Source organism: Podarcis filfolensis (assembly GCF_964270895.1).
Source record: "Podarcis filfolensis genome assembly, chromosome: 11".
Classification (NCBI taxonomy): domain Eukaryota; kingdom Metazoa; phylum Chordata; class Lepidosauria; order Squamata; family Lacertidae; genus Podarcis; species Podarcis filfolensis.
The window spans coordinates 22,727,231-22,849,293 of record NC_139613.1 but is presented as its reverse complement, the minus strand read 5'-3'; the positions used below and the strand labels follow the sequence as shown (position 1 = coordinate 22,849,293).

The 122,063-nt window shown below is 41.5% G+C and overlaps 1 protein-coding gene across 5 annotated transcripts; it reads right to left on the bottom strand.

The window, feature by feature from the left end:
• Positions 1-1,708: 1,708 nt before the first annotated feature.
• MAP3K1 (mitogen-activated protein kinase kinase kinase 1) lies at positions 1,709-63,056 on the bottom strand. 5 transcript variants are annotated; one of them, XM_083576002.1, is made up of 21 exons: positions 62,743-63,005; positions 62,263-62,629; positions 29,173-29,323; positions 27,932-28,138; positions 26,576-26,776; positions 26,017-26,133; positions 24,974-25,122; positions 20,586-20,707; positions 19,433-19,514; positions 19,142-19,319; positions 18,369-18,653; positions 16,834-16,955; positions 15,265-15,356; positions 13,344-13,533; positions 11,914-13,186; positions 10,185-10,337; positions 9,436-9,598; positions 8,969-9,100; positions 7,153-7,295; positions 5,563-5,694; positions 1,709-4,376 (listed from the first exon to the last, which is right to left on the bottom strand). In XM_083576002.1, the coding sequence occupies exons 3-21, from the start codon at positions 29,314-29,316 to the stop codon at positions 4,227-4,229; spliced, it is 4,035 nt and encodes a 1,344-aa protein (XP_083432128.1). In that variant the 5' UTR covers positions 29,317-29,323; positions 62,263-62,629; positions 62,743-63,005; the 3' UTR covers positions 1,709-4,226. The 5 variants fall into 5 exon arrangements, with proteins under 5 accessions (XP_083432128.1, XP_083432126.1, XP_083432127.1 ...); XM_083576000.1 differs by having other exon boundaries at positions 62,263-63,056; XM_083576001.1 differs by having other exon boundaries at positions 26,576-26,770; positions 62,263-63,020.
• Positions 63,057-122,063: the final 59,007 nt, after the last annotated feature.

Below are 122,063 nucleotides of genomic sequence, written 5' to 3'. Positions count from 1 at the left end.
TTGGGGACACAGTTTTACAGTGGTTCTGGCCCTAACTCCAGGTTTGGTTTCAGTTTTATTCTTCAGCCTCCTGCCAGTTGTCCCTGGTGTGAGTGCACATGCTGGAAAGTACTCTCTTGTCATCCACAAGAAGCCTTTCGGAGCAGTCATTAGATTTGGGGGAAGCTGTCAGTATTCTGGTAATACCCAGCTCTTGTTCTGTAACATCTGAATGAGGAGAGCCTGTGCAGCCCTGATGATGGGCTGGATTTGGACCAAAAAACCTGAGTCCAAATTATGGCAAGGGAGAAGTGCTGTGAGTGAGCAGTCCCAAAGTCTGCATTATTCCTGCTTTGGACAGGTTCATACTCCTCCTAAAGGTCTGTAGGCTGATAAGACAGCTGTGTGTTTCTGGACCAGGATGGCTTGGCCACTCTTCTCCATGTACTGGTAACTGCTAGAATGGATTACTGCAATGCCCTCTGTGAGGCTGACCCAGCAGCTGTAGCTAGTGCAAACTGCAGTTGTTTCAACAGCTCCCTGGGGCAGAATACCACCATATTATGCTGCTGTTGAAAGAATTAACCCTGGCTGCCAATTAGGTACCAGTTCTAAGTGTTCGTACTGGTTTACAAAGCCCTATACAGATTGGGACCAGGACACCTAAAAGAATCTCATACCTTATATACCCATCTAATCACTGCACTCTGCAGGATAGGACCTGCAGACACCATCTCACTAGGAGGTCCTTTCCATACCTTGTACAAATCAGGTTTTTATTGTAGCAGCACCTACCGTTTGAAATCCTCTATTTGCTTATCAGGTGAACAGTTGTTGACGCTTGTTGGGCCATCTTTTTTCAACAAGCCTTTTCAATGGATTGTTTAATCTTGTTTTTTAAGTACTCATTACAAGAAAAACTTTGTTCCAATACACACAATGATGTATTATGTATAAATGATGTTATATTTCATAGGATGGGAGTGCCCATCAGGTTTTGCCACATCACCCTCCATGAATTCAAAAGAACACTCTGCAGTCCTCAGTGCACTATTCATGATCCTATGTGCTGGGTATTCCCTAGGTAGGTATATCTAAGGAACTCACTACTGTGTGTTGAGTGGCAAAAAGAGATAGCATGCCACTCAGTCTAGTGGAGGATCTAGCTCTCAACTGGTTTATGCTCTCTTCTGAAGTCTGCCTAGTGAGTCTTTTAAAAGCATTTTAAATAGATTGTTAAGCAGCTGTAAGCAATGTTCCAGTAGTTCTATTGTATAACAATTCACCAGATCCCAATTCTGTGTCCCAGAATGTTTAATCTGGCAGCATAACAGTGACTGTGGGTACAAATAGCTGTTGTGGAACCCTAATTCAATGAACAAGAGATATTATAAAAATTATGCTTAGTAAATTGTGCCCTTAAGGTTTACACAGACAATGAGTATAATGAAGGAGAATCAGAACTGAGCAAGATAGCTCCCTTGAGCTTGCCTATTGTGAAGTGTTCATGCTGCCAAGAAATAGAGTAGAAAGGGATTAAAAGACTTATTTACAGGCATTTTTCAAACTATATAAACAGCTGCGAAAAGCTGGCTCTAAAACCTTGTGTTTGATTGCTGACTATATGGTAAGGAAAATACATGTGAATATGAATGCCAATGTATTTGTTAAACGCAGTTCATTACCAGGAGGGCAGTTCATTAAACCAGTTCATTACCAGGAGGGCAACTTTTGTCCAAAATCTTTTATTTACTATAAAGACAAAACCACCAAAATAGGTACAAATTATACTATAAAATTGGTTCAAAGGGGTAAAAACTTTAATTAAAATATCTTGATATATTTAAAATAACAAAGGATATAATGAAGCCAAATTTTCTTAACCTAGAGATCTTTAAAATTTACTTGCACAGTAAGGTGCTAATAGAAGTTAGCCCTTAAGCCCTGGAAGTCTTAGGAAATCAGTCACATAGCAAATATAATTTCAATGTGAAAGTGAACTTTGGTAGAAGAAAATCTATAGGACACCTGAGGTAGTAGAAACTGGAATAAACAGCAGTAGACGTTATTTACAACTTAGGTACCAAATAACATTAAGAACACAAAAATAATTACACAATACAATTTTCAGTCCAGCTTTGATCCAAATAAAATAAGATTACATCACATCTGCATTAAAAAACCCCACAATTACCAGCAAGCTGAGGGAAATGCAAACAAACTCAGACAATGCTTTTAGACACCTAGAGGCAGTCTGAATTTGATATGTGGTAGACATGGTGATCTAGAAAGGTAATACTGATTAGCTGAGGTTCATCAGTTTATACAATTGACAATTTTGTCAGAAACTGCATTAATCTGACAACTGATCTTCCAGTACATGAATTGGCAAGAGCGCATCCTTTAAAGCTTGCACAGAAGAGACTTGGAAACAATCTGATCAGAGTAAATTCTAAACTGTCAAGAAACAGAAGTCAAATACAAATACAGAGCTACCAAACTTCACATTTCGATTTTTTTTTAACTCTTCAAAGCCTGTCAATCTTCAAAAAGCAAAGGAAGGTAATGTTTTAAGAAAAATGCACACCCACATTTAATGACATTGCTTTTATTTAACGCTAGCATGATCACTGCTGTAAACCTCACTTGTTTTGTTTCCAATCAGCGAGTCGTACATTGTCAATAATGTACAGTACTATAGCTTATTTAGTTTGTCCTGAGTCTTTGAGCATAACCAATTTCTGGTCAATAATTCAACTGGCTTCTGAAGAGTTAAAACTTGAACAGTTATTAAAACAAACTGATTATAAACACAACCAGTATTTTATTTCAAAAAGACTGACCAAAAGCAAAAGAATAGCTGCCATTTTCCTTCAGTAATCCATTCATCAAAATCTAAAAGCCTGCCCTTAAAAACCATCATGAAACAATTAAAAATCTTTGCTAAAAAGTAGTTTTGCACTCTGGTTGAAGAATTTTCTCACATTATACTTGTGGGTTATATTTTTCAAGTCCAAGCACATTTTTTTTCCTGAAAAACTCTTAATTTTTTTTTAAAAAAAGAGCTTAAGTGATTTTCTTTTCCTTTTTAAAATATTGCCAAATTACATATTTATCAATTGCAACTGTAAACAGATGATGCATGGTAGAAGGAAAACAGCAGGCAAATCCAACAAGGGTGGACATGAACACAGCGGTAAATTGAGAGTAAGACTGGATTTTAATATTTGGCTCCCATCAAAGGTTGACTTAGAATGGAAGCCGGGTAGTGGCAGGCTTGACATAAAACTTTTCTACACAGCTTTACCATGAGAATTATTACATGAAAGAAAGGCTCCAATACAGTTCATTTGACCCTTGGTTACAAATTCTGTTATCGAAAGTAATGGTGCATTTCCCCCTGCCAACACTTCCCACTTAAAATACTGACTCAGTGGCAGTATTTTATTCCAGATTTCAAACCAATCTGTATCACAGTCTTTTATAACAGGTTATCCAGCAATATTTAGCTTGAACCAAGTTCTAGCTACTATGGGCGTGTTTTTAAAAAACCACTTATTCCCTGAAGGATAAAATGAAAGCACAGAACTGTAACTTCCAAGGGGAAGTTACAAGGCTAGCAGTAAATGCACAGTGAACCCAAATTGCCATGGTCAGTGACTTTTAGGAAGGCAAAATGTGGATTCAAAACTATCAACTGTTTTTTTTTCCTCCACTTAAAGAACATGGAAAATATAATGCACAGACACTGTACCTTCTTAACGATGAGTAACGAAAACAACCTAAATTGGGTTGTAGAGCCCATAACTGCTGATGTTTGCATGGTGTGAAATGGAAATGGGATTGCAGTTTTTAAATGGCTCCTGAGCTCCTCAGCTGCTAGTATTGCTGAAAAAGTGCTCCAAAATAATAAAAAAATGAAAAACCACTTCTTCCACTAAATAATCATGCAGATTTAAAAGAGGAATTGCTTTTTTGTTCACGAAGAGCCAGATCTTTGAGAAAGGCACAGTTTACATATTTCTGCAGTCTGTGAAATGTTGCATACTGAGCTTAGGTAAAGATCTCGATTTGTCAGTCACATACTTAAGTACAGGTCCTCTACTGACCTCAAGTCCTCAAAAATGTATAGTTAAGGCCAGCAGAACAGTTAATACATACTGCCATGCAAAACTGCACAGGAAGACCAGCACTGTTCTATATTCAGTAGCATCATGTTCAGTGTATCCCCACTTTTACATAACAAACTACCACGTAGTGCGGAAGACAGGGTGTTTCAGCAACTCCCTTGCTGGGGGTCTGTCCTGAGGTTGAAGCTCCAAACACCGAAGCGCCACATCCCTTAAGCCTGGAGAGAGATGCGGTGGGATTGATGGAGCTGTGGTTGCACTGGCAATCTACAATCAGAAGAGCAAACACAGGTTATGTTCAGGATTCCTTCTCGTAGGATACCCCTGGATGCAGACTAGAGCAAAACCTCTGCAAGACTCTGAACTGAACTGGAGGACATCTTGCTTACATTGCATGCAGGCTGGTTAGCACTGCTTAACATGTATTTGTCTTTATCTTTTGCACATTTTGTATTTCCCACCCATAGAACTTTAGGGTTGGAGTTATTCCCCCAAATGTGTGTGTGTGGTGTGTGTGTGTGTGTGTGTGTGTGTGTGTGTGTGTGTGTTTGTAACTGCTTACTATCTTATCTCATACAGACACAATATCAAAACATAATGGCGGCAGAAGAAGCAAAAAATAAAATAAAAAAGTGTGCAGCTTAGCCCAGAATTTGTTACAATATCTGATCTGCAGGATTCCTAGAAAAAAAGAGTTGTCTTGTTCAATCAGGGCATTTGCCTTTTCAAATTGGTATAGTTGTACAGTAACACTAAACCAACTGATGTAAACAACTAGCATAAAGAAGATCGCCTCTGTAGTTCACCTAGCTTACATTTAAGAGTTCTGCCAATATTCACTGCCCCTGAAGACTTTACTCAAATGTCTAAATTTTCTTCTTTAATTTCTATAACACTGTTTCCAGTCTATCCAGCTTCTTCATCCATGTACATCCTTCATCCAATGAATGGTCTTTCCAAAGACTGAAGTTGCTATTGAACAGGGTATGGTACTATTCAGATATGGATGACAGCAATAGGATCACTGGGTAGATCATGCACAACAGAGTTTTTAGTAAGTTCTTGCTGAAGTCCCAATCACTGTCTATTTCTGATCCCTTATTTGCAACTCTAAGTACGGTAATAAAACCCAGTCCTAAACCTATGAAAAACAGATCCTCAAAAATGTGCCCTCAATACATTCCTTTGGCAGGACCATGCTAATGAATATACTGTACTTATATGATATTCTTAATTAGGGCAAATTTCATAAGATGCACATATTAGAGAACTGTGGCTACTTTTCAGACTAGGATATTTTCAAAATAGAATACATTGTCCTTTTAAAAGAACTTAAACAAGCATTTTTTGGCAGCTCTAAATTTGTTTCAATGTTGTCTGTATGGTATAAGTTCCCAGTGGAATTGCTCCCACCTACAGGCTTTATAGATAATTCTCTTACTTATTGCCTTACCTTAAATATCAAAGCAAGATGATTGGAATGTTTCTCTGCGTTCCAGGGGGGTTTAGCACAAGCCATTTCTATAATGGCACAACCAATGCTCCACACATCACAGCTCCTACCATACTGCTGGCCTCTTAACACCTGAAGAAGACAGACAAGTTTAATTTCTATAAATCTTCTAGCAGCCGTATAGAAAGTATTTTAAGAACCTTCCATGGTTAATAAAATGATAGTTTCAGCAGACACCTCTGTGTGGGATTATGGCAGGACTGACAACTTAATTATTTGATTTCTATACTGCTCTTCATCCGAGGAGCAAAGGGAGGTTTACAATATAAAAACAAAATACATACAAAAACAACAGCAGCAAAAAAACACAATCGCACACACACAGTTTAAAAGGCCATAATTTTTTTAATTAGTCAAAGGCAGGCGTAGGCAAACTCGGCCCTCCAGATGTTTTGGGACTACAACTCCCATCATCCCTAGCTAACAGGACCAGTGGTCAGGGATGATGGGAACTGTAGTCCCAAAGCATCTGGAGGGCCGAGTTTGCCTATGCCTGGTCAAAGGTCTGGGAGAAGAGGAATGTTTTTGCCTGGTGCCTGAAGATATCTAACAAAGGCACCAGGCCCTGAGAAGAGCATTCTACAAGCATGGAGCCACCACAGAAAAGGCTCCTTCTCATGTTGCCAACCCTCGATCACAGGGTCTGGGTCAGTTGATATGGGAAGAGGTGGTCTTTGAGATATTGCAGTCCTGAGCCGTTTAAGGCTTTATAGGTCAAAACCAGCACTTTGATTTGGGCTTGGGAACTAATTGGCAGCCAGTGCAGCTGGGTCATGATTGGTGCTATATGCTTAAATCGTCTTCCCTGGTGAGCAACCTGGCCACTGAATTCTGCACCAGCAAAGTTTCTGAACCATTTTCAGAAGCAGCCCCATGTACTGCAGTAATCTAACCTACCCTGCACAACATCCAGGTAGAAATATAACTAGATACAGTGACAAAGAGCAATAACTAAGAGCAGTAACTAGATACAGACCCAGGGAGCAATTTTCCAGGTTTCAGACCATTGGCTCAAATTTGCTACATTCTTGTTCAAGGGGGAGGGAAAAGGGGATGTGGGCTGGAGTGTTTCTGGGGTTGCTGCTGGCAGCAAACTCTTTTCTTAGTTTAAACTCACTACTTCAGAGATCCTGTCCTACTCAAGAGGTTCAAAATAAGGTGGTGGCAGACACAGAGATAGCATGGCATGGTTTGGTGCAGGCAACCTTGATCAAGTTGGCTTGATTCGAATAACCATAGTTGTTGTTATAGTCACATGTTTGCCAATCCAAGTAGTGGAACAAGGGACTGTATAATCTTTCAAAAGGCAAGTAGGGCAAAACTACACTGCCTTCTCTTGTCTGCATTGCACAGGATGCCTCTTTAGGTATTGCAGCTGAGCAAGCACGTAGACCAGTGATGGGGAGTACTGAACATGCCAGCCAGAGCTGTGAGTTCAACATTTGGGAGGGCCACAGGTTCCCCTCTTCTGTCTTAAGATAATAATCAAGCAGTTAATCTTTTTCCAAAGTTGCCCCACTGAATTCTTACCTCGGGTGCCATAAATGCGATGGTCCCTAACAACTGTCCTTGAAACTCTCCAGCGCCAGTTCCTTTAGATGCCAACCTAGCTGCAGCTCCAAAATCCGCAATTCTTAACCTATGGCCTGTGCTGTCAATTAACAAGTTGGCACCTGTGAACGTAATAAGAAATTAATTTAGTTGCTGCTGTGGGTGGGTCTCTGTGAGGGAGACAAGACAGGTTTGGGTGCACACACATGGTAGAAACAAAAATTACTATCAATCACAATACCAAAGATTTGGGTATTTTCCTTCAGTGTACACAAATAGCCTCCATTCAAAATTAGATAATGCCATATAACCAAAAACTGCAGCCTTTCTCCAAAAGTGACTTTCTGCCACCAAATATTGAAACAACACCTGAAAGATTTCTGTCCCTGTAAACCAAACTCTGTTTTTTTTCTAATGGAAGAGAAACAGGAGCAATATTTATCAACAGGTCTTGCAATACTGCTGTAGCAAGTTACATTTGGGTGTGGGTTTGGGTGTTCACCAAAATATATTTTTATCCTGCTTGCAAACAGTTTAGACATGAGAACAAAAACCACTGAGTAGACTATATCACCACCACCACCACCATTTCTTGTATTGATGTTTAATGTTTTCGGAACACAAAGAATATAAAGGCAAATCTTATGCTTGAAGAACCTTAAGGAGGACAGGAACCCCCAAATACAATTTTTTAAAAATAAAAGCCTTCATGTACCCATTCCCCCAACTAGACACGTTAGCATTACATGTGTTCAATCATAAATCTATTCTATCTCGTTGTTGCATTAATCTCTGAATTTTTAACAGAAAAGTTTGCACAGAAATTTATATATCTTACAATACTGTATCTTTAAAAGTGCTTTTTAATAATTTAGTTATGGCTTTTGAGAGTTGAGAACTGCATCACAAAATCTGGAGAAGTGCAAAATCCAAAGGTAACAGAAGTCTTGGCACTCTTGAAGGAAACTGATTTTCTAGATCAGTTTTCCATTTCTATTGGGGTTTACACCCACTTTGGCACAGAAACTGCTTTGGTTACCCTGCATGATGACTTATGTCAGGAGAGAGACAGGATGAATGTGTCCTTGTTAATTCTCCTTAGCCTCTCAGTGGCTTTTGGTACTATCAGCCATGGTATCCTTCTGTCTTCAGGTGCTCTTGGAGGAAACTGATTTTCTAGATCAGTTTTCCATTTCAATCTGGGTTTAGGCCCATCTGGGCACAGAAACTGCTTTGGTCACCCTGTATGATGACCTCTGCCAGGACAGGGAAAATGTGTCCTCCTTAATTCTCCTCAACTGCTCAGTGGCTTTTGATGCCATCAATCCAGACCTGCGATCATCATTCTTTATGTGCCTCTCCCACGAGAGGTCAGGAGGGTGGCAACACAAGAACAGGTCTTTTCTGCGGTGGTTCCCTGTTTGTGGAATGCTCTCCCCAGGGAGGCTTGCCTGATGCCTTCATTACATGCCTTTAGGCATCAGGTGAAAATGTTCCTCTCCATTGGCTGAGTAACATCCTATTTCCTTGTTGTTAGTGAGGTATTGGTTTGTTTTGTTTCTGTTCCTGTTTTTGGTCTCTTTATATTTTGTTGGAAGCTGCTCGGAGTGGCTGGGGCAACCCAGTCAGATGGGCAGGGTATAAGAAATAAATTATTACTCTAGATTATTATTATGTATTATGCATTTTTATGCTGTGAACTGCAGGGTGGTATACAAATTTAATAAATAAACAATTTATTTATTAATAAATAAACAATTACAGGTTATAATAACTATAGTAGCACTGTTCTTACCTTTGACATCTCTGTGAATTATCTGATTCTCATGAAGGTAAGCAAGGCCACGAAGCAACTGTTCTGTGTAGTTTGCAATCACAGAATCTTTGAAGGCTCCATATTTACTTAACAAATGAGCAACAGATCCCCCTGGAAGATGAGAGTTAACATTTTAGTCACTAGTACACTGCTCATGAAAACAATCTGGATTTTACTGCCATTGAAATAGTTTCAAAATTGGGTATACCAATGCAGGCAAGTGAAATAGTTTTAAGCTCAACTTTCTGAATTTACTTTTGGGGTCCTAGTTGTTTAGAGTTTCCTTTATCAGAAAGAGTGTCACGTATACGAAACATAGTATTGTATCATTTACATCCCACAATTTGGGTAAAGTTAATTTGAATTTAGAGAGATGGCAAAAGGGACGGACTTACAAATCTAGAGGCAGGTAGAGAGAGATGAATGCAGTTTGGGGGCACACTTACCTGCCATCCATTCTATAAAGAGATTGTAATTGCTCTTCTCACACGTAGCACCCATCATTCGAATTATATTAGGGTGATTTAGATGACCCATCATTCTTATCTCTTCCCGCAGAGCTTCTACCACCTCTTCCTGCTCAGATGATGTATTCCTGACATATGTCACCTGCATCACACAAAGCCAGGTCAAATTTTGCTTCAACAATGGAGAATCGTATTGACATTGTTGTACCTGAAGCTGCACACAATGTTGACCACCTTCAAGAAAGAGGTTCAACATAGGACAGGCTAACTGATTCTACCCACTATATAAAACTTGTTTCTGTTCTCATGCTTTTTTCTTTCCTTTAAGCAACCACAGGCAGCCACTTCACACGTGGAGAAAAATGGATTTTGGAGAAATGTATAAACTATGACACGGGAAGTGCAGTAAGAAAGATAAACACTCTTGCTGAACATGTATGTTTCCCACCTTCCTAAAGATTCTTCCCATGCAAAGGGGAGGGGGGGATTTAGTGTGTGGAGCTGCCTAGAATAAAAGCAATTTTCATTATCACTTCCTCCAACAGTCCTTTCCTATCTTAAGGCATTAAGTTGGGCAGAATTTGTGTAAAAGAAACCAGCGTCAAAATTTTCAGAACTAATATAACTGAGGACAAATCTTTCCAGACCTCTGTACTACCTTGATTTTCTTTTCCGAATATTAAGTTAATGCTGACAAAACTTTCACATCACAACAGAGGAACATTTACCTGTTTCACTGCCATTAACGTCCCAGTTCCAACATCCTGAGCTTGATAACATGAAGAAAAGGCACCAAGGCCAATTTGTTGACCTTTAAGCCATTCTATATCTTCCCTGTAATGGTGCTTTGCTTTGGTATGCCCAGGCAGCGTCTCTGGTGTCTGCAAATTAAACAAATAGCTGTATGTGAACCCATTAACACCCAATGTTATCCAAGAAAAGGATAATAAAAAAGACACACATCCTAATAATTTCAAAACACAACGATTGTATCCAAGTTTATACAGTACCTGTATATAGGGTTTTGTTCAAATTCTAAAAACTAACCAGTCCTAATGTTTCACTTTCGAACTACTCACTTAATAAAATCTTACATTTGGAAATATCACCATGAGATATTTCTTACTGCAATGACAAAAAAAGTAACACACACAAAAAATGGAGGGGGTAGGATAGTCTAAGAAACCTCTAGAGAACCACTGAAGAAACAATACTCTCCCAGTAACAGATAATGAATAAAATTGCAAAGAATGTACTATCAAGTAGATGATCTCTGTACAGTTTAGAATTGCTATTATATGTATGCTTGTTTTTTATTTCTTCAACAATTTTGGTGTTTGGTATGCATCACAGGGGGTTTCCCTTGATAAAACATTTGTACCTTGCTGACTGGTGGAGGGTATTATGGAAGTCTAGAGGACACACCAGTTGGGAAGCAAGACAATTAACTTTATTGCCCCTCACCAAAAAGAACAGAACAGAAAAAGAAATCTTCTCAACTCCAAGTGTCACCTAAATCTAATGACTAAACCATGGAAGTGACAGTATCCACACGGAGATAACCAAATTAGCACAGAGTAAATACTGAATTCCTGTCTTAAAGCAATCTAATTCCACAGAGTAGGAATGCAGACCTCAAGGCCTAGCATGCCTGTATTTCACCTCTGGGCAAGATAATGCCCATCAGACAGATCTCAATCCTACTTCTATTTTGCATTTTGTATATTCAGTTGTGATTCCATGCATGATCAGTTTGAGCTCAAAGAGCACTTTTCCTTTCATTGCTACCCTAATTTCTTCTTTCAGCTCTAAGAGATAATTCAGTTACTACAACCCCGCCCCCCAACATTCATTTAGGCTTGATGGTATCAGTAAACCCTACCCACCACATGCAAACAACATGCTATTCCCTATATCTATTTTCCCCAGTTCTAATATATAAACAAATGAAGTGATGTGCCTTAGAGCTTGGTATGTAGCTTCAATTAAATATTTTTATGGACAGGACACAGAACCCAGTTATAGTCGAAGTCCAAAGTATGCCCATTTTCCCCCCCAGGTAAATTGGTTGAAGGAAAACGTGACATGCATAGCCACCAAAATATGGTTGAGTTTTCCTTGAACCATTGTGGTTTCATTTCAAAAGTGTTGCTCAGCTGATGGCAAAGCTTCTGTCAGTGGAATGGGAAAGGAAGTCATTTTCAGCTGCCTACCCCCCCCCCCGTAGCCCCGTAATCTGGTTGAGAGGCCCCCCCAGCTTCTGGAGCAGGTTCAGTGGGCAATGGCTGAAAATGGCTTCCCTCCCCCATCAGATGAATGACATGGTTTGGAAGCAACCCACTGTGTCTTAAAGGGCAAAACTGTTTTTCCTTTGGTTTTCCAAATCAAACACAAGAAATGCATTGTACAATGGTAAATACATGTAGACTAAGAAAATACAAAAGCCAGTGTACTCACATCCTGCTGAATGATTATGATATCTTCACCATTTTCAACCTGCAATTGAGGAACTACTGGAAGGGCATCCTGAGATGCTGACATTGCCATGGCAATAGCTAAAGCTTCCTCTTCTTCAGCTTCCATCTTTTCCTTGCATTTCTGATTATGGTTCACATCATCTTTGTATGTGTTGTCGTTTTCCGCGCGCTCAGGAGACAGAACCGCCACTTCAGACTTGAACGTGACTGTTCCATCACTCGCTGGCATCGAAGCCTCAAGTAAGTCCTCCATACTGGAATTGAGTTCTGTATTAATATCCAGCTGGCTACGTTTTTCTTCCACAGGGGTGAAAACAGTCTCTTCACTTGGTATGACTGCACTATTATTGCTACTACTATTGCTATCACACTGTGATATATCATTTAAATTAAGTGTCATGCTGTTTTTGGAGGCTTCCCCCTGCTTGTTCATTTCACATGGAGTAGGTCGAGATGGCTTTGGCCGGTGTATATGACTGAATGGCAAAGGCCGGGCCTGTGTAAAGACAGGAGACAGTTTTTCTGATTCTTTATGTTCAGCACAGTTTCTTTGAATCTGGAGAGAAAGCTTCCGTTGCGTTTGAGGAGAAGCAGAGGACATTTTGCAGGGAACAAATCCCTGAGGTCTGAGTTTAGAAACATCAGCGCCTGCGGGTACGGATGGCGTAGTGGGGGACGACAAAGTTGGGAATACGGATTGGGAATGACAGGATGAGAGAGAAGAGTTCAAGCACTGACCGTGGGGTCTGCCTTTCGTTTGAACGGCTGGTTTTGGTTGCTCCATTGTTCCTGAAGAAACAGAAAGTCCCAGAGACATACCAGCCACCATGTCAGAAATGTCCTCTGGACTGGCACTTGGTTTTTTGTCACCCACACCTTTCCCACTTTTCCCTGATAACTGAATCGTGTTATTTGGAGTATTGCTCTCTGTGGACTCTGGAGAGTTATCAGGAACTGGTGGCTGTGCAAATTCGCGCCTGCATTCGCCGGAATGCATCTCTTCCATACCTAACTGGATGGCTTCTGCAATTTCCATTTCATCTGCTATAGCCATCAACCGCCGGCGCATCCTTGTGTAATGTGTTGAGCTCGTCATACTCAACATTTCTAACAGTTTAATAAACACGTGTGGTACTCTTGCAACCATTCTGGCAGCACTTAAAAATACCCTCCGTGACAATTTGCCAACCATTGAGTGGGAGTTGTCAATTGACTGCAGAGCAAAGTTCAACAGTGACAGCAGCTTTTTGTACCTAAAAGTAAACACAAAGCAGAGTTAATGTCTCTGCAGCAGAAAAATAAAGCGTACCAAGCATTTAAAGCAGCAAGTCAACTGTGGTATAGTTAACAAAAAGTGTTTTTTATGTAAAAAAAAAAAATTTCTAAACTCAATATTTTCTAATGTAGTACCTGTCTACGACAGTGTCTGCCTGTAAAATATCCCCACTGACAATGTGGGGATAAAATTCACCAGGAAACTCCAACAGCAGTCTATCTATAAGACAAAGGCGCCCAAGCAGTGCTTGCCAATTGTTTGGTTCAGGCTGTGTTCCAAGGATGCAATTTAAGACAAAATCAATACCACCAATGCCAATGGACCCTACAAAAGAAAAAGAATTAAAAAGAATTAAAGATATATCACCAAAATATATTATTTTATGTGAAGTTATGTGAAGCTCTTCCCCTTTTCAGCCAAGTCACTTTTGGGGGGTGTTACAACCTGTTACAATTTTTCAGACTACTCATGAATTTCACCAGTGCTGATTGCTTTTGCTTGCCACTAAAGTGAATTCATATTAGAAGAACCAGTTCCCCCCTTTTTCTAATGCTGTAAGCAAAGTTCCCAAAATAAATGACATTGGAAAGCCTTGTCCTTCATTCACATTTCCATCCCATCTGTTTGAAGTTCACAGCACAAGCTCACATGTCACATGAATGTTTTAAAGGTTACAAAAATCATTACAAGCATATTCACAGTTCTGTCTATATGCATTCATTGAAGACTGGAAAGTACTATTTTGCATTCACCACCATGTTCAAGTAGCTCTCAAATTCTGCTAATTCAGGTGCCACAGAATCAATATTTTAGTAATGAAATATTGAAGTTTACTTCTATTAAATGAAGTTTAGTAATGATGAACTTGGGTCCATTCCTTTAAATGGGTCTATTCAAAGTATAACTTACATATAACCCTAGGTCCGCAATCCAACACATTTACTGTGATGTCTTTATCCTTGGTCTTCCAGTTTCTCAATTTTAAACCTCTTCTGCTCTGAATTTGCCTGCTTGTCTACTGTATTTCAACCAACATTTTAGCAACATCACACTACTATTTCATTCTTTCCAATGATTAGCCATTCTTTGTATTAGATTCAAAATCATTAAATCATTTTACAGTCTTCTAGTTCCTTATTTTTCTACTGTACTTTTCACCCAAGATCAATTTATTTGTTACACCTCTCTAATATAAGTTAATGCTTATACCCTCTCTTCTAATGAAACAATGTGTGGGAATTCTTCCTTTAGAAACTGAGCTGGCCTAATCTCTCCACCATCCCCCCAAAATTCCCTTGCTTTTCCACTTTGATCTTCAATTTATCTTCACTTACTCTCTCTTTTATTTTAATTTCCCTGTTGTACCTATTTTATTTTTTTATTTTATTTACAACTTTACACCTTCGCTTTTCTCATCTCTTTTGGTTTTGCTCTTAATTTAGAATGCAAACATGTGAAGTGGGGTTTGTTATTGCTTTTAGTGTATGGCCTAGTACACAGTAGGTACTTTATGCAGATCAATGGCCATCAAGATGATTTGAGTGGGATGCTCACAAAACCATGAAGATGCAGCATCAAAATAAAAAGATCTTGTGTTCATTTGATGAACCCTTTGGTGGTGGGGAGAAATAAGCTCCACAATCAAATGGGCTTAATTAATGGTGGTCTGGCGACTGCTAGTACATAAGATTATTTTTAAATTTCCAACTTAATTAAGTATTGGACTCCACCATGCTGGAATTTAGTTTTCTTTACAACAACTGATCATATGTTGTTATTATTAGAATTTTTTTAGATTTTCTCCTCTGCCACTTCAAATTACATCTCAAAGCTCCTTATCTACGGTAGGAAGTCTTTGGTTAATCTTTCAGCCCTTATGAACAACTGTATAAAGTATGTGTGACAGTGTTTGCTCACATTCATCCATAGTTACTATTGCCCCAAGAAGCCCACTGAGTAAAGGAAGAGGCAAGCATTTTCCCCCCCTTATGATACTCTGTAAAGCACTAGGTATACTGATGTTACTATACAAATAAGTATACAATGAAGTTTTACCAGAGTTAAGTATTTCTCTACCAACTGCCAGTTCTCCAGCTTGGCCCTTGCACATCTCAAGGAGTGTTGAAACTGAAAGTTGGCTTGTGCGGCTATAAAAAGTAAAAAACAAAAAACAATGTCTTTATCACATGAATTCTGTATGTATAGCTCTATGTTTTTGTTTTATTTTTACAACAGGCAGAGAACCAATCATGTAAGATCTTTATCAATGATATTTCTGAAAACAGCATGGTCAAAATTAGGAGCAGTTTTCATAATTCATAAATACCCATTTCAACATGCTTCCATTAATATATACTTTTAAGAAAGTAAAACAAGGTTGTTCTTCAACAGGTGACACCAAAGTAAGGATTCCCCACTGTTCTCCCATGGATTGGTTGGATGGCAGTGCCACCCCAAATCTGGGATTAAGGCTATTTATTCATCCTTGGTTTAAGGTGGTATCTGTTTAAACTCAGTCTAAACTGTCCAGCTTTCCCTCAGCTAGCTGTGCGAGTTCTGATGCATACCCTCAATACTGAAGGTCTGGTAATCGATTAAATGGATACTTTAGTGCGGCTGTCTCAAGTTTCTGTTGGCTCTATCACCTTCAACTTCCAAAACTGGTGCTCTAGATGCCAGAGGTTTCCCTTGGTCCATGCTGACAGATTTTTGGTCTAGATCAGTGATGGTCAAACTTGGCCCTCCAGCTGTTTTGGGACTACAGTTCCCATCATCCCTGACCTCTGGTCCTGTTAGCTAGGGATGATGGGAGTTGTAGTCCCAAAACGGTTGGAGGGTCAAGTTTGGCCATCACTGGTCTAGGGCATCAGTTTTGGAATTCATACAATTTCTTGAAGTTTCTGTAGGACTTATTTCTGTAGTACTATGTGATCTAGTTTGTATGCCAAGTCAGTGGAAACTTTTTTGCTTTCTTAACAAACTGCTCTGACTTAGGCAAAACCAACCATTTCAAGGCAGCTAGTGCTCACTGCTGGCTTATTAAGAACTCAGTTATTTGGTGAGCATCTGATGGTCGCTTAGACCCACAGAGGAAAAAAACAATTGAAAGGCAACCTGTTATCCAAGAGAGCCCAGACACACACTCTCTCTGAGTACTTTAGAAGTTGGAAAGATAAGAGAATAGATTTTGCCTGTACATGCGCTGACCCATATGTGGGACAGTACACAGATCTTTTATGATGTGCTGTGCATCCACTGTGCAACATTATGACACATCTGATAATGCACACAAACAACTATGACAAGAAAATTATATCCTAATTTTTTGAAAAATCTGAGCATTTACACTTTTCAGAAAATTGTTATGGAAAAATGAAATCCAATGTATCAATTTAAGAGTAACATTTTCCAGCTATAATAATACCTAGATAATATTCAAATAGTTGCTGGTGAGTATTTTTTACGGTATAACCAATTTCACATTCCAGGCCAAAATAACTTCAAATACAGACCATAAATCAACAAACAGCCAAAAATTTGTTTTTACATGAATTTTCCTTAATCTTTTATGAAGTTTTTTAAAATACAGATTTGTAAAAAGTTTGAATAGACCAAACACTATACCTGTTAGCATCTGCGCATTTCACCAATATAGTTTCCACAACTGGCTTCAGAAGTTGTTGTAATTTTGCCCTCTCTGCCAGACTATGACAGGGTGTATATACCAGCATGGCTCTTAATGTTTTCTAGAAAAAGCAGGGAGGGAGTGTTTTAAAAAGCAAAAAAAAACAACAACACAAAAAACCTTATACAGGCACTTCATATGTTCTAAAAGAATAACAAGAATTAGTCAATGGATACAAAAATGCACTCTAAACTTTGCTGCAACAGACTAATTGCAGGATACAATATTGTAGACAAGAGGCAATTTTTTTAAGAAAGCAAAACAAATTGATGTTTTCCTACAAATTTATTAGCCTTCCAGATGCCAGAGACTCTGCTTTACATGTTTTATTTAGTACAGTATAAAGAACGCAGTCCAGTGTGATAGGCCAGATAGAAACAGATAATAAAGGATGACCACACTATGCGTCTTCCTCATAATAAAAAGTCCTTTTTGATGACATTCCAAAGAAAACTGATAAGCCCTATTTAGCAGAAGTAACCAATCACCTCTGCTGAAAGCCAGACTCTGTTATTCTGGGCTTTCTAGAATTTTTTTTTTTTTTTTGTGATCTGCTTCCTACTGGCTTAACCAAGAACTGACTATTACTAGAAGTAAACTGGACGAAGTAGCTTTTATCTTACACTTGTATATGAAACCTAGAATGGAGGCTTCAGTGATCTGCACTGGGTGTCTTAATTTGAGAAACTGTATTTTTCCAATATGTATTTCTCCATGCATGCTGAAGCATAGATATCCATGCATGGATTTCATTTGAACATTCACACCCTGGCCTTTCAATGGAACCATTTGGCAATGGGTCTCAATAACGGGTTGCTGTTTTTATTTTGATATTATATAGAGTGATTTTTTATGTTGATCTTTTCTGTGAACCGCCCTGAGACCTCCGTGTATAGGGCGGTATATAAATTCTAATAATAATAATAATAATAAGCTGTACTAATGCCACAAGACACTTCAGATATTGGATGGAATCGTTCCATCTGGCAAGCTGAAATACTTGCACGGATGGAACAATTGCCATAGTGCTGTGTTGAATTCTTCCCTAAATAAGCCCCAGTTCATACATTCGCTGGGAGCAGATGTGATGGAGCAGCTTAAGCGCCTTCCTTTCACCATGCACATACGCTCCTGTGAGAATCAAAAAATTCCATGCATATACAGGTTTGTACCAGGAAACTGTTTACATGATTTACCTCCCTTTAAAAAACACAGGAGGAAAGAAAACACAGACAGTTGTTTGTGCTAGTCAAGCTCTAAATTCCAGTGAATGTATGAAATGGGTAGCTATAATTATAGTAAATGGGACCATGGCCATTAGTTTCTTTTGAGCGTACCAAAAAACCAACAATTTGGGAGTCGTTCTGCTGTCATCACAAATTCTACATCTTTGGCAACAGCATAAATAGTGGTTTCCATCTCTAAACTGTAACAATGATCTTGAAATTTCAATATTCGTAAAGAAGCTACTTACTAAAGCAGCAACGTAGACTTTGTAGACGGGATCGGCACACACCATGGAAAGGACACTACAGCAGGACTCCACATCTCCTGAGATACTGGTTTGTGATGACCCAATAGCTGCTCCTAGAGTTCCAGCACTTGTGGTGCTGCCACCACTGCTTCCAGAATTTCCAGTGCTTTCACCGTTAGCCAATAAGAGAGCACCACTAACATCATGGGAGAGACGTCTAAGGGCCATCTCACGAACATTCCAGTTTCGAGAAAACAAGCAGCCAACTAATTCCATTCCAAACACCTAAAAGACAGACAAGTACATGTATGATGATCTCAAGTATTCATACTGAAAAATGCAATCCCATCTGAATTTGGGGTAGCACAGGGAAGAGCGTGTTGTATTCTTCAAGGCTGCTACTATCAGAGCAGCTGCAAAACAAGGGAGATGTAATGAAGTGTCAGTTAACTTCTCCATTCATTACTGTTTATTTTTGTTTGGAAGCATTCATATACCACCATCTCATAAAATATCAGGCTGGTGTACATCAATATGCACACAATAAATATGGTAATCTCTTTTCAAAGTCAGGGAACTAACACCGAAAAAGTCCTCTCCTATCACAGAATGCAAACCTGACACCTGCACATACAAGTGTGCAGGGAATATAACACAACTTAACCAGTAGCAGTGCAATCCTGTTTGTGCTATTTGATATAAAACGGAATCAAGAAACACAAAAACACCCAGCAGCTAGTTTAATTAATGTTTCCTTTAGAAATTTAGTATACCTGTATCCATGGCTCAGCTAAGTCTTTGTAGGCAGAAGGGATTTGCTGGACCCCATAATGAGTAAGGTTAAAATTACTATCTTGACTCCTCCTCGGTGAGACGGCTGTAGGCTGCTGAGTTTGCTGCTGGACAACACGAAGAACAGAAGGAGATTCTACAGGGCTTGGCAACTCATGGCTGTAAGGGGGGAAAACGGTTTCCATGAGTAGATGTTTGCAAGCTTGCAGAGATTTTAATATTTATACTCCTCAATGGAAGACCCAGTACATCCAAGTACAACACATCCTTACCTATAGAAATCATGAGATCTCCACTTAGATCTACAAAGAGGGCATATAAGAGGCTCTCTGTTTCTTCTACACTCCTCTGCCCCTAAAAAAATTAACCGTAACAAAAAGAAATAATACTGACGTTAGTATGATTAAGGACATTTTAGAAAATATAAAGCTATTGAGTTTTTGGAAACATCTACAGAGCTTAGAGGTCTATGGAAAACTAGTCATATGGAAAACTGTATATTCAGTTCTGCAGCAAATGTGGCATTTGCCATTTTTTCTACATGTTTAATGTATTGTGTGAATTATACCAGCTCTATATACCTGTCCACTTAAAAATATATGTATCTATGCCTCCAATCCTGTGGTTGGTTGAGACAAGAAACTAAAGACCTGTTACTTCTGGATTTTAGACATTTTATAGGTTTCTGGGCTAATATCACAATATTCTTTGAAACTGATGGATCAGCTCAGTTAAAACTACACGTTAATAATTTTCTTATTTATAATTTTCTTCTCTTTCATTCATAGTAAGGGAGGTTTTTTTAAGACACAAAAGCTACCAAGATGCATTTCTGAACCTCTATCATCCTTTATATAGGGACGTGGGTGGCGCTGTGGTCTAAGCCACTGAGCCTAGGGCTTGCTGATCAGAAGGTCAGTGGTTTGAATCCCCACGACAGGGTGAGCTCCCGTTGTTCGGTCCCAGCTCCTGCCCACCTAGCAGTTCAAAAGCACGTCAAAGTGCAAATAGATAAATAGGTACCACTCTGGTGGGAAGGTAAACAGCGTTTCCGTGCGCTGCTCTGGTTTGCCAGAAGCGGCTTAGTCATGCTGGCTACATGACCTGGAAGCTGTCTGTGGACAAATGTTGGCTCCCTCGGCCTACAGAGCAAGATGAGCGCCGCAACCCCAGAGTCATCTGCAACTGGACTTAACTGTCAGGGGTACCTTTACCTTTTTATCATCCTTTATACTTAAAATTCCGAGGAATACTACCTCACATTTATATGAGGAAAAGTACTTCACTTAGATTCCTCCTCTAACATCCCAGTTTATGCATACTCTCATTCCTTAATATCAAATGTCCCTTTCGATATTCATTATTTGAAGTAGAAGTACTGACATCTGTGATGCAGGCATATATTTACTATCACAAGCGACTTACATATTGACATGCAGTGGTGGTGAAGTTTATTTCTGCAGCCATCTTCGCAGACCGTCAAGCTCTCTTCATCCAACATGCCTAGCAAACAAATGGGGCACATCTGTTCTTCTTCATCCTTGATACTATTTTTAAAAGAACATGTACCAATATTTAAAGAGTAATCCTTTTAATTTACATTAGTATACCTCTTTCCAGGGCAAAAACCGGTCCCAAAATATATTTATTGAGGTGCATTCTATCATGCTGCAAGTGACTAGTTGACCTTTCAGTGCGACTGTTTGCAATAAGTTCCAGTGCTTGCTCACATATTACCTTTACCACACAGGTAACTGATCAAAATCGCCTCTACATTGTGCATGACGTAATGTTTTATATATCACTCTTTAGTAATGTATGTTACAACAGTAACTGTATGTTACAATAGTAAAATGGAAAAGTCGACAAACTGCAGCCAGCAAAATGGGGTGGACAGAAAGTGTCCCCTTCCTCTCCTACAGCAGTTGCCCCAACATGCAGCCACAATTATCATGAGAGTTTGCTGAATCAAGGGTGCGTGTGGTCAGGGGGATTTGGAGGAAGTGGGTGTCATGGAAAGACTGGTTGGAAGAACCTCAGGTGCCTCAGCATAACTTCCCATCATCTCCCTCTTTCCCCTCAATCTCCTACACCACAACCCACTCCAGCCTGGCCTGGTGACCCTTAGGATAAGATTTTCGCGGAGGGTTGGGGACTGCTGTGGGAAGGGGTGGCAGGAAAGTCACCTTTTGCCTAAAGCCTTCCATGGACGAATCTCTATCTTGAAGCCATACTTTGCAGTTTATCAAAATGAAAACTATTACCTATGGTTATATAGCAAGTCCTAGAACAGATACATCATTCTGTAGGAAACGTTGGTAAAGAGGCTCTGGATATTAATAGCTTTGATCTCAGAAACAGGTTCGCCTTACAGCTCAGGGCTTTTAGTGTTGTGGCACTTGCCCTTTAGAATTTTCAATTATCATCAGGCAGGCTCTTATAGTACTGGCACCTACTTAAAACTTACCTGTTCACCCATGCTTTTTCCCAGGGGGTGATCCAGCTATGCTCATGTACTATATTAATCTACTGATTTCTTTTCATGTATCCTGTATTTTTTATCAATGTGATTTTATTGTGTATTATGTTGGTCAAAGCCATTAAAAAAAATAAAAATGTTGCTGGTATAGAAAGTTTTGCCAATGAACAAACAAATAAACAAAAACTATTAATTCCACACTTAGGCCACTGTAGTGGTGCCAGAATGGCATTCCTGTGGTTTCTTCCCACAGTACTCTGGCAATATCTAGATGGAATAACCACACAAGTGGGGCAAATGACATTGTTTTCCCATCTAGAAGTTAATGGAGTGGCGTGTGAAGAAGTTACCGGAAAGCACTTGCTATGGTTCTATGGTAATATTAAGAACTGGTGCCATGTTAAGACTGAATTAGTGGCTAATTCAAGTGTCTTGTTTTTAAAAACGAAACAAGGGAAACTTACAATTTGGTCAGTGCCAATATTGAAGTCACCCAAGTCAGATATTCCTAGAAAAACTACCTTTAAGTCCGGTTCAACAGCCTCAAACCTTTTAAGAACTCTCTACATAAGCAAAATGATTACCAAGGTTAAAAGTATCACCTTTCTCCCCCTCTGTAATACAGATAATGGAAATATGCCTATTCCATTTCTGACGTACACAGAATTTGTTTTCTCTATAATCCATCTGTTACAAAAAGCTCAAAATCTGGGCACTATGTGGAGGAATAAAATTTCAGCTCATGACTGATAAGTAGAACATGATTTATCAATAAAGAATATTGCTCTCCAAATGACTGGCACAAATGGAGGTTGTATAGTTTTCTGTGGATTTTTATGGGTACATAATCATCTGGGGTAACAAATAACACATATAACTTAAAAACAGTATGTATACTCTATGACGCTACTTTCAAAATAATACTGATAACAAGTTGTCAAAATGTAAGAACAGAATTCTACAGAACATATTTTCTAAAGAACTACCCAACGTATGCACCAGGGGAGGCTAACTTGTAGCCCACCAGAGATTGCTACACTACTACTCCCATCAACTAATGCTCAGAGATGATGGGGGTGGTAACTTAGCAACATCTGGGGGGCCACAGGCTAGCCACTCTTGATATACACCAAGGTGACCCAACAGTTAAGAAAAGATTTGCAGCTGAATAATTTACCAAGCCTAGTTGCATTTCAAGCCCAAGTACTATGGACCTAGTAAGACCAGGAAGACAGGTTAACATTAGTTTAGTTACTACATACACATATGGCCAAAAAGGAATTTGATATATGTATGCCAAAGGTGGGGAACCTCTTTGGCCCAATTGGCCAGATTGTTATATGTCACCATCCCATGGGCCAACTTTGACAGGCAATGCCAGATGATTTGACAGGATGGATTGTCCTAAGCACCTGCCAGAGTCTCTTGCACAGAGCTTTCCAAGCACTCCACAGCCAACCGGTTGTCAGATGGTTGGGAAATGCAGCACAAGGAGTCTTGCCAGCTCTTTGCTGGCAAAGGGGCTTTCTGCAATGACTGGCTGCACAATAAAGAGTTCCACGGGGGAAAGGTGCCATGGTTTGGGGTCAAATTTATGACATTTTAGGCCACATCTGGCCAGGGAGCTGGATGCTTCCTACTCCTCATATATTTAGAAAATTCACTGCATTTCATCATCCGCAGTAAATATTTCTACTATCGCCAGATTTACTAAAATAGGAATGGGGAAACTTTTTCATCCTAGGGACTGCATTCCCTTCTGGAGGCTACATGTCAATGGAAGGCAGGATCAGAGGCAAAAGTGAGCAGACCAATTGATGTAATTGTTCCTTGTGTACAGTAGGCTAACTTTTACACACACTTGTAGACCTTGCTCTGTCCTCCATTTATGCCAGCAGGAAGCATTATTTGAATTCAAGGTAACATTCCACCAAAGTAAAAACACTCAAGGAAGGTGCAAAGCACAGCTGATGTAACCAGGGTAAAGTCCCAGGGGTCAAATGGAGAGCCTCAGATTTCCACACCCCTGCATTAGATGAATCACTCACACACAAAATCACTTTGTGATTTCTACATAAAACAGCTACCCTTTCCAGGGCAAACATCTTATGATTCTTTCAAACCCAACACTTCTGATAGGATCTATGCTTTGGCCCCTTGCTCCTCATCCCCAGCTGAAGCTACTTCCCTGCTTCCAGTTTGCATTAAGATCTTGGGGGCAGGAATTTGCTTTTTTAAAAAACTAATGGTACTCAGTGAAGTGTCATGTACGGTGATGGTGAGTGGGGAGGGGACAGTAGCCACAAAAGCCTAGCACCCAAGTTAAGAGGTGAATATATACTTTTCATATTTGAGCTGGAGATGTTCTAATACAAAAAAAAAAAAAAGCAAAATGAAAATTCCCATTGCTTGAGAAACCTTTTCCAACAAATTGTCCCAAATTGAATGGTTAGGCACAAAAATAAAGGCTTTGCTATGAAGGAGCAAAGAATTCACAGTAACAGAGTGCATGTGTTTTGGCACAGTATTAGATGTGAATCCCTAGCATGAATGGAAAGGCAATTCTACTTGTGCAAGGTGTCCTCCATTTCCAGTGTCCCTTGCACTGTGCCATATCCCTTGCAGTTCTGGAGGTTCTCCCGAGCCTTGGGAGCATCTTCTGAGGACTGTAATAGACTAATGTGGGGGGGGGGGGGAGGAGAGATGCACCATGAACAGAGTTCTGTTTGTGCTTCTTTAGATCCAAAGTTTGATTTCAAAGAACTTCTAAATATTCTCTTTTCTCCTGAGAGTAAATTTCTAGCTTGTAGCTTGATTAAAATCTGGCAAGGTTACTGGGGCCAGGTAAAACCAGATTCATTCCACAAGTTGATAATCCCTTGTCCAATTAATTATTCTGATGCTACACACAATTTTAAAATGAAGTTTCACTTTCCAAAGGTGAAAGATCCTCTTCAAGATCCCACTAGGTTTCAGGAGTCACTGGTGCATTCATAAAGCACCTAATATATACTAGGCTCTTAACAAAAAATAATCTTGCAACCAAAGGGCAACAAACTTCCATTTCAAAATGTGCTTTTTGGCAGACTTGGCTAGCCAACACAAAAAATATTGTTCCCAAACATTCAAACAATAAATACCAGAACTTTTGTAACTTAGATCACGCTATATAAAGAACAAGGAGTCTTTTGCAATGGTTTTGTTGCAACAGACTAACACAGCTACCCTTTTGGAATTGTATAAAATTCATATGACAAATTAAAGCAACACTTTCCCTGTGAAAAGGGGAAGATTTCGAAGAACACTACTTATTTTCTTTAGAAGAATTACTAACCTGTTTTCTGAACTAGATGTAGACGTACTAGATGATGACAATGTATGAGAATTTGACATGCGTGAGACAAACTTCTGGATGGTGTTACGAGATGGGGCTTTGATCCTTGAGCTACGCCTACTGTGATATTTCTGGAACAAACTTTCAACCTAACATTAGAAGAAAACATTAACAGTAGCTATTATGCTGTTAATTCCTGGAAGCTGATGTCCAGTTTGAAATAAAGTTTTAATTGCAATTGAAATCACAGTAATATCAGAACAAACAAAAGTTTTCCTACTCCACCACCAAGAGGGGATGGTTGGATCCATCTTATAAACAATTAAAATCACACCTCATGTTCAAAAATTAAAACCACTTCATTTAAGACATGTGGACATAGATCCTGAATTTTGACCAGATCCTTACTGGATACACCTTCATAACCAGCAAAGTCTTGCAATTTAACATTAGCTAACAGCGCTTCTGCATCTATCTACATTGCTAAGTAGAAGCAGAGAAGGAACAGAAGAAATTGCAGGAAGATATTGATGTCCTATTCTCTTGAAGTGTGTTCCTGATTTTACGTGCTTTATTTTCATGCCTCCACTTTTAGGGTGGAGCACATGTGATTGATGTTTAAGAAACTCTGCGATCGCTATCCACCATGGTTGCAAGATGCATCACAACTGACATCAGCTAAATCAAGAAACCATGTTAAGAATTGTTAAATATCATTACTGATGAAGTTAAGGTAAGAAGGAAAGGGCTGTGGAGAAGGAACATGGTATTCCACTTCCCACTCCTAGTAGGCCACTCTATTAAGCAAGCACTAACCTCCAGCTATTAAAGTAGAGGGCTACTGGTGGAGAATTTTTCAGTAAACAACTTATTTGATGTTGCTGTAGTATCGTTGGCTATTAACAGAGATTTCAGAAACACAGTAACTCTAGCAAAACTTAAACAGCACTACAATGTGATTTCTGAATAGTAAATTTTAGCAGCTTTAATGTATTTGCAGTAACCATTGTATATCCATGATAGAAGAGACAGGATAACACTACCTCAAAGTTCTTCAAGGTTTTTCGCCAGAGCATTGGATCTGAAGATTCAAGTTGAAACACACGCAGCATAACAAATAGGAGATGAATGCAAAATGTTCCACGCCCACAGCTGCAGGTCTGTAAACAAAGATTTTAGTGTGCTTATTATGACTGTTTTCTTTCAAAAGACACAAGTTACTATGTTAAATAAAGAGTTATTAGGATTATACTTCTGTATTTAGAAAATACAAATCTGTTTAGAAAAACAAATCTGTTATAAGCATGGTTTATTTCTGACAGCTATCCTTCCATGGGCTGATGGATGATTTATGGCAGAGCAAACAATGTATGTTGTATTAGCTTCAGGTTGGTTATATCTGAGAACAACTATTTATGCTTAGCTGGTGTTTCTTCTAATGCTTACTCATTACAAGTAGAAATTAACACACACACTAGAAAATAGTACTACAGTGTGCTATTGAAAATAAAATTGTAATTACAACTTCTTCTCAATCTTCTAATATTCTCAAATTAGTGTACTTTATAATTAAATATAAAACTGGGTCTATGCAATTCATACCTGAGGACCAATGAATACCCTATATTTATTGTCTGGGCTGTCTCCTCCTATCAAGAAAGAATTCGGTCCTATCTGCTGTAAGAGGTACAATCTGGCCCTCATGACCTTGTTGACCCGCCGATTTGTTTCCTCAGGACTATATGGTGAGAAGCCATCTGGAGATGGAGCTCTTCGTGGTGGTGTTATTCGTCCACTCTGAAACTTATAACAAATTTATTTCAATTAGCTTCCAATAACGTTGCCAAAGGAATTCAACCTCCACTCTCCCAATATAGAAATGTTTTACATTGCCCACTGTGTCTGTCATATCTGTTAAGTTGTAAAGGAAGAACTTGTGATCTACTAGTTACCCACCATATTTTGATAGTACAGAAATGATACCATCACTTCCAAACAATTGCAGAAAATAAAAATTTCTATGCGAGTATTCTCAGACGTTATTCAAATTATGGCTACTACTTTTTAAACCCACGCCATCCCCTTCATGTTCAGAATGAAGACACCTGTAGAGGCTTACATTAAGTTTCTTTTTAAAAGAATATTAAATGTAGTAGCAGCAATAGACACAAGATAGCAGGTAAAACAGTCAATGACACAGAAATGTAACTAAAGGAGTCAGATCAAAACATCCATTGCTCCAAAATCTGCTAGAACAAAATGGACTTCAATAATGCACTACAGTATCAGGGATGAAGCCTGAGCTTCTTGGGTAGGAAATCCCAGCATCTATGTAGTTGCTGCCAACTGAACCTAAGCTGGTGCCAAGACCTGCAAGCAGGATCTCCCCTGCTTACCAAAATGGATAGACAGGAGAAGATATACTTGAACTATCATGGCAATAGGCTATACCCTGTCACATAAGAGAAGGGGTTGGCAATTTTTTTCAGCAGGGGGCCGGTCCACTGTCCTTCAGACCTTGTGGGGGGCCGGACTATAATTGGGGGGGGGAGAATGAGGGACAGTGAGCAGCATGCAAAAGGGCTCTGGAGAGGGGCTGCTTTAAATGGCCGCTTGAGAGGGGCGCTCAGCCAACCACGGCTCCTGTGTCTTGTGAGCGGCAGGGGGCGGCAGCAGGATGATGAGCGGCGCGCAAAAGGGCTCCGGAGAGGGGCTGGCACCAACAAAGCCCAGCCCCCTTCCTCCTTTAGGCAGGGCGGGGAGAAGCCAGGAGGAGGGAGGGAAGAGGCGCCGCCGCGGTGTGTGTGGGGGGGGGGGGATGGAGCAGCCCGAATGATCAGAATCAGATCCACGCGGCAATTCCTGGACCATCCACAGGCCGGATCCAGAAGGCAATTGGGCCGGATCTGAACCCCGGGCCTTACTTTGCCAACCCATGCAGAAGAGCTTTTAACTTACAGGCACAGGAGATAACCTTTTCCTTCTTACACCTGGTGATTCCGATTTAACCGCCCTAGATGAGGATGAAGAGGAGCTGCTAGGAGAAGGGCTCCTCCTCCCCTTCAGAGTAGGTGAAGTAGCACTTGTTTGTCCCTCAGAAACAGGCTCCGTTGCTGGTTTGTTTGCTTCACAGCCATCACCTTTTATCGGTATTGGTTTTACTACCTTTTCAAGAAAGATATGAAGTGATTTATGGTTACCTAAAGGTCTTCTTAAAAGAAAAGAAAAGATTCACAGTGAAGTTCTGGGTATACAAATATTTACTGGATTCACACCAAAACCTGTCAGTTTATTCTCAGTGCTTATGAGATTCTATTTCAAGTCAAAAGAACGTGTGCTCCAGGCAGATGATGTTCACCTGGCAAAATGAAAACCTGCCAGATCCAATATGGGGTTTTGGTAGTCTTGGTAACCAAGGTCTGAATACCTGGAAAGAAGTATACTGTAACCTTCACTACTGGGTAAACAAACAACTTTTTTTTTTTAAGGACTCCAAAGTGCCTCAAAGCTTGAAAAAGCTTTTCTTTTGCAACTGCATGCAAAGTGATATCAAACAGTTTTGGAAAAAAAGTTTGCCATATAGTTAGGGGTGAGCTGCAGTATGAGAAATATAAGTCCAAACCCTTCTTGGCTGTTTACTAATAAAACAGTTCTTTATATAACTGCCATATTTATCAAACCATATTTTTGTGGAATGTCTGTTAAAAGTGGTGGGTATCTCTCTTCTTCCACTGCACAGCCCACTTTCCTATTCCTTTCTGCACATTATAAAACTTGCAGGTAAGGCTCTTCTCATTGTGTACTGCCTGACCAGGATGTTAGTATACAAAATATTTTTAAAAAATAGTTCTGCCACCTTTGCCAGATCCTTATTTTTTACGCTTGCTGGCTATGAATATGAATATGTATTTTTTCCCCTCCAAGAGAGTAAATTTAAAATGCTAACGATAGAGGGCAGCGTTGTAGTTATTTTGAGCAATATAAATGTAAGTTGGGAGTTGACTTCCACAATATGCAGTAGACTTGTACATTGTTAGGAATTTAAAGCTTCACAATCAGCAATTCACAGAAATTAATCAAGAGGAATTACAAGACAAGAGATACCCAGATGTTAACACTAAGGTTCTGCGGTGCAAGAATCAGCAATCAGGCTTTTTAAAAGCATAAACGCCAGTGCCTTTTTCTGGAGCATTACTTACCACAGGGCCTCTCCTACTCCTCCTTTCAAGCCATTCATGCTTCCAAGCAGGCATACATGTTGCCTTGAGTTTCTCCCTGATCATGCGCTCTTCTGGGCGGTCATCCATTTTCTGCAGCCCCCTGAGGGTTTCTTTATTCTCCATGTCACGACTACAGTAAAGAAAAAGCAGAGGCCATAAATGTGATTGTCAATAAACACAGTGGCATGCTTAACCCTTGAACCACCGTATTTTACTCCCCCTGTAATTGCTAAACGGTTGATTTCAGCAGCAGATGAAAACCTCTTAAACTAATGCAGGCATTCTGCTACCCCGTTATTTGGAATGCATCTACTCCAAATACAAAACATCAAGCATGAAAGAAAAGCTGTTTTAGTAGACCTTAAAAAAAAAAAAGAATTCCCTCAAGCTACTGACCTACCATAGCCTGATAATAAGATAATAAACACATGGTTCTTAAGACATGGGGCTGCAATCACAGGAAGTTTCTGAACAACCTTTGACATGAATTGTGCATGTGATTTTAAGTTATTTTAAACTGTTTTTAACACTCTGCTTTAATTGCTGTAACCTGCCCCGGGACTTTAGGATGGTGGGTGGGTAAGATTAACAGAAGCAACAAGACCATGATTAAAAACGGTGACTCTAATTAAACCCACTCCTAAGCTAATAACAATCTTCCTGCACATCTGAAAATAGAATTCTCTTGCCACTCAAAAAGTATAAACTACTTAAAATGAACTAGTTAATGTACTTAAGTATCAGTTGCTCCTCTGCCAAATATAGAATCAATTTATATTCCATGTTTGTCCATACTACTATTACAAACTACCATAGTCATGATGAAAGTCACTGTTTGTATAGACTACATCAGTTGAAGTTTAAAAACCCCATAATCAACCTCAGCAGCAATCACTGTCAGCATCCATCATCACTGATGCTCTGTAGTCTTGAGATTAATGATTGCCCAAGAAAACAACCTCAAATACACCTACCCATTTATATACAAATTTTAGTTTATACGTGAACACACACACCCTACTAAATGGCAAAAGCACATCATGAGCAACATTCCTGTTACTGTTTCACAACTCTGGAACACAAAACTGCTCGCCATTTTTAACTGTGGGCAACCAGCTGAGGTACAGCAATATATATTAAAATGCTGAAATGTTCTCCAACCACCCAAAAAGTTCAAGAATGATTCTGTATTTGCTTGAACCTTCTGTTACATTCTCCCCCAACTCCATGCGTGCCCTTTAAATATAGTTATTAGATAGATGGATAGATGTATACCCACTATTAATCAGAGGGGAAAGAAGGACAAAGACAAAGATGTTTCTTCTTTTCATTCTCCATCTTCACCATTTACTTTATACTAAGGAGATATAGGTATGGAAGCTAGATTCCCCATATATATATATATGGCTAGATCAGTAACTGGAGGGGGGAAACAGATGTGCATTCAAATATGCACCTGAGTATGGATGCACCTGACTATGACAGCGGCACTGCTTTCAGTGGGATGTGCATCTAGAATGCCTCCAAAATGTGGATGCAAATCCTCATCCACATTCTGGATGTGCATCCAAAGGAACATCTCATTGAAAGCAATGGTGCTGAGACAGCATCAATATCCACACCTGTCCGAGATAAACAAATGTTACATATTGGTTCACAGGTGCTGCAACCAGGGTTCAAAATTAGCAGGAAGCCAGGCACACTTTGCACCTGAAGATTCTCTATTTGCGAGCAGCTCAAAAAGTCTGGGTGCCCTTTTTTTGCACCTGGCTTGACACTCAAGGATTACTGAAATGTATGTACTCTGAAGCCTCAAAGTATATGTTAAGGATAGACAATATGCTAAGGAGTTTAACAATAAAGAGTGTTTTGAAAACTGAAGTATGGTACCAATATTTTTATTGTAAACACCAAATTAAACATGCATTAACAATTTCTGTTTAAAATGTGATATTAACAATGTGTCACTTATGTGAATTGTGCGTTAGTTCATGCTTATGAAAATAATAAAAGTGTTGCCGACACCCCCACCCCAAATAGCGACTAGATATTCTGTTTTGGTGCCCGCAACCCCCAGGTCCCAGGAGCCATTTGGTTCCTAGATTTTCTAACACTGGAGGGGGCCACTAGGTGGCGCATCGGAAGATGGCTAACAATAACATCTCTCCGACCCACACGAGGTAATTTGGAGGCTATGATGGGGGTAATTAGCCTCCTTAACCCCCCAGGATTGTGGGGGGGACGGCCCTTGCCTGCTGTGCCCTATACCACCCCCAAATTTGTGGGGGTGGGGGCACTAGGCACAAAGCCCTCCTGTGGGATTTCGGCACTCCTGGACGCCGTCCCTGATTCGCGCCGCTAGTTGCAAGCATCTTCAAAAGAAACAATTTGGACGAGATAAATTGCACATGCTTCAAGGAAAAAGGGGAGTAAAGACTGCTGACAGAAGAGATCTCTGATAACAAGACAAGAATAAAATATGAGAAGATACATCAAGATACGGTATGACTGAGGGGGGAGGGGGGGAAAAACCTGCCTTCCTTTTTCTTATGTGATTTAACAAGAATCCCCTCCCCTAATGAGTCAGAAACTAAGGACTTAAGCTGTGGATTTAAGGCTGTGTGGAGATAAACTTTCGAACCAAAGCAATGTTTCAAGATGAAGCTGGAAAGCTAAGAGTTTTGGAATGACGCAGTTAAAAATGCCGTCGCCATTTTGGGAGGCATTGTTGGAGCTCTTGGGTCTGGGAGGAGAAAGAGAGAAATAGAGTTGTTTACATATCGTGGATCAACTTCTCGGTGGGACTTAAGAGCGACAAATGCCAAATTTATGATGGAAAGAGCGATGTTATCTACGAAGGAGATATATGGAAACCATCTGGACTTAGTGGAGGAACGGGAAATCCACACAGGATTATTATTTTGCTTATCGGCTTAAGGAGATTAACAGAAGAGATCGTAAAGGAAAAATAGAAATTATATGAACAAGATATGATGTGGAAACACCAAGATAAAACTGGATAGAATTTTGAATTTTGTTTGGACTGATTTGGACTGATTTGGACATTAACACAGTAATAAGAAGATGATCTGAATCCCCCTTTGGATCTTGAAGTATGGGTTCCCCCAACAAAATTTAAAAATTTGGCTTTGTAATTTGGAATTTATGTGATGTGATTTAATTTGATGTGATTGGCCAGTTAATAAAAATTATTAAAAAAAAAAAAGATTTTCTAACACTGGCTGCAACATAACTTCCTCCTCTTTCCTCTGCATCCCCTTTACGCCACTTGATTCTTTTCAGGCTGAAGGCTCAAAAAGAAAATCATATCCACAAAATTTGCTTCTGGAATCTTTAAAAAAAAAAATTTCCCTGTATCTCTCATCCTAATATATAAAGGAATCCATTCCTTCCTTGACCTGGGTACTCAGTGCATCTACACATAATAGACACATTTTACTATTGGGGGAAGAATTGCTGAAATATTAGGATTAGCATCAATATAACTAGAAAGAATATGCTAGATATTCTTCCACTGCAAACTAAAATAAAATTACAGCTGTATTTCTATGAGATCTGATATACTGCACCATGAAAATCCTTTGCAAAAAGGATACTAAGGCAGCCAAAGACTCAACCACATTCTTCCGTGTGTTCTCATGTCCACTGTTGACTTCTCAGCCGATATAAAAAAGTACTTGGACAAGCATTTATTAACAATGTACTCTAGCAGTGAAAGCTTCACAATCTTTACTTGTTCTCTCTCTCTCTCTCTAAAAAAAGGCCAACAGAAACTAGCTTCTTCTCATGTGACAGTAAATCCAATCTGCTCTTGTTTACACAAAATATAATAGTTATTTAAATGGAGGTGGGAATTACCGGCTGAAAAGAGTTCTCTCTCAGATATAAATAATAAAAATTATTTTTACAGCTTGTCTATCTGAAACCAAGAATGACCTTCAATGTTGCAGATTCAAAATGCTCAGATTCAAATTGCACGTTCATCCAAGTATGCAAGCGGTCAATTTCTGAATATCCGAACTTCAGTGCCAAAACAAAGGCAGCAGACAGAAAGCAACATCACTACTGGATACAAGTGAGAACACAGCTTCAAGGTCTTTAAGTTTCATTTGGCAATGTAACATCTTTCATGTTATTCACATTTGTCTACGATCTTGTTGCAAAACGGAGTTATGTTAAATAAATAAAGTGCCAAGCACATAATAATAGTTGTTGTTGTTACTGTTCAGTCGTTTAGTCATGTCCGACTCTTTGTGACCCCATGGACCAGAGCACGCCAGGCACCCCTGTCTTCCACTGCCTTCCAGAGTTTCGTCAAATTCATGTTGGTAGTTTCAAGAACACTGTCCAACCATCTCGTCCTCTGTCATCCCCTTTTCCTTGTGCCCTCAATCTTTCCCAGCGTCAGGGTCTTTTCCAGGGAGTCTTCTCTTCTCATGAGGTGGCCAAAGTATTGGACCCTCAGCTTCATGATCTGTCCTTCCAGTGAGCACTCAGGGCTGATTTTCTTAAGAATGGATAGGTTTGATCTTCTTGCAGTCTATGGGACTCTCAAGAGTCTCTTCCAGCACCACAATTCAAAAGCATCAATTCTCCGGCAATCAGCCTTTTTTTTATGGTCCAGCTCTCACTTCCATACATCACTACTGGGAAAGCCATAGCTTTAACTATACGGATTTTTGTTAGCAAGGTGATGTCTCTGTTTTTTAAGATGCTGTCTAGGTTTGCCATCGCTTTTCTCCCAAGAAGCAGGCGTCTTTTAATTTTGTGCCTGCTGTCACCATCTGCAGTGATCATGGAGCCCAAGAAGGTAAAATCTGTCACTGCCTCCATTTCTTCCCCTTCTATTTGCCTGGAAAATCTGTCACAGCCTCCATTACTTCCCCTTCTATTTACCAGGATGTGATGGGACCAGTGGCCATGATCTTAGTTTTTTTGATGTTGAGCTTCAGACCATATTTTGCACTATCCTCTTTCACCCTCATTAAGAGGTTTTTAAATTCCTCCTCACTTTCTGCCATCAAAGTTGTGTCATCTGCATATCTGAGGTTGTTGATATTTCTTCCAGCAATCTTAATTCCAGAATTAAGAATTAACCACATAATAGATAGGTAAGCAATTGAACCCAGGCAAAGCCCAGACCTGATGGAATTGACTTAAATAGAAAATCCTATCTAGTCTTGTCCCTATTTGCAGGAGACAAAGCTTTTAGCTGGGATGTGGCCCACTCGGCTGGCTCTGCCCCTTCTTGTCTGCCATGCCCAGGTTCCCATATGTGTACTCTGAGGAAGAGAGGAATAAACAAGAAGGAAAGAAAGGAAACGAGCAGTTTGGGCATGAAAATTATGCTGTGGGCCAAAGAACAGGCTGCAGTAAGGGAGTGGCCAAGCCTGAAGGGGCAAGCTGACTGGTTGCCTGGGGGAGCTAAGCAGGAAAGCAGTGAAGGGTGGAATGGGTGGGAGAAAAGATAGGAAAATTATATTGTGGACCAAGGGATGGATATCACTGGGGGACAAACTGGCTGCTCGCTGGCAGAGGCCTGATGGGAGCACTGAAGGTGAAAGGAATGGGCAGAAAAGGAACAGAAAAATGGGAAAGCAAATTGGGTGGCATCTGGGGAAAAAATGTTTTGGAAACAGGAGCAAGTGCAAGCCAAACTTCACCTAATTTGCTCTTCCTTGCAGACACCATACTGTTAGAGCAAGCAATAGCATGTTCAGTGATGCTTTTTCCTAAAGCGTGGTTTTCACTTAGTCCACGCAGTGAAGGGAGGGAGGAGCCTTGCAGCTATCCTGACTGCCATCTCCTGTGTGTGACTAGTGAGAGGAAGGGGGGCAGAAAGGAAGCAATCCTGTTACCACTACCCACTTTTGGCTCTGGCTACTACACTTCGGATCAGATGCAGCTCCTGGCTGACTTAGTCAGTGGGTCCATGGCCTTTCATAGGATTTCTATATTTTCTTTCTATATTTCTATAGGATTTCTATATTTAGATACATACACCTGTTGAGGAAGTTTTTAAACAAAACCTAGACAAGTAAGCAACTTTGTCTTGTAAGCTGTACCATGCAAGTATTTAATGGATCTATAGTGAAAAAAATTAAAAAGCAGCTTCATCCCCATAATATTTTGTGTCAGTTTAAAAGAGCCATGCTGTTTAATTGTGTTTTATTCACTATGCGCTAAGTAAAAATACTCATTCAGATGAACTAGTCAGATAAATAGTTCCAGATTCTTAACAAAGGGGAAGACAGAAAATAGTCACATGAGGAAAACTTTTAGTATTTAATAAATAGACATGGGCTGTGCTCACACAGCTTTAAAATTAAAACGAACAGAAGTACAGTAAGCCCACAAAGTATGTGGGAGTTATGTTCCAGGGATCACGCCTAAAGCAAAAATCACGTATAGCCAAAACATATTGGGTTCAAAGCCAGGTGGAATTGTCAAAGTCTTTTTTCCCAGGTGTCCGCCCTCTTTCTTATTTTTTCGGGGGGGGGGGGGATTGCCACGTGCATAAAGCTGAACGTGCAAAAGTTAAATGAACGTAAGTTGCAGGCTTACTGTACACCAGTCATAGAAAATACCTTTTAATCAAATATTTGGAGCAAAAGGATCCTCAGGGCAGCAAACATTTAAACATATATATTTAAACAATGTACAGCAAATTATATAGCTGTTAACAGAAGAATCCAAGTACCCAGCAGAAAAGCACCTAGCAAAGGAACTGAGGAAATACATTATTTTGGCTCAGAGAAAATAAAAAGTATTTTGAGAGAGCTATGCATTTGCCTCTGTCAGAAATCCACCTAAGGAGAGGGACTGAAAATTCCTGGAAGTTCCAAACCTCAGTGCACTGTTGAGAAGCCCCCATCACAGATTATCTTCTACCAGCTAGTTTCAAATGTGCTTAGCAGTTAACGTGAGAAAGAGTAAATTGTGCATCAAAAGATTAGAATCTATTTAACTTGTAAAGTTCAGTTCCTATTGCCCAATTGCTATTGCCTGTTTTAGTTAATATTTGCAACGTTTCACCCACATTCAAACTACATGTGTGTCTTCAGCATTTTGCTGATAATGTACTCCTAGACTCTGGATGACCTCACTCAGAAGTTCAATGCAGATATTAAACAGCATGAAGGATAAAATTGAACCCTGAGAAACCGCACATTGAAGGCTGCATGGGGCCTAACAGCACTCCCCAAGCACCACTCTCTGGAATTGATAATACAAGTAGGACTGGAACCACTGCAAAGCAGTGGCACCCACTCCTAACTTGGACAGCCACTCCAGAAGGAGATAATGGTTGATAGCACTGAAAGCTGTTGAGAATTAATGAGGAAAATTAACAAGGATACATTTCCCCCGTTTCTCTCAACAGATGTCATCAGGTGACCAGTTGACCAAAGCAGCGTCTGTGCTAAACCTGGTCCTAAACCCCAAATGAAATGGATCTAGAAAATCAGTTTCCTCCAAGAGCACATGGAAATTCTAACTATTTCTTTAATGGGAGATTTGTTTTATGCTGGCATATGTTGTTTATGTTGGTAGACAGACCACATATAATGGATGTGATTCAACTTCTGTGCAGTATTAATCATATGATGTCAATAATAGAAGCATGTGTTTTAAATAAATTCTTCTTTAAAAACCTATTTAGTTTACTGAAAACACTTGCATTTGACTAAGGACAATATGATAATGTCCAATAATAATTTTAAAGTACAGGCAATACAAGTTGCAATATGTAGAGAAGGCATTGCTTCTGCCATCAGCAAGAAAACTAAGGATCCAGGAAGAACATCAAAACCAGAAAGAACCCTTGGCTGCAACAGCAAGCTGCTCTTGAACTGCAGAAGCGAAAGGAACCACACCAATTCCCAGACACACAAACAGGGGTTTTAAAACTGCAGACACTGTCAACAGATGACACATGAGTGTACAGAGAGTTCTATTTGCTACGTAAAGGGGGAGGGTTCTTCATTTAGCTTGGGTATCCAAGCGCACATCCAACTGGGACGACCTGGAGATCTCTGGGTGCCAGGTTGGTGGCTGACATCTCTATCTGGCTGAACAACAACGGGCCCAGGACAGAACCCTGTGGCCATGTGCAGCACTCCACTTGTCATTTTTTTCCAGGATTCTTAGGAACCATCAGTGAGCACTGTTTGGGTTCAGTAAGTCGACCAGCCACAAATCCACCTAACAGTTATCTCATCCAGCCCACATTTTACCAGCTTCTCCACAATAATATAATGGGGGACTTTGTCAAAAGTCTTGGGAAAGGGGCTTGAATGTGTAGTTACTATGCAACTCCAGACATTCTTGGTATAAACTGATTACCTGGTTTTAGGCTCAGGTTTCAGCACAGACTTGGTTGCCAAGATGGAATAACTTTGCCAAGGGAAGGACAGTGGGCACACTACCCTGATCATTTTCCTAGAACACTTGGCAATCTGATGCCATTGATCATAGTATCCTACTAGATAGGGCATCTGGACTGAGTAGACTCCTTGGGTAGCCAATTCCAGAGGTCCATTTGAGAGATTACAGTTTGGATCCATGACATTTACGCTATGGAGTTCCACAGAGTTTAATCTCATATCCTGTGCTCTTTAGCACATACATGAAATCTAACTGAGATTGCATGGAAATCTGCAGTAGAGTGTTATCGGCATGCTGATGACACTCAGCTCTACTCCTTCTCATCATATTCAGGTTAGGCAATTCAAGTACTCAATCAAGCATATGAGATGTACAATGAACACTAGTAAACTGAAGATAAATGCAGAAAAGATCGTGGTATTTTTGGGTGGCAAGTTAATCTCCCCAGGGAGGTGCTGTTGAACCTGTTCTGGACAGGATTCCCCTTCCCCAGGAGAACAAGGTTGCAGTTTAAGGGAGCTAAAGTGTCACCTATTACCTTCTATCAGCTGCGAGGTCCTCCTAAGACAGAGATAGCCTAGTCAGTGTCATTCATGCCCTGAAAACCTTCAGATTAAACAACGAAAATGTGTTATATGTAGGAGGGGTTGTGAAGACTTCTTGAAAACTTAATTTAGCCCACAATGCAGAAAACCGAGCTTGGTTATAAAGAACAGCTCTCACAACTGTGCTTGCTACTGGTCCATTTCCAGGCAGAATTCAAAGGGTTGCTGATCACTTAAAATGCCTTTGGACTTGAATATAAATTCATTCATAATTAGTTTATGAATTGCCTTTCATAAAGTGCCAATCACACAATAAAAACAAAAATAGGTTTTAACACGATACAAAACACTGAAGACCGACACCTAAATAAATAAAGCTGGAAAACACTGTGAAAACAATATATATATATATATATATATATATATATATATATATATATAGTGTAGTTTCTGGAAACCACTAATAGTGGGCACATGTCATATCTCAGCAGAAACAATGTTATGCAAATCAGGGGTAGCCACACTGAAGCCCTGCTCCAATGTGCAATGGACTGGGTTCCATGTTTTAGGAACTTCCAAAAAGAAAAACCTACTGCGTATGTAAGGAGTAAGGCAGTCTCAAGCAACCAAAGTCTGGTAATTCCAGCAAACATTCGTTCCAATGATATTTTGGGCATTTATGCATATATTCTTCCTTGTGTCATCTATTCATTCACAGTCACTGGCCCAATCTATCTTTAATGGAGATGGCCATAAGTAGGAATAATGTGTAAGAGGCAAAAACAGAATAGAGAAGATATGCAGGTCTCTGAAAGCAGTCAGTTGGCAATTTTGATTAATCAGAGCCCTATTATTCATTTGCAATCCAAATGGTAATTAATCCAGTATGCAATCATTGCTTGTTCATATTCAGGGACAAAAGAAAATATTCATCCATTTTATTATTTTAGAATGATTCAGTGCAACCCACTGTATAATCATTTATTGCAAACAAACTTTATGCAAACTGTAAATACAAATAGATATTCTATAATATGTACACTCAAAGAGAATTTAATTTAATAAGACTACTGCACTCACAAACAGCTGGAGTAACAGTAGAAGGAAATTGTGCCTCTTCAGCCTAAGGAGAATTTGACATTTAAAGAATGCAAAAGGCCACAAACACTAGCTTCTTTTGGATACACATTTCTGCAGACTAATAAGGTTTCATTATTTCTTTGCCACTTGCAGCTTGCAACAGAGGAGCCAGATTGTTAACACTATAATGCAGCCTATAAAATATGGTGGACTGAAACCAAATAAAGTTGATGTTTTTATTGACACTTTTTATTGATGTTTTCATTGTCCTCCTTGTAATTTTGCATGCTGGATTTTTAGAGAAATGTGGTCTATAAATATTTTAATAAGTAACATAAATAAATAGGTGGATGAAAAAGGTAACTGTTAGGTGGATTTGTAGCTGGTTGACTGACTGAACCCAAGTGCTCACTAATTGTGCCTCATCATCCTGGAAAAAAGTGACATGTGGGGTTATTGTTCAACGTCTTTATAAACTACTTGGATGAAGGAATGGAGGGGATGTTCATCAAATTTGCAGATGACACCAAACTGGGAACGGTAGCTAACGCTGCAGGATACAGAACTGGGATTCAGGATTACATTAACAGATTGGAGAACTGGGTCCAAACAAACAAACCAAATTTAAAAGGAGCAAATGTAAGGTTACACAATTATGCACAGATTAACCAGCTGCACCAGTGTAACATGTGAGACACCTGGATTACTAGTAGTACATGTGAAAAGGATCTAGGGGTCTTGGTTAACCACAAGCTTAACATGAGTATGATGCAGCGACAAAAAAAGAGAGCTAATGCTATTCTAGGCTGCATCAAGAGAAGTATAGTTTCCCGATCAAGAAAGTAATAGTAGCACTCTCTTCTGCCTTGGTCAGACCATACCTGAAGTACTGTGTCCAGTTCTGGGTGTCACAATTTAAGAAGGATATGGACAAGCTGGAACGTGTGCAGAAGAGGGTGACCAAGATGATCAAGGGTCTGGAAACTAAGCCTTAAGAGCAATGTTTGATGGAACTGGGTATGGTTAGACCTGGGAAGGAGGAGACTGAGAGGAGAGATGATAGGCATCTTGAAATATCTCAAGGGCTGTCACATGGAAGACGAAGCAGGCTTGTTCTCTCCTGCTCTGGAGGGTAGGGCCCAAACCAATGGCTTTAAGTTACAAGAAAGAAGATTCCGACTAAACATCAGGAAGAACATTATGAAAGTAAGAGCTGTTCGACAGTGGAACAGACTCCCTTGGGAGGCTATGGACTCTCCTTCCTTGGATGTTTTTAAGTAGAGGCTAGATGGTCATGGATGCTTCAGCTGAGATTCCTGCATTGCAAGGAGTTGGACTAGATGACCTTTGGGATCCCTTCCAACTCTACACTTCTGTGATTCTAAGTTCTTGGAATATATAGAAGCTTCTATTACCAAAATAATGCTGCCAGACAAAACTATTCACACACAACCAGTTCAATGAGCTACTTTAAAATTTTATATTATAAGTCAAGCCTGCTAGATTTTTAATTTTGCAATGCTGAGTGTGTCAACGTGCAATATAAGGCCAGGAAAAAGCATATGCAGACTACTGAAGCCCTTAAGCCACCTTGCAAAGTTGTTAATCTAAATGCAAGTAATTATAATAGTGATGTTATGTTAGAGATTTTTCACACATGCCTGGAACTCCAAAGTTACACTTCCCATAGCAATAGTTCAGTCAACCTGCATAATTATATTTTCTAATAATGCATGTGTCATGGAGGAATTACAGCTAACATAACATTCAGTAATACAAGTGGGGCCCCATTATGGCAGCTGTGGGAACTTCCTGGTTTGAGCATACATGTAGAAATCACTACTACAAATAGCGCATCAAGCATCCCACATTTCAATTCTTGGGTTTAATCAAAGCTAATACAAGAATCCAGTATTTTAGTGACAGACAATTCCAGTGCACAAGAGCTAAGTCCCGGTTCCCTAGTATTTTCAAACACAGTAACAGCTTTGACATCGGTCTTTGAACAATGGAACAGCTCCCTGTTTATGCTGTCTATCTATGGGAAATAGTTGAATGATATTGTTTGCTCCATCTTAACTCTTAATTTTCCCCTAAGCAGGCAAGTGAATCTACTTTTTATAACAGTTTCAAGTGGCCAATCTTGGTGTAGTTTAAACTTCCCTTCCTTTCATCTTTCTAACCATGTGGTTTCTTCGGCAGCTCACTATCTACATCTAAAATATCAAAGCAAAAAGCACAACACACTTTGAGACAAAGCGCCTACCATTTCAAGTATGTTTGAAGAAGTCCCTTTTGTTCCTCAAAGCTTTTATTCTAAACACTTTCCAATGTAGTAATGAGAATACGTTGCTGAAGTTCAACAACCCTGCAGTGCACTTTTCTGCTAATATTGTGGGTCAGATGTGAAAAGCTCAGGCTGGTTTGGATTCCCAGTCAAACATCACACATATGTGCCAAACATCACCCATACTGGTCAACTTGCATCGAAGGTGACTCTACTCAGTTTGCCCCTCAAACCTCCTCCATGACTAAATGAAGCATCCAATTGGATCCAGAACCTTCCATGACCCACTGACTTGCATGCAGTCTGGTTGCACTTCAAAATGTTTTTAAAAACTAAGAAAGTGCACATGAAGTCCTAAATTAAGAGCAGGGACCTTTGCTTTTTTTCAGAACTCTCCCCCTAAGCATCTGGCTCAGATAACCTACATATCAGGGATACACTGCAACATTTTATTGTAATCCTCCACTCCCTAGCTTAATTTCAGGGCATTTTTGGCACTCCCAATTTGCTTTATGAATGTAGGCCATGTGGGATGAACTCCTATTTCTTTTCAACAGCCTCCAAGAACATTCAGTTAGACAGAGAAGTCAGGATGCATTTCTTTCTTCTTTAACCCAATTTAATCCTCCTATTTAATTTCTTTTTTTCAAAAGAAAGTGAAGCTGTGTACAAAGAACACAGAAGAGTATATCCTCTAAAAGCTGTCCTTAAGATTAGCTATTTGGAAGATGTAGCATTTTACAAAATAGCATTTAATACACCATATATGAAGTCCTAAATATTTACAAGTATTTGTGACAATAACAGTCAGGTCCCCAGTTTTGTACAACACAGTTAAAAGTGTCTTCTTGCAATTTACAGAAAGCATTCAACATACAAAAGTTTGGTCAATTATTTTTAAATTAATGAAGCAGCTTCCCCTAATCTGGATTCAGTGTATTATAATTAATTTTCCAGCACATATGCTAATCCACTGTTCTTCTGAGTTCGGTAAGTCAAATATAGGGATTATCCTATTCTATTCTCACAACCACCCTGTAAATTGGTCAAGACTCTGACAAACACATTCTCTCTCTCTCTCTGAGTTATACAGGGAGCCAGCAAAGCCTTCCCATCCAAGTACAACACTATACCATCACAATGGCTCTCTAGAAACAGTTTTCCCATTTACCGTATTTTTCCCTCTATTACACGCAGATTTTTTCTCCTAAAAAGTAAGGGGAAATGTCTGTGCGTGTTATAGAGCGAATGTGTGGTCCCTGGAGCTGACAAGCGTGAGTGAAGGCAAAAATCAGGCAAATATCAAATCGTCCGGAGAAGGGAGGAAAGAGGAAGCTGCTGCTTTCCTGCATTCTGCCTCAGGGTCTTACTGCCCACCCGCTTCTGTTTCCTTACTGTGTTTGCTCAGACGGAACAAAGAGCAGAGAAAACCCCTCCCCTCCAGGCAAGCAGAGTGGAAAACAGATTCCTCTCCGTGCGTCTGGGACTCGAAGGCAACATGCAGGTTGGGGGGGGGGGAGAGAGAGAGCGGGCTGGCTTGTGGGGGGGGGGACTTTTGCCTTCCTTTCCTCCCTCCAGTAAAACCCCTCTCCTGCATTCTTAGCCAGCTGCTTCTCTGCACACCCCTCTCCTTGCCGCTTCTATGTTTTTCCTTCCCTCCCTACTTAAAACGTGGTTCCAATCACGGATCCACATGGATCCTCAGGATCTTTGCATTGAGTCACCCCAAATTCACCATCAGATCACATAGCAATGATCTGATGCAAAAACAGGGCTGCAATGCTGCAAAAACATGGTTACAAAGCACGGATCCACATGGATCCTCAGGATCTTTGCATTGGGTCACCCCAAATTCACCATCAGATCACATAGCATGTCCATGGCTACAGCCTGCACCAAAAAAATCACGCACCCACTGTTGCCTGGGGCTGCAATGGTGCAAAAACGTGGTTACAAAGCATGGATCCACATGGATCCTCAGGATCTTTGCATTGGGCTACCCCAAACTCACCGTCAAATCACATGTCTGTGGCCGCAGCATGAAGCACAAAAATGATACATCCACTGTTTCATTCAGAATTTTTTTTTCTTGTTTTCCTCCTCTAAAAACTATGTGCGTGTTATGGTCAGGTGCGTGTTATCGAGCGAAAAATACGGTATATCCCTGGATAGCACACAAGTATAGCCAATTTTCTTATGAGGGTTTTCATCTTATAAGTATTATACTGTACATACTTTTGTAGTCCTTTGTGAAACTCAAATTCAAACAAAATGAGATTGACACTGGTTGGATGTAGAAGAGCATTTTCCTAAATAACAAATTGCTTAGGAAATTAACATCTCTTGCGTTCTGTTCTTTCTGTTCACTTTTTTGTTTCAAGGATCACAAATCACAATACTTTCAAGATAAGGTCTGCCAGTTATGTATGCTAATGTGTTACTTGAAAAGAGGGTTTGGGGGCATTTCACACTGATCAAGTCATAACAACCCCTACTATTGTGAACTGGCAATCTGCAAAGCCATAATTTAAAACCAATCCCCAAAAAACATGACAAACCAAGTCTGATACCTTGATTCATGATAGTGTTGCCAAGATGCTTGCAGGTATGCAGGTATCCACTTGCAAGTATAACCTATGCCAATTATAACTGATTTTAATCAGTAAAAAAACTAGGTTCTCTGCTAGCTGGAACTAACAATGCTTCTCTTTCAGGAAAGCAGCATGCCATGAAGATTGAAGGCCAGCTCAAAATCCTATATTTTGATGCCAGTTACCCTTTTGTTTCTAATCTTCACTTTTAGAGAAAGGTTATGGAACAGATGGTCACTCTAATTTCAGATACCCCAGAAGCTATTGGTTACCTGGAATCCTGCCAGTCTGGCTTTTGCCTTTTTTTGGCACCATTTATGTCTATGACCTTTGGCTACAGATTGATAGGCTAAATTGTTCACTATTTATCTTTTTATATCTTCCAAGGGCTTTTGAAACTCCTTAACATAAAGTATTGGCAGTTCCCTCTTTTGCAGATAACTGACAATAGCATGACATGCAAGCCACACGTCTATTTACTCTCACAGGAAATGTAAGCATGGTTATACTGATGGTATAACTCACTTAGTTTGCAGTGTCTTGATAAAAAAATGTACTTTCATTGATGGACAGAAACAAACGGTTCCTGATCAAAGCTCTCTTAATATTTAGTAGTGTTATACTATTTGGGTTCTGTGCATCATATCTACCAGTATTTGCTCAAAGAACACATTTATTTTTCATATCCTAATTGCTGTAGATTTTCTGCATGGAGTATTACACCAGGCTAGGATATAGATAGCGAAAATATGAAAGAAAAATCAGATAGCCAAGTTGAGGAGATATCATTTGCCATGGAATTAAAGCTTGAAAGCAAAATCATAGCCTCTCACTGACCTAACCCCCTCCCCCCGAATGGCTACTGAAATCTGGATTGTCAGTGTTGGTTTCCAAAGCTAGTTCCAAGATTTAAGATCATATCCTGATTAATATTTGCAGTTCTACAGGAGCCTTACATGATGATGTTCATTACTACCTCACAATTAGTGCAGCATTTCTATATTTTAAAATAGATTATTTCAAATACTAAAATTCTCATTTCCAGGCACCATTATCTGCAGCCCACAAATACAAAAGGAGTCACAAAGGTCACATTTTCAGATGATACACATTCATGTCTTTCGCTCTCACACCCACCCACACCCACCGTGTGTTAAGGCTATATGGACAAACCACCATGCCATTCATGACCAGAGCATAACCAAGATAAGAACCCCAACAATAATGTAACTAGTAGAGAGAGGAAATATTTCAAAGTTGTTGCATATATTTGATTTAAGTTTTGAATGAGGCATGATCGCCAAACCTGGAAGTGAGCCGAGAATGTCACTAAACATGGCACTAAAAGGGTGGGGCGGCGTGGTACGGGGCAGGGTGCGCTTATATGCATTCCACCGACACGCAGGGTTGGGTGGGAACTGAACACAAAATGGTCATTGACAGCACACATCTAGCTTTTCTGTTCTTGCACAGTACAAACACAACTATTCCATTGCACCAAACAGCAACTACACTGTCAACATATGTTGACCATACAGAATGCTGGTATGCTTCAGCAGCACTGTCTCTCTCAGGTTCTGCAACTTAACAAGTTGAATGTGAAGGGAAGATGTACATTTACACACGTATCAATTGCTCACATTATCAAACTGTGTCATAGTCCTAATACATGGTTCATAGTGTAGAAGACCAGACCAGAGACATAAATAGTAACATAAGTGTTATAAACAACAAAAGAGGTATGTTTGGACACACTCAAAACAGGAATTAATGTGTGATATCAAATTCCATGAAAAATTCATCATCCATGAAAGCCTTTCAGTCATAATTATAACACTGGAGTGGAAAGTCTAGAGAAAGCAAGAAAGCAGCAACATTTTGATAGAAACAGGAAAACAAGCAACCAAGGTCAGCTGATTATAGCTTATTTCAGTGCAGTGTCTTCATTTTGAACTAACACAATCTACAATTTACTACAGATATTTACAGCTGTTGCTTGAATATGAAGTAACACAAGTCCTGCTACAGGAGAAACTGATTTAATAGCCCAAGAACTAAAGTGTTCTTGCATATGAATTCTGAACAAATCTAAAAATAAAAAATGCAGACACAGCATGCAACCTAGATAACGCATGGAAGAGCTGCCAAGAGCAGTTAAAATCAAGGTATAAGCTAGGCATTCATCTGGAAGGTACTTTAATAATTTTTGATAATTGTGTACTAATGTCACAATAGAAGTACTCTTTATTTCTGAAATGTCTGTTGTATAGCTTTTTTATCTTTTAAGAAAGGTAACTAAGCCTTTAAAATTATCTTGTGCCACTTCACAAATGGCAGAAAAAGTTAAAAATTGGGAGGAAGAGAAAGGGAATGAAAAAGTAGTAGCTGAGTCATTTATATTTTATTCACCCTGTCTCAAAAAATAAATAAACCCAAAAGCACCCATGAATTCATCATTTAATATTTCTAATTCTCCAGGATCTATGGCTCGTTTTTCATTTGTTTTTAACAATTTAAAGCAGATTTTGGGAAAGTGAGCTTCTCTATAGGAGTATGCTCAAGGATGAGCTCTTCTACAGCAATTTACATTTGCTAAAGACCTCATGCAGCACTCTACACAGTTTCCCTAATGAAAACACCAGTGTGTCCATTCCCCCCCAGCTGTAGTCAATAAACATGCCCTGAATGTATGTATGCACATATAGACCAATAAATGATGGATTTCCCAGCAATAACATGCAGTTTGGTCCTCACATGACAATAGCATCTTCTTCTGTTTTATGTTTGGCTATCTAAACCATTTGGCCCAAGCTATTTATAAGCTATAGCCAGTCCATTAAATATGGCCAAAATAGTGATCAGCTATTAATTATGAGATAACCACCACAATGATACAGTTTCATTACAGCAGAGTTACATCTTACACAGTTGTTAATTCTACAGTCAGCACAGAAGACATAAATTGTGTACAGTAAGACCACAACTTATCCACATTTAACTTGTGTACATTCAGCTTTATGCCCTTGGCAAAAATAAAGGAAAACGAAGAGGGTGGGGACATCTGGGGGGGATACTTTGACGATACAAGATTTGGGCTTTAAGTGTGATTCCCAGAATGCAATCCCTGCATAAATTGAGGGTTTACACTACAGTCTAATCAAAATCCCCTGAATTGCCCCTATACACTCCCCTTCAGAAAGATCTGTAGTCAGGGTGGGGGCCCTGGGCTCTGAGGAATCTTCTGACTCACTCCAACTCCCTTTTCTGGCTGCCAGGCACCACCACTTGCTTGTGTGGTAGCTCTGCTCTACCCCACACCCCACCCGCATCACCAGCTCTGCCTGCTCCCTATTCTCTACCAGTACTTTTTCTCCATCTCCACCCTGCTTTAAAAAAAAGCTCAGAGTGGCTAACAACTCTCTTTCTAGTTTACCATACAGTCAAATTATTTAACCTCCTATGCTTTAGGGTTCAAATAGCACATAGCAATGGGTTCTCACCCATGGAAGTGAGTTCTAAGAAGCTGGAATTTTTCTTATTTACACCAAGCTTTTCCCAGCCTTCAAACGAAGCCAGCAGCAGTAGAGAACAGCTGTTTATGAATGGCGGTAGGCTTAATCATTACAGAAAGTCTATTTAAAAGAAAAATGGATGTGCAGATACTCAGTAACCATGATTGTTATAGAAACTCCACGAAAGTGTTCATAATATGTCTATATTTATTTACTATACTATGCAAAAGTTTCATTAGGACAGAGTAAGAAAGTCAAAGTTTAGCACCCACTCTTTATTACGAAAGCTTGACAGTTGTCCCCTTCTGGCTAAAGTCAGGGTTCCCTACTTTCTTCGAGATATGACCTTATATAGCATTGATCACATAGTGACAGAGTGAAACAGGAAAGAAGTTCCTTTGCTCCCCCTCTTCTCCTGTTCCACATGATGCATGGCTTGGAATTTGTCCTTCTACAGAAAGTTTAGCCAGACCTTAATAACTCTGACGTAGATAATGAGCATACATAGACAGCGGAAAAGTGTAACTTGTCTGGATCATATGAGCTAATTATACTCACACTTCCAAGACTTTGGACCTTTTACAGCTAGGCCAAAAGTTACATATGTGGAAGCTCACCTAGGCTGAGCTTGACTGCAAGCATCTGGATAATATATTTCAGAAGGTTAACCACTTGATCAATAAAGAGTTGTTGGTTTCTTACGATTTTTAAAATTAAAATCAGTTCTTTGAACAAGTGGCGTAACTCCTACATAGAATATGAAGGCCACAGGAAAAAGAAAACCAAGAACCAGAGTTAGAATGCCAGACTTTTTCACCTATTGCAATTTGCAAATATTTGATGAAAGAACGTTTGGACTGTAATAACCAAGGATGCACATTTCCCTCTCTAAGTCAGTTTGTGCAGGAATAAACTAAATACAGCAAATGTTTTTACTCTTAATATTAGAATGAATGCATTGTTGGGGGACATCTCTACTAGTTTTATATTGACTGGATTTGTGTATGAGTGTTTTTAAAGAAATGGTGAGGGCAATTTAATGCAGTCTGATCTATAGTGGCCACTGCTGCACCAGGACTACTGCTGGGATCATGTAGTTATTATCTTATGCTCCAACTGGCAGCAAAATTAGAAGCACAACAGCTGCTGTAGAAACAAGCACTAATAAAGCAACCAATAGCCAATTGCAGTGTCCATGGCAACTCCATGTCACCCACCAATCACCCACCCAGCTGCCACAGCTGCATTAGTCATACATGCAAAGTAACAGTCAACATGTAGTAATAGCACTGTTAGGACATCACCTTACCCAGTAAAAAAACTTATCACCACACACAAGTAGGCAGATAGTACTGGGATTGTTTGGTCATCTCTTCCTAGCTATTATAGGTAAAGGTACCCCTGCTCGTACGGGCAAGTCGTGACCGACTCTAGGGTTGCGCGCTCATCTCGCTCAAGAGGCCGGGAGCCGGCGCCGTCCGAAGACACTTCCGGGTCACGTGGCCAGCGTGACGAAGCTGCAACTGGCGAGCCAGCCCCAGTGCCGCACACGGAAACGCCGTTTACCTTCCCGCTATAAAGCGGTACCTATTTATCTACTTAGGGGCGCTTAGGGGCACTTAGGGGCGCTTTCGAACTGCTAGGTGGGCAGGAGCTGGGACCGAACGACGGGAGCTCACCCCGTCGCGGGGATTCGAACCGCTGACCTTACGATCAGCAACTCCTAGGCACTGAGGTTTTACCCACAGCGCCACCCGCGTCCCCTGCCTAGCTACTATAGCACTGCAGAAATAAAGGCAGCAATTGACACCTAGAACTACAAACCCCACAGTTCATAATCATCATCTCAAGTCCACAGGTTTGTATGTATTATTACACTTAAATTATTCATATATTAATCATTAATAATTTTAATGTTCTGTTTTTTTATCCCACCCTGCTTTAATCAATGTACAAGCATAGTATTAGCAACATTTATATAGCTCTTTTGAGTGTTCAAAGCTCTTTGCTTACCTTATTCTACCTGGTAAATTTACAAAGCCTCTGTAAAAGGCGGCCAACCATCCTTCCTCCAGATGGTGTGGGGAGTGGGGGAGTATAAATGTTAAATATTTATTTATTTATTCTTAAACAGAGAACATTTTTAGAAATTACCTGTGATTTAAAAACTGGATTAACACATAAACGGTTTCTCTCTCTCTCTCTCTCTAAATGATCTTGAATTATGAACCCAAAGTTTTAACTACTTTAATGCATCATACTGGTAAACGCTCCATTGTAGAGACTATCAAAGTGCTTTGCCACAAAGGGCACCATCAAATGTAAGAGCTCTTCCCATTTGTTAATCCAATTTTATGTAGCACGTGTGGCTTGGTAACAAAACTGTGGCACCAGGATCACTGTGTGAAGGTTTTAAGCACAATCCCCTGCCACATGAAGACTATGTGGAAGACTTATCATCAAAAAGTCATTTTATACACACACAGATGATTGATAGATAGATAGATAGATAGATAGATAGATAGATAGATAGATGATAGATAGATGATAGATAGCTAGAATATATAAGAGAGATGTTTTATTTTCAAAGAGACACATAGCAGATACTTGCAATCTGTTTCAATACTATCTCAGTTCCCAGAACTTTGTTCTTTTACTTCAGTGTTCTCCATCCTAGAGTCTCCAGGTGTCCTCCTTCCCCTCCTGAAGCCATCCAGCATGTATACAGGGAGCTAGGGCAGATGGGGCTGCTGCCTTGCATTTGTAAATATAATAAATATGACTAATAAGGAAGGAACTGTGTGCACGTTTAACCAAATAATTACTGCCAGCACCACAGAAATCTTGGTACCAGTGTTTGAAAAATGGGGACCAAATCCTGTATTAGCAGTGAAATAAATGCACAAGCTGGACAACTAGTAGTATACAAGGGAGGTGGGAGAATCTTACGAAAGCTAGGCAAGGCTGACATCGACTGACAGAATTTAAGGATCTGGACTCAAATTCAATATGCACTTGCAAATTTTATTTCCCAACAAGTATTATGGTAAGATGCTAATTTACAAAGCTCAAATTCTGAGACTTTAATGTAGAATATTTAGCAGAAGAGGTATGTTGCAAAAGTGATGTTTATCAGCTGTATAACTATGGAGTGCCACAGGAGAACATTAAACATCAGAATTGTAACAGGAACCTTTGTATGAGTTAATAGTTTATTATTCCTTTGGTGCTACACTGTATCTTTGTACTTTTGTCCTTCCAGGCTGTGACACTTCATGGTTTAAATTTTTGTTTTCCCTCTTTTTATTATGTTTGCCCTTTTCTTCTTTTGTAACAAATCTGTTGATATCAAAAGTGAACTAACAACTTGCAAATCAGAATTCTGCTCTTCCAAGCAGTACTCTGTGCAAATTGTAATTGACATTTTAAAAAATTCAGATAACTTGTAGTATTTGGCTTGAGCCAATCTCCTCTGATTGGGAAAAAAAAATGGAAATTATCACCCAGTATAACTGGTACTGCACAACTCCCTTATTTTCCCTTAGGGAACTCACATGTACTGTAACTCTAAACACAGTTTAGCATTACAAGGCTGAGTTTCACCAAGCCTCAAGTTCATACACTAATTCTTATTACAAGCTCTGAGGAGGAATTCATAATCTTTTGTTTCCATTTGAGCTTAACCACAAGCTTATCTTCAATCTATGGTTGACTTTAAGTGAATCAAGCCAACTTCAAACCACGGGTAATGAAGTTGGTTTGCTTCAACAAGCTATTAATATTAACCACAGTTTAGAGTTTGGACACAACACTGATTGTGGTTCAACTCTAATGGGTACTTCTTATCTCCTTACGCCTATACTGGAGGAGGGGGCAGGACAAGTGCATGAACATAAAGCTTGCTGCAGCTCATCTTCAAGCTCTATGACAAGGATTAACATTACATGCAGATGAAGACAGCAAAAGCTTCACTCACTGTACTCAGTGTATGATTAGCAACAAGTCCGAACGGATCGCTGACTGCATGGGTTATTGTGCCCAAATTATTTAGTAGCAAGATACCGCAACACAGAATTATGTTTCAAAATTGTTATGGGGGGGGCGCTTATGCACTGCATGCAAGGGCCAGCGATGGGGAACCTATGAGTCTCCAGATGCTGATAGACTATAATCCCCATCATCCTTGACCACTAGCCACAGTGGTTGGGGTTGATGGGATGTGGAGTCAATAGTCATTCCTGCATTGCAGGGGGTTGGACTAGATGACCCTGAGGTCCCTTCCAATTCTATGATTCTATGATTTGGAGGGTCACAGGTTACCCACCCTGGCACGAACTGTTTCAAGTGTGAACCAGCAGAAAGATGAATGCTAAGTGTCTGAATATGTTGCAGTTTCCAAAGGTGTAGCTGCACTGGTCTGTTGCAGGGGAAAAAAGGAATCTCACATAATTTTAAAGACTAACACATTTATTATGGCAGGCAACGTACCCTCTGTGCACTACAGCACAGGTGTTGTTGCAGCAAGCTGAGAGAATCCAGTTTTATGCCAGTTAAAAAAATTAAAATGTGATGTTCCTTCAAGTGAGATGTGTCATGGATGGGACATTTAAAGTTTTCTTACTTTAAGCAACTGATACATTATTATTGAAGAACACAGACACGGAGTATTGATTGTAAGCATTCACATCATTGTTTGCCTCCTGTGAAATAAAAGGCTTTATTTCTTAAACTCACTTGAAGATCCCTTCATTTGGAGTGGAGCTACAGGGAGAAATTGAGACATCTGCTTCTTACCAAGCAACAGCTCAATATTTATACTGACAAATAATTAGGCTTACTATGATTGGGTGGCTGCCTTCTTCCAGCATGTGTCATGCTTACCAAAGAACAGCACTGTGCAATGTAAAGCAAATTGGGGGTTGGGGGGTTGGACAAAATTGGGAAATCCTTCCTTCTTTGAGCATATAACCAGTTCAAGCAAATTTACATTAATTGGCATCATTTACCTTCCTTTCACCTATTAACCTACTATAAAAATATGAATGTTGAAAGCTGTTAATGTCCCTTTGCTAGTGAAATATGGAACTGTAAACCTGATGTGAGATGCACAAGTTGGTAGAATTGTTTCCTGACAAGCAACTGGGTACAATTTTTATTCTTCTTGACTGTACCTTTATGGTATTAAAGGTAACACTTCCTATTTAAGATAAAATATTGTATAAAGGAAGGGGTGGGGCGGGACCAGTGCCTGGGCACAGGGTATGAAAGGTAAGCAGGGAGGCGTGTGCATGTATCACACAAACAAATTAAGCATTACACTTTGTCTTCATCTAAGCCTCTTCCTTTTTCTTTTCTCAATGTGCAGCCTATTTAGATGTGACATTTCCCTGCCTTCACATCCATCAGCAAAAGACTTAGAAGCAGTTGTCCAAAGCTCAGAATGAGATGGAAGACTCCACTCCCCATGAGGAAAAAGCAGTGGTAAACAGAATTTTTTTTTAGTATTTTGTAGATGATTGTATATGCACTATGATTTTAAAATATTATTTCATCCAAGATGCTTAGCAATCACAAAAATCATGTAAGTTATCAGGCTTATGTTTGGGCAGCTCCACCATTCAATCCATAAAGCTTTGCAAGTCATCCACCATGAAGTCAATAATCTGTTCAGATGTGCACTAATGCTATGGTCTTAATCAGTTCACACGAGCAAGTATTACCTTTTATACATACAGAATCTTATTCAAGACAGAGAAGCTGAACACATCATATTTTATTTGCATGCTTACAAAAGTAAAAGGTGTGCATCCAGTTCTAAGAAACCATTTACACAAATGCTTAGAAGACTGACTAATTATCATCTATGCTGGAAAAAAAGTAACTCACAAATTGGCCCTCTGTTCTTGGTCAATTGGGATAAGACTGATTATTCTGTTTCAGAAAAATAATATGCTGTAATATATATGAATACCCTTTTCGTACCAAGAAGAAAGGAAACATGGATTCCCATTCCATCCAGACTGAGAAAAAAGAATAAAAGATACTCATATGTCATTTCATAGTTCAGTATTGTAGATCCAGTTTTGCGGAACTCCCTCCTAAATGAGACAACATAGGCTTTTTTTAAAAAAAAACAAACCAACTAATATGGATTTTGGGAGAGAGCTTAAAATGCATCAGCTTCCATAGCATAATACTTAGCTTAAAAGCATAGAAAAGATTTTCAAATTACAAACTAGCTCAGATATTTAAAGACTGCATATTGGCTGTGAGTCCTAGAAGACTGGCCCCCTGATTTTTAGGCCTTTCCCCACCTGGTCTGGGAGGGTGAGGCCCTGGCTGACTGACTCCAGCTACAAAAGTGGAGGCTGTTGAACAATGCTGGGGTATTGTTTGGGGGGGGTTGTTGGACGTTGGGTGGGTGTGTTGTTGCTGTTGACTTCTGTATCTCTATTTTGGATCTTGCGATTTATTTGTTATGTACTTTTTGATGCTTGATTTATTGTTTATGACTACTTTTGTTATGTTTGTAGTTACATAATTTTATATGTTGCAAGCCACTTTGAGCATAGCTTTAACTTTGAAAAGGCAGTATATAAATAAAATGATTGAGATGGACCTCCTTCTGGTCCATGCTTCAGACCATAGGCTGAACGCACACTTCTGTGCAACCCTGTATGGTTGTGGTCTAAATCAGTGATCTGACTAGTTGCAAATCAGTGCTTCTTGTAACTTGTTCTCTTTTTGCTGCACACTAAAGACAGAATGCTAGAATGTTTCAGCATTTTTTTTCAACCAAAGATATGTTAACAGACAGCATTTCCCCAATCACTATAAATATTTCCCTAATTTCACAATGGCTTTATTTAACTTTTCCTTTCCTTCACACTAGTTATTTCAACCTAATGGAACGTCCATTGACAACAGCTCTACCCTGTGACATTTCAGCACAAATTTTCTCCAGCATATGATGCTCCTCATAAATAAATGGGGAACCGATGGTTCTAAAAATGTTGGTGGAATGGACCATAACTCCCATCATTCCTGACCATTTCCATGCTGGCTGGGGCTGATGAGAGCTGGAAGTCAAATGACATTTGGAGGCAGCGTTTGAAACTCAGATATATAATCTAATTGCCAAATGGCACCTTAAACCTAGGCTGCAGTTGCCACAATGCAATGTCTAGCCACTGTTCCCCCCACGCACACCGATGCAATTATTATTATTAGTAGTAGTAGTACTCATTCCATTTCTATGCTGCTTTATATTTCAAAGAACAAATCTCAAAGTGTTCTACAACACATTAAAACATCAAATAAAATAATCCAGGATAAAGCTAATTCAAGCTTCAAGGAAAATATTTCAGATCCTCCTCTAAGTGACATTTTGCTTTCCTCAGTCACCAACCTGGCATCCCAAGATCGCCACATGGTTGCAATTGGACCTGCACTAGTCGCAAAATGTGCCTGGCATCTGGCTAATTTTGAACATTGTTTGGAGGGTCACTCAATCCCACTTTAAGTGAAGGATAGCTTCAAATATAGATAGATGATTATAGTAATCAAGGCGTGAGGCTATGAAGCAACGAATTCAAAGTTTCTAGGCATAATCCAGGAAGAAAAGCTTTTAAATCAAACCAAGATGGGCATATAGTTCAACTCACTTAAAATATTAGAGCAGCCCAGCTGGATAAGAACAGGGATCCAATTAATCTAGTACCCTGTTTTAAACAATAATCAGCCAAACACTTCCAGGAATCCCAGAAGCAGGGCATGAAAGCAACAACCTTCCATTATTTTTTGTTGTCCAACAATTATTCTCATGCTTCTGATATCTAGAGCAGACTTGGTCCATGGAGCATCTGAATACCACTTGCCAAGTGAGAGCTATTGCATTTATGTCTTAGCTGACCACACATTTGGTTGACCACCATGAGAATAGTGAGCAAAATTAGTTAGGTCTTTAGTCAGATCGACCAGGGCTTTTCTTTTGTCCGTATGTTATTACCTGAAGGGAAACCAAGTGAATTCATTCTCTGCTCCAGTGAGGATCAAGTCTCTGACCAGTTACCTTGGATAAGCCCATAATTATTTATTTTAATATATTTCATATACCACATACTTATTGTGCCTTCCCCTTCAAGAAGAAAACATTGTTTTCTCCTGTCCTTTTATTCTCACAACAACCCTATGAGGTAGTTTAGGCTGATAAGATAGTTACTGGCCCAAGATCAGCAGGTGAACCTCCTGGCTGAATGGGGATTTGAACCCTAGTCTCCCAGGTCCTAGTTCAACACTAACCATTACACCATACTAACTCTCTTACTACAGAAGTCATAAAATTCTAAACACACCCAGGACTCCATTGTCTCCTCAGGGCTGGAAGAAAACACATGAGGTATCTTCATATTTGTCCTTAAATGTAAATTAAGATATCCACCTTTTTAACATTTTGAATTAACAAAACAAAACCCAACCACAACTGGTTGTAAATCTTAACTGAATCAATAGGGCATGTAAATTCAAATCCACTAGGAAAGTTGTCCTGAGAGTCACACAAGGGGCAATGTCAAAGGAATGTTTACACATCTCAGAATTGTATCCAAGCAATTGTGCTCACAAACACGAGTACCAACAATTTTACTTATTTATGTAATTTATATCGCAAGTAATGGGGGGGGGGTTCACAACAATAAAAATATACAATGAAGTCAAACAAAAACCTGAAAACAAGCATGACAATATACAAACCATATCATATGTTCTTTCCTAAAACTATGGCTATGTAACTTCATTCTTCATTCCCCAAAGGCCTGAAGCTAAGAGGAAGGCTTTCAGCTGTCACCAAAAACTATAAGTGGGGAAATAATTGTGTGGAATACAAGTACACTTTTTGAAGCAACCCTCAGCTGTATTATCATTTGGTATGATTGATATCACCAAAATAATTAAAATGTTAGTCGCCCCCATTACTGTTTATCCAAGGAAGTTTCTGCATAGGGAGAAACAGTCTCATAATCACAATGATTATGAGTCAAGTATTAGGGTTATATGAAGGACAAGCCGACACAAAACATTTTCTTAGAATAGGCTACTCTGGAAGTATCCTGACTGTGTTCCCTTAAAATATGTTCTATTTATCCTCTCCATCCTAAAGTTCTGAAAAAAACGTTACACACATCTGCAGCAAGTACTGTCAGTTCACCACCCTGATTGGCTGTCTTCCCCATGATGTAATCTATGTTCCCTGAATGATTTCCCCTGAAGTTCCTGTTTTTAATTAATAAGGCAATGATTGAATATGCAATAATATTCACGCAGTGTTTTCATGCAGTATTTTTTAAAAGGCAAGTAGCCAATTTGTTTGAAAGGTTGAAACATGCAAAAGGGTCAAGAGAGTTTTGATTCACTAGTATATACATCAGCCACTACAGCCATGAACTGCAGAGGAAACTAAGCAGAGGAAAAGTATCTGAACCAAGGCAACATAAATCACTGTACACTCAGAATTGTATTCTATCATTTTCGAAAAATCCCAGAGAATAGGTGAGGAGCCAGAAGCAAAAAATGCAGTGATTAGCAGATAATTCAGACTTTGAAAGGATGGCAATCTGGGCTGCAATGACTAAAAAAATGAAGTACAGGTACAAACACAAAGTTCTGTATACAGGCAAAAAGTTACCAAATGCAAAGTTATAGAATGAGGGATACCTGGCTCTGCAGCAGTACATATGAAAAGGATCTCGGGGTTGCAATTTATCACAAGCTGAACATGACTCAGCAGTTGCAAAAAAAGGCTAATGTACTTTTGGGCTGCATTAATAGAACCATAGCTTCCTAGCCACTACTAGTAATAGCTTCACTTTATTCTGCCCTAGTCGGACCTCATCAACAGTCCTTTATCCAGTTCTGGAAGCTGCATGCCAATTATCAGGGAAAAGTGGTGTTATCTGGAGATGCTCTAGCTCTGAATTTCCTTCATCAAGCAAGGGCTTACACTAGATGGCCTACAAAGTCCCTTCCAATTGATCAGATCTATCAATAAGTGTGGGGTTAAATAATTTATTTACATCAGGTTTCAGGTATCATTTCCAAACAAACATTCATACTAACTAACTAGCAGAACAATTAAAATTTATTTGTTGTAAACTAATTACAACAGGCTGTATCCAATGCTCTACATGCATTGTTCTGTGGGCACAACTGCACTTCCATTTCTTATTCACCCCATGAACACCCCCAAAACAGTGGTGGCCCCCCTTCAACCCTCCAAAGCCAAACCTGAACTCTTACCTTTGTATTGTTGCTATTTGTATACCTGCTATTGTATTGTTGCTATTTGTATACAGTTGTACCTCAGAAACTGAATGGAATCCATTCCGGAAGTCTGTTCGACTTCCAAAATGTTCAGAAACCAAGGCGCGGCTTCCGATTGGCTGCAGGAAACTCCTGCAGCCAATTGGTAGCCGTGGAACCCATGTCGGACATTCGGGTTTCAAAGAACGTTCGCAAACCAGAATACTCCCAGGTTTGTGGTGTTCGGGAGCCAAAACGTTCAACTTGCAAGGTGTTCGACTTCCAAGGTACGACTGTACCTGCAGCAATCAGCATAAATACAGCTTAATTTTACTGCTGGTGTTCCATAATACAGAAGGATGTTATGTATTTTGTACTTTATCCATCTTAGTGCAACTTTTATCCCTTCTGCTCGCAATAGATGAGCTAAAATACAATCTATGATAGAAAACAACTATACATTAATTTACAACTATCACCAGAAATTAAGCTGCATAATGGCTTCCTAAGGATACTTAAAAGCATATGTTGCCAATATGTTACACTCTAACCAAAGCTTTAACAAGTTTGTCAATGATGCATGCTTGTGTTTACAGGGAGATACAAACCTGACAGTAGAGATAAGCAAAATGTAGCCTTTTTTCAGTAATTCAGAAATAAATCTCAGAACAAGGCTTGACAATAGAAGGTCTTCCCACCGTTTGTTTTACAAGGTATGATGTGACCCAGGATCTGATCTCTCAAACCACTTTGAATCACGTACATAGCTTTATAAGGCAAGCTAATAAGCTGCTGCTTCTCCAAATAATTTTGATAGGACTAGTAGAACATTTAATACTGCATAAATAAATACACAGCAGTTACAAAACAAACATATATAAAATGGACATTAATGCACAGAGAAGCATTTGCTGGATTACAGATTTTAGTTGGATTACAGATGTGAATTAGTAGACAGACTACAACTGAAATTATTCTGTATAAATGACTAATAATAATTTGGAATTCTGGATTTTATATGGAACAACCCAGGAAAAGTGTATTTGTGCTCATGGCATTATAGGATAGAAATGATGACAAAGAAATTATGAAAACACATACACATAGACACCACACACAAACTACTCAAATAAAATTACACTATTTTACTGGAGCTCTCCAGATTCACTTCAAAAGCTTGCAGTTGATAAAACATAGTAGCACCACACCCAGCAGTGCATTTCTCATTTTGGCTAAATGAACTACCTATATTTTGAATTCCCAGTTCTCCCATGGAAAATGCTCTCAACTGGGAAGGATTAATCAGTCCTATTAAGTGGAGTTTATGCAATGGCCACACATTTGAAAAACTTCATCTTATTGTTTCATGGACTCTACAAAGTGAAGTTACCAGTTATACATTACATATTTGCATAATGGATGCTGCTAACAGCAAAACAAAAAACATTTCTCCCATTTTAGCTGCTTCTTAAGGCAAGGTGAGCTACTTCAGCTCCCACAGCCATATTCAATATATATTCGCAAATCTAGATGGCACCATTTCTCATTTTGCTTTGTTCTAAACTATCAAAAAATTCTAAAATACTGTAACAGAATAACTTGCAGCTTTCCCATAGTTTTCACATTGCAGAATTGTTGCAATGTACAATATTTTGGCAGCATTTTTTCTTTGTGGGGAAAAAATACTACATAGATGTGAAATGTACAAGGGCTTTGGAGGAAGCACATGGTCTGCTTATTGGGCTGAAAGGTATTTCAGCCACCCTGCTTACAAATATTAGCAATAAAGTATTAACAACTTCACATAGGAATTGTACTTCGTACTACACTTCCCCTTTGTACAAGACATTTCAGTAGAATTACGATAAACTGCTTACAGGATTGAAGCCTACAGCTTCTCTGTGCAAAGGTAAGCTGTACTGTATTAATGTATTTTCAGAGATAAAATGCTTGAGCTACTTGATTTCACCCACTTTTTAAAATTAAAAAGCCTGTTTCCTTAATGGTTATTTTTATGTCTTATCCGTCAACATGAACTAATCAAGGATATTGCCTCTTCTTCCAGAAAGGCAATATTAAATTAGGCATTTAATAAGTAAAAAAGCTACAGCTAAAAAAATTTCTAGATATAGGAATGAGGTTAAGCATACTATAGGCTAGTTAACAAGTATCGATCTCACTGCACTGTTGAAACACAACGAAGCATCTGGTATTTAATATTCACAAGCAATATTTGCTATATAATGGACCCTATCAAACCTGTGAAAACCATTACAACAAATGCTCTTGGAACCTCTTCTATAACTACTAAAGGATTTATAAATTTAAGTGAATTTCACATGTGTGTGTGAAAGTGTAAGGAGGATATCCAATAAGATTCTCCCATATATGGAGCAGTAAGTCAACATTTCAACGTTGATGATTTCGCCCAATGCAACAAGTTCTTAAAACAAATGAAAAAAGAACCTGAGAATCCTATTTGAAAGATACGTTTTTACCAATGCTTTACCTGTCATTATTCCTCTGTTACAACCATGTAATGCTGTATTGCAAGATACAGAATAACACAATACGAAATGTTCATTTCCCAGAAACATTTCATTCATGTTTCAGCACTAAGTCTCCTCAACTAGCTTATCTGCACTGGGAAGGTTTTTCACTGACTACAAATTGTTTCCTCTGGGTTTTGTTTTTTTGCAAGTTGCATATAATCAATATGAGTATGTCTGCCACTGTTGATTAATCAGTGGACCATTACTAGAGCTAGTGTTTACTAGAATGTTGGTGCCTGTTTAATTAACAAGACTTGAAGAGCCACAATGGATAGTTTTTAGTATCAAAGCTAAATCAGTCCCTGACCATCAGTTAAGCCTCCGGGGAGCAATTTATTACTGTCACACACGGCTACATTTAGTTGTACAGTAATTTTAAAAATAGCATTGATACTAGCACTAATGCTGCAAACCTAAGCAAGCTTACTAAAGTTGGTCCTACTAAAATTAGTCTGTTTTGGTTCAGAGGAAATGCATTTATGATCAGACTGCAGGTCCTCATTTATGAGCAGTCAGGTCTGCTGCTCTCAGATTAAGCTCTTTTCCGGTGTGCACTGATAGCAAGATCTGCACCACCAACCCACAGCACAAAGTTTCCAACGGCAAACAGACCAAATGTGCCAATCCAAAGCAGCAAGGCTACACAGTTTAAAACAGCAACAGGAAATCTGAATAGTTTCAGCTATGAATTAAAAGGCACTCCAACCATCTTGCGCTTTTTACTTTAATAGCCGCAGCTGTAACCTGCGCTTCTGTCTCTAGAATAAGAACAGGGTACATTTTGCAATGTCAACGCTTGAAACAAAACATGGCTCACAATCTCCTACAACGTGAGCCACCTGACATTGCAAATTTCTTAGCACAAAACTGAATAAGGCATGCATGTCTATACATTGCATTCTCTCTTAAGAAGACCCACATAAAAAAAAAACAGTTCCGCATTTTCAAGCTGCAATGAAGTGGAACAAGGCACCGGGGGCGGGAGAGAGAAACGCTATCGTGGTTCTTAAATATCAAGAATGGCAACTCCAGGGGATTGCAAACTGCGACCAGACTGCTAAATGATATGCATGTCAACGAAGCCGAAATATTGTTTAAATAGAAAGGCACGTTAAAGCAGCTTCCCCCCACAACTGCGGATCCTCCTGCCCACAGCGAAAAGAACTGCCTGCAGAATTAGCGGGTTTAACCGCACTGCAACTGAATGGCTGATACATCCGGTCCTGGGTCCTCCTCCTCTTCCACCACCAGCAGCAGCAGGACAAATTCAAACTTCAAAGCCTCTTTGCAGTCGCTGGGCAAATATCAAGCAGCCTTCAGCCCCGCAGCGCCCACACATTCCCAGCACTTGCAACACCAACGATCTCGAGCGAAAAACCGGGGGGGGGGGCGCGCACGGGGGTACCTACGAAGAAATGCAACCGAGGTAGCGAGGGAGGAAAAAGCCACGGTGCCAAAACAATGCTTTCCCCGGGAAAGAAGCAGCGCTGCACGCCGGCCGTGCAGCCGAGAGCGACCCCTGGCAAGTTTTCCTGGCGAAGCCCAAGCTCACCGTGCAGCTTGCACGAGTTCTAAGTTACCGCAGGCAAGGCGGCTCAGCGCGAGCGTTTGCAAACGCGCCCGGGCATTGCGCGCCTCCTTCCCGTGCAGCAGCCTGCGCGCAGACCTCGGGCACCTGCCCACGGAGCGGGGTCCCTTTCCTCTCCCCACAGGCCCAGCCCAATGCCCGGGGGAGATCCCGCCGTTCTCAAGTGTCACCGCCCTGCCCTGCCCCGACCGAAATCAGACCCCCACACTCACCCTGTTCCGCCCGGAGGGGGCGGCGGCTCCACGGTCTTCTCGGCGGCGCCAGCTCCCGCAGCTTGGCTCGCGGCGTCCGGCAGCGGCGCGTCGGGGGAGCCGGCGAGGAGGAAGCCGCGGCTGGGGGAGGACGCGGGGCTGCCGGGGGTCGAGCGCGGCTGCGCGGCCGACGGGGAAGAGGCGGAGGAGGCGGCGGCTCCCGAGAGGCAGAGGGGCAGCTCCGGGCACTCGGCGGGCTCCGGCAGCCCGTCCAGCTCCACGCTCCGCACTTTGCGCAGCTGCTTCCGCCTCCAGTCCGAGCGAGGCTCCCGAATGCCGCCGCCGCCGCCGCCCGGGTCTCTCGTCAGGAGCGCGCCGCCGCCGCCGCCTCCAGCGCTCCCAGCCCCGCCGCTCCTCACAGACTTCGGGCTCCGGGCGGCCGGGACGGAGCAGGAAGGGGAAGCGGAGGCGGAGGCGGCGGCGGCGGCTTCCTTACTCGACGATAATCCGACCGAGGAGGAGATGCGACTCGCAGCCGCCACAGCAGCAGCAGCTGCCGCAGCAGCCGCCGACCCTCCTCCTCCTCCTGCTGCCGCCGCCATTTTCTCTGGCGGCTCGCATCACATCCCACACACCACTCGCACTCCCGTCAGCCAGTCGCACCGGGCTCTCTGAGGCGCGCGCGGGCGGGCGGGGAGGGAGGGAGAGGAGAGGAGAGAGAGCGAGGGAGAATGGCCCGGCCCGGCGGCCGCTGGCACGCAAGCGGCGCGGGGCTGCGCAGGCTGCGTAGCGCCGCGAGGAGCGCAGGCTGGGCGGGCCCAGGTTGAGGGGGCGGGAAGAACGGAGAGAGGAAGGAGGCGATAGGTAGGCGGCAGGGAGCGGAGAGGCGCGCCTCGCGGCCGGGCCTGCCCCTCTCTCCCAGCGCCGCCTCAGGCCGGCCAGGTACTGGCTTGGCTGTGGGAGCTCCGTGTCGAAAAAAACAAAAAACAAGCGCTCCTCCGCCTCCTCGTCCTTTTCCCACAGCCAGGCTGGCTCTGTCAGCCGCCCTGCTTTAAAACATTAGGGAAGAGGGTGCTGTGACTCCTGCAATCCCATTAATTTTATATATATATATATATATATATATATATATATATATATATATATATATATATATATATATATATATATATATATTGTATTTATTTTTGTGTGTGTGTGTGTGTGTATATATATATATATATATATATATATTGGTTGGTATCACTCGAGTATTATCAAACGAGTATTCTCTCTCTCTCTCTCTCTCTCTCTCTCTCTCTCTCTCTCTCATATCTCCTAAATATCAATATCCAGGCTGTTTGTTTGTTTGTTTGTTTGTCTGTCTGTCTCTTTTAAAATAATCTTTCCATTTCCAAATGCGGAATTCCCCCACCTGCACGTGAGAAGCGGCACCTCCCATTCCATCACCTCCGGGCTCTTGCCACTCTATTCTGCTGCATGTGTTGCATTTGGCCTCACACCCTTTTCCTTTTATGGAAGTCAAGTACAACCCCAGTTAGATGCATCGAACTTCAGAGCATGCAGTTTTGCTTTTCTCTTTCTTAACCACTCTTGAGGCTTGTTTATTTGTTTTGTTTTGACAAGCGAGTGGTGTATAAGTTTCATGAAATAAAAATCATTCTCACAATACTTATTCAAGGTTTGGACAATTTTGTATCTCTCTCCCCGCCCCCCCCCCCCGCTATTTTTTTTTTTAAGTTTTTGTTTCGCAGTGGTCTTTTTTTGCTCTGGATCTCTAGCTATATAGCTTGACCTTATTGGGTGGTAGATATGCAGCATCATGACAGAAAAGGAGTAAGACCCTTACTTGGGAGTAAACTCCACTGACATGAACACAAATTTACTGAGCAGATACGTATAGGTTTTTCCAGAGGGGTACCCTTGTTAGTCTTTTGCAGCAAAAACAACAAAGAGTCTTGTGGCACCTTAAGGACTAATAAATGTTTCATGGCATAAGCTTTTGTGGACTCAAGCCCACTTCATCATATACATAAATGCCAACTAAGGTTTTACTTCATGCATCTGACAACATGGGCTTGAGACCATTCATGCCTTTAGAGTAAGGTTACCAGATTTTTTTCAGTGAATCCAGGGACACTTTTCAACTTCAATGCATTTTGTATGGGGATTAATTTGTAAATCCAGGGACTGTCCCTGGGAAATGGGGACGTCTGGTAACCTTACATTAGACTAACATAAAGGATTATACTGCAAGGTTGCAGTCCTGTGTACATTTACTTGGGGGTAAGTTCCTTGCATTCAAATAGAACTGAATTCTGAGTAAACATGCTAAACAAATGAGTCATTGTTATTCCTAATGACATGAAAGGCCCTTCGATTTTACCAAGGGTAAAAATCTTAAATATCTTCCAACAATTTTGTAATTTCTCAGCCACCATACATCAAAGGACACACACTCCTTTTAATTATTAGATTTGCATCCTTGAACTTTGCTGAGCCCACTGTCATTGACAAGTCCTGCACAAACCCATGAATAGGCAGAGTGGCATCCTGACATTGCAACTCAGCAATCATGTAATGCAACATTAGAGTGTTACGCATGCCAATCCCATTCTTAGTTTCTCTGGAATGTCATTTGATAGTCTCCTCTGCCCTTTTCTCCCATCTGCTCAGAGAAACAGTGATGAGGTGTGTGTCATTTGTCCTTAGCCTTACTGTTTGGAAAAACAAGGGACCAACCCATCTGCCTGCCGCAGTCGTTCACATATTTAATAAGTGAAAAAGTTGCTCCCATGATCAGCACTGATCACTTCCAAATGACCTGTTCATTAAGCATTCATCCTAATTTGTTACACCAGGTTTGTAGGGAGGTTATGCAATGGTAACTGTTCCATGAGCATTCATTCTGATTTGTTTGCAGGAGGTTATGTGACACTATCAAGCAATATCTTACACTTTCCAGTACATTTCCCAGACACTTTTCTTACTGTAAAAAAACTGATATGTTTAAAAAATGGGTTCTTGCATTATAGTGCCAAATCCACTTTAAGTGTGCAACCACAATTTGCCAGAATATGATTGAACTGCACAGTAAAATAGTGACATCCTGGAAGCATCCACTGTCAACAACATGGGCAATCCAGCATCATAATGCTTCTCTGTCATTTACATGTTCCATTTGCAAATCAATGTGTCAAAACAAACTTTAAAAAAATGTGTAGGTTTCTTATTTTAGACAGCTCCTAAGGTACCGTAAGTGTAATATTTTGCAGATAAAAAAATGTGTAAACTGGAATCTTGAGGAATATATTCAACTGAGTACCTTCCACCAAAACCTCAAATATAAAACAACTTGAAAAATAGCTTAGCTGAAATGTATAGCTTCCATTTATCTGTCTTTGAAAAATATTGATTTTGACTCTGATCAGAAATTACTCTAAAGTAATTTATCTTCCATACAGTATAAAGCACCCTTTGAAGCTTAAGAATTTAGCTGACCATATGGAAGCGAGGGGAATTAAAAACTGATTGCCACAGGAAAATAATGGAAATCTATTTGTACAGAAGAAACAGATTTTATCTTTTAAAAAATCCCTGAATCAATATAGCTACTTTATATTGTATATACTTTATATCATTATTATATCTACTTGTGTTAATACTGGTTAATTGTTGTTTGAAAAACAATATTTTTTCATGGAAATAAGGACAGAACATTACTTTATTATGGGGCCCCCAACCTTTTTGGGCCAGTGGCATATCTGGAAACCTAACACACTGTTGTGAGTATCACAAAATACCCATTTCACAAACCTAATACACTATTGTAAATATCACAATGACCTCTCCCCACATTAAATGGGGGGGTGCCCTTTGCGTGGTCATGCGCAGACCCCTGCACCCTATGTGGCACCATTAGCACAGGCTTGGCTTCGCCTTCCTCAGGTGGGATACCTGGAGGTCTCCACCTACCTCAGCCAGTTGCCCAATCCCGCCTGGAGAGGCGTTGCCAAGGTGATCAGGCCAGGTAGGGGGAGGGACCACCCTGCCCACACAATAGGGGGAGACCCATCTCACAAAGCAAAACTGGTGATGCTCAGAACTCCCCCCCATAAAAACTGCACACACCCCAAAAGAAATAAAATACAAAGGCAACCACAACTAAACAATAACAAAACAAAAACCTCATTTTTTAAGAAAAGCAAGACCCTTAGCAGGCATCAATGGGGTGTTCACAACAAATTTTGGGACTGCTGCCAAAAATGGAATATATCTAACTGAGTGTGTCTCTGCAATAATGTAGTAACTTACTTTGATGTCATTGTGCCATACATTTCTCTATTCCTGAGAATAGCAGCTAATGTGGAGCTGAGACAAGGAACCACATAAGATAACAATATAAATATATGGGGTAAATTTTACTGCATGTTATAGAGGGAGTGAAAATGACACAGGCTTAATGACAGCTCTGTGTTCCTTAAGTTGTATTAATATAAATGTAACTTCCCCTTGCAAGCATTTGTACTTAAAATTCCAGCCCGTAGTTAAGCATCTTCAGCTCTAGTAAATAACTATCTGCCTTATCTCAATCTTTTCCCATTTTTAAAGGAATGTGTCTTTAAAAATCACCACTGGTTCTGCATGATTTAACAATGATAATCTACATTTAAGAATTTACGATATCTCACTCCAGAATTTTAATGTAGTTATTACCATTTTGTCAAAATGAAAATAGATTGAGAACGAAAGGGTTAGATACATTTTTCATAGCCTGCTATTTAGCTTGCAGTTTTAAGCAGATGTAAATGATGGTAGGATTAACAGACTTTTATAACTCATGGAAATCTGCCTTGGAATGATTTGGCATAAAGGCTACAGTTCTGTTATAGACATATTTAAAAAATACTGTATGGCACCATGGCATCAACAAAACCTTCCCATTCTTTCCCCAATACCTTGCAGGGAGGGTCCCTAAAAGATGGTGGCCATGCTGTTAATTGTCTTCTTAATGTTCCTGCCATTGTGCTCCAGTAGATCTCTGCCAAACCTTTTATTCAACTGGTTCCACCACTGCAAAAGCTGACTGGCTGCTGAGACTGAGGTGGGGTTGGGAAACACATACCAGCTGCTTCTTCTTTGATGATCACTTGTAGCTGTGTAAGATTGTCTTCCATGAACACGGTATTAACAATGAGTCCATAAGTGACTGTAGAGGCCAATTCTGGATCCACATGTCCTTCCACAGTGGGGACATACGTCTCCAGGTGGGATATCATGGTGAGGGTTTGCCAAACATGCCTTCCTCTTAGCACGTTTCTCCCTTTCGTCCTGAGTTTGAGCGTCTTCAAAGCCTATGACATCTTTGGTAAAGGCTGTTCTCCAAGCGGAGTGCTTGGCTGTTTTCCAAATGTCGGTGTTTACCCTACATTTTTTAAGATTTGCCTTGAGAGAGTCTTTAAACCTCTTTTGTTGACCACCAGCCACTGGCGGAAGAAGAGGAGTGCGGGGGGAGCGCAGCGCCCCCAGCAGTGCAATCCCGGTAGGGTGCCATCGCGGCTGTCCCCTGCAGATAGCATGCCCTGCCCCCAGAATGCACGCCATGCCCCTGCAGGCGGTGCACCACGCCCCAGGACACGACCCCCCCAGCAGGTGACAGCCCCACCCCCGCCTGCTCTCCTCTCCCCGGTGCCGGAGCATGAAGTTCCGCCACTGCCACCAGCATTACTCTTTCCATTTTAAAGTTTGGAATAGAGTAGTTACTTTGGAAGATGATAATCAGGCATCTGCACAACATGACCAGTCCAACAGAGTTGAAGTTGAAGAATCATTGCTTCAACACTGGTGATCTTTGCTTCTTCCAGTACACCAACTTTGGTTTGCCAGTCTTACCAAGTGATATGTAGAATTTTTTTGAGACACCATTGATGGAATCTTTCAAGGAGCTGGGGATGGCGTTTATAAGTTGTCCATGTTTCACAAGTGTACAGTAAGGTTGGTAGTACAATAGCTTTGTAAACAAGCATTTTGGTTTCCCTGCAAATGTTCCGGTCCTCAAACACTCTGCACTTCAATCAGGAGAAAGCTGCACTCAAAGTGCTCAGGCAGTGCTGGGTTTCCATAATTGTCAGCCATTATGGAAAGATAACTGCACAGGTAGGAGAAGTGACTGACACTTTCCAACATTACACCATTGAGTTGGGTTTGTGGCATTGTAGAGGGGTTGTTTTCTGCCTGTTGGTGTAGCACTTTGGTTTTATGGATGTTGAGCGAAAGGCCAAGCTTTTCATAAGCTTATGCAGAGATACTTGGATGGTTTGGAGGTCATCCTCTGAGTGTGCACACACTACGTTATCATCAGCATACCGAAGCTTTATAACGGAAGTTATGGTAACCTTACTCTTTGCTTTCAGCACACATTTACTGAAAGGCAGAGAGACTGGAAAGAGCAACACAGAACTCCACCAATTAGAAGTGGGATGATTAACATTTATGAACCATAGATATTCAGGAAGGAAACCTTCAGACAGCACATTTCCATCCTAGCAGATGAAATTACTAGCCTGGTAGATAGCTACCTCTGCAATCCTCCTTCCTGGGCCCCATAGTGTTACTCACATGGTCTTACAGTATTACCTCAGCAGTCAGAAACCATGGCATCCAAAAAATGTGCCCTGATGTCCTCTCTCCTTGGTCCTCTTACATATGGGGCGGGATTCTTGTAGATAAGTGATTCACATTTGCTGCACCAATTGTTGGGTGTTTCTGGAGGTCTGCTTGCCTTTCACCAACACCATGTCATCTTGCACATCACAAAAACAACTTTTACGGACCTAAACATTGCATTACTCTGGGACCAATTCCACAGTGTGCAGAGAATTCATTCATTCTCAATGCCCTTAGTGTATTCCTAAACAATGTAGTCACAGGGGGGCTCTTGGTTTCTTGATCTCCAGCTGGTTGTTTTAAACTTCAAATATAGTACCTTGGTGTAACATGAAACTTTAAACAGTTTCCAGTGTGAACTTCCCTCTGAATTACAAGTGGCGACAACCAGGGCTGTTTGGGTAACATAAGCCTCTCGCCGGCACCCTAAGCTTGGTGTCAGGCAACATTTGGAATGTAGTGGCAGTTGTGGAGAGAAAGTTATATTCAGGAGCACACTGAGATTGCAGTACAACATACATTTACTTAGTATTAAGTCCATTGGTTTCAACAAAACCTACTGCCCTACTGTCTTACTATGAAGTAGGATGAGACATACTGTATCTACCCAGGAAATTCTGAAGGAGTCCTGCAGTAGATGGCCACATCAAATGGAAGCCCTGGTGGTAGCGCCCAGCTAAAAACTAGTGTTGTTTTTAAGAAGAGGGAAGGGAAGTAAATCCTCACTCAAACCATTTTCCAACTCTCTTAAAAATGATGGCTTGTCCTCAGCCTACATGGCACTAATCATGGTCACTGTTTCAGTATTTCCAATCTATACAATTGTTTATGTAATAGTTGGCAGTAGTTCAACAATATCTGGAAGTTTGCAAAGGCTGATCTTGAAGTATTGTTTTTGCTGATCAACATGGCAGATATGGATCAGCAAGAGATGTTATTAGCCTCTGGATGTGGGGATGCTTAGGGAAGAGGGAGAGGAGGGGTGGAGAGATGCTTGCTTGTCTTCCAGGATGCTTCCCCTTCTTTGCTACTATTGCAACCCCTTGGCAACTTCCTACATATATGCATACCAATCAGAGAATGACTGCAGCACTAAATGATACTGAATGGGTGAAGCAACCATCACACATCCAAATACCAAAGGCAGAACTTTTTTTTTTACCTGACATCACCTAAAGCACAATATTTCTCAGTGCAAACAGTTCACATGTTTCACCTGCAAGTCATCAAGGGATACGGCATTGAGAAAAGCAAATGCACTTGTGAACCACCCCTACAGTGAGATCTCTGTAGTGCTTGCAATCTAAATAATAACAGGCTACAATCCCAGCAACAGTGCTTTAAGGAAGAAGGACTAAAACAGTTCTCAGAAAAAAATGTTCTTCCTCTTCTCTGTTCCTCCAGCTGCTCCCTTTTGATCCTGCTGCTGACACTGGCAAGAACAGCCCAGTGAACAAACAACCACCAATAGCAGCTGCAGCATCCACAGGACAACAAGGCAGGGAAAGCACAGACACCCAAGCAGCAGTAAACATAGAAATTAGGCCAAGTCTCAGTGGTGAGCCGCACTATGGCTGTAGGCTAAAAACCAGCTGCATAGTGCAGCAGACCTCAGTGCATATCACACACAGGACATGAAACAGCTTCTAATATTGTTTCCAGTCAAGTGACAGTTCTGCAACATTCCCCGGGCAGGGTTTTGTAAAATCAGTTAACCTTGTTTGCAAAATGTTATTTTATTTACTTACTAGATTTCTTACCCTGCCATTCACCAAATATCCCAGGTCAGGGTTACCACAATATAATTTGCAGTTCTAAATCAAATAAATAAGTTAAATTATTTTTTTTTAAAAAAACCTTCTCCCAATCAGTATGAACATTAATATACATTAGGTTACATACATTCTGCACTCAATGTGCCACTCAGTATTCTCAACAACTCTCACAATCAAATCTGGCATCCTAATTCCATACTATCACACTTAAGAACTCTGCTTGATGAATTCTGGCATTCATTGGGCTAGAATCGCAGTCCTTCGGGCCCTAAGCAGAAACAAGCCTTTGTACGAAACTCACTGATGCTATTTCTACACCTAACCTGTCCCGCATGATTGTTGTAAGGCTAAAAAAAACCCAACTGTTTTGAGTTATTTGGGACAACAGCAGGGTGAAAATGAAACAGATACGGTAAATACATTTATAGCTCTAAAAATGTGTAGAATGCTAAGAAAGTTGAATGTCTTTCATTCTAACTTTCTGACTATTCTTCATCCTAAACTTCTGATTGGCTTGAGAATCCTATATAAAATCTCGGTCTCAGGCTAGTTCTCATTTTGGGGTGGTTGTTTCTGTACTTGTTTGCTTTCTGCTCCAACTTTTGCCTGACGCATCTACCTTGACGCTAGAGCCTATCCCCTTGCTGTGCAAAATTAGCAGCCTTTTCAGACACTGATTCCACTTTGCTACCTGACTATGGTAATCACTTCATCCTTTGAAAATACCGGTAAACCTGCCAGATTGTCCCAAATGGAATCCTGGCTTTGGACCCAAACTTGGGGCCGCCTCTATTCATAAATGCTATCCAGAATGACAGCATGATTTCTCTCCTAAAACTATTGAATATGTACTAAGTACTAAGGCCCACAAAACTGTCAAGGAGAATAAGCAAACCCAGCAGCAACATTAGTGCCTGCTCCATCATGCACCGTTTTCACGCCAAGACTATGTCAGTTCCCTCTTGCTCCATTGCATTAGTAGTTCAAACAGCTACCTGCAGAGATTACGGAAATGGAACCAGCAGGCTTTTTGAACAGATAAAGGCTAGAGGCAACAGCCAGAATCTTTACTGGCTGCAAGGCCAAGGCTGTCATTGCCTTTCCCCCCAAATAAGGACGCCATTTAAACAGCTCTTGGTTATTTAATAGGGACCATCATTTATAGTGAAGCTATTCCAACGCCAGCTCATTGCTTGCTCAACTGTCTACATGTTTGGATTTTGTCTTTACCAACTGAGCTCTCTTTCATATTCCAAATCTTTAGTTAGATTGTACATGCTGCAGAATTAGAGCAGGGACAAATTATTATTCACCCGATTTTTTCATTTGGGGGTGCACTTTGGCAAGCAAAAATGACAAGTGGAAACTCACCCCATGGAGACTTCTTGGTGAGTCCAGTCAAGGACTATAAGACCACAGGTGAGCTTGATCCAGGAAAAGGGTCAAGTGGTCAAGGCAGTGCTGAGCTGGACTTGAAGGAGGGAACTGAGAGGTCTGTCAGGTGACACCCCACCCCCCTATTTCCAAACCTCCCCACAGAGCATGGAGAGCTGCCTGCTTCAGCTCCTTTCTTGCCTCTGGCTAACCATAAATAAATAGCTGGCCACCCTAAGTAAGAGCATGTATTTGCGAATTGCTACTGTCCCAAGCTTGCAAGGGAGCACCCCCTACCCCAGAAACAAACTTGCTAACTAGAAAGTACATATGCAACTGATGGTGGATGCAGTTGCATATCCAGATGGGAATTTGCAAATCCAGTTCCCATTGAATTTGCTTATTGTGTCTATTTGAAGCAGGTGGGCTGTGCATGTCCACCCAGGCCACTAGTCACATTCAACACCTTGATGTATGTATCTAAGTAGAAAGGTTGATGCCTTCACCTTTAGCAACGAAAGCTGATCACGAACCTGTGAGAATGAATTAGTTTCCTAATGTGACACATTCACACCACAATGGGCTTGTTACATGCCTCATGCGCTTGCTTTGGTCTTGACAAATCCAACCCTTTACCAATCTATTTAACATTGGTATATATGGGGAGCATTCCAAGAGTCATATCTTGGTTACTTCCCTGGAGCAAACACAACAAAAGCAGTCTGTAGGTTAAACCGTAAGCTTCTACCAAAGAGACTCACCTTAAATATTTAGAAGGTCGCAAGTCTGAATTCCATTGATGTCTTCATGCGGAGTCCAGGAAAGTGATTTAAATATTTGCCCGTAGAGACTGAAATTTGCCACACAAGTGCATGTTGGCACTTGGCATTTTGGAACAAAGCAACTCGTCTCATTGTTCCCATGGGACAAGTGTTCTACCTGATCCTCTTCAGTTAAAGATAGCTTTCCTTCATTTTAGCATTTTGGATGTCAGCCTGTGTACACATGGCATTTTATTATTCTAGAATCAAGGCTTGAGTACTTGGTTTTTTTTCCTACATAGCCCACAGGCTGTCCAGATCTATTGCGTATTCCTTTTGTCCCCAGAAAACACTTATTAAGAAATTCATTTCATTCTGAAAATGAAAGCTCGCTGCAGATTGATTCTGCAGGTTATACTGTAGGCTGTCCATCTGAAAGTGAATGAAAACAGATGTAGGTGGTCCTGGCACAGAGGGATGTATCCAAATCTGCCTGATGATGCTGTGGGTAGGTGTATACCAAGATCACAATCACTACTTCCTTCTTCACTCACCTGGGGCATGTGCAGGGGAGAAAAAAGCATGGATAACCTAATTAAGGGGAGGATTTTCAAATGCATATTGAGTAATCACACCAGTCCTGGTGGGTGTCAGGACTTAGAATCTATCTAGATTGACAGCAGCATGTTTATGATGAGCATTAATTATTCCAGACTAAGGGGAGAAAACTACATTTTTGTGCTACAAACTGGTTAGTGTGTATGTGGACTCAGTGTGATGAAGTGGCTAGAGCACTGGTTTTAATTTGGAAAGACCTGGCTTCAAATTCCAGCTTGGCCATTGAGCTTTCTGGATGAACTGGGACCAGTCATTCTCTCTCATCCTAGCCTGCCTGCCTGCCAGGGCTTATTGCGGCATATTTAAAATATTACATCCCTCCTTTCAAACTAAAACAGTCATAAAGTCACATATAACCAATTACAAACCATAAAACTATAAGAGTTTAAAAGAACAGTGTATACAGCAGTAAAATGATAAAGTTATGAAATAAAGCAGCTGTAGTAAAAGTGGGCAGCAAGTGATAAAACTAAAATGCTACAACATACCGAGTTATATCTAAGTTCTAAAATCAATGGACTTAAGTTGGTCTTCTCCATTAATTTCAATGGGTCTGCTCTGCGTATGAATAAGATTAGATACAACTTACTGTTAAAAAAAGTATGAGTGCCTAACACCGATGAGGGTAGGTGTCAGATGCTCCTGGTTAGAGGCAACAAACTAGGCTGAGATACCACCACCCAAAAGAGTTGTTCTGAATATATACTATGAATAGCCTTTCTGTGTTGCTCTGAGCTCTTTGGGGGGATGTGTAATTTTCACATATTAACATAAGACACTTTGATTGCCTTGGACAAAACAGTGGTGCATAATAATAAATTCAAAACTATAGGGGATAAAATGGAACCCTGAGGAACCCCACATTGAAGGCTCCAAGGATCTGAGGAGCACTCCCCAAGCATCAATTTCTGGAGATGACCATCCAAGTAGGACTGGAACCACTGCAAACCATTCTATACAGGTATTCTATATTGGTCTGCAGTCTCACTGGAAGCATTTTTCCAGATTCCCCACCCCCTTCTACAGATAATTGGCAGTAATTTAAAATACAACAGTAATCATCTACTATAGTTCATAACTGTTAATTATTGCTATGTGAAGAGGTTGTGCAAACACACAATCATCCAGCACCAAATTATAGAAACCATATTGCATCACAAAATAGCAAAATCAGCAACTCAGGGCACTCTTTATCAAAGTGTAACGTAAATATACATATGTTGATTAACATGGCTCTCCCTTAGTTTCAAATCCATGTCTTCCTGGAACATTTAATTGGAGGAAAACAGCATGATCTTTAGCCATCATATTAGCATTCATCTCTGTTGAGAAATAACTAGTGAATACCAATTATTCCCGAAGTCCCACATGTGTGGGGAACTACAAAGAAAAAATGGCTACTGCCTGTATTAAACAAACAAACAAACAAACAAACAAACATGGTGCTTTACTGATTCTTTAGCCAAAACAGCCCTCAGCAGAGTTCAACACAGATCTATGCAGCATTTGCAGTGTGGGAAATATAGGTTGTTAGACTTTTAAATATCCAAGTATTAAGCACTTAAAATTGTGCTCCCCAGCTTCTATCCCTCTCAGAGTAAATAGACCACAACCTTGAGTAAATTTAAATGTTTTACTTACAGTAATCAAAGGTCTCACTTATGTATCATTCAATGCTACAGCAGAAACAACACAGGCAAGGTATTCCTGCTGACAAAATTAAGAATTTAGTCTCAAACATGTGGTTTGAATTTGGGACTCCAGCCTCAGATGCCCACTCAGCTTACATGGTTCAAAAGGAAGAAGAGGGAGAGAAAGGGGAATAGGGAACAGACAATATTTCCTACCTCCCCGAAGGTGATGGGTGTAATCTAGCCGTGCCTTCTCTAGAAATATACAGTTCTGTGGTCCTTAACACCCCCTATTTTTACTAACAATTATGCACAGTTACATTTGACTGCATATAACCTTCCACAATCTGCCCCTCTGCAATCTCTACATAGCCTGTAGTTTGGGCCTAAGAAGCAACCCAATCTTAACTCTGAAATAGCAATGAAAATTTCAGTCAATACATCCTCTTCCATTACTATTTGAACTTGGTTGACAAGCAATTTAGGACAGTTAGTATCGGAAACAATATTTAGATCAGTATCCAAAGAATTGCACAACTAATTCCACCACACCTAGAGGTACTTAGAGCAAGTGGACAGGGTTCACCTAATGAGTCCTGTCAGTGGAAATGCAGTGCAAGGGCTTTTGTTTGCACCATGGGGTTTCCACTCTCTCTCTTCCCCTCATTCAGCCCCCGCCCATCATCTCAAGGGGTGCGGAAAACCCTCAGAACAGCACATGAGGGAGAAGGGGGATTGTTCCATCTGGCATGCTGACAGAACGTTATCATTTCATGATGTTTAATTCCACCCTGTGTTTCCCATTCAGCAGCTCTCCATCAATGTTTCCAAATTAATAAAGGCATATTCATCTACCCAAGCATTGCATATTTTGTTGCCAAGAACACATTCCTCACACCATGTCAGCTTTGAAACGGGATTTTCAAAATCACATTGTGGTCAGCTTGTCAAAAATCCTACTGGGCATGCCTAAAGCCTTGGCCAGGCCAAAAGTATTCTGGGATAGCGGTATTATGAAAGGAAAAATCCGAGGAAATTTCAATGACATCACAAACAAGGTCAGTGCCAGTGGATGTCTTGTGGGAACTATTTTGTAATGATCACTAAAGGCAAAGGTCTTTGGAAAGACAATCTATTTTGGACACAAATGTGTCAATCCAGGGAGGATTAAGTATCAGAAAGTGACAGCAAAAATGGTACTTACATCCTAAGGAATGTATAGTAGAATGGGAAAAGTATTCAGGTCCACAATTGTTTATAGCACAGTCAAGATTGCTTCTTTCATTAAGACAAAATGGAATATGTTAACTGACCCAATCAGTTTTCAAGAACATTAAACAATACCAATACAGTTGTACCTTGGAAGCCTTGGCACTCGAATGTTTTGGCTCCTGAACGCTACAAACCCAGAGTGAGTGTTCCAGTTTGCGAACGTTCTTTTGGAACCCGATGTCCGGCACGGCTTCCACAGCTTCTGATTGGCTGCAGGAGCTTCCTGCAGCCAATCAGAAGCCGCGCCTTGATTTCTGAACACTTTGGAAGTCGAACGGACTTCCAGAATGGATTCTGTTCAGCTTCCAAGGTACAACTGTATTATGTAATAATCTCAAAAATATTAAATGTGAGGAAAAAAGCTTACCGGTAATTGCCAGGACCACAACCCCAATATCTTGTGAAAAGGTGATGTGGACACTGGGTGTGGGGGCAAGTAGGGAGAAGTAGGATTGAAGTTTTATTAGTGCTTTGCTGGAGCTGGCAAAATAGTTATGTATAGAAATGGAATGAAAGAGAGCTGTCATTGTGATAACCCACAGTCACTATATAGGCTATGTAGGGCATAGCTAATGTGAATACCAGGCTTATATACATTCTGGTTAATGACATTAATTGAAAAGTCTTCTAAAGACTTTTTTTGAGTTTTTGTCTGCACAACTAATGCTTGGGCATTTGTGTTTTACTGGATGTTCAAAACAAAGGTCAAGCATTGGGCTGTGATCTATATTTCTGAAAAAAATGTAAAGGAGTGTAGCCTAAATAATCATCATCATTTCATTTTCTTCATACAAAGCACCAGCCTGACAACTTCTTGTAATAAAGCTAACTTCCCCCCCATTTCTTGCATTGTTTTAAATCATATGTGAAAGGTAAATAAAGGCATATAGCTATACAGAAACACAATTTCTTTGCCATCAGTGCATAGCCAGGCATATAACAAGTGGAGCTGCCAACTGATGAGGAAAAAAGCCCGCCCTGGTATGCTCTTATGTTTGATAGGCAGAAGTCAGTATGGGAAGCTTTTCACAACAGAGAAAGGAGCATTACCACCTGTGTCGGCTGAAATTAAAGGCAAAGGAGTAGAATCCAGTGAAGGAAAATGTTGTCAACTCTAAACACAAGTCTGCAATTATTCACAAATGCCCATTTGCTGCTCAGAAACTGGCATCCATTTTGCAACTTGGTGACCCATATACAGAGTAGATTGAATGTACTGAAACACTACTTCCAGTCCTAGAAGTAAGAGCCATTATAAGTGATGGGTGCAGGGTTTTCAGATTATCTTCTTAAAGTTCATGATATTTAAAACATATTTTATAACAACAAAACAAAAACCCTAGCTGAAATTGGCAGTGGATGCATAAGATGAGTATGGCAGTGATAAGAACCTTCTGTGGGGATTACTGGGAGCTTGCTTTCTGTGAACAGTCAAGAGAATTTGCATGATGTGGGTGCAGCTCAAAGGGTTTTTTTATTGCTTTTTTAAAAAAGCAATTTCTATGTTCCTTGGCTCACAGGCCTGGCTGGGAACCAAGATGGCTGCAGGCATACATGAAAACTGCCAAGGCTATGATGCCTGCAAAAAGCAGTGCCAGAGGTGTGGCGGTTTTTATGGGATTATGTTTAGTGTGCATTACATTTTTAATTAGTTTAACGTTTGAATTTAGCATACACCCGTATGACCAGTGCTAGAGGCCATGTGATCTGATCTAGGCACCCTCAAAGGTCCACAATGGGCTCATAAACTGACCAGGTAGGACTGCATCTGAAGTAGACAGATGGGGACATACCTGGTGGATTTATTTAACTGTGTCGCACCATGAGAGTCTGTGAATAGGTTTGTACTGGTGATGGGTTGCCTTCATCCTCCTTTGAAACAGGCCCTGCATCATGAGCAAGAACTGCCTCCCATTTGCACTATCAATGTCCCAGTGTCTGGAGCTATCCAGACTAAAAACAGAAACCTAGGACAATGTATGTGCCTGCCTCATGCGGTGAGTATGAGAGCAACATATGGGAGCATCGCCCATAGCAGTGAAGTAGTCCTAAACTCTAGACCACCCCTGCCTTCCTAGCTTTGCCATTGTGTGCCCCTAGACTGTAATAGCCCTAAACAGCTTCCTAACTGGTCTGAGAGTTTTGCTGTGATGCATTACTGTGTCCTCCTTAGCTCTGGCTCCTAGCTAAGTTCTTTAGCTCCTGGTTCCTGGCTCCCATCGACAAGTGACCTACAGCTCAGCCCTGACACCCAGCCAGCTCCCTTCTTCATCAAACAATACCTGCTATCTTTCAGTTATATCCCAGTTTTCTTCCATCATGGAGCCAGTATACATACGGTTCCCAGGCCTGCTTAGCCTTCCAACCATACCTTAGGACCCACGATTAAACTCAAATCTCAAGAAGTCGATTCAGGTCAAGTAATTAATTTCTGGCTTGTGCATTCTGTTTCGCTGGAGGGAGTATGAGCTGCTGCTGAATATTATTTAGGAAACGGTGGGATTTAATAGCAGATGTGCCCAAGCCAAATCACACACGTAAACACACACAAATCATCGCCAAGGCCTATTATGCTACACATTCTGCGAGCACATCATTTGATGCTGATTCTTCAGTGATTGCAAAGGAAGAGATAGCAGCAACTCCGTGGAGCTGTAGCCTACATTAAACAGAAGGGTCGCACAATTTCTGCTGGAGACAGCACTCTATCAGATCCAATCAGATCTCCAGACAATAGCCTGCCTCAGGGTCTCCAGCAGGCCAGGATGTTAAAAACACAGCCCACTGCTTTGGGAGACAGAGGGGGATGAAGAAGATAACAAATAAAAGAACAGAGGAGGTAAAATGTCACGAAAGAAGAGTTTTGCAACACAAAGAAGGTAAGCAGGCCCAATCCTGATCTTCGATAAGAATACAAACTTGGTTACTGAGCGTTTGCGTCACTTGCTGCTTAGCGTATTTTCGGTACGTGTAGTGACTTGTATAAGCATATCACAGATTCACATCAATTGCTAGTAAACAATTAACAGCATAGCCGAGAAAAGCTTGAAAAATGGGTCCAAGAATACCTCTCATTGTTTATTCACCTTCCATAGCTTTCAAGGGAAAACAGGTAGACTTGTTTTCTGCAAAGCAAACAAAGGGATTTGGAGCATACTAGTGAAAAAGCCAATGAATTTGCCACTGAGATCTCACGGCATTGAGCAGAATCGTACAAGTACAGATTAGGTAAATGTGGCAAACTTGCCACTTTAAACTATTCCATGTTGTCATAATCATCAGGTAAACAACAACAACAACAACAATTTATTACAGAAAGGTAGCCGTGTTGGTCTGCCATAGTCAAAACAAAAAAAATTTTTTTCTTTCCAGTAGCACCTTAAAGACCAACTAAGTTAGTTCTTGGTATGAGCTTTCATGTGCATGCACACTTCGTATCTGACGAAGTGTGCATGCACACGAAAGCTCATACCAAGAACTAACTTAGTTGGTCTTTAAGGTGCTACTGGAAAGAAAAAAATTTTTTTTGTTTTAACAATTTATTATTTATACCCCGCCCATCTGGCTGGGCCTCCCCAGCCACTCTGGGCGGCTTCCAAAAAAATATTAAAATACTGTAATACATCAAACATTAAAAGCTTCCCTAAACAGGGCTGCCTTCAGATGTCTTCTAAAAGTCTGGTAGTTGTTGTTCTCTTTGACATCTGGTGGGAGGGCGTTTGACAGGGAGGGTGCCACTACCGAGAAGGCCCTCTGTCTGGTTCCCTGTAACTTGGCCTCTCACAGTGTGGGAACTGCCAGAAGGCCCTCGGTGCTGGACCTCAGTGTCCGGGTAGAACGATGGGGGTGGAGATGCTCCTTCAGATATACTGGACCGAGGCCATTTAGGGCTTTAAAGGTCAGCACCAACACTTTGAATTGTGCTCGGGACCAACTGGGAGCCAATGTAGGTCTTTCAAGACCGGTGTTATATGGTCTTGGCGGCCGCTCCCAGTCACCAGTCTAGCTGCCGCATTCTTGGAATGTGGGCTACCTCTGCCTGCTTCTGGCCACAGAAATGCTACATTATTTTTGCTGGGTCATCTATGCCTTGCAAAATACAAGATTCATCCAGGAAGAGTTCATTCATGCCTCTACACATGTCCCACTTATGCATGCACTAGGCAGCAGGAATGCATCTACGGATCCTGCCCAAGCCACACACCTTGAGTGTCCCTCCCCTGACGTGTGCATGCAGATGCCTGTGCATAAGTGATTCCCCACATGCACTAGAACTCATGTGGAGGAGCCCCATGTGTGTGTGGTCTCTTCACACCGATGCCAAATGGCCGGCTTCCAGGTGAAGGCATGTTTGACCCTTGTGTTGACATGCAGGGGTTCAGCCTAGAGGCCATGATGTGAATGCCCTCTGTACAATGCAGTAGAAAACGGGGTAACCTGAGAATTGCTGTGCTCATCCGAACATGTTATCTAGCATGGTATTTCAACACTGATCTCGAAAACCCTCACTAAAGTTCAGAAATGAGGCAAGGCAAGCAATATTAATTCCCAATAGGTTGAATACGTCAGAGCAGAAACAATAGTAGGAAGTGAACATGGAGGCTTGCATTTCTGGTCATCAGCAAATTAACAGCACAATCCTAATTGTGCCTAGTGAGGTAGAAAGTCTGTAAAACCCATTTTCAATGAGGCCAGTGTCACCACGTAAGAGTGTGGCCTGACCACAAAACTGGTAAGATCCAGTTTATGAGGAACATAAGGCTGACTGAGAAACAACTTCAGCTAAGGTGCAAGGAGGGCTGTGCACCTACAGCAAAAAAATATTGGATTGAATAAGTGTTTTCAATGACTATTGTTGGATGAAGTGCTGGGGTGGCAGAAGGTGGTTAGCTGGAGGATGAAACAGCCAGGGTTATGTCTTTTTTATTATTTTTTAAGGATGTGTGCTAGTAGAAAGGATCTCAAAGCCACTTTGGGACTCTGTTAATGTATTAAAGAATAAAGTTTGATTAATTGGGGATTTGATGTGAGCCTCCAAACTGAACCCCCAAAGGGAATTTTCTCCCACAGTACTGAGAAGTAAGTTCTGCTAAAATAAATGGGGCTTAATCCTGGGCAAGTATGGTTAGGACTGCATTCTTTAATTCACTGACTCCACCTTTATTTAGTGGTCACCACAACAATAATACGGCATCGTGGAAGAACCATTCCCTTCTACTGCATGAAATCTGCCTTTGCATATATATGTTTCACCATGCCTTCTATCCATGCTACTCATGATAACAGCATTGCGTGACTAGAATGAGAAGGAATGTGTTTCTTAAGTGTGTCAGCGTATGCTATTCCCTCTGTACGCTCCAGAAACCAACATTGCATCCCTTGGTGTATATACATGAATAATACAGGCACCTGTTCAGCTTGGCAGAACTGTCGTTTTCCATTTCCTCCTTCCAATGCATTAGCACTCCTCAGACATGCTTATAAAGTTTGCAGTTTAAGGGTTAGCACAGATGTGATGTGGTAGACTTGTGACAAGATCTTCCAGCTCCCCGCCCCCCCCAAAAAAACCCTTCAAAGCAGCTAGGAGTCCTGTCTTGATCAGTGCAGCATTGATAGAAAATATGGCATTTGATCCTTCCGCCATATTACTTCTCCAGTCTAAAGAGAAGCTGCTATTTGCCACACCAGGAATGTAGGCACTAAACTGGTAGTGTGCTTTCTGTAGTTTGGACAGAGGACTTTCCAACCCAGTGATAGAACCTGGCACCTGCTGCATGGGAAGCATCTGTCCTGCCACTGAGCTATAGGCTTTCTCTAATTTGATCTTACTAGAAGGTGTGGCAGGAAGGGGTGGGGCCACCGACTGGAAAGAGCAGGGCTTCCCAGTACGTTTCCAAGCACAATTCAAAGTGTTGGTGCTGACCTTTAAAGCCCTAAACGGCCTCGGTCCAGTATACCTGAAGGAGCGTCTCCACCTCCATCGTTCTGCCTGGACACTGAGATCCAGTGCCGAGGGCCTTCTGGCGGTTCCCTCGCTGCGAGAAGCCAAGTTACAGGGAACCAGGCAGAGGGCCTTCTCGGTAGTGGCACCTGCCCTGTAGAACACCCTCCCACCAGATGTCAAAGAGAAAAATAACTACCAAACTTTTAGAAGACATCTAAAGGCAGCACTGTTTACGGAAGCTTTTAATGTTTAATAGGTTATTGTATTTTAGTGTTTTGTTGGAAGCCGCCCAGAGTGGCTGGGGGGATCCAGCCAGATGGACGGGGTATAAATAATTTATTATTATTATTTTTATTTTATTATTATTATTATTATTATTATTATTATTATTATTATTATTAATGTTATCCCATCATTCACAGTGGAGTTGCTGTTGGCAAGCCAGGAAGAGAGATGTAAGAAAGCTTGAAGAGATCCAAGTCCAGAGATCCCCACCTTCCTGACAGACCCGGTGGCACAAGGTTGCCAGTCCTGAGGACCCCTGAGACAAATACCAAAGATTACCATAAGTGGCTGGAAGAAATTTAAGGACTATCTTAAGAAATATTGTAAAATTATTGAATGTTAGAAGGACGCTGGTTTAGAATTTATGTGGTTTTCAGCTGTAATGGATAAGTAAAAGAAAAAGAAAGGTCAAAATTTGAATGAGAATGAAGGGAAAGGATTTGTTGAATCAAATAAATTAGAAATTGGAATACAGAAAGGGGAGGTATGAGGAAGTCGGGGAAGTAAGTTATAAGAAAACAAGGGATTGAAAGTATACTTGTTCTTATTTTTGTTTGTGTGTATTTTTTTTCCTCTTGTATTTTTTTGTTTTTATATAATTTTTGAGACTTTAATAAAAATCTTTTTTTTAAAAAAAACAACAAAGATTACCATAAGTGGCAGGTCACTGAGGGAACTGACTGGCTAGGACTTTTCCTTATTTTGCGCTCCGTCTCCACCCACATACCATCGTTCCAGGGCTGTTTTCCCTAGGAATTGGTGGATCGCTTTTCGTTCTCTAACCTTCCCATTTTCCCAATCTTAAATTTGCTTCTCCACGTTTCTGCAGCAATTTGCAATGTATTTAATTTCTAAAAGAAACCTCGTGGAAACCAGTCAGCAGTTGAGTGTAAGTTTCTCCTTATCAATAAAGTTTTGTATGCAGTTTTGACTAATATAAACATTTCTCCAAGCATTCTCCCCGCCCCCCAATATAAATGCATTTCTGGATTTTCTTTTTCTCTAATGTGTGTATTTTTGTACATATTGTTCGGTTGGAGAACTGCATTGCAAAATTCAAAGAAGTTAACATTTTGAAGAACAGTTGGGTTTCAGCCCTAGGTCACTTTCATTACTGGCCCTCCTTAACATCCTCCTTGAGTGTTTTTGCCTAGCTGGAATATGCCCCTTGGAAGCTGCCTATGAAGGTTTGGAAGTTGCCCATGGGGGTGCCAAATGGGACGAGCAGCATCAACCTGTGTAAATAACAGCTACTGTGAAGTATATTAAAAGTAACAGCAACATATGCTCCTAAAATACACTGCTTCTTGGTATTTATTCCTGAATATAGCCAAGAGGATGTCATTAAACTTCGTGGTGGTTCTTGCCCTTCCCCCTCATCACACAGTAAAATCTCTGCCACTGAGGACAGAGTTAGAGCCTACGCTCATAAAGTTGATATAATTCTCATAACAGAACTCAGGGCACTGAGTCATAAAAGGAGTTATGGATATCTCATTGCTCACTACTTTCTGTGGAAAAAGCCCTCTTAACGTAAAAAAAAAAAAAAAGGATTTCTTTCTGGGGAATATGCCCTCTGTGACCCCAAAAACTGGGATCACAGCCCAAGCCGGAGGCGATCGGCCTGCCTCAAAATTCACAAGTGCTCAGCTGAAAACTTAGAGCAGCGTCTTTAAAGGACTGCATGTCTGTGCGTGTGGAACGGCAGTCACAGAAGCTCTTGTGCCACATCAGCACAGCATGGCAAGCAAAGGGTGACCTAGATTTACTATGCCAATTAACCCCACAACCTGCCTATTGAACGGCAGTTGCTTGTCATATGATCTCCGTATCATAGTTTTGTGTCATTTGCACAGTTGCAATGACTTTCTTGCGATCTAGGATGTGATCCAGGACTAAAAACTAAATATAGGGTGCTGATTTATTTCAGGCCAAAGCTCTTGCCCATCAAGCCCATTATTATCTACTCTCATTGGCAACAGCTTTCTACTGCCTTCAGGAGAAGTCTTCCCACCACCCGCTTCCAAAATCGCTTTTAATAAAGATGCCAAACATTGAACCTGGGACCTTTGGTGCGCAGAATAGATGCGCTGCCTCTGAGCTTCAATCACATGTTTTCCCCGCCCCCATGTCTATGTCTATTTGACTGCTTTCCTTCATGTCACTAGAAAGAGACAATCAAAGTCACTTTGCACATTAATAGGGATGACTAGCGTTCCTCCCACACAGATTTTAAAAACAGTCACAGCGCTGGATATAATCACATTACTGTGTTTTCTTTTTAAATTCATTGTTTCCCACTCTTTTCAAATTTTCAGGATGATCTGAAGCATGCCTCCATCTTATCTCTCAGAACATGTGGAATTCCATTTGGAGTCACCTTGCCACAACGTTCACTGAGCGAGCTAGACAATTTGCCCAGCCATAACATTGTAGAGGAATATCCACATGACTTGTACATTGCCACAGATTCAATGCATTAGAACAAAAACGTTCCCGCTCTGTACCAATGAATTCATTTTCATTCATCTAGCGCATCTGTAGGGAACACTATGCATAACATTGCTGACACAAATAATAACCCCCCCTTGATAACTGTGATGCCCTGCATGTTGCTATCCTTGATGCAGAGTTCTGTGCAACTCCAAAGCTCACGTACATTTTTACTTGGTCTCATACACGAGCATTTTCTCTACTGATTCTCCACGCCAATGTGCAAATATTAGAGTACCAAAAACAATTGACAGGGGCTTTTTTTAATCAGTGAGGCAGAAATGCTGCAATGATCCACCCAAAGCCTTTTGAAATATAGTTAACATAAATGCCTGTCCTCTGCATTTATTATACAACGCAAATTGGAAAATGAATAAATCCAGAAACCAATAAGGCAGCATGTCATTTTTGCAGTTCTAATTTGCCCTTTATGAAATTTATTTCAAGCTAATCCTTGTGGCATATGAAATTAATCACTCTGCTTCAGCTTTTCAAATCTTCCTTGTCCGTGCTGCTACAGTAAGTAATATAAGAAGCTGATTGTTAATTCAGGCTGTCACATGTGTATCTTTAAAAAAAACCAAAAAACCCCCTCTACATTCATAAGCATAAAAAGGAAGTTTAGCCTCTTTAAAAAGAGCATAACTTATTTCAGAGACTAGATTAATGGTGAAGAGAGCCAATGCTGATCCAAGTTCATATTCTGCTACCAAATATAGAAAAGAAGGAAACCTTTGAAATCAAAGTACAGCTAAGAATAATTGTCAGTTTTAAAAAAAGTTGAGTCACATGGAGAGAAAGAAATACTCAAGCTGAATATATCGACTTGTTTGCTTGCTTGCCAATTCACATACATATAGTCAGCGGATATTTTTTCCTTCACGACTTACTCTACTTGGGAGCTTCTCAAAACACATCAGCATTGATGACAGTAAAAATAATATCTGAGAGCCATTGTTCCCCAAAATTCTGATAGATGAGGCAACATTTTTCTTCTGAATTAAATTTGGAGACACAGCTAACTATTCTTCTCCAGAAAGTTAACTTTTTGTGAATGTAAGAGTATGGGGTTACTATCACAGGAAGACCCCCTGGCCAGGTTTCTCTGTGAATCACTAGGCCTGCCTCTTAATTAGGGTTGAGCTGAAAGGACCCTCCCTCCCATCTCATTTGCTGGTAGTCAAATGTGTTGGGTACAAGCAACCTTGCATGCCTCCACTCAGTGCAGGGCAGCGTTGAGACAAACAGATAGCCATGAACGTCTTTGGAACCCCATTCAGTTTAGTACAAGGAGCTGAAACTAGGAAAGGGGAATGGTTGGATATTGGAGACCATGCTGCATGCCATGCCTGGAATATCTTAAAAGATACACAGGGCTGTGAACAGCAGCTTTGTGTTCTACTATTCTAGCCTTTACTAACCTAGTGCCAATCAGCTCCAGTCATGCTTTGCAGAGGTTGGTGGTATATTCCCCCCTCCACTGCTCTGGGGCATGTCTGTGGTGGTCAGACTTTTGTTAAGGAGCAGAGGGATGGTTTTAATAGTCTAATTACCTTGTTCTGTGCTTTGCTTTTTATCATTTTGCTTCCCTTCATTGACTATTCTTTGAGGTGCTTCTCTAAAGCAATTAATCAACTTAGTAAATAACAATGATTTCTACTTCCTTGATAATGGAGTGGCTTATAACCAGCAATCTTTTGCAGAATCTTTTGCTCAACAATACCTGGTGCACCTGCTAGCTCATAAACTCCCTGCTCCAGTTCCTCACTTATCAAACTCACTGCCCACCCTAGTATCACTTATTCCAGTTCCCCCATACCACTCAGGGAAAGTAATGCAATATTCCCTACTTCTGAATGCACCCAAATGGCTGTAAAAAGGTAAAGGTAAGGACCCCATGGCGGTTAAGTCCAGTCAAAGGTGACTATGGGGTTGCAGCGCTCATCTCGCTTTCAGGCCGAGGGAGCTGGCATTTGTCCACAGACAGCTTTCCAGGTCCTGTGGCCAGCAGGACTAAACTGCTTCTGATGCAACGGAACACAGTGACGGAAACCAGAGCGCACGGAAATGCCGTTTGCCTTCCTGCCACAGCAGTACCTATTTATCTACTTGCACTGGTGTGCTTTTGAACTGCTAGGTTGGCAAGAGCTGGGGCAGAGCAACGGTAGCTCACTGAGTCGCGAGGATTCGAATCGGCAAGCCCAGGAGGCCCAGTGGTTTAGACCACAGCGCCACCCGCAAATGGCTGTATCACTCAACCTGCTTGCTTTGGCTTCCTATCGTGTGTTCGCCAAGCAGCAAACCCTTATTCACTCCCACATAATGTATTTAAATGGTCCCACATAGTGGTTCCTAGGCGAGCATATGCAAAGTGCATTGCAGCTTGATCACAACAGCAAGACGTGTCACATTAAAGTGCTTTTCATCGGTGTGCTGTAAGGAAGCTCTCATTTCTAGTATGCTGCCAACTATCTTTTTGAAGTGCCCCCAGCATATCCCCAGAAATCCTGAGGAAGTGTTTCCATTCAAGCATTGGTGAACGGCTCTAACAGTAACGAGAGACCGCCGTATTGGCTCCCTTTCTGGGTTGCGCTCATACACTTGGCAGGATGAGGTGTTGATGGCAGGTGTTGGATTTGCTATAAATGGACAATTTATAAACAGAGCTGACAACTGGGAAAACAGAGCAGTGGGGAATGCTAGCATTCCGGACGCCGGTGGTTGATTTCCTATCAGATGGCCCTCAGCATGGAATTATTGATAGCTACTGTTCTGAAAGCGAGCCAGTTGGCTTATGAATAAATGAATTCCACCTCAATTCATGGTAGACTAAGGGCTGGATATTTTCAACAGGGCTATCAGCTTCATAGGCCTTGCGGGTTCTTGCAGATGGGACTTTATTATAGAATAGGTGCTGTCCATGCACACAAGTGTTTTGCAATGTCCACACAACGGCATCACCTTCACCATGCTGGCTCACAGTTTTTCTTCCTTTCATCCTGGTTTACCCATCCCATGGGAAAACTGCAAGTAGAAATAACCCTTCACGTTATGTTAGCACATTTTTTAGATTGGTGGAGTGTCACATGTGTGATGACATTTTGGTGGGCGGCCCTGTTTCTGCTTGTTTTGCGCCTGAGCGCAACCTAGCCATTTTGTTTACATTGGCTCAAATGACACGCACATGCCTATTTATAACGATTGCTTCTTGCAGAAGGCATGTATGAATTCCAGCTACTCAGTTAGGAAGAGCTGTTCTCTCAAGATTTCAACACAGTACATGTGTGTGGGAGGGCTACGCCTCGGAGACTAAGAACATAAGAAAAGCCTTGTTAGATTGGGCCAAAATCCCAGCTGGACCATTCTCACCAGAGGTGTTGAGTTGCACCCAACACTGGAGGAGGGCTGTCACATGTCTGTGATGTCACACATGTGGAGGAGGCCAATAGGAGGAGGAGGCCAAGTGTGGAGCTCAGCCACATGGCATGGTGTTGCTCTTGGCTCCAGACTCACTTGCCTCACTGCAGCTGGCTCTGCAGAGGAAATGAGCTTGGCGGAGGAGGTGGACAGGGCTGAGGCATGATGATCACTCTGCCCCAAAGGCTGGACCAGGAGGCAAGGCGGACGTGGTGACCCATTGGGAGACAGTGCAGCGGCAGGGCTGGGAAGGCAAGGCAAGGGGAGCCATCTCCAGGAGACTTTGAAACACCCCTGGGATGCTCCGGGCAATCTTGGCTGCCCCATTGCGAGAAAGGTTGTGGGCGAGCGGTGGAAGGGCCAGGCTCAGCCTCCTCTGCCCCCTCAAGATTGGGGGGGCTCATCCCCATCCCAACAGACTTGGGTGTGAAGATGTCTCAGCCCTATAGAGTTGGCATCTCTGGCACTCTCACAACTTAAAAGGGAGAAATGGCTGGAAGTCTGGCAATTACGAAGTTCAGCTTGCATCCCCAAAGACCTTACTTTACCTGAAAATCACTCAAAGAAATATATCCAAGACATTTCCTACTTGTTCATAATCCAAATAGGGCAATGCATTTATTAGGATCAAGCAAATACCACAAAAAAGGAAGAAAACTTTCAAGTTCTTCTGGTCCTTTAATCAGAGCACATAAATGTTTAAAAAAATGGGGTGGAGAGAAAAAGCTAGCACATTGTTAAAACCACAAGGTCTGAAATGGACTTAATAATAATAATAATAATAATAATAACAATAACAATAATAACACCTTTATTGTCATTATACAACCTGTGCACAATAAAATTAAACGAGCCTCCCTCCCTCCCAACACTCAATCTCTTCTTAAACAACACACCACCTCGCAAGTCAATTTCACTATGTTATTTTCCGTTCAACAGCCTAACAGCCCACGGATAGAAGCTATTTTTTAGCCTGTTGGTATGGTTGATTATACTTCTATAACTCCTGCCCAAGGGTAGAAGATTAAAGAGGTGATGGTCGGGGTATGAGTCATCCCTGATAATTTTTCTCGCTCTCCTAAGGCAATGATCCCTTGCGATGTTATCTAGCAGACTCAAGGGACAGCCCCCTGTAGAGACTTTCTGTCTGTGGCTGTCAGGCCAGCATACCACTCTGTGATACAATATGAAAGGACACTTTCTATTGTGCTCCGGTAGAAGGAGTTCATCAGTTGTTGTTTAACATTATTCTTTTGCAAGACCCTGAGGAAATGGAGTCTCTGTTGGGCCTTTCTGACCACCTGAGTTATGTTGATTTTCCAAGTGAGGTACTCACTAAGGTAGGCGCCCAGGAATTTAAAGGAGGAGACTCTCTCCACACAGCCCCCCCAATATACAACGGGGCAGGTTCCCCTCTCTTCCTCCAGAAGTCCAACACCATCTCCTTTGTCTTACTAATATTTAGGTGTAAGTTATTCTCTAAGCACCATGTAGATGCTTTTGGAACCACTTGTTTTGCCGAATATCTTAGCCTGTTGAAGCTTTTGCAGAACTCAGAAGATGCTACTAATCCTACTCAACCTACTGTAGATTTTGGACACACACACCCCATCCATATGGACCAACACAGCTACTTATAGCTGTTGAGTACCCATGCATAATTAGGGCACAGGCACAAGAGCAGTAAATGATACAGAGGCTTTCGTGGGTTTAACAAGGCCACAACTTTTTGGCTACAATGGTCATAGTTTGTCATGGCACCAGGCAAGGATCTGGTCACTGCACAGTCCAACTGATGTCCAATGCCCATGTCCCCAGCCCACCTGTGGGTAGTTGGCCTGATTGCAGGGCCTGCTCCTGCATGGACCAATCTGGCGGGTCCCTCAGGACAACCTTGTGGTGTTGTCACCCCATAGCTACCCTCCTCCAAACTGTGGAACTGTGGGCCAAAGAAGCCTACTGTAGTTTTTGGATTTTTTTGAGCCACTTCTGTGCTACTTATTCATGAGATTATTTTTCTTCTAAGCTTAACAATGCTAGGCTATTGACGCTACTGCATTCCTACTGTGACATTCTCTTAATTTCCTTCAGGGCACTGCTCTGAAGTGTCATTTTTCTGTCTTCAGGCACAGCCCACCGACTGATGATTCTTCTGCAAGAGCTTTAAGCGAAAGGAACAGGAGTCGAAGGGAAAAGACATTTGGGGTAGGCTTTGTTCCTTTCATCTCCTGTGCCACTTTTTTTTGTAGCCATCTTTCAGGAAACCTGCTTTCCATACAATAATAGTTCAGTGTTTCTTGCAGCTGCTGCATCCTTCATTTTCTTCCTCCCAGAGTCCTGCAATATATTATTTATCTGTTTAACTAAATCAATTTCTAATCCACTTTTCAGGGTGTGTTGCCCTCACAGGGCGGTTGACAGAAATAAAAGATCATCAACACCAACTGATAAATGCAAAGAAATGCAATCTAAAAGCCAGCGCAGCTAACTACAGCATAAAACTATTTTATGATAGTCAAATATTTGACAATCTTTTCCTAGAAAACTCATGCTGCTTATGAGCTCAGAATAGTCTCCTTCCTAACCTATTTTAACTGCTAAATCCTGTGCATATCTACTCAAAGACCCCCTTCGAGTTCATTGAGGCTTACTCCCAGGTATGCGGGTACAGGATTCCAGCTGCTGGTTGCGTTGAACAACAGTGGGAGCTTACTCTTGAGTAAACATGCACAAGCTTGCTGTATATCCTCTTTTGTTTCTGGAAGCTTAAATTATGTAAGGCAAGAGGTTTTTTTCCTGTAAAATCACGCACAGGAACCCACTTGGGAGAGAACCGGCTAAGTCTGACAGTGATTATAAGTGATTCTGACATTTCTGAGTATATGAATAGGCAGCTCAAAATTAGGGTGGCTGCATATAAATAATTAAAGGAGGAGGAGTGTGTCTTCCTCACACTGGAGTGGGTCAAATGCAGAATGGCAAATGAAGGCACAGATCCTGCCCAGGCGCTCAGTGCATGTACTCAAGAGCCGATTTTAATACACGGGACTGATTGCAGCTGGGAGTCATCTATGAACAGGGCATTGTTTTCTATCTGGGTGGAAGTACTTCTGCCTTCTGCATTTGCATAGCTCTAAACAAGTAAAAAGGTGCCAATCGATCCTGAACTGAATGGCTAATAATGTAAGGGCCCCTTCACACGTTTCATGGAAGGTCAGTTCTGAGCAGGAAACCCTTTGTGTCAATTCAATTGTTAATGATAATAATAATTGTTGTTGTTTGTTGCTGTTGGCCTCCATCTGTCTTGAGACACAATGGACTGTGCCTCTGGGGAGGAAGTCAAATCACTGTGTTAGCATCACCAAAGTGACCTCCCTGGGGTGCAAGCCTAGGCAGTGTGTATGGAGGTCCTTGGCAGCCCAGATGACAAGACTCCACTCTTGGTCTCACTGATGTGGTCCAAAGGAAAGCAGAGTAATACATTCCGGCTGCAGGAGATGCCGGAAGGAGGTGAAAGCAACACCATTCAACTGTCTTAGTCACTCCACTCTGGATTTGTGTAGGGTTCACTCCTTAGCCTTTCCTTCTCCTGAAGATATCCTGCAAGGCAGTGGAGGTTTAAGACCAGAGTTTCCCTTCTCCTAGGTGGGCTACCTTCACTGAGTGATGAGACCCACCCAACCCTCACTTCCCTCTACAACAGTGGTTCTCAACCTGTGGGTCCACAGATGTTGTTGGACTACAACTCCCATCATCTCTGAGCTCTGGACTTGCTAGCTAGGGGTGATGGGAGTTGTAGTTCAACAACATCTGGGGACCCACAGGTTGACAAAGGCTGCTCTACAACATGAGCAGAAACTGCCTTCTTGACCATTGAACCCACTATTGATCTAGTCTGCTCATTCCTCCAGAGCCTGCCTTTGCATGCAGAAGAAGTCCTTAACTCACCGAGGGTTTGAGACCCGTGGGCTCCCCACATCATTACGAATGATGATGATGATAATAGTAACAATGTATTGTTGTCATTATTATTCATGGATTTGTGGACCACCTTTTAGACTGCATACCCTCCCGTAGCAGGTTACAACATATCAATACATTAACATTCCAAAACCCAAAATAGCTGTAAACAGAACAAGGAGGAACTTAAAATAACAGCAGCACACACAACGCTTCTCAAATATACTAACAATATAATACAATGAATTCAGGGCTGTATATGTAGTTTTGTCTCCCTCCACCATTTCCCCCTTTAGTTTACACCAGCCGGCCTTGGACCTGGGATGTAGTGAGATGGCAACCTTGTGCAATGGTCTCTTCCCACTAAGGAGCATCGCTTGTCCATTTTACCTATTATTGCAGATCAGAACAGCTTTGTTGCATCACTGACCTATCTAGTGGGGGCTGATCCAATGGAGTGAATGGGACACGTCCCCCTCAACCTCAGTCTGCCTTCAGCCAGCCCCCACCTTTGTGACTCCTTCCCTTACAATCAACTCCGAGGGTGGCACTGACTGTCAGCTTCTTCCTCCTTAATCCCTTAGAACTCAACAGGGGGGAGGATGAAGGTGAGTACCTGAGTCTTTCTCTCACTGACTCCACATATTATTGACCTTCCTGCCTTCTGCCCTATCAGTCTCAATTGGCACCTGCCGCTACTGAAGCCATCAAAGGGCTGTGAAGCAGGTTGAGTAGATTGTCCAGAAATGATATGTCCTGTTTGTCACTTATACAGCAAGCTTAGGCTTCTAGTCACAAAATAATTCTTACTGACTTAGCATTATAAAGAAGGCATTAATCACCAAGCTGCACTGTGGCTTTTTCAGACTTTTTTTTGTGTGTGTGTTGACAGGCATCATATCCCCCCCTTTCCCTCCTTTTTCTGGGCCTTATGAAGTTTGACCCAGAGGAATTAATTTTCAGGCTGTCACACAGGAAATAGATGTTCGCTGTCCATTATTGCCGACTTGGAACTGAATATTTAATGCCTCCAACTGCACAGCTGAAACAGATTTTAACGAATGCCCCAGTTCACACAAGAAAGAATGAGATATTTCTGTGCGGATTCACAAGGAAGTGTCTATGAATGCTGGAGAGAGGCTCTTCCTTCAAGGGATGCTATTAAAACCCGTTTAACTCTGGCCAGGCGACTTGCACAATGGTGTCCATTATGAGGAATCTGGAGAAATGGCTCAAAGCTCCTCCTTCTCCTTAGCACTTCCAGCTAATGCGTTTCTGAAACATTACAAGCAGAGAGCTGATAATACCCAGGGGATTCTTCAAGTTAGGAGGGAAAGAACCAGCGTGCACACTCAGGACTCCCTGAAAAGGATACACAGTGCCTATTTTCAGAGGGCTAGCTGTGTGTGAGTCCCTCAGCAAAAGTGACAGAGTGTCTTGTGACACTTTAAAGACTAACAAATCCATGCTGCCATAAGCTTTCAAAGGCTCCCGGCCACTTCAATAGATGCAAACAGTCCTGAGTTGCAGGTACAGTGGTACCTCGGGTTACATACGCTTCAGGTTACATACGCTTCAGGTTGCAGACTCCACTAACCCAGAAATAGTGCTTCAGGTTAAGAACTTTGCTTCAGGATGAGACAGAAATCGTGCTCCGGCGGCGTGGCTGTAGCAGGAGGCCCCATTAGCTAAAGTGGTGCTTCAGGTTAAGAACAGTTTCAGGTTAAGTATGGACCTCCGGAACGAATTAAGTACTTAACCCGAGGTACCACTGTATAATACATGGTTGTGGAGACAGGGCCATAGTCAGGTCAGAAGGAAACGAAAGTACAGTATAAAAGTACAGGCAGTGCTGATTAAAGCTCAAAGAAGTAGTACGTAAATGATGATTTACTTACTATTTCCTCCCATTCTCTCTTTCTCTTTTCTTCCCCTCACTCCCCGCCTCCTACGCTCAGTTGGGATGCCATTTTAGGGCACTGATTGTGCCTGTAATGTAGAATGAGATGAACAAGAGGTCAGAATAAAGCACAGAGCATGCAGATTTGCCCTCAAATGTCACAAAGATAAGAACTGGAGAGAAATGCAGGGCATAGATCTTCTTAGTCACAGGATGAATTGCTATGATTAAGAATGGGTGGATCTGTCAACTTCGGTTTCTCGTTTGTCCAGTCTTATGTTCATTTCTCTGCATTTCCACATCAGTTTGCGATTTGTTTATTATTATTTTTTAAAAGGTCCTTGTGCAAATTCACAACATTTTAGTGTTAATTGCTCATAATAGGTTTGTATGCAATTTTGCCTAGTATGCACTTTTTTTTTGCAGAGCACTGCTTCCTAATACAACCCATTTTCCCACACTTTAACTCAGTATATGCATTTTCGTACACATTGCTTGGCTAGAGAACTGTACTGCAAAATTCAGAGAATTGTGAATTTGCAAAAGATGGCTGTCAGGACAGGTGTCAGGAGCAGGTCAACAATAACTCACATGGTGTCAGTGAAGATAACTCTCTTTATTCAAAGGAACAAAACAGCCCAGGAGGCCAGGCCTACCACAACTCTTCCCGGCAAATCTTGCCCCATTGAGGCAGCTGTGAGGACTGAAGGTCCCTGCCTTTTGACTGCTCCCTATGTCTCCTCCTCCCCTGGGTCCTTCCCAAGCAATCTGAGACTCTAACACCTTGTCTGTCTTTGCTTTGCCTTCTTCAAACCTCTTCTGCTTCTGGGAGACCAAGGGGAGGAGAGCCAGCCCAGCAGGAGGGGGAGAGTATTTGGCTTCTTAAGCAGCCTGCTTCGTCTCTTCCTCTTGGCCCCCATTCCTCTCCAGCCCCCTTCAGTCTGGACTGCTCTCTATCACAGCTTCTTCCTGCTCACTAAGCCCTGCTACCTCTTCAGCGTCTGACACCACCTCCTCCTCCCAGTCTCCTCCCTCTTGTCCCTCTGACCACTCATTGTCATCCCACCACCAATCCCCTGGCTTCAATTGGGGTGTCCCTTGGGGTTTCCCCAACTGTTGCCTCCTCCCACTACTCCTCTGCATCCAGCCAGTCCATGACAATGGCTATGCTTTGGTTCACAGATTGCTTTGGAAAGCATAATAATAATAATAATAATAATAATTTATTATTTATACCCCGCCCATCTGGCTGGGTTTCCCCAGCCACTCTGGGCGGCTTTCAAAAAATATTAAAATGCCAGATAAACCTTTGTGCATGCAGTGTAGACATGAAGACCCTTCCCTACATGACAGAGGATTGCACAGAGGATTGCACTGTATGTGTGGATGTCAAGAGAGGAGGGTGTAATGTTGGGGAAGAGTTCTTGGTCTCCAGTCCTAGTGCCCAAATAGAAACTACAGGTGCTTCCAGATGATCAGCTTATGGAAGATTCAAGAACACTGGATAATGTTTATTGAATATATGGGTGAAAATTGTGTACATTTGAAAACGCTGGTAGCATTAAGATAAATTCAACAGTGTAAATAAATTTGAGGGCTGCAATATTGGAATACTGAATGGTATGGATTATGTAAAATATACAGGGATGTATGGTACGCAAACTGAACCACGGAAGGAGAAGAAGGGAAGTCATTGATTTAAGATTGTTTAAATGACCACTTTAAAATGTAAATTAGAAAATTAATAAAAATTATTACAAAAAAATTGTGTTGATTTGTTGCAGAGAGATTAGATTATGTTGGCTGTTTAATGAGCATTTGTTCTGCTTTGTTTGCAGGGAAGTTAGATGACGTTGCATCAGAACAAGTATTATTTATTCCACACTTCCCAGTGCATTCTCCTGTAACTTTCCTTATTGCAGAAAGTCTAATCTGTTGTGGAAGTGGGTTAGTTGTGCAAGCCCTTCCAGTCAGTCAACAATAATTGCATAATGTGTACGCCAGTATGTGGTTGAATAACGTCTCAAAATAGCAACAGTCTGGAAGCACCCTACAGCGGCAGCCACAAGAGAAGCAGGACTTCCATTTAGTTTGGTGCAGTCTGTGCTCCATGCACTGTTCCACCACAAGCCTTGCTCAGACATTCTTTGGATTAGTGTGGGAAGAGCCTCACATCCAATGCCCTCAACCATTGTACATTGAGCAGTAGGGGTATTCTTCACATGTTTGGCTGACTCGGTCCAGAACCATCCCTTCCTTTGGGAGTCCTCCTGATAGGGAATCAATCTTCACTTGTTCAGTTCAACACACAAAGAATTCTCCCTTCAGACCTTCCTCCACAACACACATGGGTTAGTGGTGGAACCTGACTGGGGGCTGACCGCACACATTTCCTCTCCATGTGTGATGAGGAACATTTGAACAGGGCTATAGTCCCATCAAAATCTGGATTAGCAAAAATAAAAAGATAAAAATGGCAGGCCAGATAGAAAAGAAACAGCCAGTCAAGTGCCAAAGGGTCATGTGAATCTGCCCTGAAAGTCTACAATTTGTGATACTTACACTTTTTTGGAAAGAGCAGCAAACATTCTTTTCAGAGAGGGATGAATGTGACATTTCTCCCTCCCTCTTCATTCTCATCACTCTTATCAATACCTGAAAGTGGGAAAAATGCAATTGATAGTACCACGGCCAAGCATATTTTCTTTGGCAAGAAATCGCCACAATTTGGCCATCCGTCTCCGGAGATAACCACAGAGTTTTGCAATTCCCTGACCTCTCCCCCAGCTCTTCTGTGAGCAAAGAGGATTTGAATTAAACCTCGCAAACAATCCCTCTCTCTTTTTCTTTCTTTCTTGGCAAGATAATTTCTGTAGAAAAGAGACTGAATTTCTAGATATAATAAATGGCTATTCATGAGAAATGTTATTCACAGAGCTGACTAGAGGAGAGATGGTCCTTAACTAAGGCTGCTTTGGGGCTTTGTGGAGCCACCACAACATCACAGCCCAGCTAATCATGGTGGTCATAATAGAAGGGAGAACAGGATGATTGGGCCTGATACCTGTGCCAGCTCCAGGCTGATGCAGCACTTGTGTCCGGATTGGGCCTAATGCCATCTCCTGAGGAAAAAATGTATGTTTCTGACTATAAGATGCAGGAGAACACAAGCAGGAAAGGAGGATTACGTTCCTACTGTGCTTCTGGGCTTCCCATAGGCACCTGGTTGGCCAATAAGGGAACAGAATATTGGACTACATAGTATGATCCAGCTGGTATCTTCTTTAGTTCTTATATTTCTTAAATTTATTTGAAGTACAGATTTCATATCTACGTATTTTCAATATTGTCAAATGCACACACACAAACAAACTCTAATTAGGCACATACCCGGGCTAGGTAACTTCCTATGACAATCCTTCAGCCCATCAGTACTGCGAGTCTTCAAATATCTTTCCTATGTCATATATCCCTCAAGGATAAATTTGTGAATTCAGTTGACTGCTTAGCTAGAGGGCCATGCAACTCAATTTTTTGGAGGTTTGGGGTGGGGACCTAAAACATAACGCAGCAAAAAAATGTAATCCAGGAATGAAATACTGTCAATGACCTAAATCTGTAAATGGCCCTCGTGACACATGGGATTTGATTGAACAAAATTAACACTGGTTTTTATTGCTATTTTATAGGTTACTAACTTGCGTTCCTCATTTAAAATGAATTGAATTCTCTGATTGGTGGAAACATTATACAGTAAAGGATCAAGCACTTGCAGAAAAAAGTAAATAAGTGTGGGAGGTCTGCCATAACACAGAATCCACAAACACAGACTCTAGCTTCAGGTGTGTTCTTCTGGTACCAGCTTTCTGGGGCCGTCAAAATTTGTGTAAACAGTCATTGCCCCAACATGTAGTTCAAAATATATTTAAGCACTGTTGGTTAGGAGCATCAGGTGTGCCATCTTGTTTTAAAGAACAGCTCATTATTAAGGGCTGAACTTAATGCTGGTGGATATCATTTGTAAAATATTTGAATAGTTTTAGTTCCAATCTGATTGTGAACAAGGCCTAAAAGGCATGGAGAGCTTGCTTTAGGAGACTGCTCTGATGCAGGGTGACACAACGTCACAACGCATCAGCAGTTTAAAGGGGTGTATTTTTTAAAGGAAGCGAGGTCTTGGTTTTTTGCTGCTGACATCTTTCTATCCTCGTCATGTCAGATAACAGTCAGGAAGCAAAACGTGCAAATAGTTGGTGTTTGGTACCAAATGAAGCATTGGGTATCTGGATAGCTAAGATTCTCAGCCTGTGTTATCAAATGAAAAATTCCTTCATTGGAGTATAACTCATGCAATCATTGGAATCAACGGCGTTGGCCTCTTAGCAATTACATTTTATCTGGGAGTGTACACTCAGGATTTAAGTATCCACCTGCAATGTAAAGTGTGCTAACAGGTGCTAACATGTGCCATTATACAGGTACAGCCAACAGAGTTCCAGAACTGGGTAGAACTCACGGATTGGGAAACCTGGCTTTATTTGTGTTTAGCTGAGAGCCAGTGTGGTGTAGTGGTTAAGAGCAGTAGTCTTGCAATCTGGGGAATTGGGTTCACGTCTCCGCTCCTCCACATGCAGCTGCTGAGTGACCTTGGGCCAGTCACACTTCTCTGAAGTCTCTCAGCCCCACTCACCTCACAGAGCGTTTGTTGTGGGGGAGGAAGGGAAAGGAGAATGTTAGCCGCTTTGAGACTCCTTCGGGTAGTGATAAAGTGGGATATCAAACCCAAACTCTTCTTCTTCTTCTTCTTCTTTAGCGTGTGAAATAGCCTAACCTGATTCAAGGGTTCTTGGAAAGAATGAGAAAATATAACGGGAGGAGGCTTTGCACTGAACCTTTGCTGTGGAGGTTCATTCAATTGCCATGCGACTGAAGGTGTTTTGCCACAATAACCCAAACAGTGCATGGTGACTGATCAGAAAAAGGTCCAAATTGCTCTGAAGCAACTTAATTCACATTGGGAAAGAAGTGGCAAGAATGTGTGCCAATGCTTGCAACAGCGATGACAGATTTGCAAGGGCATCTTGACCAAGCTTATCCTTTAACTTGGATATTGTGTAATATAAATTTTGTCGCTTTTGAGGGGTGTGAAAGGACCGATGCAATCCTCAAGGGTTTCTTGTTTCACAGATGAGGCAAATGAAGAAACAAAATGCAGCTGGCATGCAGCAAGTGAGAAACGAGAAGTGGCTATTGATATTTTTGTATTTAACAGGAAACGATGCCCCCCTCTATAGGAACAGTGCAATAACTATTATATGTGTGATAATGTGGTAGCCTTGCCTGCAATGAGAATACTGTTGTGGGGAGAGACCATTGCTTAAGGCTAGTACTGTTGCTTGGCATGTAGAAGATACCAGGGTCAATCTCTGGCAACCTCAGTAAAAAGGGCAGTTAGCAGGCGATGAGAAAAGCCTTTGCCTGAGATGTTGCAGAGTAGACAAAATTACCCAGTCTGAGTAGACAAAATGGGGATAGAAAGACAAACAGCATGAACTGATATAAGACAGTTTCTTATGCTGCTATTACTCTTTTGAAGATAATTTGCAACTCACATTTAAAAATAAAAATTCTATGGCATCTTATATTCACGAGAGAAGGAAGAAGAGGAAGAATTGCCTTTTATTTTATTTTATTTTTGGAATGATGATTTTTTGTTGATGATGATTTACACTCCACTTTTCTTACCAAGCTACATAGGGCAGCTTGCAAAGGTATGACTATAATATAGCCCTGTTGTAGTGCTACAGAAGCATCTGCACCACTCTGCTCTTTTTAAGAATAATTTTTATAAAATTTCTGTTTTACATTTTAGAATACCAGTATTCACTTAAACAACCTTAAAATATCAATGACCCCTTCCTCTCTTTCCATGGTTCTTTTTACACAACATAAATCCCTGCATATTTTATATAAACTAAATCATTCATTATTCCATTATTACATCCATCCAAACATTTACACTGTTGAATTTATATCAATGCTGCCCACATTTTCAAATACAGTGATACCTTGGATTAAGAACTTAATTCGTTCTGGAGGTCTGTTCTTAACCTGAAACTGTTCTTAACCTGAGGTACCACTTTAGCTAATGGGGCCTCCTGCTGCCCCCACACCGCTGCCACACAATTTCTGTTCTCATCCTGAAGCAAAGTTCTTAACCCGAGGTACTATTTCTGGGTTAGCGGAGTCTGTAACCTGAAGCGTCTGTAACCTGAAGTGTCCATAACCCGAGGAACCACTGTAAACACAATTTTCCTTCATATATTCAATAAACATTTTCCAAGCTTCTTTAAACTGATGTTCTTCTTGTTCTCTTATTCTATATGTTAGGTCCGCAAGCTGCGCATATTCCATCAGTTTAAGTTGCCAAACACCACTCTGCTCTTTTAAATGAGTGAAGCATGTGTGTTCCAGCAGAGAAGCCCAGGGTCAGTTCCACCTTTTCAGTACTACCTTGCAAATGAGCCTAGAGAGCTCCCCTGCTCCACCCTCACCCCCACCCCCGGAAAAGCCACCATTGAGCAGAGGAGGCAATTTAGAGTGGAGAAGTGAGTGGTGTTCTGCCTGAAGCTTCAAAGCAGCCAAAAGCCTTTCCCCACCCCCACCCCAGTGTGTGTGAGTGTAACTGACAAGAGCTTGCCCTACTTTCCTTGGAGACGAGTCACTCAAATGGTCCCCCCTTTGCACTTCCAGCACTGGGTCACAACAACAACAGCATGGCATTGACACTTGTGGAAGAGTTGCATCGCTCAGCATCACTGACTGCAGCCAAATTCAAGGCTGCTTTCAAAATCTCAGTGGCCCTAGTAGCTGCTGAAGGAATGGCTTTCCCCCAGAAACAAATGGCTGCTTTACGCATGGCCAAGAGCATGGATGTTATATCTGACTCCATTTCACACACGTACATGGACACAAACACACTTTTGAACATAGGAAGGATAAAGCTTTTCTTTGAAGGGTCATTTACACATGGAAAAAAATGAATTGTTCCTGTGGGCGTACGATGCAAGAGTTACCAGGGGATGAAAAACGGGTACAATTCACCATTGCTGGCTATCCTCTCCTACAAAATTTGCTTCCAATTTTTTTCCTCTGCCTGTAGCAAGAGATGGGGAAGTGAATTTTCTGATTGTGAAATGGTTCGCGGTTTTATTTGGGAAAGCGAAAAAGTATTTTATGTCAACAGATGCTCATCTTGTACAATAAATCACCCCGCGGGACAACACAGTAAATATGTAATGCAATAAGATTCTTCATAGTCCTCTGCTTATGTGTGCCTGCTGCTTACTGTAAAGGTTACTCTTATGCCCTTTTCTTTGCGCAACAAAAGCGAGCCGTAAAACTTGAAACCATTCTGGGAAATTGCTTGGATACACAAAGAGCATACAGGTCTATCTTTCACTTGGGTGCTCTTTTCTGAACCTCCCATAAAGGCTTTTTGTTAGCTTCCCAGAGGCTAAAGTACAGTGGAACTACAGTGCTACATCCTCCAGGCTTTCTTTGCTGTCCCCCCCCCTCTCTCACACACACAATTAATGGCATATAAATAAAATTTATTCAGAGGAGGCCCATTGAAATTAATGAACATGACTAAGTTATGTCCATTAATTTCAGTGAATCTACTCTGAATAATAATTGAATGCCATTCTATAATTGCAAATGCACAGTGCTTATAACTTTAGATATTTCGTAACTGTACGAAATCCCTGCATCGTTCAAACCAGCTAGATGGAGCTGAAGGAAACGATAGTCTGAAACGTCTGGAGGGCACCAGCTTGAGGTTGGCTCAACATCTGGCAGGCCACAGATCCTCACTGATGTACTAGACCACTTAGGGCTTGTAAAGCCCAAAACAAATACTTTAACTTTAGTCTAAAAACAGGTTGGCAACCAATGCAAAATTGGCAGAATTGGAGTGATGTACTTGGATTGGCAGCTGATGTTTTGAACCAATGGCACTTTCTGAGCTGTTTTTAAAGGCAGCACTTCAGTAGTCTAGTCTAAAGGTAAGGGTAAAGGGACCCCTGACCATTAGGTCCAGTCGTGGCCGACTCTGGGGTTGCGGTGCTCATCTCACTTTATTGGCCGAGGGGGCTGGCGTACAGCTTCCGGGTCATGTGGCCAGCATGACTAAGCCGCTTCTGGAGAACCAGAGCAGCGCACGGAAACGCCGTTTACCTTCCTGCCGTAGCAGTACCCATTTATCTACTTGCACTTTGATGTGCTTTTGAACTGCTAGGTTGGCAGGAGCAGGGACCGAGCAACGGGAGCTCACCCCATTGTGGGGATTTGAACCGCTGACTTTCTGATCGGCAAGTCCTAGGCTCTGTGGTTTAGGTTACTAAAAGCATGTATAACTGTAGCCAATGTAATCAAAATAGTCTTTCTTCCTAAGGTAACTTTTGTTAACTTTTCTTACACTTCCTCCAACAAGACACTGAGGTTTTGTAATATGCAAATATATCCAAATTTAATTGTTAAAACTTGTGAATCAGTTAAAAATTCTTTAACTGGTTGACAGCCTCACTGGAATTCATAATTAGGACCTTTAGGTGCTCGCATCAATATCCGAATCTTTTTTCCCTCCTGGCTGCTGGAAGATAGATCCTTGTTTTTTTGTCTGAGGCCTGTTGCTACACTGAATGACTTGTTTGCTCCCCACACCTATCTCTCCTTGTCTGCATTGTTTTGTTTTGTTAAGCTTTGCTGTTTCAGTTCCTGTGGAAGAACGACTGTGCAAAGCTTGTATGCAGAGAAGGTCACTTTCAGGTCACACTGGCATCTTTGTGACTCTCTGCTATGTAGACATGTCTTATCCTGCCCTTTGCAGGATACATCACAAGGCATTTGGCAACAGAAAACGTGAAATGTACTAGGAAGAAATATTCCGACCTTTGCTTTAGGTTTTGTTCTTATACGGGAGTAATCAATGTCCAAATGTGTAGCTAGCACACCTGGAAAAGCACAGTTCACTGTGGGGCATTCAGACTGCTGAGTACAGAATGGGTTTAAGAGAATGTATTGCTGCTATGAATTGAGAAAAGTTAGCCAATTGACTTTAGAGGACAAAATCAAGCAGTAGTGGATTGATACATTTTGGGAGACCATTGTTATTTACAGACTTACTCAGCAAGTGCAACAAGCAAGGGATTCCAATTTTTGAAAAGATACAGTGGTAGTTATGGACCCACAATGGGCACTCCGCATTGTAGATATGTTGCCAAACAAAGGCTTGATATGCAATCGACTAATGGCAGCCAAAGCAGTCATTGCTATCACCCTAGAAGACTTAAACGAAGGGTCTTAGCTTAAATGTTTCGTACCTTCAGGTCTGCCAGGTGGCTTTCATTAAAAAAAAATGATAGTATGGAACTATGGTTTTCATATACCTCCTGTATGAAAGTACTTCAAAATTCTGATCGCAGTCCGAATACTGATGCATGCAGTGATCTCAATGTCAAGTCACAATTAAAGTGGGTTTCAGTGTATCTACTGTGAGTATGTCTAACACTGACCATTGTCTATGTTTTTCTTTTTTCTAAGTGTGATTTGGCTACATAACTTACGCATTCATACTCTGCCCATAGCTTCTCTAACTATTTTACTCTCAGGGTATGGGTGAATGTTTGTATTTGGTTGTACAGTGCTTCACCCAAAAATAGCTGAAATATGGAGGTTGAGGGGTTTTTCGAAGCGGGGGGGGGGGGTTCATGAAGTGCACCCTTTTCTTTGCCTCAGGCATAATGAGCAATAATTAATGCTGTACTGAATGTTCTATTACTGATTCTCCTGCTTATTATTTAAAATGTTCTTTGGCAAGATTGTCCCCAATAGCTGGGATGGGAGAGGCTTGCAAATGACAGTTAGTTTGCAGCCTGTTAGAGGACAGTGCCAATTTGAAAATTACATTCTCATCACTTAGGACAGTCTTCCCCCCAATACCTAGCAAGAATCCATCACGACTATTACAACTGCAACAACTGAATCACTCAGTTTTGGTCATTTCCATTGACGATATTAGAACTCTGAAAGCCATGGCGATATCTGCTGCTGCTTCTCTGGGAGCAGAATGTGGCCACAGGCAAAGGCACTGTAACCTTTCAACTCTGCTGATGTGTGTTTCATGTCTGTGCCCAAGGGAGATTCTCCCTCCCACCCCCCACTGTTATGCAGGCAATCAATCCGTTTGACATCTGGCAAGAGTGCTCAGGATTCCTGACCTTGGTGGGGCTGCTCTCATTGGAAATACGGACTGTCACAGGCTGCGACAGAGCGACAGAGCCATCTGATCACTATTTATCTGAAAGGACCTCTGTTGACTTGTGTAGCACTATCTCGTATGTCCTGATAAAGTGATTTCAGGTAAGATCCAGTGTCGGTGACAAGCAGCTGTTGTTGGCATCCATCCATCTGTCTTGAGAGACAATAGAGTGCGCCTCTGGGGGTGAAGTCAAACTGCTCCATTAGTGACCTCCCCAGAGCATAAGCTTGGGCAGTGTGTATGGAGGTCCTGGGCTGCCCACACGACAAGACCCCCCTCTGAGAGCCCGTGTGGTTAAGAGCAGTAGACTCGTAATCTGGTGAACTGGGTTCGCATCTCTGCTCCTCCACATGCAGCTGCTAGGTGACCTTGGGCTAGTCACACTTCTTTGAAGTCTCTCAGCCCCACTTACCTCACAGAGTGTTTGTTGTGGGGGAGGAAGGGAAAGGAGAATGTTAGCCACTTTGAGACTCTTTCGGGTAGTGATAAAGTGGGATATCAAATCCAAACCCTTCTTCTCAGCCTCACTGATGTGGTCCAAAGAAAAGTAGAGCAATGCATTTGACACCAGCTTCGCTGCGGGAGTTGCCAGAAGGATGTAAACAAGACGCCATCCAACCTTCTTAGGGACGCCATTTTGGATTTGTATAGGGTTTTCTCCTTAGACTTTTCTTCTCCCAAAGACATCCCAAAATGCAGCAGGCATGGATTTTTCTTTGGGGTTAACTCCCAAATCCTGTCTCATGAATGAGTATAGCCACAAGGCAGCAGAGGTTTGGCTCACCTGGCCAGTCAACGCCGTTTCCTAGGGTATGGCTGCTGTCACATGCTGAGGCTGACAGCTTCTAGGAGCCACAGGTGAGAGCCGAGTGCAAGGTGGGGACCAAAGGTGGACAAACTACTCCAGAAAGAACGAAATGTGTCCCCCACCAGAGGTACCATCTACCACACACCATGCTCCAGCAAATGGCACATTGAGTTACACTTAAATTGCCACTGGATGACGGTTTCTCCTCCTCCTTGCCATCAGCACTGAGTGACAGCTTATTCATCCACTCCAGTCTTTCTCTATCCCCTGTCCACTCTTCTCTCTGGGCATAATCTAGTGTTGTCCCACCTACTTCTCTTCCTCCCTGCTTCCACCAGGTCCCTCCCCTGCCATTTACCTCATCCTTTTCTGAACACAACCCACTTCTGTGAGTGGTGCCAGCAAATGTTCCTGCTTGTGATCCACTGAGTTGAAATAGCAGGGGTGAGGAACATTTTCATCCCGAGGGCCACCTTCCCTCACAGGAAACTTTCTGGGAGCCACATGCAAAGGGTGGGCGGAGCCAGATACAGAAGTAGGCAGGGCAATATATAAATTTAAGGACCTTCTATGACATAGAAGCACCTGCAGTTCCTCTCACTATACCCAGGAATATTTTGCCTAATGTGGGGCTCGAACCCATGACCGTGAAACTGAGAGTCTCATGCTCTACTGACTGAGCTGCCATGATCCTTGTATTGTAGAAGGAGGGCAGAGTCAATGCCAGCCCTACCATTAGGCAGGGAGAGACAGCCACTCCAGGAAGCTGATTTGCCATGTCAGAAAATGGCAGCACATAGTTATGGTTCTGAAATATTTTGGCCTCACGTGCCAAAATAACTTGATAGGCCTTGGGTACTATGCACATTGACTTGGGAATTTGCTGCTCTGCCTCAGGCAGCACAGTGCCTTGGGCCAGCCCTAACTGAGGCTGAGGTTGCCTTTGGCCACCCAGGGGTTTGTGAGATTTAAACCAGACACTTGCTTGTTCACTACTTGCTATACAACGGCCGTGATTTTTATAGATTGTATATAGTGCAGATTGTATAGAATGTAAATTGTATATGGTGACAATAGTCACTACCAGACAAACTGTATATTGAGCATTCATACAGACTTGTTTGCACAAAGCTTGTGGGGAGGTTACACAATGTTGGCTATTTAATGAATATTCATTTTGATTTGTTGGGGAGGCATTCAACAATGTTGCATCAAAATAGCTGTCATCCAACACCTTCCCCGTCACTTTCCTTGTCTCAAATAGTCTGATGCTGGTGGGCAGGACTTTTTTCAGCAGGAATTTGGGGAAACTCAGTTCCAGCACCTTTCAGGTGGGTGCCATTGCCATTCTAAGAGAATGAGGGAGGTCTTCATGGTGAATTCCGGCACCTCTTTTTCTAGAAAAATAATACTGTTGTGCAAGAGCTCCAGATCGGTTTTAATTCTACCAGTATGTAGAATTAAATCTACCAGTATGTGATTGAATTGCACTAGAAAATGGCAACAGTCTGGAAATGCCCACTGACTTTATTAGCACCCTTCTGGAGGACATGGGTTCCAGGATTATTCTCCAATTTGGGGTGCTGAGAACTCCCTTAGCAGTTGGACATCCCTTGACATTTTTATTTGTTAAAAGGAAAATGTATTGATATTAGATTTCAGCCATCTCATCAGAAAGGTGCAGCTTGTAAGAATAAAAGCAAAATAGTAAATAAACTAAAATAAAAGCTGGGCTCTTCAACATCATTCTAAATCTTGTCCCACTTTTTTGCAGGTAATAGTATGGTGTGATTGCGGACTTGTGAAACAGGACAGAAGGATGATATGAAAAACTTGTGATCTCTCTTGCTACAGTATCTGGGCACCTGCCTGCAAATGGCTTGGGGAGGGTAATGTTCTGGTGCCTGTCGGTATCTTTTGGTTTCTTCTGAAACTGGATGGAATTTACTGAAAATGAGATCATGCAGGGCCATATGGATACTTTTGCTGGAGCAGCAGACAGACGGAGCAAATCTCATCCACCTGTACCAGACAGTCAAAGGGAGAATAATGAATAATCACCTCTCTGTTTTCCCTTATCTGTTACTGGCACGAAGCCTGGGAGGCACAGAGAGGAGATTTGCGGCTTCAGACTTCTTTTTTGGTTGCATCTGCAGACTCCAGATAAGGGGAGACGGGTTGAAAAATGGTTGCCCTCCTACATCCTCAAGCATTTCTCCAGCAGTAGGTGAGTGGGTGTGTATGTGATTTTCCCTGTCCCCACCCCACTTTTAATCTCATGCTCTTGTCAATCTCTGGTGTCAACAGTGTTTCCTACTGCAAGTCTCCATTAAAAACAACAACATGAAATCTGCCATACAGGGAAATAGATTATTTGCAGCAGATGGGTGCCCAAAATAATGGGTGGGGGACATACAGATGGGTTGGTGGCTTCTGACCCCATGGACCAAGCCTGTTTTCTTTCCATCCACTCCACACAACAACGGTGGACAGTAGGCACAACAGCCTCACTTTAGGTGCCATTTGGTGATGGAGGATGCAGCTAGCAATTGTCAGAGCTCGCTCCTGTCAAACTAAAGATGCAGGTTATAGGGCACATATTTGCATACAATTTGCATATGCTTATTTACACATACATCACATCATATTGAATATTCCATCAGCTTGCCAGATGGAATGATGCCACCCCCTTCCCCTGCATGTTGTTCTGGGGGTTCTTCCTGCCCCTTATCTCCCATCATATATGACACCAGGTGTGGGTTGGTGTAACTTGTGGGGGGAAGCCTTCAGGGCAAGTGGGGACCTCAGCTGGGCATTATTAGGCCCATGGGCCAGAGGTTCTCCACCACTGAAACTGAGAGCTGTCCTCTGAAATAGAGGACTGTTCTCTGTAAAGCAGGGGACACACAGGCTCTCTGGGCCCCCTCCAACCCACAAACTTTTCAGCAGGAAGCAGCTGAGAGGCCAAAGAGCTTTGATGTTGTACGAATCCTGCAGTTTCAGTTCCTTTTCTCTTCACAAAAATCTGCAAGGAGGCCTTCTGAGTTAGTGTGGTCGATTTCCCTGCAGTTCCTTCCTGTGGTCAGAGCTTACACATGTGAAATGCTGTCACTCAGAAAAGGTGTTTCATAAATGAGCAATACTCTTGCACAGTGGCCTCATCCTGCAGGCTCTTTTTATATTCTTGTGTTTGTTCAAATCATTGGCCAGGGTGACCCAATTCAAGCCATCTGAACTTTACATGTGTTGATCAAATATGTGTAGATGCCTCTGGGCAAATTAAAGTAGCGGCTGGAGTCTCACCTCTGCAGACCTTTGTGGGGCAACCAGCTGCCCTATAAATAAAGTTTTTTGGGGGGAGGGAAGTGGCAGGGGATCCAGAATACAGGGTAAAAGACTTGGGGCTCAGCCCCTCTGAAACACCCCCTAACCATGTCCCCGCCTGCAGAAACATCTCAAGAAGATGTGGTTTGCACATGGCAATGAAACTAAATGCCAATGAAACATAGGATGCATAGGAAGCTATCTTATACAGAATCTGACCGTTTGTCCATCTAGCTCAGTATTGTTACTCTGGGCAGCTGAAGAAGAAGAAGAAGAAGAAGAAGAGTTTGGATTTGATATCCCGCCTTTCACTCCCCTTCAGGAGTCTCAAAGCGGCTAACATTCTCCTTTCCCTTCCTCCCCCACAACAAACACTCTGTGAGGTGAGTGGGGCTGAGAGACTTCAAAGAAGCGTGACTGGCCCAAGGTCACCCAGCAGCTGCATGTGGAGGAGCGGAGACGCGAACCCGGTTCCCCAGATTACATGACTACCGCTCTTAACCACTACACCACACTGGCTCTACACCACGCTGCAGCTCTTCAGGGATTCAGCCAAGAGTCCCAACCCTACCTGGAGATAAAAACTGGGACCTTGTGCAAGGAAAGCAATTGCTCTATTGCTGAGCTATCCCCCAGTCAAATCCAGCTCTCTTTCTCCCTTCCCATCTGCAATCCAACCTGCCTTGTTTTTCTAGACCCTTCAGTATCTCCAACAATTCCTCCCCATCCCCTCAGTGCTGCACTCCCACCCTGCCCGACCATCTCCTGTGCGTTTCACATTGTTATTTGCATCTCTCTCTGTTTGGCTGCTTTTTATTTGTTGTTTTCCAGTACAGTGAAGAAGGCAGACAAGTGGACTATATTCTGCTTAGCCCCGCAGGTCCCTAAGCGAAGGAAAACAATGCATTACAATGCAGCTCATTGAAGTTCCCGCTGGGAGTTGTACTTTTCAACTGTCTTCACTGTACGCCTTTAATTGTCTCTGCATTTTTAGAACATAAGAACAGGAAGAGGCCATCAGACACAATATGCTCAGCCTTACTGGATTTATCCTAATGCCCTTTGTTTGATCCCTGGCTGAATCTACAAAGCCTTTTCAACTCCTGTCTCGAAGATACCGACAAAGAAGAGTTTCAGAAGTTGGAAAGGGTTTCAAGAGCTCTACCACTGTGATGGGTTGGTGAGAGGAAATTTGCAGAGTACTATTTGCAGGAAGAGGGGCAGATCTACTTTGCTTTCTACTAGAACCTCGAGGTCGACCAACCAGAGGCAGGTGCAAAATAGTGGGTCAATGCTAGGAGCAGGCATACACTTAGAACAAAGGACCAGGGAGTCTCTAAATCTCATTTCTTAGGTAACCTAACACTGGGGTGCTGTAAATGGTGGCCACCAATATATTTTCTGCACAAGGATCTGATATTGTGTGGCATCTTAAGAATTTTCGAGCATATTTGAGGAGAAAATCTTGAGAGAGTGTGTGTGTGGACACGTGTTTTCAGATCAGGATTTTCTTTCATGTACTGAATGAAGCTCACAATACTTTCACACACTTTGCTGTGCTCCCCAAACAGTGGTTGCGCATTAAGACTGGTGGGGTGGAAGACAGGAAGACCAGCAGAAGGTGGACCTACAACCAATGATGAAAATGATGATTGTGGTGGTAGTAGTAGTAATAATAATAATAATAATAATAATAATAATAATAATAATGTATTATTTATACCCTTCCCATCTGGCTGGGTTTCCCCAGTCACTCTGGGTGGCTCCCAACAGAATATTAAAAACACGATAAAACATCAAACATTAAAAACTTCCCTAAACAGGGCTGCCTTCAGATGTCTTCTAAAAGTCAGATAGTTGTTTATTTCCTTGACATCTGATGGGAGGGTGTTCCACAGGGTGGGCACCACAACTGAGAAAGCCCTCTGCCTGGTTCCCTGTAACCTCACTTCTTGCAGGGAAGGAACCACCAGAAGGCCCTCAGAGCTGGATCTCAATGTCTGGGCAGAACGATGGGGGTGGAGACGCTCCTTCAGGTATACTGGGCCGAGGCCATTTAGGGCTTTAAAAGTTAGCACCAACACTTTGAATTGTGCTTGGAAACGTACTGGGAGCCAATGTAGGTCTTTCAGGACCGATGTTATATATTCTTGGTGGCTACTCCCATTCACTGGTCTAGCTGTCACATTGTGGATTAGTTGTAATTTCTGGGTCACCTTCAAAAGTAGCTTTACATAGAGCGCATTGCAGTAGTTCAAGCAGGAGATAACTAGAGCATGCACCACTCTGGTGAGACAGCCTGCAGGCAAGTAGGGTCTCAGCCTGAGTACCAGATTGAGCTGGTTAGACAGCTGCCCTGGACACAGAAATGACCTGCGCCTCCATGGACAACTGTGAGTCCAAAACGACAGGCAGAGGCAACTAATTCTAGTTTTGCCTCCATCCTTCTCCCTGCTGAGTTGTACAAGGGCAACACTGAGACTAAGGAGAAGGAAGGTGACAGGCAGGGCAGCCCCCTGGACTGAGAGTAAGTAAGAAGACAGACAAATGGGGGCAGACTGTGATTGGTGGTCCTAATGGACCAGCCTCCACTGCCCCCAAGCTCCCTTTGTTACAGCAACCTAACTTTAAGGCCGGGTTGAAATGACAGATAAATGAACCTGATTGACATTTGGAGAACAAGGAACCCTCTTGAGAGGGAGGGAACTTTCTTCTCTGAAGCAAAAATGACTTGGACCAGAATTGACCAAATATGGGTAACTAGTGGGATGGCACCAAAGATAAAGAAAGTGGAAATCTGCCCAAAGACTTGCTCCGACCATAATGCTGTAAAGATGGAGATTAACTTAACAACAGCTGGTTCCTTCAGATGGAGGATGAATGACTCCCTATTTAGAGATGAAGAGGTGTACAAAAAGGCCCAGAAAGCGGTGAAGGACTATTTTGAGATAAATCTGAGAACAGAGGTGGAGAAAAGAGTAATTTGGGACGCAAGTAAAGCCGTCATGCGAGGTTTTTTAATACAACAGAATGCTATAAAAAGGAAGAGACAGAATGAGAAGAAGGATAAGATTTTGGAAAGGATAAAAGAAGGAGAAAAAAAACTGAGATCAAATCCAAAGTCACATGAAATTTTGAGAGAAATCAAGTTTTACCAGAGGCAATATATGGAACTGATGAATCAGGAGATAGAATGGAAAATAAAACAGATGAGACAAAAGACATTTGAATCGGCAGGCAAATGTGGGAAACTTCTGGCATGGCAATTGAAGAAGAGACAAAAATTGAATATGGTTACAAGCCTAGAAGTTGAAGGAAAGAACATTTATAAACCAAATGAGATTAGAAACTGTTTTCAGAGTTATTTCAGGAGACTTTATGCACAAGGGCCGGTGAATGAAAAAGAGATAGAAGAATTTCTTTAAAAATATGGATTACAAAAAATTTCTGAACAAAGTAAAGTGATTTTGAATCAGAAGATAACTGAGCAAGAAATTGAGGGAGCCATTCAAAATATGCAATTGGGAAAATCTCCAGGACCAGATGGATTGACCTCCAGATACTACAAAGCTTTGAAAGAATGGCTTATACAACCGTTGAAGGAGGTCTGCAATGAAATTTTAGAGGGGAAGAAGGCACCCGAATCGTGGAAAGAAGCGTATATTACACTTATACCAAAATCAGAGACTGAGAAGAATCAGATTAAGAACTACCGCCCTATATCATTACTTAATGTGGATTACAAAATTTTTGCAGACATTTTTATTGAGAGAGTCAGAACTTACAGGGTTAAGAAGTTCTGAGTGACGCCTCACATTCTTGGAGGTGTGTTTAGAACACGGAAGTGGGAGTGGTCAGTATCTCTGAGAGAGAGAGAGAGACACACGCAGTGTGAGTCTAGCCGCACACGGAGAGGGTCGACATGAGTTGTATGTCACCGGGAAGGTAACGATCTGTTGTTTTTGTACGAGATTAAAGCTACTTGTAAGATAAGGATGACACCGAGCGTCTGCCTGATTTATTGCTGCACACAAGGCTTACTTCTGACGCTGTGCTAAGCTCTGCTAACTGGAGCTGGAAGCCCGGAGGGAGCAGAGACACGCCACGGAAACGTGTGGGCTCCAAATGGGGCAAGGAAGCTGCCAGAAAAATTCTCCAAAATTTTGGCAAAAAGATTGAAAAGAGTTTTGGTGGGAGAGATTCATAAAGACCAGGCGGGCTTTCTTCCAGGAAGACATTTATCTGATAATGTGAGAAACATAATAGATATTATGGAATTATTAGAAGCCAATATTAATACTAAGGCAGTATTAATATTTGTGGACGCGGAGAAAGCCTTTGACAATATCTCTTGGAGCTTTATGAAAAAGAATCTTGAAGGGATGGGGGTAGGTCAAGGTTTTGAGAATGGTATAGGTGCAATTTATTCTGAACAAAAAGCAAAACTGATTGTAAATAACGTGGTTACTGAAGAATTTGCTATTGAAAAAGGAACACGACAGGGGTGCCCAATATCCCCATTACTTTTTATATCTGTCTTGGAGGTTTTATTAAACATGATCAGAGGGGACCAGCTGGTTAAAGGGATTCAGGTCGGAGCTAAACAATACAAATTGAGAGCGTTTGCAGATGATCTAGTATTAACTTTACAAGAGCCAGACACTAGTACGAAAAGAGTTTTAGAGCTAATACAAGTATTTGGTCAAGTAGCAGGTTTTAAGTTGAATAAACAGAAAACGAAAGTACTGGATAAAAATCTAACAGTTGCTGAAAGAGAGAAGTTTCATAGTGAAACTGGTTTAATGGTAGCAAAGAAAGTGAAATACCTGGGGATTAATTTGACATCTAAGAATGTGAACTTATTTAAAGACAATTATGAGAAATGTTGGACAGAAGTTAAGAAAGATTTAGAAATATGGTCAAATTTGAGACTTTCCTTGTTAGGCCGAATTGCTGCTATTAAGATGAATGTTTTGCCGAGAATGTTGTTTTTGTTTCAAACATTGCAGATTGTGGATAAAATGGATTGTTTCAAGAGGTGGCAGAAAGACATATCTAGATTTGTCTGGCAGGGCAAAAAGCCCAGAATAAAATTTAAGATATTAACTGATGCAAAAGAAAGAGGGGGGTTTGCCCTGCCGGACTTAAAATTGTATTATGAATCAGCGGCTTTTTGCTGGCTGAAAAACTGGCTGCTTCTTGAAAACACAGACATTTTGGATTTGGAAGGGTTCAATAATAGGTTTGGCTGGCATGCATATATATGGCATGACAAGGTTAAAATTCACCAAGGTTTCAAAAACCATATTGTTAGGAAAGCACTATATAATGTTTGGATTCGGTATAAAGATTTGTTGGAAAACAAAACCCCTAGGTGGTTGTCACCAATGGAAGCTAAAGAAGTGAAAAAACTTAATATGGAATCTAAATGGCCAAAATACTGGGAAATTATAGAACAAGAGGAGGGAAAAGTGAAATTGCAGAGCTATGAGAAATTGAAGTCTAAAGTAAGAGACTGGCTTCATTATTACCAGATAAATGAAGTTTTCAAACAGGACAGGAAAATTGGCTTCCAGGTGGAGAGATCAAAATTAGAAACAGAATTGTTGGAACCCAATACTAAGAATTTGTCAAGAATGTATAACTTGCTGTTGAAATGGAATACACAGGATGAGATGGTTAAATCAGCTATGATTAAATGGGCACAAGACATTGGTCATGATATTATGTTTGCTGACTGGGAATAGTTATGGACCACCGGTATAAAGTTTACGGCATGTAATGCCTTAAGAGAGAATATTATGAAAATGATTTATAGGTGGTACATGACCCCAGTCAAGCTTGCAAAAATCTATCATACGCCCAATAATAAATGCTGGAAATGTAAGGAAACTGAAGGTACTTTCTACCACCTTTGGTGGACGTGCCCAAGGATCAAGGTCTTCTGGGAAATGATCTATAATGAAATTGAGAAGGTACTTAAGTGTACCTTTCATAAGAAACCAGAGGCCTTTCTCCTGGGCATGGTGGGCCAATTGGTGTCAAGGAAAGATAGGACGTTCTTTATGTATGCTACAACAGCAGCAAGAGTTCTTTTAGCAAAGTATTGGAAGACACAAGAACTACCCACGCTGGAAGAGTGGCAGACGAAGGTGATAGACTATATGGGACTGGCTGAGATGACTGGCAGAATCCGCGACCAAGGGAAAGAGACGGTGGAAGAAGATTGGAAGAAATTTAAAGTTTATCTTAAGAACTGTTGTAAAATTAATGAGTGCTAAAATGTCATGGGTAATGTAAAACAGAATTGCAGTGACAAATAATTGGGTAAGAGAAAAAGGATTAAAGAAAGTGAATTATAAGTAATTGAAATTAGGGGTTGCTGGAAAAGTTTAAAACAGGGATGCAGAAAAGGGAGGTATGGGGAAGTCGTTGAAATAAGGTTTAAGAAAAAGAGGTTATGAAATTATACGTGTTTATATGTTTGTTTGTTTATGTGTTGTCAGTTGTATTGTGTTTTAATATATGTTGGAAAATCAATAAAAAATTATTAAAAAAAAACACTTTAAGGCCGGGATAGAGAAATTTCTGTGACCTTCTAGATGTTGTTGAACTATGACTCCCATCATTCCTAGCCATTGGCCATGGTGGCTGGGACTAATGGGAGCAACATCCAGAGATCCACCAGTTCCCCAGATTCAGCGCAGATTTCTTCACACAAAAACAGCTAAACGTTGAAAATCACTTCCACAAGAGTTAGTGATGGCCATCAGCTTGGATAGCCTTAGAAGAGAATTAGACAAATTCGCAGAGGATAAGGCTATCAATGGCTACCAGCCAGGATCACCATGCTCTACCTCCACTGTTGGAACTCTGAATACCATTTGCTGGGAGAGGGCTGCTGCTCCTTGGGCCTGCTTGAAGGCTTCCCAAGGGCATCTGTTTGACCACTGTGAAAACAGGATGCCAGATCAGATGTGTCTTTAATCAGATCCAACAGAGGTTCCCCATTCCTGATGTAGCCAGTCACCCAACACCTTTCGACATTCTCCCTTTGCTGGATGTGAAATAAAGGAGAGCATCTCAGTGCTTGATTCAGCCTTGCAACCTGTCCTTTTTGGGTGTTCCTTTCTCCATCTAATTAACCCTGCTCATCCCACCCTCTGTCACTATTCATGAGCTGAAGGACAACTGTAGTGAGAAGCCTGGGGTGGGGTTTTTGCTGCAAATGGCTGCCCTCCAGTTCATGGAGGTTGATGGGCAATGAGGACAGCAAAGAAGGAAGCACACTCATCCCCACTTCCTCTTCCACATAATGTTAAGCATGTGGATGATAAAGAGGGGCTTTAAGGCAAGCTAATCTATGTAATGGTCATCATAAAAAATAGCCCCTAGCCATGGCTGCAGTTTTTGCTTCAGTTGAGCCATGCTGGGAGGCTAATTAAGTCCAGAATTGCTGTTGTTTTTCCACAGTCCTAGGCAGTTTCTGAATTCCTCTAAAGCAAACTGTTTTAGAAAACAAGTCAAATACAGAATACACTTGAGTTTGGTAGGAGAAGTTGAAAGGTCTGCGTTTTCCCACCAAAGTTATTTGCAATCGGCCCTGGAGTGGGCGTGTGTGTGTGTGTGTGCAAGGGTCATGGCCTCCTTTTATTTTTACAGCCGCTGCCATGATTTCATAATGCTGGCAGCAACCACGCCAAGGTACTAGCTACTCTCTGTTAAGCTAATGATATGCTAAAATGTTGATATGGAACAGAGCAACTTTTCTATGGGCAACAAATGCCAGAGGCAAAACTGCTTTGCCCAACAAATGCTCCTTTAGCAGCATCATGAATATTAGATTAACCTCCATAAAAAGAAAATGCTCACTGAATATGGCGCCAGATCTCTGCCCTGAACAGTTTCTCTGGTCTCGGAAATTAATAGGCTTGTGTGTGTGTGTTTTTATGGAGGAGCACTTTTAATTTTCTAAGCGGCATTATTTGTTTACTTCTCCATCAGCTGGAACCTCTAAACCAGAGTTTCCCAAACTTGGGTCTCCAGGTCTTTTGGGACTAGAACTCCCATCATCCTTAGCTAGCAGAACCAGTGTTCAGAGATGATGGGAACTGTAGTCCCAAAACAGCTGGAGATCCAAGTTTGAGAAACCCTGCTCTAAACAAGCCAGTACCCCAAAGCTGGGCAGCAAATAATATTTTGGAACATTTAATAAAACCATTTAAGTGTCTTCTTGGCCCAAAAACAATGGATAGGGCTCTTTGCTGTCATCTTTGATCTTGCTATGCTCTGCTTTACTACTGTACGCTGAATGGTAAGTAACTATAATAAAACCTGGGACATAGTTTTCCAAGATCTCCTAAAGTCAAAATATTTTTTAGGTAGAAGGAAGATTACCATTTCCAAATGATCTAGTGGCTTTGGTCCTAATGGAACAGCTTACACCTTACTGTGATTAGAGCTACTCTTGTCACCCAGCATTTGCATGACTTATTCTAGATTTTTGTGATTTGTTTGCAGGGAGGTTACATTGCTGTAAGTTACACCGGCAGAAGTTTGGCCAGCTGAGCTCCAGCTGAGCTAGAGAGGGTGCTCTAGGAAAGTCCAATATCAGCTGAATCCAAACTTTCTCATCTTGGTGGATCTTGGGTATGGGTTGCACTGTTGGCTCCAACTATCTTGAGGAACCTTGGGCTGGAGAACATCAACTGAAGAACTAGAGACCCAGGGTCAGATTACAGGAAAAGAATGGCTTTCATTTACTCCTGAATAACCACAGTAAGCCCAGAAACACTTGGATTTTCTACATCAAATAACATGACAACCAGGCACCTATTTTTATATATACAGTACCTAAATTAAACAACTGGTAAAAAAGGTAAAGGTAAAGGGACCCCTAACCATTAGGTCCAGTCATGACCGACTCTGGGGTTGCGGCGCTCATCTTGCTTTATTGTCCGAGGGAGCTGGCATAAAGCTTCCGGGTCATGTGGCCAGCATGACTAAGCCACTTTTGGCGAACCAGAGCAGCACACAGAAACACCATTTACCTTCCCGCCGGAGCGGTACCTATTTATCTACTGGCACTTTGACATGCTTTTGAACTGCTAGGTTGGCAGGAGCAGGGACCAAGCAACGGGAGCTCACCCCTTCGCGGGGATTTGAACCGCCGACCTTCTGATTAGCAAGTCCTAGGCTCTGTGGCTTAACCCACAGCACCACCCACATCCCTTTTATATATACAGTACCTAAATTAAACAACTGGTAGTGAGACCCAAATCCTAGCAGATGCATTTGATGGGAAATAAGGAGCAAACCCAAACCGTTGGAGTCAAAGCCATGACAACTGGCACATCTTAGAGTCGATATGATGGTAGCCCCAGATTTCACTTTTTCTTGGCAGCTTCACTGTGGAAGTCCTTTCATAGGTCTATTCTCCCTCTCCCTCTCTTTAAAAATACAGCCCACAATGTCTTATTGTGTAGAAACACACTTACATTTAACGTACCCGTCCACTCCTATCCCTTCACTTCCCCCGCACACTTTCCTTGGACAAACACTTGCATTGTAGCTAATGCCAAGGAAAGCCCACTCTCCATTTCCATCCGAGTGTCTATACTCGGTGCTTGCTTGTACAGCAGAAGGACGCTGGTGGGGTTTGCACGATCTTTCCCCATGCCCATATTGTGCATTATGCATTTTCTTTCCTTTGAGGAGAGTGGGGTGGAGGGGGGAGCTTAAGGATGCCCTCCCAACAGCAGCACAGTTATGTGACCTTTTGCACAGATGAAAGGAGAGCAAGAGACTGACTTGGGCAGCTGGGCAGATAGCAGCTGGGTCACATGCAACAGCCCCAACACCTCTGCAGTGTTGTATACTGGAACAGCAGCACAAACAGGACCCGCCTCTGTGGTAGTCCCATCAGGATGTTCCTAAGGGTCAAGTAGGGTGTCTGCTTACGCATCACCCAAAATGAGAGGACAAAACAGATGTTCATAAAATTTGTGTTAGCTAATTTATATGCACGGGTGCAAAACCAAAGTAGAGAAGACTCTTCCGTCCCTAATCACAAGTTTGTTTTGGGCGGGAAAGATCCCGTCAGGTATAACGTTGTTGATGGTCATGCACCACCAACATGTTGTCTGTTTTAAGCTCTGTTTGGTGTTGTGGCATTTGCCTATTGTTGATCTCTTTGGCTGGATTAGTACGTGTTTTCCAAATCAGCAACATCACCTGCCAGAACAGAGAATTCACTGTGAGAGATGCTGCAAAAGGCAAGGGAATCTTGCAGCTGTTGCCTCCATATATGAGCCATGCTGCAAGTTCCTTAGTTCTTATTCATTTTATAAATCGTCCATTCTTAAGAGAGGAAGGAAGAGCCTTCCATCTTAACACCACCAAATGTGGCCGTTGAATAGCATGACTGTTTTTTCCTTGGTTAGTGGCCAGTCTTAGCACCGGGTTTCTTAAAAGAGGCTTTATTTAGCCAGTTAATAATCCAGGGAGTCCCGAGGCCTGCAGAAATCAAAATGAGACAGAAATCTATTAGGGTCATTTGCTGGTTCTACAGTCCCTACCTTTGAAGGGTTTTGATTCTTTATCATTGGTCTTATGAATCATCATCAACTGCATCCACAGTGCTAGCTTCATAGTTCACACCATAATGCAAAATCAGTCTGAAAATGTTTTGTTCTTTAGTGCTATGAGAGTGGAGGAGCAAAAGAACATAAGGGCATGAGAAGAGCCTGCTGGATCAGGCCAATGGGCCTATGAGGTCCAGCATCCAGTTCTCACAGAGGTCAACCAGATCCGTGTGGGAAACCTGCAAGGAGGATTTGAACACAAAAGCACTCTCCCCTTCTATGGTTTCCAGCAACTGGTATTCTGAAGCATGGCCACCTCCAAATGTGGAAGCAGAGCATAGCCAACATGGCTATTAGCCCTCTATAGCTCTCTCCTCCATGAATTTGCCCAATCCTCTTTTAAAGCTACTAAGACTGGTAGCCATCATAGCTCCCATGGGAGTGAGTTCCACAGTCTAACTATGTGAAGTAGTTCTTTTTATTAAATATGTTTTTGGTTTACAAAAGGAGGAGGAGGAGGAGGAGTTTGGATTTGATATCCCGCTTTATCACTACCCAAAGGAGTCTCAAAGCAGCTAACAATCTCCTTTTCCCTTCCTCCCCCACAACAAACACTCTGTGAGGTGAGTGAGGCTGAGAGACTTCAGAGAAGTGTGACTGGCCCAAGGTCACCCAGCAGCTGCATGTGGAGGAGCAGGGGCGCAAACCCGATTCACCAGATTAGGAGTCCACTGCTCTTGTCTCTTTTTTTAAGTTGTACAGTCTTTCCTACAGATCAGTTACATTAGCTATGAGAAATTAGTGTTGAGTACAGTATAAGGTCAGAAAGAAGAGGGAGGGGAGAGGAAGGGTGGTGGTGAAATGTATATTTTTTTGCAGTGTACGTGTGGGGTTTCGTCTCACCGTCAACTAGATAGGTTCTCTTTCTATTTGCTTGTTATATTTCTTTGGTAGTGAGAGAGGTTGGGGGCCCAGGGTGTGGTTGATTGTCTGTGGTTGGCTACAATGGGGTTTGTTTGCCTTTGTGGGGAGGGGGAGGGCTTGTTGGGTCAAGTAAGCCAGATTGATTCGCATGTTGTTGGTGGGTTGTTGTTGTCTTGTTGGGCTGTGTATAAAGGGGAGCCATACTGGGGTAAAGGCATCCTCTTCTATTTGTCCCCGTGTCAGTTTCAGATTATTGGTTAGCTTTTTTAGTAAGGCTGTTTCCCAAACAATTTGGTACCAGTGGTTCACCCCTGACACGTCACTCCAGTGTCTGGCTATGAGGCATCTGCCTGATGAGAGTAGGTGGGTTCTGTATCATGTGCCTGGTCATTATGATCTTGGAAGATGTTCAGTAGGGCCAGTTCTGGGGTGAGTGCTAATACCTGTTTAGTTATTTTGCATATCTCTTGTAGGACTGCTGTCCAGATAGGTTGGATTTGGGGGCATTCCCACCACATGTGGAAGTATGTGCCTGTGGAGGTGCAGCCTCTTGAACATTTTGGTGGGGTTCCTGCGCATATCAGCGCCAGTTTCTGTGGTGTTAAGTAGCACCTGTAGGTGAGTGAAGAAGTTCTTTTTAAAATCTGTCCTGAATCTTCCAAGATTAAGTTTCATTGGATGGGCACAGATTTTAGAGGGAGAAAAACTTGCTTCTGTCCACTTTCTCCAAGCCAGGAATAGTTTTATAAACTTCTATCATGTTGCCTTTTCTCTAAACTAAAAATCCCCATACCTAGTCTGTATCTAACCTACTGTTTCTTATGAAATACCATATTATGATGTGTTTTCCTCCAAACCTGCTTTGACCGAAATTGAGAAAAAGAAGAAACTAGCTGCATTTTAAGCAACTGATGTGCACACAGCCTAAGTCCTTGAACTCTGAAAATGCCTACATGGAGGACAGTGAGAGGCTTATGAAAGTGTATGGAAACTTGCCCATAGTACAAAGGTAAAATTTGCATGCATTGCTCCACATAACTTTTCCTCTGGCCCTGTCCGCCAGCTCCATGTGGCCCCTGAGAGGTTGTGTATAAGTTTAATTGAACTTAAGGGGACTTAACCTCCAAGTGGAAACACACAGGATCACACTGTTAATTGGCTATATGACTGAAGCCTACCTTTTGGGTTAAACATTTTGATCATTTGTGCATATCAGAAGGTTGGCCTGCGATGTGCAGATCCTGGGAGAATACCATGCTCACGTGATTAGGCTCAACCTTGATTATTGTAGGGTCCTTCTTTTGCTTTGGGGAATAAAAGGAGCACGGCAGCTTTAGTAAAGATGTTGATTTAAAAACCTTCACTTTTCTGTAATTGGGCCTCATTAATACATTCCTGAGCGCACCGAAATTTAGGAGACGTACAACACGAGCCAAGGGGATCAGAGCAACACAGCTCCGTAAGAATTCCAGACCACAGAGTTAATTCCACTTAAGCAGATTGAAGAGGCTCTGTAGTCAAAGGGGGGAAATATGGTTCAAAAAACAACAAGCAGTGGAGGCTTGGGAAACTCTCTTGTTTAGCCATTCAGTGTTGGCTGGGGTTTTTTTGGATTTCCCAATTCCTCCTCACCCTGAATTGTATAATTTATTGTGCTTTGCTGTGGTTGGGGGTGGGGCTTTACCCAGCTCAGAGAGATGGCTAATAAAGGTCAGTAAATAATGTCTCCATATCTTTTGCCTGTTCAGGTTCAAAAGGTAAAACAT

Coding starts and splice junctions, on each gene's coding strand:
- MAP3K1 (XM_083576000.1), bottom strand. CDS start 62,843: ATGGCGGCGGCAGCAGGAGGAGGAGGAGGGTCGGCGGCTGCTGCGGCA. Junction 19,515..20,585: donor CCACCACTGCATGTCAATAT/GTAAGTCGCTTG, acceptor TAATTTTTTTAG/GGGCAGAGGAGTGTAGAAGA. Junction 9,101..9,435: donor CTTTATAGAATGGATGGCAG/GTAAGTGTGCCC, acceptor CTCATCTTCCAG/GGGGATCTGTTGCTCATTTG.